General features: G+C 36.4%; 1 long non-coding RNA gene across 2 annotated transcripts; it reads left to right on the top strand.

Moving 5' to 3' along the window:
- The first annotated feature begins 14,470 nt into the window (after positions 1–14,470).
- LOC147917009 (uncharacterized) lies at positions 14,471–80,741 on the top strand. 2 transcript variants are annotated; one of them, XR_015552193.1, is made up of 4 exons: positions 14,471–14,569; positions 22,635–22,774; positions 50,511–50,652; positions 78,221–80,741. It is a non-coding gene; the product is annotated as an uncharacterized LOC147917009 (long non-coding RNA). The 2 variants fall into 2 exon arrangements; XR_015552192.1 differs by lacking the exon at positions 78,221–80,741 and having other exon boundaries at positions 14,472–14,569; positions 50,511–50,990.
- The last annotated feature ends 41,155 nt before the right edge of the window (positions 80,742–121,896 follow it).

Below are 121,896 nucleotides of genomic sequence, written 5' to 3'. Positions count from 1 at the left end.
TGTGTGACTTGGAGCATGGCAATCACAAGAGCTAACATTCATTGGGCCTTTATTACGTACCTGTGACTGTTATAGTGCTTTACATGCATTAAACTACCTGATCCTTTGTCTTCTCAATTATAGGCAATAACGCCTGCTGAGCTGCTCTGCAACGTGGATTAAATGAGCTAACATATTATCTAAATCTCTTTGCATACAGTGGGCTTGACACAGATGTCAGTTTTATCCCTCCCTCTTCCCCATCATGCATGAATAATCTAGAACCCCCCTCATATGGATTGCTCCACCAGCCTTGACATACAATAACACTTATGATGATAGTTATTATAGCTCCCATTTAGTGAGGGTTTATCATTTTCCAGTCAATGTGCTAAGCTTTATATATATATAGACACACTGAGTCCTTATAATACCCCCATGTGGCAGAGACTTGAGCCCCTTGAGACTGTCCTGCCCTGAAAAGAAACCCCAGAGAAGAATATTTCCCTTCCCAAACCGCTGCCTTCGTTTATCATTCCCTCCCTTTGAACACACACACACACACACACACACTTCATCTTAATTCTCTTTATCCCTTTTTTTTACAATTGACTTCTTTTTGTTTCTCTTTGCCTCCATCTCTAGACGTATTTAAATTTTTTCTTTTGTTTTATATTCTGAATTATTTCATGCTCAAAAATTACAGTCCCGGAGAGAAAGAAAAAAAAAAAATCCTCCCATTTGCAAAGCTCAGCACGAGTGGGAATCCTGCCATTGAACAGTCTGTCCGTGTTCAATTTTAGCATCATATAATTTCCTGCATAATTGTTTAAATGTCCTCATTCTCATCTCTGTCGCTCTCCCCACACTTTGCTATTTTTTAAAGAAAGTGTCCAAACTGCATGTCTGGTTCAACAGGGAATTTCACAGAGGAAAAATGCCAGACTGCATCCTATGCCTTGAGTTATTGCAACACCTAGGAAAAAACATTGTGCATCTGAGATGGAAGTCCTCCAGTCCTCTGCTGCCTTCCATGACCTCTCTTCTCTGCCAGCCGCTTCAAGGCCAGGCATGTGAAAATTGCTCATGTGTTTGTGTCATTTGATTCCCAAATATCACATAACCAAAAATATTAAAATAAAACTGCTCATAACATTTTCCTGAATGCCATCTGGGCCCCACTGGAAGCTGACAGTATCTGTCAAACTCAAGATAACCACATTTTTCCCTCCTTTGTATGTGTTAATGTTTGTCATAATGGATTTCACTTTAATGCCCCAATTACATTTATGACATTCTTTCAACCGAGTGGCACTAATGACTTTCATTATTATTTATGCTCCTCCTTAATTATAAGACTCTCACCTCTCTCATTACACACACTCCTTCATAACCCCCTCACTTGCCTACATGCTCTCTCGTATGAGACTAATGTACCTTGGCTTCCAGTTTCGGAAAACACAATGATTAATTACTTCTGTTAAATCACCATACCCTTGGGTGATCTGATTGGCAAAATGAGAAGAAGGGCCAGATTGCTACTCCAGAAGGATTTCCCAGGACACTTGTCAGAAAGAAAAAAAAAAAGAGGAGGAGCCCCCAACCCCAAATAAATAAATGCATGGCATCCATGCTTGTCTTAGCTCTGGGGTGCATCACCAGGCGACACAACTTTAAGCTTTGATACTAACGCTCTGCTTTGTAGATGGTGATAGTAAGGCTCAGTGAAGTGACTAAAAACTAAGTATCCTGTCACGCAGTGCAGTGCTCCTTCCATCAATTAAAATAGTCTACAGAAAGAGCTTACCTGCTGTGGTAGATTGCAAACATTACACCAATTCTTTTAGCTCCTCCAGCAAGAAAAGGAATTTTTTTTATGCCCCTTTAATCTGGGTTGGGCTTATGATTTGATTTAGCCAAAAGAACGTGTCAGAAGCAACACTGTATTTGTTCCAAGCCTGGTTCTCAAGAGGTCTTATAGCTTCCACTCTGCTCTCTTGGTACCTCCACTATTTCCATGGGAACAAGCCCAGGATCTTCATATGGAGAAAGGTCTCATTGTTCCAGACAGCCCTGATTGACTTACCAGCTAGATGCAGATGCAAGCCCAATCAAGATCAGCCAAATCCATAACACACCATCCAGCTAAGTCTAGCCCAAATTCCCAATCTACAGAATTCTGACCTCAGGAAATGGTTGTTTCAAATGTTTTGGGGGTGGTTCATTATACAACACAAGCTAACTGGTATACCTGTCAAAAGAAAAACATCTGAGCATAGAATCTATGACGAAGGTTGAAGAGAAAATCAATCATCAAAGAGAATTTATTTTGCTCTAGGTACCCGAAAAAAAAAAAATAATAATAATGAGCTCAGAAAATCTGAGAGAGAGATAGTATTCTTATCTTTCTCACTTTATAAATGCAACACTAAGGCCCAGAGGTGGCACAAGATCAGATTGATGAAAAATTTGCACATGATCCCAGAGCAGAAGGCGAGGTTCAAGCCTAGGACTATTCAGCTCCAAAGACGGTAGATGTCCAAGCATAACACTTGCTGGCACACAGACTGAGACCACCTCACCATTGGAAGCAGCATTTCATGTGTCCCCTATGCCTTTTTCCCTGCTCCAGCCAGGGCTAGCAAAAAGAGGTACCTTAGCTTCTCGATTCTCTCCTTATCAGGAGGCAGAATTGGCCACTTCGCATCTCTTTCACAAGCTGACAAACTTGAGAAGAGTGAGAAGCAGCTGCTTAAGCCACAGCCAAAGGCACATGCAGGGAGAGCCATGAATTTTGTCAAACGCTGCATTTCAGTGTATAAAATGCATTTGCTATGAAGTTTGAATTATGATTAAAGAGTCTGCATGTCTGCTTAAAGGACGAAGCATTTTTTAGGACAGTCCCTAGAATCACTGTCATTAGTATGCTGGCCCTTTGCTCTTCCTCTGTAGAAAATTTTCCATCTAAAGTCACAGTGTCTTAAATATCAAGTTCAGTCTCACTGCTTTTTTCCCCTTTTGCTGAGAAACTAATGAGGATGAACCCTCTTAACCCACTGTGTGCCCAGATTTGATTTACAATAAATACATGTTGAAAAATAACAGTGATGATTTACAAAGTTCTCAAATAATCTGTATTCTAATTTGAATTGAATTTCTTTCTTATCCCATTTTGTTTTTATTGATTCTTACCTATTTCAACTTTCATGTGTATAAAATTCTGGAGGAAACTCAATTTTGTATGCCATTTAATACTTTATTTCGTATATTTACTCATTTTAAAAAAATTTACTCATTTTTCTGGCCTTTGACTCAGGGCCTAGCCCTGATGCTATCTTGGTACGGACCCCCTCAGCCCTAATCAATCTCTGCAAAAAGATGGAGATAACTGTTTAATTTCTGAGATCTCTTTGAAGTCTGTAAAACTCATTATTTTATAAAGAAAGACATCTCTACTTTACCTACTTTGGATGAATTTGGATTTTCCAGTTTAAACATTATAAAGGAGAATACATTTGTATATTGAACTTTTCCAAGACATCTTAAGCAGTCTTAATTTTAGAGGCCAAAATCTTACTCAAGCAGATTCTTACTGTCAGATGATTACATACAGAGGGACAACTTAGGGGGGCTATTGTTATGGCTTCCATAGCATTTCCCGTTGGACTTTTGGTCATGTGATAATGTACAGGCCAATGAGTTTTATGCAGAAATCTTCAGGAGACAGATGGGAAGACTCACTGATCACCCAAACTATAGTTGTTAGTGAACTCTATAGGTAACTCTTCGCTAGCCGAAGTCGTCCTATCTCTGCAATAAGTTAAAAATCACTCACATATTCTTCTGCATGTGAAGTTCTAAGTTCCAAAGTTTTATAAGTCACAACTTCCCTAGAACAATAAATCTGGTAGCAAATCTTAAACCCACTGCCTGGATGGCTACATCACAATCACCTGGATGGTCTTGAATACCTGATCTCTCATTCTGACCTAGGAAATTTTAGTTAATTTTAATTTATTAATTCTGGAAGGGGGTCAAGGATTCTGTGTTGTTAACAAGTGCTTGATGTTTTGAGATTCATTGTCCTGCAAATTGCTTCATATGAGGAGATTAAATGAGTTTTATTCTAAGTGGCCAAAATGTTATCCCTGACTTGTGCCTGACCCTTGATATTTTTACTAAAGAGACCTGGGAGATTAACCAGGGTAAGGTAAAATGAGACATGAATTTTGGGTGGCCATGACAACTCTTTCCTGTGTGACCTCAAGTAATCACTTAACTTTTCTGGGTATCAATTTCCTCACCTGTAAGAACAAGGTTTTAGACAAGACAATGATCACTATCATTGATTAGGTGACAGGGTCTCCTTGGAACTTCTTCCTGGGTCACTGCAGCTGTGAGTCTGGGCAGTGGTTGAACAGACCAGGCCACACAAGGGCTCCTTAATTCGAACACTCCTCTTTGATTTGTTTATGATGTTAAATAGGATTGTGTCTGGAGAAAGGGCTCCAATGACAAAAGTCTGGACAAGATGCCTCCAAGGGCCATTCTGGCTCTGCTGTTCTGTACAAATAGCCATTAAAAGGAGAATTACACCAGAACAGGATCACTTGAGAAGTGAGGTTCATAACACAGTCAGACCCACAGTTTCAGAGCAATTAGTAGCAGCTCTGTCTGAAAGACTTACAGCAAAGCATGGTCTCTCATTGATTTCTGTAGCTATTAGAACTCCCTAAGCTAAGGAAACAAACCTGGCAATCGTGATTAGAACTCAGTAATTGTGAGCCTTTGCTTGTCATGCTGTGCCTCTTGTCATGCTGTTTTTATACACAACCATGTCATGAGCCATGGTTGCTACATTATAACGTCTCATAGCACATCTTTAGTATTCTGAGAAGGTAGCTTAGAGGATTTGGCACACTCCTACTCATTCTTCAAGATCTTGCTCAAATGCCACCTCATCAGTGAAACCACTTCTGTTCTACACATCTCCACTCAGGGAAGAATTAATCATTCCCCAAACTGAGTTTTCTCAGCATCTAATGTTAATAGTAAATAAAAGTGGCAAAAATGAATATAATTTCTTCTCTGGGCTAGACTTTCTTCCTTGCCTAGGGAATTGTCTATGTTTTACCCAAATAATAACTTGATGCATAACTATTTTCTCTTTAATCTGTCTTTCTCCAACATCGGACTGAGTCTTGGTTGAAGGGTAGCAATCTTTTTTAGTTGATGAATGAATTAATGAATAAATAAATAAATGATTTCTTCACACCTTCTATGTTCTCATTCTCCCAATCTTCATAAACTCTCTTGGCTTCAAATCAAAGCTGCTAGTCCTGATTCAGTCACTCAGCTAGGCTGTTGTCTAATGGAAACAAAAGGCACTAAAGGATGCCTGACGAGTGGACTGACTCATCAGATATTTACTTCCCCAAAGAGAGACATGTTAGCTTCCCTCATCTCCAACTGGTATAAGTATGACAAAATGTTTTGGAGCTGAACGTTCTTGTTTCTTGGATCCACGGTAGAATCCCCTCTCCTCTAAAACCCAAAGCACAAACCAGTTGTTCCAGTTCCTACATTTGTCCTTTTCTAAATTTTCTAGCTGTTTTGGTTCCCAAGGAGTTTAAGTCTTCAAAGGCTGCTGGCTCTATGATGACAGGGATTTGCACTCTGGTTCCGCAGATTGCCTTGCAAAGTAGGCCTCAATCATCATCACTGGAAAACATGAGTTGTTTCTTGAAGATTGTAAACTGAGTGGAGAGAGGGAGACTGGGAAAGACTAGAGGAACCCTTTCACTGGAGTGGTGCCCATCATAACCGAGGGGCTTGTGCCTTCAAGTTAAAGGTGATTTTTAACTTGTAAGCAGTATTTTAGTACTTGTTCTGCTAATTACTAACTGTGTGACTCTGGACAACCTCCTTATAACATCTGACACTCAGTTTCCTTATCTGCAAATTATGAGTAATAATAGCATGTATATCCCAGTATTTTTGTTACAATTTAAATGAGTTAATGGATATGAAGTACTCAACATTGCACCAGGGATGACAAGGGAAATGTTCTTAGTATGGAAAATTTTAATTAGATATTAAAGATTAACCTTTGTCTGTTAGTTCACTGAATTCTAAAAATAGGTTTTTAATATTACAGCACCTTTTTATTTCTGGAGTAAATCCTGATATTCAAAATTAATTTGTGATTTGTCTTGGATTTGACATGTAATGGTGAAGCACCCTAAAGAATAGACCAGAAAATAATAAGGAGGATAATGTGAATTGTTTGCAAAAACGGCTACAATTATTTGACTCCTTGTATCAAAGATGTTTGGTAATATGATTTTGCTCTTCCTCCCATCTAGAGGTGGAGTTCTTCAGTCTGGGCTGGGCTTGAGACTTTCTTTGGACAGTAGACTGGAGCAAACATGCATAAGTGTCCTTTTCAAGCCTAGGCCTTAAAGCTTTCCATCTTCTTGTTTGCTCTCATGCCTGCCTGATCACCATGAGAACCTCCACAGATAGGCCGCTGGAGGATGAGCAGAGACACACGGCTTCGTGGCCTCCGTATCACCCCAGCCAACAGCTGGCAACTCGCAGAGGCAGAGTTCTTCTGCTGAACTGCAGCTAACAACATAGTCAAAAGGGAGCCCAGCTGAGACCAGAAGATTCGCTCAACTGAGCCCAGGCTAAATTGCCAACACACCGACTTGTGAGCTGCATAAACGGTTGTTGATTTAAGCCACTAGGTTTGAGGGTGGTTTATTATGCAGCAATAGCTAACTAATACAAGGGGCATGGGCTTTGAGATCTTCCAGTCCGATATTCAATAGGGGATTCTATGCTGCATAAATGTAACTGAAAGCATATTGTTTGGCACTGTCATATGTATATTGAACTGGATTTTCCCCAATTGTGAGATAGTCCACCTCCCCTGTGACCAGGAAAGGGCCAAAAAGTACAGGAATCAGATAGATTTGGCTTGGCTACATAGCTCAAACTTTACTCCAATGTGAAAAATAACCTCAAGCTTACTGTAAAAGGCAAGGAGACCCTCACAATCATTACACATACATCACAAACACACAAATACACCCTCATGTTTGATTTTTCCATAAAGTCCTAGAGACCTTCCTAGCTAGATCTGTAGGGTTGCAAGGTGAGTGTTGTTAATTATAATGCGTAATAACAGAACAAAAGCTAGAGAATAAGGAAAATATGATTTAAGCCTTGCTGTCATTCTGTGAATCACAATTCTGTCCCATCACAAACTTTCTCATTGTCCTCATCTTGTTGAATGTCATGAAGTTTAATCAGATAATGTCTGCAAACACAGTTTGCTCCCCAGCGGAAGGTTCTCTTTTCAGAAGATGTTTTATACAAGAAGTATATATTACATTCACATTTTCCCATACCCATTGTCTCTCTTTCTCTCTCTTCCTTCCTTCCTTTTCTCTTTTTCTTTCCCTCTTCAATGAGAATTGTCCTCCACGGTTGTAAATGCACAGCTTTGTTGATCACCCACGTTCCTCTGCTTTGAATAAGGTTGCACTTTTGGTGAAGCCTAATTTTCTTAATTAGTGCATAATAAGAAAGATAGAACATGAAAGTCACGGGCAATATCTTCCAGTCAGCACTTCTACATGTAATCAAAGAAACTCTGAGTGGGAGGAAGATCAAGAAATAAAAAACCTCAAAAGACCAAAAGAGTTAGAGGGAGAGATCAAAATCAAGCCCACTTTCTGGCACAACTTAGGAAACAATGAAAATCCCAAAGGATATCAAACTACTATCAAAGATCACCTTAAAAGTATAAGTGAAAAGAATAGGGGAATTATAGAAAGATTAATAACTTTAAAACAAATTTTATATTTTATATTGAAGAAAGCTATTTGTAAGTTTTTCTGAGCTTTGTCTGCTTTGAGAATCACTGTAAAAGTAATACAAAGATTAAGTATTAATTTGATCTGTACTGATGGAGTTAAATGAGAGTTAAAAGTTTGCCTCCCTTCCCTCCGAGCCCAGTTTTACTCTCTAAGAGTAAACATAACCATCTCAGGTGGTCAACATGATAATCTAGTGTGGAAATTCTTGTCATTGTCCTTTTGAGTTGATCTATTGGATCCCTGAGTTGAATCCGTCATAGTCCCTCTTCCCACTCCTTCTTCTTCATTTTACTTTGTTTTGTTTTATTTTGCTGGAGTTCACTTTTTTTCCAAGAAAGTTAATGGAAATTAAATTTCTGAGTCCATATCTAAGTCTTTATTTTATCCTTACACTTCACTTTGTTTAGGGCTTGCAATTGAGGCTTGTCTATGAGGAATGATCTCTCTGGGAAGTCAATCATGCCACGGAGCATCTCAGGGAAGACTACTGAATGATGACAGACAATTATGAGAGAGAGAGACCATACGGAGGAGCACTAAAGCACCAGGCATGTGAGTGAAGCATTCAGCTCAACCCAGTTGCCAGCTGAAGGCAGCTGAGTGAGCAATTCCAGCTGATGTCAAGTGCTGGAGAACCACCCAGCTGAGCCCTGCCCTAATTCCTGATGCACAGACTCAAGGGAAATAGTAAAGAATTGATTACTACTTTAAATCTCTACAATTTGGTATTTGTTCCAGGGCCAGTTGTCCACATTTATGCTGGGAGCTTTAATGTCCCTCAGGAAGATTACCTTATTGCTTTGGGGAGGATCACTTCAATTTCATTCCAGAGGTTGATTGAGCTGTATCAGTGGCTCTTTATACAGAAGGATAGGGAAAGGAAGAGATGTGGTGATTGATATATTTGTTTCATAAGTGGTTTTTAAATTAACCATTTATTTATTTATTTTTAATTTTTTGTTTATTGCAGTAACATTGGTTTATAACATTGTAAAAATTTCAGGTGTACATCATTATACTTCTATTTCTGCATAGATTACATCATGTTCACCACCAAAATACTAATTACAACCCATCACCACACACATGTACCGAATTATCCCTTTCACCCTCCTCCCTCCCCCCTTCCCCTCTGGTAACCACCAATCCAATCTCTGTCCCTATGTGTTTGTTTATTGTTGTTATTATCTACTACTTAAAGAAGGAAATGATACGGTATTTGACCTTCTCCCTCTGACTTAATTCACTTTGCATTATACCCTCAATGTCCATCCATGTTGTCACAAATGGCTGGATTTCATCGTGTCTCATGGCTGAGTAGTATTTCATTGTGTATATATACCACATCTTCTTTATCCATTCATCCCTTGATAGGCACTTAGGTTGCTTCCAAGTCTTGGCTATTGTGAATAACGCTGCAATGAACACAGGGGTGCATGTATCTTTATGCATTGGCGTTTTCAAGTTCTTTGGATAAATACCCAGCAGTGGAATAGCTGGACCATATGGTAGTTCTATCCTTGATTTGTTGAGGAATCTCCATACTGTTTTCCATAGTGGCTGGACCAGTTTGCACTCCCACCAGCAGTGTATGAGAGTTCCCTTCTCTCCACATCCTCTCCAACACATGTTGTTTCCTGTCTTGTTAATTATAGCCATTCTGACGGGCGTGAGGTGATATCTCATTGTAGTTTTGATTTGCATTTCTTTGATAGTAAGTGATTTTGAACATCTTTTCATGTGTCTGTTGGCCATCTGTATATCTTCTTTGGAGAAGTGTCTATTCAGGTCTTTTGCCCATTTTTTAATTGAGTTGGTAGTTTTTTTGTTGTTGAGATGCATGAGTTCTTTATATATTTTGGAGATTAAACCCTTATCAGATGTATGGTTTGCAAATATCTTCTCCCAATGGTTAGGTTGTCTTTTTGTTTTGTTGGTGGTTTCCTTCGCTGTGCAGAAGCTTTTTAGTTTGATGTAGTCCCATTTGTTTATTGTTTCTATTGTTTCTCTTGCCCGGTCAGACATGGTGTTTGAAAAGATGTTGCTAAGACCGATGTCAAAGAGTGTACTGCCTATGTTTTCTTCTAGAAGTTTCACAGTTTCAGGTCTTACATTCAAGTCTTTAATCCATTTGGAGTTAATTTTTGTGTATAGTGTAAGGTAAGGGTCTACTTTCATTTTTTTGCATGTGGCTTTCCAGTTTTCCCAACACCATTTGTTGAAGAGACTTTCTTTTCCCCATTGTATGTTCTTGGCTCCTTTGTCAAAGATTAGCTGTCCATAGATGTGTGGGTTTATTTCTGGGCTTTCGATTCTATTCCATTGATCTGTGTGTCTGTTTTTGTGCCAGTACCATGCTGTTTTGGTTACTATAGCTTTGTAGTATACTTTGAAATCAGGGAGTGTGATACCTCCAGCTTTGTTCTTTTTTCTCAGGATTCCTTTAGCTATTCGAGGTCTTTTGCTGTTCCATATAAATTTTAGGATTCTTTGTTCTATTTCTGTGAAAAATGTTGTTGGAACTTTGATAGGGATTGCATTGAATCTATAGATGGCTTTAGGAAGTATGGACATCTTAACTTTGTTAATTCTTCTAATCCAGGAGCATGGAATATCTTTCCATTTCTTTGTGCCTTCTTCAATTTCTTTCAGAAATGTTTTATAGTTTTCAGTGTACAGATCTTTCACCTCTTTGGTTAAGTTTATTCCTAGGTATTTTATTCTCTTTGTTGCAATTGTAAATGGGATGGTATTCTTAATTTCTCTTTCTGCTACTTCGTTGTTAGTGTATAGAAATGCAACTGATTTTTGTATGTTGATTTTGTATCCTGCAACTTTACCATATTCGTTTATTACTTCTAAAAGTTTTCTGGTGGATTCTTTAGGGTTTTCTATATATAAAATCATGTCATCTGCAAATAGTGACAGTTTCACTTCTTCCTTTCCAATTTGGATCCCTTTTATTTCTTTCTCTTGCCTGATTGCTCTGGCTAGGACTTCCAGTACCATGTTAAATAGGAGTGGTGACAGTGGGCATCCTTGTCTGGTTCCTGTTCTTAGAGGCATAGCTTTCAGTTTTTCACCATTGAGGATGATATTAGCTGTGGGTTTCTCATATATGGTCTTTATTATGTTGAAGTACTTTTCTTCTAGAACCATTTTATTCAGAGTTTTTATCATAAATGGATGCTTTATCTTGTCAAATACTGTCTCTGCATCTATTGAGATGATCATGTGATTTTTATTCTTCATTTTATTAATGTGGTGTATGATGTTGATTGATTTGCGAATGTTAAACCATTCCTGCATACCTGGAATAAATCCCACTTGATCATGGTGTATGATATTTTAACGTATTGTTGTATGCGATTTGCTAGTATTTTGTTGAGGATTTTTGCATCGATGTTCATCAGTGATATTGGCCTGTAATTTTCTTTTTTTGTGTTGTCCTTGTCTGGTTTTGGTATCAGGGTAGTGTTGGCTTCGTAGGATGAGTTAGGGAGCTTCCCCCCCTCCTCAATTTTCTGGAAGAGTTTGAGAAGGAGAGGTATTAAGTCTTCTTTGAATGTTTGGTAGAATTCACCAGGGAAGCCATCTGGTCGTGGACTTTTATTTTTGGGGAGGTTTGTGATTACTATTTCGATCTCATTACTGGTGATTGGTCTATTCAAATTCTCTACTTCTTCTTGATCCAGTTTTGGAAGGTTGTATGATTCTAAGAATTTATCCATTTCTTCCAGATTGTCGAATTTGTTGGCATATAGCTTTTCATAGTATTCTCTTATAATCTTTTGTTTCTTCTTATAATCTTCTGTTCTAGTGTGTCGTTTAAGGCCAATGTTTCCTTATTGATCTTCTGTTTGGATGATCTATCCGTTGGTGTAAGTGGAGTGTTAAAGTCCCCTACTATTATTGTGTTACTGTCTATTTCTGTTTTTATGTCTGTTAATAATTGCTTTATATATTTAGGTGCACCTACATTGGGTGCGTAGATATCTACAAGTGTTATATCCTCTTGTTGGATTGTTCCCTTGATCGTTATGTAATGCCCTTCTTCGTCTCTTTTTACAGTTTTTGTTTTAAAGTCTATTTTGTCTGATATGAGTACTGCTACCCCAGCTTTCTTTTCTTTTTTTTTTATTTTATTTTATTTTTTTTATACTTTTTATTTATTTATTTTTTCCCCCCAAAGCCCCAGTAGATAGTTGTATGTCATAGTTGCACATCCTTCTAGTTGCTGTATGTGGGACGCGGCCTCAGCATGGCCGGAGAAGCAGTGTGTCAGTGCACACCGGGGATCCGAACCCGGTCTGCCAGCAGCAGAGCACACGCACTTAACTGCTAAGCCACGGGGCCGGCCCTCCCAGCTTTATTTTCATTGCCACTTGCGTGGAGTATCTATTTCCATCCCTTCACTTTCAGTTTGTAAGTTTCTTTAGGTCTGAAGTGTGTCTCTTGTATGCAGCATATATATGGGTCTTGTTTTTTTATCCAGTCAGCCACCCTATGCCTTTTAATTGGAGCATTTAGTCCATTGACGTTTAAAGTAGCAATTGATAAGTATGTACTTACTGACATTTTTTTAACTTTTTTTCCTCAGTGTTTTAGTAGTCCTTCTCTGTTCCTTTCTTCTTCTATACAGAATTGATGGTCACTTTAGTTTGACCTCTGTCAGAAAGCTGTACTCTTTAACTCCCCTCATCCCTCCTTTTATGTTTTTTGATATCATATCTAACCTCTTTTTTGTGCATTTGTATCCATTACATTCTTATCATGGAAATAGATAATTTTTCCTATTTGTGGTCTTTTCTTTTCCCCTTAAATCAGTCCCTTTAACATTTCTTGTAGCACTGGTTTCTTGGTGACAAACTCCTTTAATTTTTGCTTGTCTGGGTTATTTTTGATCTCTCCTTCCATTTTGAATGATAACCTTTCTGGGTAGAGTATTCTTGGCTGTAAGTTTTTTCCTTTTAGCACTTTAAATATATTGTGCCATTCTCTTCTAGCCTGTAAGGTTTCTGCTGAGAAGTCAGCTGATAGCCTTATGGGGTTTCTTTTGTATGTAACTTGACATTCTCTTGCAGCTTTTAGGATTCTCTCTTTATCTTTACTTCTGGACATTTTGATTATGATGTGTCTTGGTGTGGGCCTCTTTGGGTTTATCTTGTTTGGGGCTCTCTGTGCTTCCTGTACCTGGATGTCTGTTTCCTTCCTTAGGTTAGGGAAGTTTTCATCTATTATTTCTTGAAATAGATTCTCTGCCCCCTTGTCTCACTCTTCTCTTTCCGGGTCACCTATAACACGGATGTTAGTGCGCTTGATGTTGTCCCAGAGGTCGCTTAGACTGTCCTCACTCTTTTTAATTCTTTTCTCTTTTACCTGTTCGCCTTGGGTAATTTCTTCTAGTCTTTCGTCCAGCTCACAGATCCGTTCTTCTGTATCCTCCACTCTGCTTTTGAGTCCCTCTAATGAATTTTTCATTTCCAGTATTGTTCTTCATTTCTGATTGGTTCTTTTTTATATCTTCCATTTCTTTGTTGACATTCTCACTGAGTTCATCTATTCTTCTCCCCAGATCAGTGAGCATCCTTAACACTCTTAGTTTGAACTATCTTTTGGGTAGGTTGCTCATTTCTGTTTCACTTAGTTCCTTTTCTGGGGTTTTGTCCTGTTCACTTACTTGGAATGTATTCTTTTGCCTCCTCATTTTGCCTCTTTCCCTGTGCTTGTGTCTAGGTATTAGGTCAGTCAGCTACGTCTCCTGCTCTTGGATAGGTGACCTTATGTAAGTGATCCCTTAGGAGGCTTCCAGTATGCTTCCCTCAGTTCTCAATGTTCCATGGGTGACCCTATGTGGGCTACGTGTGTCCTTCTGTTGTGGCCTGTTTGTTCTCCCTGTAGGCACCCAGGGAGGCCGAGTTATGCTCCTGGCCAGCTGTTGTAATGTTCAGCTGCTTGTAGTTGTTGTGGGCCCTTCAGTCTCTTTATCAGGCGTGGGGAGCCCCAGCACAGTTGGCTGCAAGTTCTAATAACACATTTGTGTTGCAGTATTTCTTTTACGTTTGTCGGCCCCCAGCGTGGCACTTTGTTAGGCTCAGGGCCTTACAATTGCTGTAAGCCTCTAGCCTATTAGGTCTCTTGTCAGCTCTCTGAGGATTGCAGCTGTGTGGGGCTGGCCTCAGGCACAGGAGTACCCAATTGTTTCAGGCTTTGGAAGGTGGGGCAAACCCCACCTATGTGGGTCTTTGAGAAGCACAAGTCTTCTGCAGCTGACAAGCCCTGCCACCCACAGGTCCACACACACAGTCAACACAGTCCTGCCCCATGTGCGCACCTCCACCTCCCCAAGCGGACCCAGTCTCTCCACGGTGGGAGCCCCCCACACTCCACCACCGCCCCACACTCTGCACCTTGTGCACACCCTGCACTGCTAAAGTCGGCTCAGTTGCCAGGCTGCAGAGAATCCAGTTACCAATCTATGCAGTCCCACAAGTTGCCTGAGGGCTTGTTGTTGGGTGGGGCCAGTCTCTAGGGTGGTCTGCCTGCCCTGGCTGAGCGGGTGGGGCAGACCCTGGGCTAGCAGGCCTCCAATGACGTCTGTGTCAGCACGCCCACACCAGGCAGGCCGCAACAATGGCCGCTGCCAATGTCCCAGTCCCTGGAGAGGTCTCACCCCTCACCGAGATGCACTCAGGGCCCATTAGGTGAGTCTCTTTTCACCACAGCACTGTGCACCTTTCTTTCTGGTGATTTTAGGATGCTTTCTGAAACGGGTGAGTTTGCGTGCGGGCCCTTTAAGAGCCAGTTTTAGTTTCTTTGTGAACCGGGTTTTCTGGGGGTACTCCCCAATGTTTTAGTAGCAGGCAAAGTCAGATATTATGCCGCTGGTCTCGATTGTGCTGGGTCCACAAAATGCCCACAGCGGGGGCGCTCCCCGGCTCAGGGCCCCGCGCCTCCAGGGAGGCTGCGTACCTGTGAGCTGCTCCCGGCGGCCGTGAAGCTGGCGGCTTGTGAAGGTGGCGTTTTTCCTCTCCAGAAGGGAGTTTCTGCCTCTTCTACCTCAGTTAGGATTGTCCGTTGTTGCAGGAGTTCCTCTTATCCAGTTTTCAGTTCTGTCTCAGGGGTAATTTTTCCACGAGTAGTTGTAAATTGTCTGTGTCCACGGGAGGAGGTGAGTTCCGAGTCTGCTTACGCCACCATCTTGACTCCAAAACTCTAAATTAACCATTTAGATTTTTGTCCCTCGCATTCCCACTGTCTGAACCTCACTTCTCCATGTTTGAATCTCTCATCTTCTTCAGCCACTTCCCAAGGGCACTGCTTGCTGGTTCTCTCTGCTCAAGTTTGCTCATCAATTCATTTCCATCCACTTCTTATATTCCAGAAATTTGTTTAAATTCTTGATGGTGACAAGGACATAGTCTTGATCTCTCTTCTCAGTGTTGTTTTCATTCTTCCATTTTAAGAAGGCATAGTCTTTGACTATAAATATATAATCATTGTTATTTACCATATCTGTAATATTGAAATTGCATTGATATATCAAAAACAGTGCCTGATTGTAGCCCATTTTCATGTCCTAACCAGGCAGTTACATCTGGAATAACAAATATAGCTGTGGTATCTTTTCAAACCCTAAATTATGATTTGTTCCCTGTCCATTGCGTGACTGCATGAGTATGCCAAAGAATTTAAAATTCCTACCACAGTATCTTTTGTCATCACCTACCATGGTTTTTCAGATATACTTTAAGATGATTCATGAGCCAATGCTTTTCTCAGTTATTTTTTTACACAGCAATTTGAATTTTGCTTTTTTTCTTGCTCCTAGAAGATTATCCTCAGAGCCTTCCTCTGGTCGCCTATAATAATTGGGTTAAGAGTCCCCTGGATGACAAGACTCTTTAAGAGTCCTGTGGAGGAAAAGTTGCATTTAGTTTTAGATCAGACAAGTAGTTAAAGTTAGGGGTAGGAAAAGTGAGAATGATAATAATATCCATTCAATTATTGCAGCATCTAATATTTAAGTTACATCACCAATCTTATCTCCAACGCTCCCTCTCATAAATCCTATTCACCAAACTGGACTAACCTTCACTTTTAAAAGATACCTAATACATTCAGGCTTCCATGTCTTTACTCGAGAGATTTTTCCCACATGAAAGGCACTTTCAATCCTATATTTGCCCTTAAAAATTCTCATAGGTCAACTTAAATGCTGCCACATTCAGGAAGCCTATGTCATTCTCCCCCAGATGAATTTTATTTCTTTCTCTCCTGAATAATCTACAATAACACAGCATTTATCACTTTTTATAGTTTTTTGTTACTTGCACATATTTTTAACTTATCTCCTACTTATTAAAATGTGTAGGAGATAAGTTATCTAAAATCTAAAATCTAAAGTCTTTGCTGGTCTGTTCCAGTTGCCTTGGTTCTTGCTCATGGTATCTTGTTTCTTTGTTTGCCTGGTTGCCTTCACAGTGGGATACTCATTATATTTGTAAAATTATTTTTAGGAATAATATCAAGTCATGAATGAAGGTGTGCTCCTCTACAGAGGATATATACTTGCTTTTCCCATGTATCTGGAGGCACTATTTGTCTTGGACCCCCTTAATCAGATTCAAGGCATGAGGTTCCTTGGACTATGCAGTCCATATGAAACTAGCCTACAAATCTGATTCGATCTTATCCCAAGGATGTAGTACTTTAGGGAATGAAATAATTGTGGGTTTATGTTCCCCACATTGTGGGAGTCCTGATCATTAATTTCTTTACTGTTACTCAGGGGAGAGAGTAAAAATAAAAACTCAACTTTCCAGAATTAGCAAATGCCCTCAAGGAAAAGCTAAATTGTTCACCTCTGAGTTCCCTTCAAGTTTCATGGGGGCAATATATTATTATTTTGTCAATTTTTAGATGCTGTCAACTTTTAGAAATATTTTTATTTTGCATTTTTTGTTTTTCTTAAGTTGGTCTAAAAACAATTTATGGGAAATCAGAAGTGCTCAAAGTACAATATCCACATGACACCAATTCTCTATTATGTTCTACCTCCTACTGTAGATTTTTATATCTGTTAATTAGTCTACTGGTTTGCAGACTCCTTCAAACCAATGACAAATTTTATTCACTTTTGTTCCTCCTCTGACTCCTTTATTTCACAGGCACTAAAAAAATTCAAATTTTAAATTTTTTGTGTGTTGTTTTTTATGTTTTTCTATAATTTATCCATTTAATATAATTTTTCATACATTATTGACATAAAGTTATTCAGAATATCCTATTATTATTATTATTTTTTAATCAATGTGGGATCTGTAGTGATGTTCCCTTTTTGCCCCTTGGATTTCTTATTGAGCCTTATCTCCTATTGCTCCCTTTATTATTCTTGCCAAAGCTTGTCAATTTAATAGTCTTTCCAAAGAATTGACCTTTTGACTTTGTCAATGTCCTTTATCATGTGTTTTTTTCTATTTCACTATATTCTAAGCTTATCTTTATTTTGTCTTTCTCTACTTTCCTGGAATTAAATTTATTCTCTTTCTAAATTCTTAGTATAAATTCTAAGCTTATTGATTTATGTTTGAGCATTCCTCTTTTTTAATATATGCATCTTAGGCTATAAATTTTACTCTAAGCACGGCTTTAACAGCATCTAATTTTCCTTGTGATATATTTTTTTTCCTATGGGCTTAGGAATATATTTTAAAATTCCCCAATATAAGAAATAACCCAGATTTCCATCAACATCAGGATAGATAGATTGTGGAATATTCATAGGATGAAATTCTACTGGCAATTACAATGAAAGAACTTCTGTTACATAGAGTCACATGCAATAATAATATCCATAATAGTGTTGATCAGAAAAAAAATAATAAACACTCTTATCTATGCATATGTATTATACATAGATAGATATATATGGTTGAAACACAGACAAAACTAAAATATAGTAGGGTGTTACACGTCAGGATAGTGTTTATCAGTGTGGGAGGTGGTAGCTGTGATTGAAAGTTTCTTGGCTGTCGGTGATATGTTAGCAATATCTGTTATTTAACCTTAGTGGTGGTTTACATGGATATGTTCATTTTGCATCTTCTCATCCTGTACAATTATAGTTTGTGGAAGTTAATGTTTGTAAGTTATATGAACAAAATTTGTGCAACTTAATGTTTGTATTAAAATGCTTGAAAGAGTGTTTGTTGAATTTATTCAGTAAATGTTTTTGAGTGATTATTATCAGCAAAATACTATACTGAATGTCAGTGGGTATATTTGGTGAATAAGAAATGACATCTACCTTTACAAGATTATAATTTAAAATAGAAAAAAAAAAATTATGTAGCTATTTATGTGACATCAATTGGAATAGGTCTCATAAAATAGAATAACAGTGAGACTTACAGACACACGGGAGAAGCAAAGAAAACTTCTGTCTATTGAGCTAATTTAAAGTTTGATATGGGAAGTAACAGTAGAGTTGGGTGTCCAAGGTTAGGTAGGTTGAAAGGTAGAGATAGTCATAACAAGAGCCGTTTACTGAACAATTGCAATGTAGCAGGCATTAACTCATGTAACCTTTATAGCAAGCTTGAATAGGTATGACTATCTTCATTTTACAGTTAGAGAAGCCAAAGTTCTCAAAAATGGAATAACTTACACACAAGTAGCCTTTAAAAGAAGAGTCAGGGGTCAAACCCAGGTTTGTTGGCCTGTTAAGCTTAGGTATATAGACAGTCCTCTCTACTGCCTCTTGTGAGGAGAAGGACATGTTAACAATGAGGAAGAGTGAGCACAGAGTTGCGTAGGAAAGAAAGTACAATTCATAGTTCAGGAACAGAATGTTTCAGCTTATTATTTTATACTTATAAGGGAAAAGCATCCCTTGAGCTCCTCTCCCCCTGCCCATTCTAATCCATGCAGTGAGGCTTGACTGAGGACAAGCCACTTCAGAGGCCTGTGGGAAAGAAAAAGGGGAAATAGAAAGGCTTATCTCTATGTTTTTGGATTTTACTATCCTAATTCTTAGGTTTAGAGGGCTGCCATCCCACCAATTAAAGTGAATTCTTGAATTTTGTTCTGTGTTTTGCAGTATGCATCTGGAAATGGAAAGTGTGAGCAGAAGACAGAAAGAAAGGGCAAGCTCTGTGGGCATTGTGACCCATTTGTTTTTTCAGAGTTGATGCAGGTGTTAATTGGAAAAGATCCACTTATTTCTCACAAGAAAAAAGTAAAAAGACTGGTTTTCTGGGTCTGACTTTTCACAATGCCCTTGAACTTCTTCCCCTCATTGGGAGGCTGTCAACTGGCAAACTGTGCTGCATCTGTCTTTGGCTAGTAAATGTTTTTCAAATTTAAAAGAACAAAACAAAGCAAATGAAAATAAAACCTTTGTCAGGAACACATGTGAGGTTGCCTCTTCTCCATGGGCACCATCGTTCCTGCTGTTTTACAGTCAACTTGCATCACTCACTTACGTCATCTCCCAGCCCTGGTGAGCATTTGAGTCTCCCATTTCTGAATGAAGGGTAGCATTAAAGCAGCTAAACTTTGAAGTCAGAATCCGTGCATTAGAATCCTTGCTATCTGTGACCTTAGGTAAATTGTAGGCATTGCTTAATCTGTTTTCCCATCTGTAAAATAGAATAATATATCACGTTTGAGTTATTGTATATAAGTTCTTAGCACAGTGCCTGGCATAAAGTAAGCTCCCAATAACTGTTATTACACGTTGCTTTGGTTACTGCTATAACTACAGATAGTCTGGGGCCCAGTACATCAAAGCTTCCTCCCTTTTCATGATTCCACAATTCCCAGGGCCTGTTCATCCTGCTTCTTTCTTCCTGTATTTGTTGGGCTCAAATATCCAAGCAAAGCTAACTTTCTCTAACATTTGAGGTCAGACCTTTGAAAGTCTTCAGTGTGCTAAATTTGTTACTATAATAAAGTCATCCTTGCTAACTAGGGAAAGATAGAGGTCATGTCATGGACCAACCACTCCCCTTTTCTCAGGTAGTCTTCTGATACCACTTTTTTTATTACCTTACCCAAAGCAATGACTGATATTTCAAAGTCCCACCTGTAATAACATTAATCCTTTAATTAAAATATAATTACATGATTCCTAGCTTACCAGAATATTGCCTAGCTTTCATTTTGGCTATTTAGATAGCATACCAGTGTAAACCAATTTTGATTTTTCTATTAGTGCTTCAGAGAGGTATACAATCCAATGATAACTCTTCTACTAAAATGCTGTAGAGAATTCTGAGCTAGCCGTGGTGGTTAAGTGGTTACGATTTTGTGCTCTCACTGCCGCGGCAGCCTGGGTTCATTTCCCAGCCTGGGAGCCACACCACCCATCTATCGGTTGTCATACTGTGGCTCTGTGTGCTGCTGTCATGCTGAAACATATGCTGCTGGTATTTGAAATACCAACAGGATCACCCATGGTGGACAGGTTTCAGTAGAGTTTCCAGACTAAGACAAACTAGGAAGAAGCATCTGGCCACCCAATTCTGAAAAACTTGGGCATGAAAACCCTGTGATATAGCGCCAGAATGTGAGATGATGGGGCAGAAAGACGAGGCAGGGTTCTGCTCTGCTGTACACAGGGTCGCTAGAAGTTGGAATCAACTCGATGGCGTTACCAACAACAAAGAGAAGTCAGAGGTCTTAAAAATTTGAGGTTTTCAGCTGAAGATTGCTGTTGGTGAAAAAAGAGGGTTGGAAATCTTGAAGTCTTTTAGCTCTTTTACAAATACTTTAAAGTTTAACACCTAATTTAAAACATATAATAATAAGCCGTATAATCAGGTCACTAAGTGTCTAGTATTTAATGTTGCTTTTGTGGTGATGATTTTCAAAGGAAGTTCTGACTTATATTTTGCATAAAATCAAATGTTATGCACAAAATCCTTTCATTTAATTTTAAAAAGAGTAAAGCACAGTGAATGAACTTGTCATTGCGTCTTTGCCTGGTTATGCTAGATTGTTTGCTAAATAAAATAAAAATAACTGAATCTTATCTAGAAACGACAAAATAATTCATAATTTTGCCAGATCATTGTTCACAATAGCCAAGACATGGAAACAATCTAAGTATCTATCGACAGATGAATGGTTAAAGAAAATATATATATATATATATATGCAAAATGGAATATTATTCAGCTTTAAAAAAATATGGAAATTCCACCATTTGCAAAACATGGATGAAACTGGAGGGCATTATGCCAAGTGAAATAAATCAGACAGAGAAAGACAAATACTCCATGGTATTGCTTATACACGAATCTAAAAAAAAATAAGAGGTCTAACTCATAGAAACATATGTAGAATGGTGGGCATCAGAGGCTGGGGGACGGGAACAATTGTTAGACGTTGGTATAGGGGTACAAACTTTCAGTTATAAGATGAATAAAGTCTGAGGATATAATGTATGACATCGTGACTATAGTTGATAATACTGTATTGTATAATTGAAAGAGAACTTGAGTTCTCTCAGCAAAAAAAGAAAAAAAAGGTAAATATGTGATGTATGTGTGAATTAACTTAATTGTGGGAATGCCTTTACAATGTATACATATATCAAATCATCATGTATACTTTAAATACACTACAATTTTATTTGTCAATTACATCTTCAACTAAGAATATATATTTAATATATAGATTATATGGAATATATATTTTTATATTTTGATTTATAATTTGCATTTATAATATATTCTTTTATATTTCAAGAATACATATATTGCTTTATATATAAAGGCTATATACATTCTTTTACGTTTTATAGAATTCACATTTGAGGCCATCTGGTCCTGGGCTTTTCCCTATGGGAATCTTTTTGATCACTAATTCAATCTCTTTACTTGTTATAAGTCTATATAGATTTCTATTTCTATTGATTCACTTTGTAGTTTGTGTCTTTCTAGAAGTTTGTACATTTTATCCATGTGATGTAATTTGTTGGCATACAACTGTTCATAGTCTTTCCTTAAGATCCTTTTCATTTCTATATGGTCAGTATTAAAATCCCCTCTGTAATTCTCAATTTCAGTACTTTGAATCTCCTCTATTTTCTTGGCCAATCTAGCTAAAGTTTTGTCAATTTTGTTGACTTTTTCAAAGAATCAGGTTTGTGTTGTTGTTGTTGCTGAGGAAGATTCGCCCTGAGCTAACATCTCTCGGCAATCTTCCTCTATTTTTTGCTTGAGGAAGATTAGCCCTGAGCTAATATCGGTGCCAATCTTCCTCTATTTTATATGTGGGTTACCACCACAGCATGGCTGACAAGTGGTGTAGGTCTGTGCCCGGGAACCTGGGCTGCTGAAGCGGAGCATGCTGAAATTAACCAGTAGGCCACAGGGCCAGCCCTCAAAGAATCAGGTTTTGGTTGTTCATTTCTTTATTCTCTGTTTCATTGATTCCCACTCTAATCTTTATCATTTCCTTTCTTCTGCTTTTGTTAGATGTACCTTGATCTCTTTTTCCATTGTATTAAGGTGGAAGGTTAGGTTATTGATTTGTGACCTTTATTCCTTAATATAGATGTTTAAAGCTGTAAATTTTCCTCTAAGCATTGTTGCATGCCATAAGTTTTCTTGTAGTGTGTCTTTTTTGTTATTCATCTCAAAGTTTTTCTAATTCCCCTTGTGATTCTTCTCTGAGTCATTGGTTATTGAGAGTTTGTTATTTTATTTCCAATTTCTAACTTGGCTTCTGTTATTGATTTCTCATTTCATTCCATTGTAGTTGAAGAAGATACTTCATATCTTTTCAATATTTAAACTTACTGAAGCTTGTTTTGTAACATATGACATATTCTGGAGAATGTTCAATGTGCACTTGAGAAGAATGCGTATTCTGCTGTTGATGGGTGGAATGTTCTAAAGGTAAAGTTGGTTTCTAGTGTTGTTCAAGTCTTTTATTTCCTTGTTGATCTTCTGTCAAGCTGTTTTATCCATTACTGAAAGCGGAGTATTGAAGTATCCAACTATCATTGTTGAATTGCCTGTTTCCCCTTCAATTCTGTCAGTTTTTGCTTCATGTATTTTTGGGGGCTCTGTTATTAGGTGCATATATGTTTATAATTGTTATATCTTTCTGATGAATTGATCCTTTTATCATTATAAAATGCTCTTTTTTAATCTCTAGCAACATTTTAATTTTATTTTAGAGGCCGGCTCTGTGGCTTAGCGAGTGCGCGCGCTCCGCTACTGGCAGCCTGGGTTCGGATCCTGGGCGCGCACCGATGCACCGCTTCTCCCACCATGCTGAGGCCATGTCCCACATACAGCAACTAGAAGGATGTGCAACTATGATGTACAACTGTCTACTGGGGCTTTGGGGGAAAAAAAAAAAAGGAGGAGGATTGGCAATAGATGTTAGCTCAGAGCCGGTCTTCCTCAGCAAAAAAAGAGGAGGATTAGCACAGACGTTAGCTCAGGGCTGATCTTCCTCACACACAAAAAAAAAATTATTTTAAAGTCTGTTTTGTCTGATATTGCCACTACAGCTTTCTCATGGCTTCTATTTGCATTATATATCTGTTTCCATTCATTTGCTTTCAATATATTTGTATCTTTGAATCTAAAGTGTGTATCTTATAGACATCAAATAGTTGGATCTTCTTTTTTAATCCATTTTGATACTCTCTGCCTTTTGATTGAATTGTGTAATCTGGTTACATTTAACGTTATTGTTGATATAGTTGAATTCATGTCTGCCTTTTTACTTTTTGTTTTTTTTAATGTTTCCTATCTTTTTAGTTTCTCTATTCCTCCTTTACTGCTTTCTTTTGCATTAAGTGAATTAATTCTAGTATAACATTATAATTCCTTTAATATTTTTTTTACTATTACTTGGTGTTATTTTCTTAGGTATTTTCTAGGACTTATCCTGGTAACTTCTTGAGAAACTTTTCAGCTTTTGTTCTGTGATTCCTTAACTGCATCTCTGTGCCAACTCTTCTTATCTTTACAAAGGTGCTGATGTTAAAAGGCAACAGAATATGGGTGTTTGCAGGGCAGCAGTGTTCATGTGTCTGTGTCCATGTATCCAAGTGCTCATAAGCAAAGATGCTAACATGGTGGGAACAGGTTGGTGCTATAATAAGGAAGTGTGTTCAAAAGTCTTTTAATTAGTCCCCTTTTCCATGGCTGTTTGACAGAGACCTAGTCTAAGCCTGCTATTGTCTCTACTCATGTACAATTAATTCTCCTTTAGCCAGTGGAAATTACCAGTTGCAGGAAGCAGTCTGTGAACAGCAAACTACCAGAGATCATTGCTTTCCCTGAAAAGCATGGGCAAATTAATGAAAGGTTTTATCTTTATCATAAAACAACAGTTTCCATAGCTCTGAGAATGCAGGTAGCAACAAAATAGAAGTGTGTTGCATAAGATTAGTGGCAGAGAAAATTAATGAATAATGTAGTAAGATCTTAAACTAGATTATCACACTGAGGTAGCTTGTCAGAACACCGGGTAGCTTATTTGACAATCCATCTTCCTCAACAGTCGCTGAGTATATGTTGGCCAGCCTCATCAGAACACCTTGGTGCAGCTCCTGTCCTGCGTTCTTAAAATAAGTTCATGCCAAAAGACAAAGTGGTCATGGGCTAATGCTTGAAACCACAAATCACATGGCACACTGTACCCATATCCACATAAGCCAAGAGAAGTTGACTTGGGGTCATCAAAACAAACAAACAACTTTTCCATTATAAGCATTTATTTCACCAGAGAAAGCATCTTAAGTACTCATAGAAATTTCCACTAAATATTCAAATAGCAGAAAACTGTTTTGGAGTAATTAAAGACAGCATCTGTCTAAGCCCATGCTAAATTAGTTGAAACAAATAAACAAAACTATGCAGTTAGATTACCCCATTACATTATTTGGGTCTAAGACTTAAGGTATTACTATCATGGCATGCAAATACTTCCTGAAATATTTATATACCCAGTAATATTTTGTTGGAATAAACACCACTTAATTATGCCAAAGCCCTCTGCTAGGCATGTTAAGTACTATGCAGGAAGAGGAGTGGAGAGCAATACAATTTACATAGAAAAGCATGATCTGAATAGAATTCAGCCCAAGGTCAAGAAACCCAAATTGTATTTGTTTGACTCTATTCAAACCAGAATATCTAAGTCTGATTCGCAAAGCAAAAATTCATTCTAGTTGACTATTGCTAAGCCATCCAATTCCATCCTCTGAGCTTTTTGTGATTCCTGGAATGGGCAGACATAGGTAGCCACATGACAGAGCCACAAAACAGTGGTTCACTCAGGATATGGCACAACTCTCCAGTGAACTATGCTTGGGGACCAATAGTTTTTTCTCTTTATTTGTTTAAAACAAACTCTCCAGAGTCTAGAAAAATAAAGAGCATTTTGTGTCTCTTAGGTAGGCCTTACACTTATTGCTCAGGGTGAATTACAAGGGCAGATTTGGCATTATCACCTAAGAGAGACTGTAGAAGTACAAAAATCTCTCAACAATCAGGTAGATGATTTCTCTTCTGTGGGTCAGCGTCTGACTTGGGTGTTACAGAATCTAGAACACTCACTATCCTGAATCTGTTAACACCATTCATTATAATATATCCGATGAATTATTTAAAATTGAAAATTTCTCCAGAAGTTATATGCTTATAACTGTCAGCTTTTGCTGACAAATTTCTTGTAATGACCATTGTTGAGATGGACTCAAGTGAATTTTACATCAGAACTTTTACCAAATTAGAGATATCTTAATTTACTGAGTTTCCTTAGAAATTTTATCTCAATCGTTAATGACTGAGGTCCTTAATTTGGTATCTGTCTTAACCAATACAATAATTAGGGCTTGACCAGAGAAGTAGAACTAGTAGGATATATATCTGTATTTATATCTTTATCTGTATCATCTATCTAATCTCCAAAATAGAGGATTTGTTAAAGGGATTTGACCTTATACAATTGGCTTCTGCCCCTGGTGCTGGGCCTCAAGTGAGCAGGGCAGGCCACGTTGATTGTTAAATATTCAGGAGTTTTGCTAAACCATTGTTAGCTGGATGCCCGCATGCCGCTGGGATGATGGGCATGAAGTGAGTAAGAGCAAGAGCACATTTCAGCAAGAACGTGCTGACATCCGTGAGGACAAGCTGGAGCCCACGTCAGTCTTTCACTACCTCTAAGAGTCCAATTTTGATGATGCAGGTGGCCTGCACTATGGAATTAAACACAAACCTGGCACAGGAGTAGAGATACTGAAGGAGGAAAAATAGTGGTGGCTGGAAGAAAAGGGGACCCCACTGTGATCTCACTTGGCCAATAAGGTGAGCTAGTATATCTACAGTAAGTGCATGAGCATCAACAGTGCCAGACGTTCCACTGACTTTCCAAGTGTAACGTGGCTGCTGCTTCACTTCTACCTTCCAAATCTTGAATTTCTCTTATGGCCAATCCTTGTCCATAACCATAGAGGCATAGGAATTCTGGAAAACATTGCTCTGGACTAGGTAAATTGACATAGTAGGAAGCCGCCACAAGAAACAAGCAAGTTTAGTTCAGATATTCCACTACTGATTCATCCATTTAGGTGTTACAATTTTGTTTTTTAAAAAATGAATGGACCAGATATTCATCCTCCTGTCAAAAACTAGAGTTTGATGGGCCGACCTGGCGGTGCAAGAGGTTAAATGCACACGCTCCCCTGCGGCGGCCCGGGGTTCGCCAGTTGGGATCCCGGGCGCTTACCGACGCACATCTTGGCAAGCCACGCTGTGGCGGCGTCCCATATAAAGTGGAGGAAGGTAGGCACGGATGTTAGCCCAGGGCCAGTCTTCCTCAGCAACAAAAAAAGAAGAGGATTAGCAGATGTTATCACAGGGCTGATCTTCCTCACAAAAGATAAAAACAAACAAAAACTAGAGTTTGGTCATCCTACTTTGGGCTGATGATGTAGTTTCTATCACAAATAAAGAGTCTTTTTTTGTGCAACATAAAGCAGTTGCTACAAGCAGGGTAACTTGGCATACATCCTTTGGGAGTCAAATGTCTTGTTTTAATCAAGGATTTTACAATTCTTAGGTTTAGGTGATCCATCCTAAGAAAACATTTAAAAATTTAAATACAAAGATAATCATTATATACTGAATATTCATTGTATTTCTTTTAACAATGCTAAGAAATTAGTAACTACCTATATATCCCATAGCAAGGATATGGCAAGATGGAATAAGTAGCCATAAAATATTACTTATGTAGAATGTAGACTAAACAAGAGAACTACACATATAAAACATTTTAAGAAAAAATTTTGTGAAAGGGATCCAAAATGATTCCAATTGTGTTAAAATAACAATAGAAGCCTATACACAGAAAAAAAATTAGACTAGTTGATATTAACACATCTTTTTTGAGAAAGTTAATTTTTCTTCTTTCTACTTTTCTATGGTTTCCTGTTAGAAAAATTCCTATCATTTCCTATATTTTTTAGGGCCCAAAACAGTTTTCTAAATTAACACAGATAACAGTGGATGTATTTTGGATTAAGACAGGGGACCAGTATTTATTCAGCGCATGTTATGCACTGGACATTTCTCGTAGATTATGTAAATTAATGTATGGTTTGAAAGCAATAAATCATATTTGTCTAGAAAAGGCAAGGCACCTTAGTGATCAAGACTGTAGATACTTGTCAGATTGCTAAAATTTCATGCCCATAGCCCTCCACTTCCTAGATGTGTGACACTGAACAAATCATTTAATTTCTCTATGCCCAATTTTCTCATCTGTTAAAACGGTGGCAATAATGGAAGCCTCACAGGTTTCTGTGGGGGCTCAATGAGTTCCTATATGTAAAGCATTTAAATGAAGGCCTGACTTATAGTAAGTACCACACAAGTGCTATTATTATATGGAATAAAAAGATATACTAATTCATATTTTCTCTCCCTTTAATTTGGATTAATGGGATTGTTCTGAAGAATTTTATCACATATGTTAAGTATTATTTGGCAAGTTCCAACAATTTCTTTCAAAAAGTATACAGAAATATGTACTCACGTTTATCCAACAACCTTAACTCATAAATAACACACCAGGTTATAAGCGACAGAGAATATGACAAATTAGAATTATATTCTGGTCGCTGCTGATGTGTTTTGTAATTAAGAGCAATTTTAAGCGTTTTTATCAATTTCTTCACTAGATCCAGGAAAGGCGAATGAGGAACCCACGACGCTACTGGTTTACCAGCTTACTCTTAGCTCTATTGCCGCATGGAGCCTTTGGGAACAAGTCATGTGGTCATAGTCTCCTCAAATGTCCTCATTTGATGGCAAAAATGTCCACACCTAATTAGAACTAACAAGCAATAAGACCTAATCAGAGAAAATGAACATAAACCATAAGGTGGAAGAGAGAAAAAAAAGATCCAAAATAGGTGAGGTAGTGAGCACAAGCCCTCCACCACTGCATGTCCTTGGACCTCCCTTATTTGTGTATTTACCTTCAAATCTCTGCTTACAGGACTCGGCCCTGGAGCTCACGCCTCCTTTTCAGATGACTCTAGGAAAAGGGATAAATAGTTATCTACCTACCCGTTTCATAAAAGTGCAAGGCCTGTAAAGCAAAGCAGTATACGTGAACAAGGAGAGAAAAACTCAGGGCAGCCTCTCTTTTGCCCATTATTGTTTTTATAGGATGATTTTTTGAACTTTTCTTCAGAAGCATCAGGATTCCAAAACTGCAAGGGGATGATATATTTTTTAAAAAATGGAACACTCAAAACTTCAGACTGTTTTGAGTAAAAATTTGGGAGAATATTAGGAGTTTGAAGGCAATGGTAGAGAGACAAGTTTTAATTCAGGCTTCATCATTTATTAGTAATTATCAAGTTGCTTGAACTTGCTGAACCTCAATCTACTCATATGTACATTGAGGGAAACAGTACCTATCCCATGGAGTTGTTATGAAAAAGAAGTTAAATTACCATTGTAAACACCTACCATATGCAGTGGTTACCCAGTTGATGCTAGTTCCCTCATTTAGTTTAAATGTAGTGTTATCATCAGTTAGGCATTATCACCTTTCTTACCAAGACACAATATAAATATTTCAGAAACCGGAGATAAAGAGGAAACATTAAAAAAAGGAGGAAAGGAGGGAGGGGGAGAAGAATAGATTAAATATAAAGAAATGAGAATTACATTGGCATCAGCATTAACATTAAAAGCTGAAAGAAAGACCAAAAACAAAATCTTCAAAATTCCAAGGGAAAGTTATTTCCAACCTTGAAGCCTACATTCTGACAAACATTAATCAAACACTGTAGACGTTTTCAGAATACAGGAATTCAAAACATTTACTTTCCATATTGAGCAAGTTCCCCTCATTTAGCTTAAATATAGTGTTATTACCAGTTAAGTTTTATCACTTTTCTTTCTTTAGTTCTCTATGAGGATGAATTTTAGAAAATTTTGAAGTACTTGCCTATTTTTTTTTCTTTTTGTCCCTCCATCCTTTTTGTTTTCTTTTTCTGGATTAGTATGTTGGCTGTTGGACCTCATGCATAGATCATCTAATTTTCTTTCTAATGCTGCTCTTATTTTTCTGACTATTTTTTAGAAGATTTCTTTGAGCTTATCTTCCAACTTGTGTTGATTATTTGAAAATTTGTTATTGTGTATGTTTTTCATCTCCATAAACTCTGTCTTGTACTCTGATTTATTTCTTTATTTTGTATTCTTGTTTTTTATTTTTGTTTCATGGATGCAATCCCTTTTCTTGTCTTCCTAAAAACATTAATGATAAAGCCTATTTTGGACATTTTTTTCTGCTTCCTGTAGTTTTCTTTTTTCTGCAAGAACTTTTCCTTTCCTTTGTGCTCTTTGGTTTTATTTTGCTCTATCCTCTGTCACTCATATTTGAGGCATTCTCCCAATGTCTTGATTATTTGTTGCCTATTCCTATTAAAGATTGAGGCACTGGACTGCGGATTGGAAGCTCTGTGTGTATGGTGGGGGGAGGGAGGATTGACTTTGAGCTTCCACTAGTAGCAGTAAGGTAGGGTTGAAGCATTCTGTTATGCCCTTAACTGTGGAGGGATAAGCCCATCTGCTTAATTTCAGGCAGCCACCATTTGCAGTCTAGCACCCCACTTGCCCTCCCTGGATTCCCTCTTATTCAGTTTCTTCATAGAATTAGCCTCTTATCTTTCTGGGTGGGACCTGGTTATGTGGGGTTTGGAGGGGAGCTAGAGGTCTAACTGCTTTTTATACAAATTTCCAGGCTTATAGCTTTATCAGCTCTACTAAGCTGTTACTGCTCATCCAACCATTCTGCATCTTCTAAAAGTTAGTTGTCATCTCTCATTCACTGTCTGCTCTCTGTTTCTCTTTGTCTTGCAATCATTTTAGTGGGAAAAAGATAAGTGTGTGTGTTAGATCTATAATCATTACCTAGAATTATCCTGCTGAGGCTTGTCCACCACTGCATATTGCAGAGCAACTGTCTAGCAATCATGGTTATAAACTTGAATCAAATGCTTTATGTTTATGGATGACTAGGTACCAGAGGATTAGGTGACACTTCCTCCTCTCTCTCCATTTATCATAGATGGTAAGATTGAGACTATTAGTTCATTCTCACCCGTACAGAATATACGTCACCTGTGATAATTAAATTCTACTGTGGCTTACAGCCACCACAGATGACAGTTAGATAATTCCCCAAATTGTTTCAAGAAGCAGGTGAATGATATAGACAAGAAAACCAAGTAAACCAAGACTAACGTTCACTATGGTTAGTATGAGGTTTGAAAGCACTTGAGGCCATAGAATCACAGTGAGGAGCCATCTAGCCCATACCAGGGTAACCATCGTAGCTACTTGAGCGATGTCATATTAGTGTCTATTACTGCAGAACAAATTACTCCAAATCTTAGTGCTTAAAAGGACAGCAAACATGTATTATCTCTTACAGTTTCTGTGGGTCAGGAATTGAGGAGCAGCTTGCCTGGGCAGAGGTAGCTCAGGGTTTAATGTGAGGTACAGTTAGATGTTGACAAGGGCTGCATTCATCTGAAGGCTTGACTATGGCTGGAGGATTGACTTTCAAGGTAGATTACTCACCTGGCTAGTACCGGCTGTGAGCAGGAAGCCTTAGTTCTTTTCCATATGGGCCTCTTGAGTGTCCTCACAATGTGGTATCTATTATTCCCCAGAGCAAACAGTATAAAAGAACAAGGCAGAAGGGGCCGGCCCGGTGGCGTAGTGATTAAGTTTGTGCACTCCGCTTCGGTGGAGCAGGGTGTGTAGGTTTGGATCCCAGATGCAGACCTACGCACTGCTCATCAAGCCATGCTGTGGCAGTGTCCCACATATAAAATAGAGGAAGATGGGCATAGATGGTAGCTCAAGGCCAATCTTCCTCACCAAAAAAAGAAAAAAAAAAAAAGAACAAAGCAGAAGACCCAGTGGCCTTTATAACTACTCTCAGTTGTACATTATCAGCCCTGACCAGCCTTGACTCAGTGGGGGAGGAGACTAACAAAGGTGTAAATACCAGGAGGTTAGGGTCTTTGGGAGCTAGTTACTACAGATGTGAAACCCTTCTATGGAAGTAGAGAGGTGATATGGAGCTAATGGGAGGGGTGCGGTTAGGAGTTGCTGATAAGTCCTATCGAGTAAAGAAAGAAACACAATATATGCAAAAACTTAGACATAAAGACAAATGGGGTGTTGGAAATATGTGATATGGCTGAAGCTCACCATGGGTAGGAATCGTAGTAGAAAGTGAATCTAGAGAGGTTGACAAGGACCAGGTTGTGAAGTTTTCAGCTTCTGCAGAAAAATCAAGAGTGTTCTAAACATGAAAGAACTATGATGGCCAAAAGACACAAGGCATATTAAAGGCAGATAGATGATGGGAAGGGGGAGAAACATCAGAAAATATGTGTGCTTTTCTATGTGTTATCTTTATTTTTGCTTTCTTTTGTTGTTATTGAAATTTGCAGATGGGCATTCTGAGATTATAGGAGTCTTTGAAGAAATATTATATTAAATATTTAAGAATCACTTAAACCTTAAGATATGAGCCTGTAGGAATGTCATAATGCTGTTTAACAGGTGTGAACACATTTTATTAAAGGTGGACTGAGAAACCTCTACTCCTCCAGCAGAGTCAGCATTTATTTTTTGCTTATTAGTTATCTCAGTCACTGCTCTGCAAAATGAAAGGGCCATCTGGCTTGGAATAGAGAATGGAATGGAAAAGCTCTGAAGTTCACAGGATCAGCTTTTAGTATTCCAATGAGATTTAGAATGCTGAGGGCATCCACATAGAGGGATTTTGGCACAGGCAAACATATGGTTGTGTCACAGCCTCTTTCCACCTCTCTCTCTCCTCAGTTTCTCTGTTTCTCTCTTGCCCCCGTCTAACTTTCTCTGTCTCTCTCTCTCTCCATCTCTCCTGCTCTCTCTTACAAGGTATCTTGTAAGAATCAGCTCACAAGATATTTTCCAAGTTGATGTGTGGCTGAATGGAAAGTGAGTCAAGAAGTGGCCTCACATGTTGCAGTCAGTCCTGTGAATCAGGCAAAAGCATCTTTCTGCTTCCGAGACTCTCAGTCCTTCTCCCACAACCCAGTATTCCCATCCCTTCCTACCAAATCCTGCTTTTGGTAAATGGAATGGAGGAGTGAGAAAAACAATTTACTAAGGGCTCTGCCACTATCTAGCCACCGCTCTGCCACTGTGTAACGACCAAGTCATGTAACCTCTCCCAGTTATTGTTTGTTCATCTTTACGCTCCCTTTCAGCTGCTGTGCCCCAATCCGTGTTGACATAATTTAAAGACTTTCTCAAGCATTTAGGGGTGGAGTAGTGATACTTTCCTGGGTAAGAAAATTCATGTATTAAGGCACGTAACATAGATGGTCATTATCTATTAGAAGATGATTAAATTATCTGCTATAAATTTTAAAAAGGACTGGATTATGCAGTTAGCAGGGAACACAGGGACCAGGCTTCCCCATAGATTATAGAACAGGTAATTTTTGACAGGAGTTGGAGGAAGTAAGATATGGCTTTTGAGATGCTGCCCAAGGAATAAAGCTGAAGGGTAGTGACTTGATCAAGGGAGTCCTTAGCTTCTAGAGATGTAATGACATTATTGAGTGAAAAAGCAGAGGACTGCTAATAATCAAGTTTGGTTACTTTACAACTTTGCCTTGAGCTGGCCAGTAATACAAACACATAAAAAAGGCTGAAGCAAGTAGCTGAGAGCTCAAATACTTTCTCCGATCCCATCTGAAATTGTTTTTACAGTTGTGCTTTCAAGACATAAAATTTTCTAATATATGTAATATTGAGAGATGTCACTTATGGCAGGACTAACAGAGTTAATAAAACAACAACAAAATTAAAAATAAACTAGAAAAGCTTTCAAAAGTCATGCCTGGGAATATAGATTATTTTTAATGTAATCAGAGACAGAATCAATCACGCTACGAAGATGAACTTTCAGATTCATGGCAATCTATTTATATCTTCTGGGTCGACAATGGAATCTACATAAGGCTTTAGAAAGAAGATTCTAGAGAGCCAATCCCATCAAAATATTAACTGTACAAGTCAGGAATGTACAGCTGGATGTTAAAAATAAAAATCTCTTTGTTATTGCATGAACATAAAGACATTTAGTCATCTGGAATGATTTATAGCAGAATCACAAAGAAGATCTCTGTAAGAAGAGGTAGTTGTTTGGAAATCTATCGAAAAAGATGTTAATTGCTTTTTTCCTAATTATATCAAAAATTAATACACATTATTAGTAACTTTGAAAATATAAATATAGAGAAGAAAATAAAAATCACTCTCTGCTGCTATTAATAGTATGTTTCTTCTTTTTCCTGCATAATGGTAAGCTTGACTATAATAGACACTGGGGACTAAGCCATTTATGTTTTGTGAATTATTCATATTTTCACAAATATAAATTCCTTTTTTCATTAAAATATTTAAAACTGTGGTTGACTATGAGAACAGTGATTCTTCTATAATGCTGGTCTATTGACATTGTAGCAAATTCTTGTTTTTTTAAATTTTTATTTATATTATTCTACTTTAAATATAACATGTATTTAAAGTATACAACATGATTATTTGATATACATATACATAGCGAAATGGTTACTACAGTCAAGTTAATTAACATTTCATCTCCTTTTCTCTGTGTGTGTTGTAAGAACACGTGAAATCTACTCTTTTAGTAAATTTCTACTATTAAACACATTATTAAGTATAGTCATCATGCTATACATTAGATCCCTAGACTTATTGATCCTACACAACTGCAAATTCTTGTTTAACGTACTCTAGATCCTATCATTAGGGCCTCCAATATACAGCATGATTAATATTATCTAAAAGATTTCTCATATTTATAATATATTTCTTAGTAAGAGTTACATGACTAATATGTTTATTTGTATATATAGGCCCTGTAAAATGGGTTGTTTGATATGAATGTGATGACTTGATTTTAAGGCTATCTATTGAGTTCTCCGAAGCTCAGTAATTTTCTCAGGTGTCCTATGAAGTCAAAAAACAAGCAAGCCTAGAATCCTAGCAAAACAGGAACCTGAGTGCAACTTGGAAGTATGAACAGAGTATTTCAAGTATCTAATTGCTTTCCTTCCAGTCAGGGCCCATTCTTGGTATTTAATCTGCCATGTTCTCATTCCAGAGCCTGTGACCTGGTATTCCCTTAAGCCTTTAGTGTTAATGTCTTCCTGTCCTTCATACCAACTATTAGAAACACATGTTTATAAAGGAATTACCCCTTTCACAGCAAGTGGGTAGAAGAAATATTTCATACTTTGTTTTTAGTTCCCCCTCAGTGCAGAGCTCTCCCTCTGCTAGGCTCAGGCAACCCAAAGACAAGGCCCTGTCATGTGGACATTAAACAGGGAAATGACCCCCACACAGAATGGTCTTGCAATGTGGTAATAGAAGGAAGAACAGAAGACATGGCCTCAACTCACAATAAGAGTAAATGTGGGGGTCCCGCCTGGCGGCTCAGCTGTCAAATGCGCGCGCTCCGCTTCCGCGGCCCAGGGTTTGCAGGTTCGGATCCTGGGCGCGCACCGATGCACTGCTTGTTAAGCCATGCTGTGGCAGTGTCCCATATAAAGTAGAGGAAGATGGGCATGGATCTTAGCCCAGGGCCAATCTTCCTCAGCAAAAAGAGGAGGATTGGCATCGGATGTTAGCTCAGGGCTGATCTTCCTCACACACACACACACACACACAAAGAGTAAATGGGGAAAAAACATCAACCCACAGAACCGTCTACACTTCTCTAATTATATTAGCTTGGGGTCTTTGTTTTAAAGCTGACTGCCAAGAACAGTATTTTTGTTCTGTTTTGTTTTCTAGAGGGAACCATATGAAAAACCACTACTGGTTAGTGTCCTGTAAGACAATTGCTTTTACAAATGTGATTGGTGAAAAAAAAATAAAAGGTCTAAACAGTTCTCAGTTTATTGTCCATCTGTGACTTGATTTTGCTGCACTAATGAAAAAAGAAATTTGGCAAGATAGCAAATCTTTTACCTGGAAACCTCTCTCACATTACCAACAGGAAAGTCAAACAGTAAATGTACTTCTATTGACCTATTGAATGAAAAGATGGTTTAGTCTTCTTGTCTGTTTTGGTTTTCCGTACCTCACTATCCTGTCACATTAGCAGCAGTGACACAAGACTTCAGAGCTCAAGACTTATTTCTGGCATGTTCAGTGACACTTTATAGGCTCATATGGCCCCTAATAAATAATAAAACAGAAGTTGTTTCTGGATACCCAATGAAACATTTATTTCAGTGTGGACTGAGCCATGTCACTACCACTTTTGTGTGAGTAAATGAAAATCTTACAAAACAACACCTAACTGACGTTCCCTGGCAAAGAGTAACTCCACCCAACACAACAAATAATTAATGTGAAACTGTATAGGCAGGTTTCAGGGAAATATTGATGAACAATCCCTGTATCTTTATACCTTATTATGTTACAGCTTTCACAACGCACTGCTAAAAACTGTCACATTCAATGAAGTCTTTCAAAATTGCTGCCAAGTCCATCAGCTGCCTTGGATTCCCCACAGATATTTTGATATTGTGGCCACTATCCTCTCAAAACAGCAAAACTCCAAAGCAAAGGGGATAGTGAAGGTGAGGGGATTCAAACATTCATGGATTATACAGAGCAGAGAAAGCAGAGGAAATTTATTAGTATTCTGCTTCCATTTTAAAAAATCCACCATTAATAGAGAGCAAACATAAATCTCAAATTGGTTCTCCAGGTAAACAAAACCAGGGGTTGCTGTTGTGTGTATCTGTGCTCACTATGGCACTAAATATTTGGAATCCTGCAATGACTATAGTGGATAAAGAACAGGATCACTCCGACCCCAAATCACCTTGTACTTTACAGCAAATTCTGTACTTTTTTGAACCCTGCATTTTCAAAATGTCATTCATGTAAAACTCAAATATAAAAGCTACTTCTACATGCTTGACAGCACAACCATGACAACTATGTCTGGATTTCAATCTCAGGCACCATTATTAGAGTTGAGGAGATGTCATTATGGGGGACGTAGCCATGAGCCTGTACTCATAGCTCCTCAGATGGCTCCCATCTCTTTCATTTCTCTTCACCGAAAAGGGTGTAACTGAAAGAGGTATTGGGAAAGTCTGATGGCCATTAAGATTGATACAACCATAAACCATCAATTCTTGGTGTTTGTAGATTTCCAGGATTGCTTAATATTAGTCTGGGGTTTTACGAAGCTTTATTTAAGGAGCATTCACACCCGTGACTTCAGCCAGTCTTACTACATCTACATTAAGGAGGTAGGATAGGTATTATCTTTTAAATTGTAAGAACAATGTACTCAAGAATTTAATGACTTGCTCAGGTTCTACAGCAAGACTAGAGACTAGAATCCAGATCTCTCATCTCCCAGTTGAGGGCCCTTCCCCAGACAACAATGGTAGCATAAGGAAGTAGTTCTCAACAAATTAATAAATGAACTGCACACCTGCCATCACACCCTAAGTATGATATGCCAGTCCCTTAGCTAACATAATCCTGTAAGGTTCCATCATTTCTCCAAAATGAATACAGAAATGTGTGTTTATTAATCATGTGATATGTGCTAAGCACTGTTCAAGGTACTTCGCAAATAATTTCCTTGGGCAAGTCTGGGCTCAATTGTTGACGTCTTTATAGTGAGTGTTTAGATTATGAGATCTGTTGAAGACCCTTCCAGGTTTAAGATGATATGATTCAATGACTTGAGATTCGAGCTTGAAACTTAAGACTAAGCTAAAAACTCACCTTCTTTCTGAAAGTGAGAGTTTAAATCAACCATGTCCTTCCCACTTTGCACACACCTGTCCTTGAATGTGCTCGGCTACCTTCACCTGTCACAGTCAAAGCTTCCTTAATGAGCAAAGCTGGTGCTCATATATTTGGATTATATGTCACCACAGAACAATAATTTCATCCCTGGGCCAGTGATTTACTATGTGCTGCTTCTTTTCTTGAAACCATCTGGATCTAACTAATGCCTGATATCTTAAATTACTTAATGATCCCCCCTACAACATAAGCACCAAGAGGGTAGAAATTTTGCCTATTTTGTCTAGTGCTGAATCACCAGCATCTAAAATTGTGCCTTAGAAATATAAGCAGCTCAATAAATATTTGTTGAATGAATGAATGATTAGTTTATTACTGGGTATTCTAAATCAGAGATGGTAAGACCAACCAGGGCTCTGGATTATTTATCAGTTTCTATTTTCAATTTACTACCCGAGTTAATCTGGATTAAAGAATTTAACAAAGATAAGAAACCTATGTTGTAACATAACACTAACCATTTACAAAGTGTTTATAGGAGATAAACCCTAAATCTCAAAATGTTCAAATTTAGGTGTAACATAGATTTCCCACTGACCTCACCTCCTGTGATGGGAGGAGGTCCAGTGATCATGCTAATCTTCCTGCTTGCAGCCTTCACTTGCATTATGTAGGCCTTAAACCCCACAATGTCAGTCCACAACACGACAATGGTAGAGCTGAAAATCATACCTCTTTTTTTTCTCATATGATCTATAGTTTTCTCACCCTGTAAAATTGTACTTGGTGATTAATCCTGTCTAATTCATAAAGTGCTTTGTTAGTGAGGGTCAAATTAGATAACTGATAGAATGTCCTTTGAAAAGTAAACTGTGAGACATTTAATCCTTCACATTTCCTTAAGTGTGTAGTGGCTTTTAGTCAAATCAAAGTATGATCTTAAACTTTTTGTACTCAGTGGGCAGAACACTGAAATGTTTTCTAGAGCCAGACAGTATGCCTCCTCACCACTACCTCCCAAATGTCCAGTCTAATCACCGTGTGTCTTCTCCATTGCCTTTGATGCATAGTCTAAAATTTTCACCAGGGATGACTCTAGGGTTTAGATGCTGTCACCTTGGAAACACGCTATTTTCTTCTATAGTCAGCAATAATCGCTGCTATAATCAACAGTGATAAGTAATGCCAACTAGGGCCTGATGAGGAACTGGAGAAGCATAATTTAAGACAGGAAAGAAGGAAGGAGAGTATGTGCCTGGAAAGTTCAGGATTGGATGGAGTTTCTATCATAGGTTGCAGATAGGAGTGGAGAGTTAGTTCTGAGCAGCCCTTGCACAATGACAAGGCCTCAGGGATCTATGTGGATAGAAACAGAAAAGACTCCAGGCTGACTTTTATTAAACTCTAACTTGGGCGAATCAAATGCCCCTTTGGATAAAACTTCCAACATGGTCTATATGCTGTTAGGCATGTGGAAAGTCTGAAGATGTTTTTCACCCCTTCTCTTTGGGACAGCAGTTTATAAATCCTGTTATCCAAAGAGAGAAATGAGGCACAAAACACATAATAGACTTGTTGAAGGCCCCTCATTAATTGAACTGATCTTAGAATCTTAGTCACTAAATGACATCTTATGGCCATGCCACTACTTGCTTGATTTCATTTAGAACACTAAATAAAGCCTAGCATGGCCAAGACTGAGCGCAAAGCCTACTATTTAACAATACATGTGAGGGCTCTGCCACCTTCCAGACTCCACTTGTTTGATGTGTGCTCCCTGTTCCCTTCTTCTCATTTGAGCCAAGACATCCAAGACTGAAGAGAGGAAAATGAACTCGTAATGAAGCTCATGAACCCCAGCGAGCGCCAGCTGTCTCTAGAGAGTATTTGAGAGAAAACTACGAAGCTTTAAATTGTTCCTCAGAATTTAATTATTGAAAAGCAGTCGAAAATCTTGGTTGTGGGATGCTATCTACTCATCAATGCATTTTTATGACTTTACACAAAAGCTATTCTCAGGAACTGAGCAGAGACATTAAGATGAGTTTACAAAGTGAATTTTTTGTGGTCTTCTATTTAACAAGTGTTTATTGAGTATTCAATAGGTCCAGGAACTGGGGACTGGATGTATAAAGACAGATCAAATTTTGTGTATCTTCAAAGATTTTATAGTCAGAAGCAAACAAAATAGTTATGATATAATGCGGTATGTGCTATATTGTTATTTTTAACAGAGTATGTTATTAAGAAAATAAAAAAGAATAACTAGTGTTCGCATTTCCTTTCTCCACCTCCACAAAGAAGTCACTGTTGTGGTTCTAAAGGCCATTCGCAGGGATTATATTGGATTTGGATTCTCCAGGGTAGATGGAGGGAATGGAAGAAAATTTCTGAGTAAGGGAAGTTGAAATGGCTGAACATGAAATCTGAGCTTCTTGCAAGAATTGGGTACTGAGGAGGGAACTGAAGACAGGTGTGCTTCTGGCGCCTAGTGCTCTAGATGATGGGATGACAGAAGGATAGCTGTGTTGCGGCATCTGTGGTCAGTGTTGTGGACCAATGAGAAGTGCCCAAGGGACAGATGGTAGAGACCACACCAGGCCGGGAGCAGGGCTCTTCCTTCCTCTTCTTCCAACAGGTAAGTTCCAGTTTCTTGTATGTATATCTCATGGTAGGAGGAGTAAGGCTCCACAATAACTAAGATTAAATAATCTGTCATTCAGATGGGAAAGAGGCTCTGAACAGATTAAGTATAATTGGAAGAAATAAAAAAGAGAGATATTTCTTGCACTTGGGGTTTGGATAAATAAAACCTCTTCCTGTCACTCCTTGCTTATCTTCAAAATCCTTGCAGTTTCAGGTGTGTGCATTTATATTCTCCTTCTAACTGTTCTCATCGAACTTTTGAGGGATTTGTCCACTGAATCAGTCAGGGATCCTTGATTGCCAGCAACAGGAACTCAACCCTAGGGGATTTAACCAAAATGAATCCCCCTAGAGGGATATCATGGGCTCACTGCATTGATGAAAGGCTAGAGAAGACAGTTGAACAAGTAAGAAGCAGAATTATAGTCCCAGTTATTCAGGACACATTCGTGGGGACAAAATGGACACCAGACATTTCAGTCTTTTTGTTCCTCTAAGTGTCAAACCCACAGAAGAAACCCCCAAGTGGCCTAACTTAGGTCATATTCTCACACCTTTGCTAGGACAAGTCCCCTAACATTACTGACTTCCAGACTGATTCTAATGCATAAGAACTGTTTCTTCAAAATGAAGTCAGGGTGTTGTTTAGAAAGAGAAATTAATGGTGTCTGAGTTAAAGAGAATAACTATACAGTGCACATCTTCATGGCTTTGAACTCTGGGATAATATCATAAATATCAGATGCTATCAGAGGTCAGTTAAGTTGAATGTAATCTTTTCTTGGAGCACTCTGGGTTCTGAATTTTTCTAGAAAGATCTGCGTAGGCTGCAGCGGAGGCAGTCCACGGGACCAGGGAAATTTTACCCTCTCAGCGCCCCATGCTTAGCTTCACCTCTCAGATCCCATCTCACTAGGTATCAGCCATGAGGGTCTCTACTTGGGACAAGAGCACTTGTGTCTGAGTCAAGTAAAAAGGTAACCTGTCCCTGAGGCCTGTGAGGCTGTCCAAAGCCAGAATATTCAAGAACAAAAGAATTTTAAAAAGAAGTTTAATACATGGGTCAGGCCTTGGAAGGATTGGTTAGTAGTTTGAGGTGATCACCCTATATTTAGTTGCTTTTACAGTCAATCTCCCTTCAAGGTTGGCACAAGCCACTGCTCTTAGCTGCAGCCTTGGTTCCTCCCCTTCAGCTACACTGCCCTACATAGAATGAGCAATGCCTCTCTCCATTAACCCAGGCCCTACCACATTCCTAACCAGTACCACACCTAAGTGAGACACTTCCACCTCGACTGTCCTAGAATCATCTTTAGTCTCTGGCTTTAAAGGAAGGGTGACTCAGAGCTCCAGAGGGAATTTCTATAAACTCGTAATGGATGAGAGGTCTCTATCAGTTCCAACTATACTGACATCATGCGAAGCTTAGGAATGGCCAGCCCAGAGCCCACCTACCAGTTAGTTTTAGTCAGACACTGTGTTAGTATTAGGATGAGATACCAAGCAATGAACAGAAAACACTAGAAAACACTCAAGAAATTTTTAATAAATTCAAGTTGATCAAGCTCCCCTCCATATTTCTGCTTTTCTTAAAAACTAATTTTTGCAAAATAACTTACAAGTGTTGCTTCTCTTCGGTCAGATTTCCAATTCATTTTTGAAAAACTTCAATTGGGTTTTTGTTCCCAAGACACCACCAGAACTGCTCTTATAAAATCAGCAGTAACTTCCATGTTCAAATCTAATAGATTCTTCTCTATGCTCAACTTACTTCTCTTCTTAGCAACAATTCAAAGAGCTGAATACTCCAGCCTTCTTAAAGTGGTCACCTACCTTTTTAGCCATTTTCACTGTCACCTTAATATGTTCCTACTTCTTTCCCACTCTGTATTCTGGTTCCCTGGGTTCAACGCTAGGCGCTCTTAGCTTTAGAGATTTCATCTATTCCCGATGCTTTAAAATGTCACTCATGTGTGGATCACAACAAAAAGGATATTTCTACCTCAAACCTGTCCTCTCTATCTCAGAGTTACTTGTCAAACTGCTCTTTAACTTGTCCATTTGGAACGTGCATCTCAAATTAATTGGTCCAAAACGAAAGTCTTGATTTTCCTATTTTTTTTCCTTATGCTTATTCTTTTTCTACTCTTTCCTTTCTAATTAAATGGCATCAATCAATATTCGGTTGCTGAAGTCAGAAATTTAGCATCATCCCGATTCTTCCTTCTCCCAAACCCTCAATCCCCTACATCAAGAAATCCTATCAAATTTACTTGCAAAGATATCTCAAATACATCAAGTTCTCTTCATTTCTACTGCCAATATTTTAGTCCAAGACATTCTCATCTCTTGCCCGGTACAGTTAAGTGTGAAGAGAATTTTTTTTTCTCATCTGCCAGTCAGTTTCCCCCTAGCTAGTCTTGGCAAAACTCAGGAGTTGTCTCCTGCCACACTCAAATTCTGACCCCTCCTTTTCCTTTACTACTGTCTTCTCATCAGTACCTTTAACCCACTCAGATTCCCAGAAGCCTCCGGCTTCCTCATTGCTCTCCAATGACTGTGACTTCTTACTGTGGCAACCCTCAAAGCCAGGCAGTGCTCCATATCTCTGACTTCCTCTTGCCTCCTTCCTCTGTCCATACTCTGACTCCTGTAATACTGAGTCAGATCCCAAATTGAGAAGGACTATCCCATTCTTCATAAACAACCCTTTATTTTTATACATGGGTAGCCCAAGACTCACAAAGACAAAGGCGTTTCCATAAACATTTATGTCTTAGATAAAATGCCGCTTTTTACTTTTATGAGCCTTTGGAGAATTCTGCAAAGGGGTTGGAAAACAAACCTAACTATCTTTGTATGTAAGATATTTCAATACAATGTATGTGAACTTTTGTAATGAATACATTTATATAGAATTAGAGATTCAAAATTTGCTAGTAAGAATGGAAATATACCTTTGGGATCATCTAGTTCAAAGTCCATGCTTTATAGATGATGTAATTTAACCTCAGGGGACTACCAGACTCAGAGTCTCACAGTGGGTAAATAGTACTGTGGGGTTGGACTTCTGATCTCGTGAGGTTACTGCTCTTTCCAAAATGTCTTGCTGCAATTAAATGTTAAGAGATTACTTTGCAGTACAATAGGCGTAGGAAATAAAATATTTAATAACAATAATATTTATTGTTTACTTCAACATTCAAGACATTATTCTAAGCGCTTTTTGTATAACTTATTTAATTCTCGCAAAAACAGAAAAATATAAGTTAAAATGAGTATCCAGATTTTATAGATAAGGGAATTGAGGCCAAGAGAGTTTAGCACATTGCCCAGTGGCAATATGCAGCATTGGCATTGTTGGCTAAACTAGGATGATGAACCCAACCAGAGAGGCTGCAATCTCAACCACTGTTCTATGGGTCAATCACAAGCAACTTTCATTGAGCACTGTTCTGTTTGGCATTGTGAACCACTGTCTACCTGCATTATTTCAACTACCCCTATGCAACCCAGATGTCACCTGGAGACACACTGTCATTGTTGACAAATTCTATGGCACCTGTGATATGAAACCCATAATTCTTCTCAAGTTTCTTATAGAATCTTACATGTTGTTTACTATTTAACCTCCCAAAACAGACACCTTCCCAACATTCATTCACCAGAATCCCAAGAATCAAACTCTTTTTCTGGAGCAGTCCTTTACTGAGATTTGTGGGTAATGGGTGTGAGGGTTTCACAGTGCAGCACAATCAGCACACAGATTAAAACTGGTTATTATAAGGCAGCCACTTTCTTAAGAAGGCCTTGAGCTACTCTTCCTGGCTGAAAGCCCACAGAAGTCCCACTTTTCTCATCCTAGTGGGCCTCTCTCCAGCCCTAGAAACTCGGAAATTCTTAATTATTATGTAGGGCAGTTGGCAATTGAATCATCCTTATTCCAGAAACTTTCTTTCTTACCATGCCTTGAGGCTGATATTGTCACAGCCAAATGTCCCATTATTTTGTTTTCCTAAACAAAAGATTACCTGCTCCAGAGAGAAATGACACCACTCCCTTAGGGGGTAGAAGCTGCTGCAGTCAGTTATGGTTTTAAATAACAACCTTTCTCTCTCTCTCTCTTTTCATCTCCCTTCTGCTATTCTTATAAAAACCTTACCAGGTAGAAATGATCAGCCATATTTTAGCAGAGAGGAGATGGAAGTTTTGAGAGGTTAGGTGACTTGCCTTTCGTCATGCCTTTGGAAAACAGAGAAGCAAATTTTCTGTGTCAGGATTCTCCTCTTTCCAAACCCTGTGCTCTTAAAACCAGCTTCGTCTCTGCTTTTTCTCCATCAACAGTTTTAGATCAAAATTTCTGCATAAACTGTCATAAATCTGTACATGTTCTCACACCTTCTCAACATCCTACTCATCTTCCATATAAATGTATATCTAATCTTTTCTGAAATTAATTTTGTGGTAAAATAATTTGACAGTTAATTTGTAAATGTAAAACTATTAGATTTAGTTCGTGCCTCCAGAATCATGGAATCTCTAAAATATTTATCTTTTTGAAGGTAGCAGTTAAAAAAATCTTTATAATTTTTATTTTAACAACACCCCAACTGCTTGATTCAGATCTATAATTCTTATAATTTGTATTTGAGATATGCAATCAACAAATGAATACATAATTGTTGCAAAAATAAAAATAAAAATAAATCATACAAAAGTGGCTCATCTCCACCCACAGCCAAACCCACTCTGTTCCCAGAGTTATTTCTCCTGTTTGTTTGGAGTGTTGCCTTCCATGTCTCTCCCAAGAGCTTTTTAAATAAACATTTATTTTTAAATGTACTAATTTTGAAAGTACTAATTTTGCTATTTTTACATAACTAAGATCACACATCAGAAATGTTTTGCTTTTTTTTTTTTTTTAAATCAACAATATGCTTTGGAGACCTTTCCATATCATTCTAGGCAAAACTTCCTGCCACAATCATCTTTCTCTAAACTTACAGCAAGAGACTCCTTAAATATTACTCCTCCTCCTCGCTGCCAAAGTGATCTTTAAAAACATAAATATGGTGGCTACTTCCTTGCTTAAGCCCCTCCAATGGTTTCCCAATGCAATTAAAATAAAATCTAAACTCCTTACTATGGCTTTGAGCCCCTCCAGGATCTGCACTTTTCATCCCCTGAATTTATCTCCTAACATTCCCCCACTCTAGTCTTGCTCTTATTTAAAGATTTCATTTACCTTGCTCTTTGTTCTGACTGGAATTTTCTTCCTCAACCTTACTTCACTTTCGGCTCAAATGCTCATGGCTCCACAAGCCGTTCCTTGGCAGCTGCCTTCTATCCTCTCTATCTCGTATATTCAAAGTACTCCTGTTAACTACAATTGTACTGCTTATTAATTTGTTTGCCTGTTTGCTCTCTGTCCTCCTCATTGAAATGTCACCACTAAAAGGACATAAATCTTGTTTCTTTGGTTCTCTCTCACATCCCCAGAAGCTAGGACTGTGCCTGCATATTTACAAATAAAAGATTTACTGAATAATTCAGTCTCAATCTTTATAACTGCTGCATGGTATTCCACTGCTTCTCTATATCTTATTTTATTATTTCCCTTTTTAGCATGTTAATTATTCATTTGTTCATTTATTCATTTTTTATGCTATTATAGTCAAGGCTGCAGTGAACATCAAGAGAATGCTTACATTGGAAGGAGAGAAGGGCCTTCTGCATTAGCTTGCAAAGTTCTATTGTTTGAACTGTGTTGTTTGATATGAGGCTTTGCTTTATAATAATTTACCAAGCTATTCATTTGTTTTGTCTGATTTTTTCATCTGAGTTTTATTTTACAATCAAAAGGCAGGAGAGAGAGAAAAAGAAGAAAGAGAGGGAGAGAGAAAGAGAAACAGATAGAAAGACAGATAGTTTTTGAGTCACATAGTTGGTTCTGGCCAAAACCTCAGACTCATGGGGCACAGAAGAGGAGGTAAGCCTGGGTACACTGGTTCCCACTTTACCTCTCTGCTAGAGGAAAGTTGCTGCCATCTTCTGTTTATATCCCTGTTTACCCAGTGAACATCCCTTTAGAATTCCTTCTACTTGATGAATGAACTTGGAAATTCTAGGTCTGGTTGCTGTTTATGGCTGAGAAAAACAGTTAATGAGATAAAGGGGATTTGAGTCAGAGAGGATCAGTAGCACCTGACCGTCATATCTCTGTAAAATCAAGCCCTGGCAGCCACTGTAGCATGTTCCCCATTGTATCTGTTCTGATCTAATCTTCCATAATTTTAACAAAGTTTTCATCAGTCACTGATGTAATTATACTTATATTTATTTATTATTCCCACTCATTCCACTTAATCTGCTGATGAATCTTCCCTTCCTCCTTGGTTCCTAGTATCATTGGGTCTCAGGATTTATACTAGTCTAAACCTACATCAAACATCCCAGTTTAACAATCTAGACACTAAGTGAAAGAACAATTTTTTTAAAAAAGAAGGAAACATATATTGATGAACTCCGAGCACACATCCATTGAACACTTTCCATTTGAATATTTAGGCAAATTATTTGACACCTAAAATCGAGCATTACAATGGTACCTATTCCATGAAAGTAATTCTCATTACCTTTTAAATCAAACCAATCAGGGGAAAGGACCCAACAATTCTAAATTAAGGAAATGAAATACCTTTGGCATAGAGGGAAATGCTTAACTACAAAAAGGAAAAATAAATTGATATTGGACCAAATTCAGTTAATTCTTAGCAGAGTTTTTTGTACTGAGGTCAGAATTATAATATAATAACACCAAAAATGTAGCTAGATTGCTTTAGGTAAGTCACTTTTCCTCATTTGAAATGAGTCACTTGACCTCTAAGATTCAACTATCTCTAAAATTCATTGCACAAATATCCACTTTTTGGAGATATTTAAGACACAGATTTAAACACATAAGTGTTTCTAATTAATTCGAAAAAGTTTGGAGGAAAAAATCTCTTGACATAGAATTATTTTTCAATTTATTTTTGTTAGAATATTTCTAGCTCAGTGAAAGGGTACTAACGCAGACCCAGACTCATGCCCTATTTCCAGAAGTAAAGATTTAGTTTGTTATTACTTTTAAAGGAAGAAAGCTGTTGGCACTAACCACTTCTTCCCAGTGTTTTTAAGTGGATAGAAAATGTAATTGCACCTCTTGATGTTATTGTTATTTATTGATTTATATCCCATCCTTCGCAAGATTAAAAGAACTGCAGAATTTCAAGCAACTCTTTTCCCCTCCTAAGACTTGCTTATTATTTTTCCAGCAGTAGCTGGTTACAGAGGTTAAGCATGTATAGCTTTGCACTCTTTTGATGTGAGAATCAATCCACTATCATTCACTGAACTGGGCTTAGGGGAAGCTGAAATTCAAAATCCAGGCATACACTCCAAAGTGAAGTACTTCCCCAAGTTGTCGTTTATGTGATGGGTATACTGCTGAGGATTTAAAATAAGACAGGACTTCACTGCTGGTGCAAGTGACTCTTGTAACAGAAAGTAATTTTTCTCTTGACGCAAATCCACTATGGATGTACATTATAGACCTGTTATCTTTTCTTAGTCTGTGACCTCCTCAAGGGCAAGGCCTGTGACTTATTCATGCTTGTGTCCTAAAAGAGTTTCATGCTTGACATACAGTATGTGCATCGTAAAAGATTTTGAACTGATTGTTCATAAGTTCTTTCTTAATATGGAACCATGTTGATGTACAACAAGCAAATGGCCTGGCGAATCTATACATTTAATTCTTTCATTTCTTCATTCAAAGTATATTTACATTCTTGATATGCGTTAGATACTGTGTTAAGTAAAAAATGTATGTAAACAGAAATAAGATACAACCTAGTGTTAAGGACAAAAGTTGTAAAGAGATCTTTACAATTAGGTAATTTAAGATGGAAAAAACAAAAGAGAGGAGCCAACATTGTGATAAAAATTTTGAGAGGATATTACCGGAAGAAGGAAATACTTTTAACAGCAATAGTGAACTTTAAAGATAGATGTTTTGGAGTTCTGTATTAGATATTCATGCAGACAGGCTTCCAGGTGGAATGCTGGAGAGGCATGATGATTGGAGGTGTAGTTTGGGAGGCTATTTGCCTGCAGATGCCACTTGAAGTCATAATGTTGCCAAGGGAGAATGTAACAAGTGGAGAGTAGATGTCTTTGGGGGATAGCCAGAGAGGAAGAAGAAGGGCCAGACAGGGAACCCATGGGAGAATGGGAAGAACATAGTACAAGAGAAGTCAAGAGAGAAGGGGCTCTTAAGTAAGGAGTCATTGGTGTGAAATACTGAAGACCTGTGAACAGACATCATTGGATCTACTGATTGGTGGTTATGGTAATCTTAAGATCAGTCTCTGCTGATTGCTGGGGACAGAAATACAGCTCACGCAGCATTATGTTGAATGCCAGTCTAATCCTTCCTTGATGATCAAAGGCATTATGTTAGAATTCTTGGACGGTTTTATGGATATCAACTATAAGTAACTGGCGCTTAAAAGATGTAGGAAATTGTGAGAAATTTATATTCATCCTTGAATTTATTAGGTCAAATTGCATATTATAGTGTCTAGGACAGTTACAAACTAACATTTATTCTCACGATTAATGTTTGCCTCCTTCACTAAAATCTAAGCTGCACGAGGACATAACCCATGTTCGTTTGCTCACCATTGTATTCCCGATGTAGCAGTGCCTGTCTGGCAGGAAGTAGCACTTCATAAAGTGTGCTATCATCAGCACATTTCATCTCTGTTTTTTTTTTTTAATCAGCACAAAGTATCAGTTCTTAAAATATATCTACGACAAGATCCCCATTCTTGAGTTTTTGATTCTGGTTTTTATTTATTTCGTAGAATAATGGTTTATGACTTCAGGAAAGTTTTCAAACAATAATATACAGATGCCATATTTTCTGAGTACTTGTACATCTGAGAATGTCTTTTTGTTGGCTTCTCTAAGTTTGGTGCTCTGAGATGGAAACTGTTTTCCCTCAAAACTCATTAGGCATCATGTCATTAGAAGTACTTTGAGGTATAGAGAAAGTTGATGCAGAAGTACAACTTTATTTTAAAATTAACATATACTCTTTTATTACATAAAAGTAAGAAAGGAAACTAAATGAATGCCTCACATCTCAGGTCATGTTCTTGAGAACCAGTGCTTGAGATTTGTGTGCACATGATGTATTAAGGAAGTGTTACTAGGAGAAACACGTAAGAGAGTCAGGGAGTGGGACAGGGAAGGGCAGGAAAGAAAATCAAGGGTGCAGTCTCAGACAGAGTTCCATGAGGGATAGCTGTAGCCTGATCCAGTAGGAAAATTCAGGAGCGAAAGTTATGCCTCAGAGGTATCCTCATCCAGGGCATAGGAACTGGGCTTCCATACTCCTGCATCAAGAGTCATTGGCTGAGGGCCACCCCAGGAGGATGAAATCCTCAGGGACCTCTAGCTGTCCACACATTTAGGCAAAAAGGGCTCTAGTAGCCTAATGGCAGTCCTCTGACAAGGAGTCACAGGAGTTCCTTTGACCTTTGGGAATGAAGGCACAACCAAGCTGGAGTGCACTAAAATAATACGAGAGATCTGACCTGAAGGAACTGCATGGAGCACTGGCAATGTCTTTTACACACCCCAAACCATAAACCACCTACCACCATCCTACAGAACATTCCTCTTGCATATTCCCAAGTGAGCTATTTATCCATTTTTTAAAAATAGAGAATCGCACAGTTCAAATTGTTAAAAGAAGGGTTCTTCAAAGTATGTGGTGCTCCCAGATTGGCAAGTGCTATGACTGCTTGCTTAGAATAGCACGATCAAACCCTAAGAGTTTTCCTGCAGCTGGCGTGACACTACAGACTGCCAGAGGAGCCTGGCCTACCCAGTGAACATGCAGAGATGTCCTCTTTGCCATGAGCTGGCCATTCGTGAAGAGAGTGGAAGAGAAGTTATGTGTGGTAAAACATGATGCAGCTCCTGATCCCAGATAGAGGGAGAGAAATAAGGCTAAAGAATCCCACACAATCCACTCTTAGCTGCTCCCTCATACTGTCCTTTTGGAAGCCATCCCCCCAACTTAAAAAGGGCGGATGTATTTCCTGCTAAACACGGAGGACTGAATACATGATGACTGTCTCTGTTTCCTCCCCAAAATGCATTAAAATGACAAGAAAAGAATAAGAAACAATGTAATCAAGCTAGTGCGACAATGAGAGAGGGAACAGCATGGGCATGAAAAAAGATGGAAAGCAGGCCGAGGGGAGGTAGCTGGCATCTGAGTGGAGGAAGCGGAGGCTGAAGTGCCCACAGGAGAAAGTGAAGGGAAGCAGAATCTCCCTGCAGGACCAGAGAAAGAATTGTCCTCTGACACACTCGGTCTTTTGGAAGGTGCAGCCGAGGCACACAAATTGAATACCAGAGAACTCGCCTGAATTCCTCATACAAAATGGTTAGCTTATTCATATCCCTCCACCATCCTTTTGAGCTATCTCTTTTCCATCCACAGGGTCCTGGAGGTTGGCTCTGTGAAAACACTGAGCCATAGAAAATCTGGATCATGGAGAATGGATTATAATGAAACTCTTACAAAATGAAAATTGTGTTGGAAGCAGCAAAAAGGAGATTCTCCATTGCCGTGAAAAACAGAGGTTTGGATGACGGATTTCCAAAAATTTTTCAAAATGATATGAAAAATAATACTTTCTGAAGGTCTTTCACAAATAGATAAATATGTTTTCATATTCATATGTTGTTTGGAATGTTTCATAATGTATTAACTAATTCACATCACTGGCCATTTATGTTATTTTATGAGCCTAAGATTACAAGCATGACCAGTGTAGCTAGGTACAATGTAAATACCCTTCATCATTTACTATGAGATCCAGCATTCAGCATTTTCTTAGGTTACATTTTTGGAAGTAGAATGACCATGTTTAAAAAATATACATGTTTAAAATATTTTAATAAATCCTGCCAAATTGCTCTGCAGAAATGTTATTCAGACTCTGTCCTGAGTCACTTACTGTATAAAAGAGATCCTTGAAAAAAAAACAAATCCTTACAAGATATATGAAAATGGTATAGAATCTCCTTAACAGTTCAAATTGAACATTTTTTGTGTTTTCATTACTTTTATTATATTTTCTTTCCTGAATTGCCTTTCTGAATCTTTTCTCCATTTTCCTTATTGTGATTTTAATTTTTTCTTTTTTTTGCTGAGGAAGATTTGCCCTGAGCTAACATCTGTTGCCAGTCTTCCTCCCTTTTTTTTTACCTCACCAAAGCCCCGGGACATAGTTCTATATTCCAGTTGTAAGTCCTTCTAGTTCTTCTATGTGAGCCACCACCACAGCATGGCTACTGACAGGTGAGTGGTGTCCTTCCGTGCCCGGGAACTGAACCTGGCCATGGAAGTGGAATGCACCCAACTTGAACTGCTAGGCCACCAGGGCTGGCTCGTGATTTTAATTTTTTGATAAACTATGTATTAATGACCTCAAACACCTGCTTATTGTTTATGCTGGGCATCTTTCTTGGTTTGCTATTTGTTTTTTAATTTCACCAAGCTATCATTTAAAGTACAGGAAATTAAATTTTATTTTATCAAATTATTAGAAGACCATAACTTAAAAAGTAAAAAAGAAAGTATCATAAGTCTTAGAATGAAAAAATAAAGTGGTCTGTTATCCAACCCTCCCCTCCCACTTTTATAATTTCTTCTAACATTTTAGTGATTTATTCTGGTATTTCTTGCATACTTCTAAATAGATTCTTAGGGTACTGCATCATGATTTTCAGGGTTATACCTGATCTAGGGACTTCCTACTTTGGATGTTGAGGAGTCATTTCGTTGACATATTCCCTAAAATCCTCCTGCGCTTTCTTCCCCTTCATCCTTTCGACAAAGTTATATCAAAAGATTTCTGTTAAATCAGTAATCAGCATTTGTAATATTTTGACTGTAAAAATTTTCACAGCTAAGCCATGTAGTACATTAATACAATGAAATTTCCTTCCTTATAAATGCATGTTTTACTATGGTTAACAACTGCTTAATTGTTTTACCTTAGTTGTTGACATGTCACTAACTTGCTCCCCATTCTGTTAGAGATGGACTAAACATCCATTTATTGCTCATTTCCACTTGCTATTCCGCCCAATCCTGCTCTGAGACATCTCTGGTCCTCTATCTTCTTGCTTTAGTCCAAACCAGTTACTCTGCAGGCCTGATACTCTACTCTCCTTGTGGGACAATTTTATCCTGGAATTTTTTCTTTCTTAGTATTATTGCTATTGTTATTCAGTTTAAACTTTTGTTATGGTGGAGCATATCTTCCTGAGTGGCCGCCTATACTTCTTTTCTTTGTCAGTAGCATTCCTAGTTTTTTTTTTTTTTTTTTTGAGGAAGATTAGCCAGGAGCTAACATCTATTGTCAATCCTCCTCTTTTTGCTGAGGAAGATTGGCCCTGGGCTAAGGTCCGTGGCTATCTTCCTCCGCTGTATATGGGATGCTGCCACAGCATGGCAAGACAAGTGGTGTGTAGGTCTACACCTGGGATCTGAACCTGCAAACCCGGGCCGCCGAGATGGAGCATGCGAACTTACCTGCCACACCACCGGGCTGGCCCCAGTAGCTCTTCTAGTTTTTACGTCCATCTTTTTATTAGCTTATTTCAATTTACTAATCAATTTTTGAAATTACTTTTAAAAATTACATTTTGAGAACTTTAAAATTTTGCTTATTAATTTGAAAATATCTTTCCTACTTTTGCTCTTGAATAATAGTTTGGCTATGTAGGTATATAATTCTAGATTAATATTCTTTATCAGATTTTGAATTTTTTGCACATTAAGTGGTTTCTGGCAACCAATAGTTTATCATAAGAAATATGAAGGCATTATGATTCTTATCTTTTTGTATGAAGTCTGTTATTTTTCTTTCTTGGAATGTTACAACTTTGTCTTTAATCCAAGTGTTCTGAAATTTTTCAAATGCATGTCTGGCTACTGGTTGTTTTTCTTTATTGTGTTTGCAACCTTATGGAAGTTTTTAATCTGGAAATTCATTTCTTTCTGTTCGTTAAAGTATTGTTTCATTAATATGTTTATAAATTCCTCCTATCTTTTTTCTCTGTTTTTATCTTTTGGGAAAACTGACTTAGATATTGTATTTTCTGGATGGTTTCTCCAACTCTTTTTTCTCTTTATTGGGGAGAGGATTCTTATTTGTTGAAGTTTCCACAAATTTATCATGCCATTATTTTCTTAATTATTTAGGACTTTTTCTTATAGTTTTTCTGGAGATCTCTCGTATTATTTGATTGTTTTTGTAACACCCTTTTCTTTTTCAAGGATGAGACATCCTGTCTTTCAGAGGGTAGTAACTACAGTATTTTGAATTCTTTTCCCCTGTATTGTCTTGGCATTCTCTCCGACTCCTTATTACTGTTTGTCTTGTTTTGTTTTCTACAAACAGTTTATAGACTTTCCTCAAAGACCTGATGTTCCTTGCCTAACTATTTACATGTAAATATAAGTTACTAAAGAGCTGATTGGAAGCAAAGTGTGTGTGTAGAGTTTTTCAATAAATGAGCCTCTTAATCAAGTAGCTTCCTGATTCTTTTACTGGGATCTTTTCCATTTGGTTTATCAATATCCTTTATTTAGAAAATTGTGTTATTCTTATAATGAAAAATTTTCAATATATTCATTTGCAATTTCTGCTCTTTCATCCTTAGAAAATTCAAGACTTCTCCAATTCAAAATTGGTTTACTTTTCTTTACATTTAAATCTTAATTTTATTAGGATTATGCTTTTATGAAATAAGGAATATCACATTATTTATATAGTTAGCCCATTATCTTTGTATCATTTACAGTTATTACTTTGTATCCGACTGATTTGAGATGCAGCCTTTACTATAATATGCATTTAGAGACTGTATAATATAATGTTTAGAGGGGCAGATTATGGAGCAGCACAGATTATTGCTTAAGATGCCCCATTTTTCTCATTTGGCAGTGAGAATGCTGATAATAGAACCTATCTCTAAGGGCTGTAGTGCAGAATAAATAGTTGCAGTATATAAAGCCCTTAGAAAAGTGCCTAGCACATAGTTACTGCTTAATACGTATTAAATATCATTAGATTTTCTTCTGGGTTTTCAATTATGTCAAATTGAACCATCCATTTATTTGACAAACTCTTTGACTTTTGTAACTTTGTAGCTATATATTGATGATATAACTTTTTTGCATGCTTTTGTTAACCTATAAAAATCAGAAACCAGTTCAAGAGACAAAGCATCTATTTGGGATCAAAGAATTGCAATTTGGGGAGCACAGATTCAGGTAGAAACCCAAATAGTGCCTCACTAGAAAAGTCAGGTGCTTTTAAAGGCAAAGAAAGGAGGTTTGTATTACAAAGAATTTTAACTCTAGTTAGAGGCAGAGAGCTGGTCTTGGCTAAACATTGACTATTGATTCTATCTTCTGAAAGTCCACAATCATCAGTCTTTGTTATCAGGATGTCCATTCTGCTGACTTCGCAAACAATTGCTTGTAAAACCATTGCCATTTTCACCCAGTCCAAGGTTCAAGACAGCAAGGCAGTTCCTCTGGAAAGACAACTCTGACTCCATTTCAAAATGGTTCCACTAAAGACATCCTCATTTCTGGGCTGGGTTCAAAAAACTCCAGAACATTTTTTTAAATGAAATTTTACTGTATTGCAAATGCTCAACATTGCACGAAAATTAAACAAAACCGGATATGAATTAAAAATAAAAACACAACAATAATAGTAGAATGTTAATTATAAACTAAGCGGTATGTAGAATAAGTTTTCAGAGAAATTATGTTTTTACAAAATTAATTCTTACCATCTAGGCACATGGAACAGTTTCCATTTATTCAAGTATTATTTGATATCCAAAATGAAAGGTTTGGAAAGTTATTGTTATCAATTTTGTATACTTTCAATATGCTTACTTTTTCATATTATACAGCTTTTTAACTATTGTGGGAATAATCTTCATTATGTTTTTTGAATGGCTAGCACTGACTACTGATTTTTATACGCTTAACTACTTCCTTGATTCTCATACTTTTTCTGTTTAATGTAAATTTATGTTATTATTTTGGCTGTAACAATAGCTGTAAAATTATGCCTTTCTTCTTCCAACATTCTCACCTCTTATTTCCTTTTTTTTTTTTTTAACTGTGGCATCCACTAGAACTTTTAAAAAAATGCTAATTAATGGCAATGACAGTGACCATCTTATTCTTGATTCTTGCTTCAAGTATTTCATGGTTCAGTATGATAATGTTTAACATATAGGGAGTATCTTTTCCATCATGGTTCGCTAAGAGTTTTCTATCAAAAATGTGAGTCAAATGTTAGCAAATGTCCTTTCTTGTAAACTAATGAGATTACTTTTAAAAATTCGTTAATCAATGAATTATGTTAGTAGATTTTCTTATGTCAAACAACTTTTGGCTTTTTTCAAAATACTATTTACTCATAGAATGCAGTATAAATATGAGTTGCAACTGTTTTTAATTAAAATTTATTTGTCTAAATATTCTAGTTGAGATTGGTCTTCACATTTCCTATTGTCCTATTTTTTTTATCTAATTTCATTTTAGGGTTATGCTAGCTGTGTAATTTTAATAGGAAAGCTGGCATTTTTCTATGTTCTAGAACTTAATGTTGTATTTGGTAGTATCATTCTTTGAAGACTTACTAGACTTCATCCATAAAACTATCTGGGCTGAGGACCTTATTTGCAACTAATCATCATTGAAAACTTATCTTTGCAAATGAAGTATGTGGATTTTAATGAAATAACATTCTAGAGACATGCGCAGCATGAATCCAACAACTTCTGTTGTTTCCAATAGATTCTATTTATTTATTCCAACCACGTGTCCTTCTTCAGTAAATAGATACAATCCATTGGGACTCTTATCACTAAGGAGCAACAAAGAAAGCTGACTTTTAAATATCTTAAGCAAGATCCATAATTTCAATAGTAATCTTTCTTTTTAAAAAAATTCAGATATGTTTCCTGTAATGCATTACCTATTTTGGAAAGGACATTTTAAACTAATAATTTTTTTTTTGCTTGTTTAAAAAAGAAATTACCCAAGAAACAGGTATCCATGAAATATTTCCTTAAGTACTTTAGACAAATTTTAAAACTTTCTTCCATTGTTATTAATCTCTTTTCAAATCAGTTCTAGTAATTTATAATATCCTAAAAAAAATGGCATTTCATTCCAATTTTCAAATGCATTAGCACAGAAGGTGTACACTGTGTTCTTATATTCAATCTTTCACATGTCTATGATTATATTCTCAAAAGTATTTCAAAATTTTCTTAATTGTTTATTATATTTTTATAAGCTTTGCAAAAGATTTATTTCAATGACTTTTTCACAGAATAAGTATGTATATTTTTCAAATGTATACTTTTCTTAGATTTTCTAAATATTTATTACACATTGTGAATGATTATTAATTTATTATTATTTTTCTCCTTCTCTTGAAGGTTCATCTTATTATTTTTAACATTTTAATTTGGATGCTTAGTTCAATCATTTATTCTTATTTAATAATGAAAGGCAAGTCACTCAACAGAAAAGTGACCAGGATATAAACTGGCAATTACTGAAAGGAGAAGTACAAGTACCCATAAACATGAAGAATTTCTCAGCTGCACAATAAGAAACATGCAAATATTTTAGAATGAGGTATCTGTTTCCCACTATTGGTTTGGTAAAAATTAAAAATAATAATAGTGCTCAATGTTAGTGTAGTTTCAGGGAAAAAATAACTTTCATATGCTGTTGATGGGACCAAACCTTGGCACCAGGTTTCAGAGAGCATTTGTCAATCACTCTCAAATTTCAATATTTCTGGGTCTCTTGGCCAATTTCTACTTCTAAGAATTTATTTCTAATGTTAGAACAACTGTGAAAAATGAATTTCGTTACAGCCTTATTTGAATAAAGAAAAATCACAAATACATGAATACCCATCAATAGGAAAATGGCTTCAGTACTTACATGGTATTCTTGTTGAATATCATTCAACAGTTTAAAGATTAAGTTGGTAGATCTTTTTTTTTTCCTTTAAAAAAGACTCTATTTTTTAGAGCAGTTTTAGGTTCACAGTGGCATTGAGCAGAAAGTGCAGAAAGTTCCTACGTTACCCCTTGTTCCTCCACATGCACAGCCTCCTCCACTATCCAGTTCCTTACCAGAGTGGTACATTTATTACGTTTGAATAATCTACATTGGCACATCATTATCACTCAAAGTCCCTAATTTATGCTAGAGTTTACTCTTGGTATTGTACATTTGATAGGTTTTGTCAACTGTGTAATGATATTTATCCACCATTATAGTATCGTACAGAATAGTTTCACTGCCGTAAAAATTCTCTCTGCTTTGCCTATTCATCCCTCCCTCTACCCACACCACTGGCAACCACTGATAGTCATACTGTCTCTACAATTCTGCCTTTTCCAGAATCTAATATAGTTGGGATCATAGAGTGTGTAGCCTTTTCAGGTTGGTTTCTTTCACTTAGTAATATGCATTTAAGGATCCTCCATGTCTTTTCATGACTTGATAGCTAATTTGTTTGTTAGCACTGAATAATATTCCATTGTGAATGTATCACAATTTATTTATCCATTCACCTACTGAAGGAGTCTTGGTTGCTTCCAGGTTTTAGCAATTATAGATAAAGCTGCTATAAACAATCACATGTAGGTTTTTCTGTGGATATAAGTTTTCAAATCTTTTGAGTAAATACCAAGGGGTGCAATTGCTGGATTCTTTGAGTAAAAGGATATTTAGTTTTGTAAGAAACTGCCAGTCTTTAAAAGAGGCTGTACTATTTTACATTTCCACCAGCAGTGAAAGAAAGTTCCTTGTCAGCATTTGGTGTTGTCAGTTTCTGGATTTGGGCTATTTTAATAGGTGTGTAGTCATTTTTCACTATTGTTTTAACTTGCTTTTCTCTAGTGATGGATAATGTGGAGCATCTTTTCAGATGCTTATTGTTCAGTTGTATATCTTCTTTAGTGAGGTGTTTGTTTAGGTCTTTTGCCCATTTTTTAATTGGGCTGTTCATTTTCTTATTGCTGAGTTTTGGGAGTTCTCTGTATGTTTTGGATAATAGTCCTTTTTTAGATGTGTCTTTGCAAATACTTTCTCCCAGTCTGTGTCTTGTCTTCTCGTTCTCTGACAGTGTCTTTTACAGAGCAGAATTTTTAATTTTAATGATGTCCAGCTTATTTCTTTCATGGATCCTGTCTTTTGGGTTATATCTAAAAAGTCATTGCCATGCCCAAGGTCTTCTAGATTACCTTCTATGTTATCTTCTGGGAGTTTTATCATTTTGTGTTTTACATTTAGATCTGTGATCAATTTTTAGTTAATTTTTGCAAAAAGTGTAAGGTCTGTGTCTAGATTCATTTTTTTGCCTGTGGTTTTCCAGTTGTTCCAGCACCGTTTGTTGAAGAGACTTTGCTCCATTGTATTGCCTTTGTTCCTTTGTCAAAGATCCGTTGACTATATTTATGTGGGTCTATTTCTGGACTCTTTATTCTCTTCCCTTGATCTACTTATCTATTCTTTTGCCGATACTGCACTGGCTTGATTGCTATAGCTTTATAGAGTCTTGAAGGCCGAAAGTGTCAGTCCTCCAACTTTGTTCTTCTTCAATATGGTGTGGCTATTCTGGGTCTTTTGCCTCTCCATGTGAACTTCAGAATCTGTTTTTCAATATCCACAAAATAATTTTCTGGTATTTTTATTGAGATCTATGAAATGCATAGATCGATTTAGGAAGAATCAACATCTTGACAATCTTGTCTTCCTTTCCATGAACATGGAATAGCTCTCCGTTTATTTAATGCTTTGATTTAATTCATCAGAATTTTGTAGTTTTTCTCATATAGATCTTGTACATATTTTATTAGATTTATGCCTAAGTATTTTATTTTGGGAGGAACTAATGGAAAATGTATTGTGTTTTTAATTTCAAATTCCACTTGTTCATTGTTGATATATAAGAAAGTAATTGACTTTTGTGTGTTAACCTTGTATTCTGCTTCCTTCTATCATCATTTATTAGTTGTAGGAGTTTTTTTTCTGGACTCTTTCAGATTTTCTACATAGACAATGTTATCTGCAAACAAAGAGTTTTATTTCTTCCTTCCCAATCTGTATACCTTTTATTTCCTTTTGATTAATTACATTGATTTTTGAAGGTTAAACAAATCTTGCATACCTGGGATAAATCTCACTTGGTTGTGAGGCATAGATATTTTTTATACATTGTTGGATTTGATTTGCTAATATTTTGTTGAGGATTTTTGCATTTATGTTCGTAAGAGATATTGGTCAGTAGTTCTTGTAACATCTTTGTCTGGTTTTAGTATTAGGGTAATGCTGGCCTCATAGAACAAGTTAGGAAGTATTCCCTCTGCTTCTATTTTCTGAAGGAGACTGTAGAGAATTGGTGTAATCTCTTTCTTAAATATTTGATAGAATTCACCAGTGAACCTATCACCTGATGCTTTCTGTTTTGGAAGGTTATTGTTATTAATTCAACTTCTTAATAGATATAGGCCTATTTAGATTGTCTATTTCTTTTGCATGAGTTTTGGTATATTGTGTCTTTCACGGAAGTTTTCTATTTCATCTAAGTTAACAAATACGTGGGCATAGAGTTGTTCATAGTCCTTTATTATCTTTTTAGTGTCTACAGGCTCTGTAGTATGTTCCCTCTTTTATTTCTTATATTATTAATGTTTGTTCTCTCTCTTTTGTTTTTTAGTTAGCCCAGAAAGTGGCTTATTGATTTTGTTGAGCTTCTCAAAGAACCAACTCTTCGTTTTGGTGATTTTCTCCATTTATTTCCTTTTTCCAATGTCTTTGATTTCTGCTCTCATTTTTATTATTTATTTTATTCTACTTAGGATTTAATTTGCTCTTCTTTTCCTAGTTTCCTAAGGTGGAAACTTAGATTATTGATTTTAGATCTCTCTTCTTTTCCAATATATGCATTCAATGCTATAAATTTCCCTCTGAGCAATTCTTTCCCTGCATCCCCCAAATTTTGATATGTTGTATCTTCATTTTCATTTAGTTCAAAATGTTTTTTGTTTTTTTAAATTTTTTGTGAGGAAGACCAGCCCTGAGCTAACATATGATGCCAATCCTCCTCTTTTTTGCTGAGGAAGACTGGCCCTGGGCTAACATCCGTACCCATCTTCCTCTACTTTATATGGGACGCCGCCACAGCATGGCTTAACAAGTGGTGCATCTGTGCGCACCTGGGATCCGAACCGGCGAACCCTGGGCCACCGCAGCAGAGCACACGCATCTAACCGCTTGTGCCATGGGGCCAGCCCCTAGTTCAAAATATTTTTAAATTTCTCTTGATATTTTTTTTCTTTGACTCATGTATTATTTAATGTGTGTAGTTTAATGTCCAAGTATTTTCAGGTTATCCAGCTATCTTTCTGTTATTAATTTCTAGTTTAATTCCATTGTGGCTTGAGAGCAGACATTGCATAATATCTATTCTTTTAAATTGGTTAAGGTATGCTTTACAGCCCAAAATGTGGTCCATCTTGGTGTATGTTCCATGTGATCTTGAGAAGAATATATGTATGCTGTTGTTAGATGATGCTGTCTATAGATGTCAATTATATACGGTTAAATGATGGTGTGGTTATGCCTGCTTGATATGTCCCCTTCCGATAGAGCTATGATGAAGTCTCCAACTATAAGAGTGGATTCACCTATTTCTCTTTGCAGTTTTATCAGTTTTTTCTCAAGTATTTTGATACTCTGTTGTTAGGTGCATGTACACTAAAGATTGTGATGTCTTCTTGCAGTAGTGACACTTTTATCATTACATAATGCCCCTCTTTATTCCTTATAACTTTTCTTGCTCTGAAGTCTACTTCTCTAAAATTAATATAATTACTCCTGGTTTCTTTTTTAGTGTCTGCATGGATTTCTTTCTCCATCCCTTTACTTTTAATCTATATGCATCTTTATATTTGAAGTGGGTTTCTTTTAGACAAGGTATAGTTAGGTCTTGTTTTGATCCACTCTGACAATTTCTGTCTTTCAATTTATGTATTTAGACGATTGGCATTTAAAGGGATTATTGACATAGTTGGATTAATATCTACCATATTTGTTACTGTTTTCTATTTGTTGTCCTTGTTCTTTGTTCCAATTTTTGTCTTCCACTCTTTTTCTCTTTAGTGATTTTAACTGAACATTTTGTATATTTCTGTTTTTCCTCCTTTCTTAGCATATCTCCTTAACTTTTGACGGATACTTTTGTAGGATACAGAATTCTAATCCGATGTTTTTTTTTCTTTCAATATTTTTTATATTTCACTCCACCCTCTTTTTGCTTGCATGGTTTCTGAGGAGAAGAGTAGGTATTTTTTAATGAGAGGAAAAATAAAATAAACCATGGTACAGTCATATAACCTGTTGCAGTTTTAAAAAAAGAAATGTAGATCTGTTTATATTGACATATAAATATTAAAATGGAAAGATATTTAGAGTTAAAAAAGTGAAGACATTTTCAGAAGAATATGTCTATATATGTTTCTACATGATTAAACTGTTAAATACATTAATATGAATATATATTCTATAATATACGTATATGTTCATATATATGTATTCGCGTATATATATTTACATATACCCACACACACATTTTAAATGTCTGGGAGTATATCAATCAACTTGATAACAGTAGTTAATTTTAAATAATTGTTTACAGAAGATGATGGAGTTGGGAAGATATATTTTCACTTTATACTTCATATACTACTGTATTTTGTTTGTTTGTTTAAATATTGTGCATTATTTTGATTATGATGACGTAAAGTAGTTTCCACTTTGAAAACATAAATAAAAAGAGTCCTAAAGTTGGAATTCCTAAATTGACAACTCATTCCCAAAGCTATGGCTGCCATAGAAGACCAATACTCAATAAGCACATCAGGGTAACTCTTAGGTTAATAGCAAGTACACCATGGGCAGCTAGATTCTAGCTTAAAACACAGAACTCTCAGGAAAAAAAAAACCCCACAGTTGACCCTGCTAGGCACAGAGAACAAGCTGAGCATGGGCAGAGTGAGCACATCACAGACATTCACCTCAGTAGAATGGTCTCTTCAGGAGAGAGCACTATGAACTGACCATGCAGTAGAAGGCCATGATGCAGGCTCCATGATATGAACCATGAAAAAAGTATGTGAAAATATGCTTACTAAAGGCTGAAAGTGACATAGTGTGTGATCTATAGGGGATACAGAAAAACTACAGGATTCTGTGGGATTACATTATATCCAGAATTTGACCATTATTAACTAATAGTATTTTCTGATTTTCTCTTAAAATTAATCAAAATAAAAAGAATATCAAACAAGCAACACTAAATGAAAAAAAATCCTAGTATATCTAGTTTAGATTTTCCCCTCCCTTTCCCCACCCCCCACAACCTCACCTCACCCAGGCTTATGGTGATGAGATGCCTAAAATAACCAGAACTTTTGGTGCTACAGCTGTCCCTTATGTCAGGAATAAATAGGTCCAGGCACTGTCAGACTTGTTTTTTACCCTAATGCATTTTCTAGACTTGTGTATAGTTTCTTACTCTAGTATATTTTCCAGTTGAGTAAATTCTTCAAAAAATTTTTGTATTGTGGAAATGGACATGTATGGTGTTTATTTGTGCTGCAAATAAGTATTTTCTTTCAAGTAGGAAAGGGAGTGGGAACCCATTTACTTGTTCAAAAGCAAGTCAATTTCCTTGTTGACTGTCCAACAAGCCAGGGATGAAATTGATCAATTTCAGAAAAGTAATGAAAAGAATTGTCTAGGGATTCTAAAGGGTCTATTTTGGGAGAAAATCAGTATGTAGATATATTTCAAGCTAATGAAATTATGGCCAAACTGAGTAACTATAATATTTTTATATCAACATCATTATCAGGAAGATATTTATTGGGTTTTTTACTATGTATGGTATAGATCTGAGCCAACATTCTTTGTGGTTCCTCACATGCCAAGGTTCTCACGTAAGGCTTTGATCTTCTAGTTATTTCAGCTGACTCTTGTGGCACCGATGGTATTTTTTTTCAGTAAAAGTAAACTGTGAATCTATGTGTGTGGACGTTTGTATTGTGAGGTTGGGTGAACTGCTGGAAAGAGGTAGAGAAGCATTTGTCAACAACTGGGTAGAGAAAACAGATGAAGACTTTTGTTAGGTAGAAATTATGATGCCATATTCAGGTATATGACAAAACCAAATAGCTGGTGAATATGTTGCATGTTGGATCCTAGTAGGAGATACGTTTTCCTAAGTGGTAGTTTGGTGTCATGGAAGAACTTAAAATGTAGTTCAAGGAATGAATTTTATCTTGGAAATATTTATATCGTTGATTGTTTTTAAAGCTGGAGATTAAGATTAGGATAACAGTACATTAAGTTTTATCTAATGCTCACATCAGGACTGATTGGAGCCATAACCTGAGAGAGACACAAAAAACCAGTTACCAGGGCTTGACATAATGCTGGTGTGAGAAGAAAAGAGACTGTAGTTAGGTGCTGGAAAGGATAAAAATAAAGAAGGGAAACTTTGAAGGAATTGTGAATGTGATTCACTAGAACAACAGAGAAATAAAGATAATGTGACCTTGGAATTAGATTTCCTTTGATATGGACATTGGATTCCTAGGACTCAGATAATCTGGTTTCTCTCTCCAGCAGTGACATCCACCAGCTGTGTATTAGAAAGCCAGTTTTTAAACTCTAAGAAGTTTAGATCCTTCAACTGATAAAAAGAATGAGGGACTAGACCAGAGTGTGCCATTTCCAGTACAAGTGACCTCACTCTGTAGCCCCATGACTGAACCAGACATCATTAGTCAATCACAGAGCTTTCCCATTGGGTACAAATGGAGCCTCACTATCCTTACCAATTAGGTTCTTTAGACAATCAGCATCAACTTTGTGAATTTCACATTCACAACAAAATCAATTTCCAATGTAGAATATGGGTGTTTTGCAATGTCTCTTCTTGTTCTAGTGTTTTTATCCTCTGATTCTGCTGTTTGTAGTTTATGCAAACAGAGGAGCAGAAGGTCCTTTGATGGAATCAGGAGAGTTGAAAAAAAGAATGAGGCAGAGGTGGCTGGAGAAGGGGTGTGTGGAGCAAGCTTGTTTCAGTGGGTATTTGTGTTAGAAGGTCACTCTTGAATGCCCTTGGTTACCACAGCTACAATCTGAATCAGGAATAAGAATGCTCAACAGAGTGAGGACTAGGTAAAGAGCAGAGAAGCACAAGTCTGCACTGGGAAACTAGTAGGAAATTAATGTTGCAGAAAGCAGGTATCAAAATAAAAGTTCTTTTCTCTTGTGGAGGATAGGAGGTGAATACTATCTTTCCCACTTAGAAGAGCAGTTGAGGAATCAGTCATCTTATTGTGAAGAGTGAGGGTAACACAAGACCCAAGTGACCAAAAGCAAGGGCAGCTAGATCCAGAATCCTGGACTCTTTCAACAATGATTCACAGAGATAAGGATGTCCCTTGCACCATTTAATGTGTGGTCATGATACTTCTGATCTGAGAGAGTTTCTTATGCATATTTGAATACCTGGCATAGAAAGTGCAGTTGGTGCCCCTCCTACGTGAATTCATTCCCTACCTGCTGAAAGGGCTTTGGCTAATGGACACACACACACACATTCACAATTCTATTTTAATTGCCTGTTTTTCTCAGTGAAGAAAACCCAAGTCAATAAGATTCCAATTTTGTAGCCTGCAAACTAATGTCTATGATATAGTATATAATTATCGCAATAAGCTATTTCCATAGAGGGCTTTACAACCTGTCCTGAGTGTAAAGGAAGGTGATGTACAAGTGGAATTAACTGAAAGTTTCTGATCTTAGGGAGACTTTGGATCTGTGTAAGCAAACCCCATCTCATTTTATCTTTATTAATAAATTCCTTCCCTATTTTCATTTTTTTATGAAGGAAGAACTTTAATAAAGAAGTTTCATTAAATTCTATATTAAATGTTAATTGAATAGACTAATAATCCAGATGTTACAGGTTTATTTAAAATATATCACATCTCCTAATTATAAGTGAAGTAACCATATAACAATGTGACTATTTAAGCTTATTTTCTAGTTATGATGCCAAATGATCTTAACTTTTAAATTGTGATATCTCAATTTATTCCTCTACATGCATGGAAGGCATTTGCCTCTTCTCATATGACTGTATTCTCTAATTAGGTCTTCATTATTTTGTCAAATTCTTATATCTTCTCTATCTTCTCTGGTCTTCCATAATAGAGCTGTTGGTTTTCTCAGTTTTGTTTAGAGACAAATATGTACTTCCCAGGCATTAGCTTTTTCTCTCACTTTTATCCTCTCTCTTTTCTGCTTTCGTACATCCCTACATTCCTAACTAATGACCTCCCATCAGAATCTTCCCTAGTTTCACCAAAACAACTCTTCTACCCCAGGGACTTCATGCAATTGCTTAATTCACTCAGACTCACTTCCTGTTGTTACCCTGCCCCTCTGTTTCTTCATGTTTTTATAGACGGATTATCATCAGAGTCAGAGTCCAAACCTACCAGTCCTTCTTACAGTGAATGCATTCCTTACCCTGACACTCACTGCCTGTATATATTTTTCTACCTCATCTTGGTTAGGAATCCAGAGGATCTAGCTTTCATCCTTACGAGTCTATCAATCCTATTTTCTTTCAATAAACTCCTTTTTCTGATCAAACCCATGCATTTATGTGACATCTTCTTTCATTTGATCCTAAGAATATCATCTAGTTAATCACTCTTCTCTGAGACACTCTCCTCACGTTCACTCGCAGAGATGCCCATGTTGAAAAAATGTGAGCGAATTAGACAACAGAAATACTGAAGTGAAAGGCGCTTGAAGACCTAGGACAGACACAGAAACAGATTAAAAATATGATAAATGTGGTGACAGAGGTGTTCACAGGGCATTCAAGGTAATTGAAAGGAACTTCTCCGTGGCCTACGAGGTTGGAAAAGAATAAGAGTGATGATAATCAGTGGGGAGACTGACAAGTCTATACCTAATGGTGAGGAGTATAAATCAATTCAAGTGTTCTCAAGGGCAATTTGGCAATTTGTATCCACATCCTTTAAGTTGTTCTTACCCTTTGAAAGTCTTCTAGGAAAAAAAATTTGCCCCAAGATTATAATGTGATAGTTGCTCAAAGATACTTGGATTAAGATGATCATTAGTGTAAATCACTTACTTTCTACTCCGAGGGCCACCATACTAGGCTGTATGCTTACATTCTTTTCAAGCCTGGACTATTACTTCCTGGTTCCCGATTTACCCTGCCCACAATGGCCAAACTGATACTTCAGAGACATTAGTTTTAAACTTTATTTCCCTGTTCAAGAACCTGTCATTGCAGCCTGTGGACTAAACATCTATTTCTAACTGTATTTGGCTGTTTGCCACACTCTTCCTGACTCCCTGTATCCAGGTGAAAGTGTCATTACTTTTCAGAATGGACTCTAATTTCTGTTCACCTGTTCTGTTCTTTGGGCCAGCTATCTTCTATTTGCCCTTCCATAACGACTTTCCACCCATTTCCATCCTGCTCTTTGCCATGGGAGGCTGACCTGCATGGCCTAAGCAACAAGGCTGCTATGCCCACTGGCTTTCACTAGGGTTTGACCAATGGAGAGACCTGGTAGGAGATCAGAGAAATGGGGCTTAGTGGGGTTAAGGGTATGTATTCCCTCTCAGTGAGGTTGCTTCAGGCTGATTGCTCTCCTTGAGAGATGTCTCTGCTTTTTGCAAGGCAGCTTGTTCAATATAAAGTTTTTCTTTCTGGATTCTGATAACCTCTCCAATTCCTCATCCCTTCACACCTAGGGTGGTAACAGCCTTGCTGCTACTAGCCTTGTGCTCCTGCACTATTGTGATTTGTCTCGGCTCACATACATCTTTGCAATTAAATCCTCTGCAAATAAGTCCTCCTCAAATTATCCTTATTGTGAGTATGCCTCTGCTTTCTTTGGGATCCTGACTGATACACAGCCCGTCTCAGGAAGTGTTTTTTTGTTTGTTTTTTTTGTTTTAAAGCTCTTTGGTAGATTCTGATATGTAATGGTAATGACCTTATGGGACGTAATGAGAAGTTTGGACTGTATTATAAGAAGGATAAGAAATAAGAAAACTATAAAGGGTTTAAGGAGGAGCAAAATGCTGTGTAAGATTTGTTTTGAAAGTATAACTTTGGTCAGTAGAAACTTGCTTTACAGAGAGACAGAGGGAGGTAGGGAGACTTGTTAGTAGCAGTTACAGTTGTCAAGTTAAATGTTCTCAGATTGGACAGAAGTGGTAAAAAAAAGAAAGGTTTTGATGAGGGATTGTATAGCAGAAATAAGGAGTAAGTAGGTATTCTTGGGAGAATAATGGCTCCCCAAAGATGTCTGCATCCTAATCTCTGGAACTTGTGAGTGTGTCAGCTTACATAGCAAGAGGAAATTGAGGTTGCAGATGGAATTAAGGTTGCTAATCAAATGTCCTTAAAATAAGGAGATTATCTTGATTTAGTAGGGTGGGCTTAATGTAATCAGAGGGTCTTTTAAATGTAGAGAAGGAAGACAGAAGAGTCAGAGTTAGAGAGAGATTTGAAGATGCTACACAGCTGGTTTTGAAGATGGAGGAAAGGAACAGGAGCCCAGGAATGTAGGCAGCCTCAAGGAGCTGGAAAAGGAAAGGAAACAGATTCTCCCTTAGAGCCTCCAGAGGGAATGCACCCCTGCCAATTCTTTGATTTTAGCCCAGTGAGACCCATTTCAGATTTCTGACCTTCAGAACTGTAGGATAATAAATTTGCGTTCTGTTAAGCCACCAGGTTTGTGATAATTTGCTACAACAGCAATTGAAAATTAACACACTAGGTTTCTCCCTTGTACGATAAATGGGTAGTGGCATTATTTATTGGCATAAAGAACATCGAAAGAGGACTAGGTTCAGGTGCAAGATGAAAAATTAAGTTTGGATATACATATAGATGTCTTTGGAGGTATCAAGTAGGCACTGAAATATATGAAAATAAGGCATAAATCTTAGAGGTATACGTTTGGAAATAATATTAGCTTTCATTAGTTGGACCCTTATTAGATTCCAGGCACTATTACAAGCACTTTATACATAAATAAACAGGAATAGCAGTAGTAACTATTTAAAGTTGTTTAGAGGATTAAATATATATATTCCACTATCTATAGGATAAGAGGCCTCTGCTTCCTCATCTGTTAAATGGAGATAGCAGTAGCAACATTACAACGTTGTTTAGAGGAGATATATGTTTCCTTTCACACATCCTTTCATCCCTTCACAAGACGATCTATGCCAACGCTTGTAACCACTACATAGATGAGACCTTTGTGTGTATAGGTGTAATTGAAGGGGGTAAGGATGAAACGGAGCTCTCAAGAGATTTTAGAAGGAGAGTCCAGGACTGTGCCTTGAGGAACTACAGGAGCTAATGACAAATAAGGGAAGGATGTGTCTGCAGAGGGGGCTGAGAAGAAATAGTCAAAGGGGTGAGGAGGGTATCCAGAGCAGAGTGTTGTCCCAGGAGCTGAGGGAAGCAGAGCTTTATGAAGGTAGGATGACCAGCAGTATCAAAGGCTGCGGAGATATCAACAAGGATGAAGATTAAAAATGGGCACCCGATTTCAGTTTGACCTCTAGGTACAAGAGACTCCCCGATTCTTCACATATTTTATATTAATAAAATATTTTATTTATATTTTATATTAGTAAAATATTTTATATTAGTAAAATGTTTTGTGTTAGTAAAATATTTTTTTTAACTTTCTATTATGAAAAATTTCAGAGACACATAAGTGGAGAGAATAGTATAATGAACTTGCATGTATTCATCCCCTAGATGTGACATTAACATTTTGACATTTTTTTGCTTCATCTCTTTTTTCTGAAGTATTTACTAAAATTATGACATCATGTCATGTTCATCCCTTGTGATTTCAGTGTGTGTTTATAACATATAAGAACACTTCTTTATGCAACTGCAATATCATTGTCAAACCCAAGAAAATGAACAATTCCTTATTAAAATCTAATACCAAGTCTACATTCAAATTTTCCCTGTTGTCTCAAAAACGTCCTTTTTCAATTGCCTTATTTAAATATAAACAAACTTTTAATCTTTGCAAATATTAAAATATTTGCATATGAATAATGACCAATTGTTTTATTCGCATTTAGTTACTAATAAAATTTAGTATATTTTCTCATCATCATTTGCCATTTGTATTTCTTTTTCAGTGTACTGAATTTTCGTATTCTTTGATTTCTTTTCTATAGAGTGCCTCTGTTTCTTAATATTGTTAAAAGTTCTTTGTCTGAAATATATTTTACCTGTAATTATGTAAATATAAAATATGTGTAAATTATATCTTTAGTTTGTCATCTGTGTTTTTATAAAATCTATCTTATTATAAACATTTTAATATTTACTGCAAATTTAATTTTTTTTCTAGAGTTCATGTTATAATTAGAAAAGCCTTCCCATCCCAAGTAAGATACAAATAAATCACTCATGCTTTTTCTGAGTTCTTTTAAATACATTATTATATTTAAAATTTTAATTGAACAGATATTTTAGTGTAAAAAGAGAGAAAGATTTAGCATTTTCTTTTCCAAACATAGAGAGTCACATCACTTGTTTGAAATACTATCCTTATCATATATTTATTCTAGTATTTATTTGAGGCTATACCTGAAATCTTTATTTCATTGATTTTTTATATCTCTTTGAATACCACTACGAAATAATTAAGTTTTATATAGTCTGTTATCTAGTAGTCCTCTTCCTCACTTGCACATTTATTATTTTGTTGAATTTTGGCAGTAATTCTCATTTTTATATCAATTTAACTGTGTTATTTTCCAAGTCTGTTTCCTCTCTTTGCCTGCCCCCATTCTTTCTTCTCTCTCCCTCCCTCCTTCTCCCAGCCCCTCTCTGTCTTACACACACACACATACACACCCCAATTTGTATATACACTAATAAATGAATTAACTTCTCATAGACTCATTTGAAATGAAAATATAAAGATCCTGGCAGGGAGTATAGTTGTCTTTGTAATACTGAGTTTTCTTACACACGACTGGTCAGTTAAGTGTTCTGCTTTATTCAAACCTTCTTTGATGTTGTTAAGTAGAGTCTTAAGTACTTCTTCATACAGCATTTTACTTGCTAACTTCATTCTGTGGCATGCCATCTTTTATGTCACTAATGTGAAAGGAATATCATCTCTCATTATATTTTCTAACTTGTTATTCTTTGTATAAATGAAACATATTGATTTTTGTAACCAGCCACTTTACTGGATTCCTATTTTTTTCTTGCATTTTTTTCTCATGTATTTTCCAGGCATTCATTCATAACATCTTCAAATAATAATTTTGTCTCTTCTAGTCCAATATTTTCATACTCTTAACTGATTGCTTTGGCTAGTATAGCCACAATACTGTTAAATCATAGCGATGTTCCTGGGCATTTTTTTAATGTTTCCAGGCATTGTCTCTGGGTGTGTGTGCTTGTGTGTGTGTGTATGAATGGCAGAGGGAGGGAGAGAGAGGTCATATCAAAATTACACATCTATTTCTAATCCATTAAGGACTTGTAATCAGAATTGGCTATTGAATATTTTTTCTAAAGCCTTTTAATAGCCTTTGAAGTTAATTTAATTGATTTCTCTTTCTAAAAAATACACCCAGATTTTACAACTTTGCATATGATTTTACAATATATTGTCTCCTTCTCAAGATACGACTATTTACCTTTTCTTTTCTTTACTTATTTGTGATTGGTTTCCCTTTTTAAATCTATTTCAAAAAGCTAGGGGCCACCTCGTGGCGTAGTGATTAAGTTCACTGCCCTCTGCTTCGGCAGCCTGGGTTCATGGGTTTGGTTCATGGGCACGGACATACACCCCTGGTCAGCCATGCTGTGGTAGTGACCCACATACAAAATAGAGGAAGACTGGCACAGATGTTAACTCAGGACTAATCTTCCTTAAGCTGAAAAAGAGGAAGCTTGGCAACAGATGTTAGCTCAGGGCGAATCTTCCTCAGCAGAAAACAAACAAAAACCTGGATGTTATTAGATTAAAAAAAAATCATTAGTACCTAAATTTGTATATCAAGGCTACTTTTTATTACCTTACTATTTCCTAATTCAGTAATTTGCAAGTGTTTCTTTTATTACAAATTTCCTTCTGTTTTCCTTATTACATTGTTCTTTTTCTTAATGATTTTGAAAAAAGTCATTCATTTTCCTATTTCTTGTTTAATAATGCAAGTGTTTAAGACTCTGCAGTGTCTTTTCATGCAATTTAAGCACTTGGTTTTATATTCAGAGACCATATTATTGGTATTTTTGCAGTGTACAGTTGGGATTTTGATTTTCTCTGCAATTCAGATATTATTCGAGAGAGAGTTTTAAAATATTTCAAAGTAGATGAGTTTAAATTTTTTTCTAATTATGCTATTACTTACCAATGTCATTACATTGTGGTCTATAATATTTCTACTTAGAAAATAACAAAACACATGAGTATCTTTACCCAGATCTATTTGTTCGAATATACTTTGGGTGGCCTCTTCCTTGACTAATTTCACACCTTGCCTAGGCCCTGTTTATACCATCTTCTTTGAGTCTTATTTGAAGGCTACTTTTCTATCTACTTCTTTGTTGCCAAGAGCAGCAGAGCCCCTTGGCAACAAAGGGGGAAAAGAAAAAAGAAGATAAGCAATGCTTTAGGATTTTGAATATGGAACAATCAATCATCATTGGAAGAAAGATTTTCAAAAGGCATTTTCCATGTGTTTTTATTAATGATTAGTTTAGGGAGATCCCTCTTTGCGCTCACTCCTGCATTTCTCCCAGCCAGGGCAAAATAAATGGCAAATTAAAGAATTTTTCCTTTCTCCTCTGAGTCATTAATTATTCACAGTGGCAGGTATGCTTTTTGTTTGTGTTTTCTTAAAGGACTTTCAGGTTCTTTACATCTGAGCCACAAATGCAATTCCCTCCATTCACATTCCTCCTTATGGGGCTCTCAGTGAGGTATTTCTGCTTTACTTTGTCTTCAAGGATTTGAACTTCTTCCCTTACTGGTACTTCAGTAACAATTGAATCATATGTGGTTTTATAATATTGGCGCATTTTAAACTTATATTGGTATATTTTATTAGGTTTTAGAGGAAGGAAGTATAAATCTGCTTTTGTGTCATTATTTCCTCCCACATTGAGTTCTCTCTTTTTTGTTATCTTGTTCTTGGTCATTAAGCAATGACAAAGACTAATCAGGCAAGCTATAATTTTCATCATGGAAATTAAAGACCCTGTGGTCCCTGAGCCCATCTAAAAGGCTCCTGTATATCACAGGAAGCCCTTTATCACAGTGCAGAGAGTATAGCACCATCTTTTTTAATTATTTCTCTCCTCTATCATAACAGAGTAACTATCCACATTATATGACAGCAGCTGGAGAGAAGAGTATGGTAAGGACATGATAAATTAATTCAATAATAAAGAGTTATTGAATCCCTACTATGGGATGTGACTTGGAAATGATGAGCAAAAGAGACATAGCCCTGATGCAGCTTACAGTCTAATGAAACAGATGGACATTAACCATATAGTCACAGAAACTATAGAAATTACAATTATGTTAATTGCTGGTGAAGGAGGTACATATTGCTTTGAAATGCTATAATGTTGAGATTAAATCTTATCTGTAAAATCAGAGAAGGCTATTTTGAGCAAGTAAAAATTGAGTTGAGATCTAAAGGAATAGATTTGAGTTAACTAATGAGAGAGAGAGAGTTTGTGTATTAAAGGATAGTGTTTTTAATAATTCAGGTAAAGAGAAGAGTAAGTGCAAATGTGTTGTGGTGAAGAGAACACATTGCATTGAGAAACAGGGAAGAGTGCCAGAGTAGCAAGAATGAAAGAGCTGGGTGAGGGTGGAGGATATGGTATAAGTTGAAGCTGAAGAGGTAGGTATGAGCCAAGCAGTACAAGACCCTACAGAACATTTTTAAAAAATTGGACTTTATCCTGAAGCAATTGAAAATGATAAAACTGTTATAAGAAAGAAATGGAAAGGAGAGAGTTTTTTTGAAAATATAACTTCAGCTTTTGGGTACATAAAGGATTTGAAGAATGGAGGATACATCACCATCCTCCGTAGTAAATGACTCTTTGCCTTGTTAACACCCATCTGATCTCAAGATCTGGCTCTTCTGATCTTCAGCATCTACCTCTCTGAACTGATGACTTGAGGCTTGCCTAGTACGTTGATGCTTCAATCCTTTCTCCAATCGATATAGCAATCCTTCATATCAACTAGGGACAAGGTAAAAAACATTCCAAGACAAAATGTTTTGAGACTATCCCAGGGTGCCTCTGTTTAATAGACAGCAGATCAGAGAGCAGTAAAATTGCTTCACGTAGGTTATTAAGGAGCGGAAACAATGCCTAAGATTCCAGACTTCAGATTCTTATGTAGGGCACCTAGGCTTTCCCTCTACTTTTGACTGAAGCCATCCAAACAATTATGAGATGTAACTTAAGACAATTTGGAGTCTATAAACCAATTTCCCAGAAACAATTTGGTTTGGAGTAAAAGAATAAAGATCATTTAGTTAAATTAACATTAACAAAATGCCAAAGCATTCGGTCCTTTAATACCAATAAGTCTAAGACAGTTAAGATAGAAAAAAAAAACAACTCAAACCTAAGTTAATGATGAAAAGATATAGATTTTTAAAGCAGATCTTATTGATTCCAAAGCTAAGCACCTCTGCATTGGTATAGCTTGGGTTACTGTATTTAACTATGGATAGTGATGTCATCCTTCTTTAACACAGAGACTCAATAAGTTATAACATTACGTGCTCCAAAATCTAAAGTACATTAGTTTTTATATAGTAAGAGCTTAGGTGATCTTTTGTGAGTGAATGTAGTTATTTCTGACTATTTTGGCTTGACTTTTCAAGAAGTAGTCTAAATTAATGAGCCCTGGTTGTTTGAAAGAAATTAGCCTTTCCAAGAGATAATGGAATAGACATAAATGATCACTTCCCCTGAAAAATTCATTCTGCAGATGTGTAATAAGGAAATCCCAGACCAATGCACTAGAGGAAAATTTTATTGTCAGTCTAGTAGGCCCCAACTTGAGTTTGCTCCATTCAATGAAATGTGTAAATTAAATCTTTCAATACTATTTTGTATTTGTTAAAGCTCCAGACAATTTGGAATATATCTCCAGAGCCTTGTTTCTCTTACTCAGTTGGCTTGTTTTCTATGAAAATATCATTGTCTCTTTAAATTACTTAATTATTAGAAAACATCATTCACTCAAAAGTTCCTAGTGAAATTACCTTGTTAAAATGATATGCAGGTCATGACATATGCTGTGATGTAGACAGCTAGCCATGGTCAGTACTCACCTTGGATGCTAGCTACCCACAATTAAGAGGAATGCATAGCATCAGCTCTATAGCAAGACAAACCTAAGAGAAGAAAGAAGAGAAGAGAAAGAGCAAAGAAAGGAAGAAAGAAAAGTTAAGAAAAGGAAAATAACTTTTATTACCATCTCTTTATAACTATAAAATACATTAAAAATGTATATATACACATTTGTGGTGGACATACTCAAAGGTAGATTCCCACCTCCTTGTATTCATGCCCTACGAAATTCCTGCCCCTTGACTGTGGATGGGACTTGTGATTTGCTTCTAATCAATAGAATATGACAAAGGTGATGGGATATCACTATCATGATAGTGTTACATAAGATTTTAACCCATTTTGCTAGGAGACTTTCTCTCTTGAAGGCTTTGAGAAGCAAGTGGTTATGTTGAGAAGCCCCATATGGCAAGAAACGGATGATGGCCTCCAGCTGATAGCCAGCAAGAGGTGGAGGTTCTCAGTACAACAGCCCACAATGGACTATACTGCCAACAATCATATGACCTTGGAAGTGGAACTTTCCCCAACTGAGCTTCAGATGAGACTGCAGCCCCAACCAACATCTTGACTGCAGCCTTGTGAGATCCTGAAGCAGAGAAGTGTTAAGCTGTTCCAGGACTCTTGACTCAATAAACTGTGAGAATAATAAATGTGTGTTATGTACAGCCACTAAGTTTGCGGTAACATTGTTATATAGAAATATATAATTAATATAACACTCAATATAATTTTATAGATTTATATTTTTAAATATAAAATATAATTATTTTGTGTTAGACAACATAGTGGATTGTTTAATTTCCACAGTATTTTATCTGGAAGATGAGCAAAAGTATATAACTCAAAAGAAAGAGGTTAGTGTCATTTAACACATATGTTTGAGTGTTTTTCTAATATTACACTTTTCTTGTATTTTTGAGATAAGCCATACTTGGTCATGCAACACTTAAAAGATTACATATATTTGGTGCAATGTTGAATTTGATTTTCTAATATAGTGTTTAAAAATTTTACAGTTATGTACAAAAGTGAAACTGACTTGAATTACAAAATCCAGAGAACTATTTAAGAAAAAGGAAAAACACAGGTGCAGTCTGTCACTTTTGATTTGTTTGAGAATATCTTATTTAGTACTCACTCTTGAATAATAATGTTTCTGGACTTAAAGTTTCAGGTTGATGATTGTTTTTCCTCATACTTTTAGAGATATTATTCAATTCTTTTAACCTTTATTTTTGCTTTTGAGAAATCTGTATTATTCCTATAATCTAATATTTACCTCCTGCTTTTAAACTTTTCTTTTTCTTTAGTGTTCTACACTTTTCTTATTAGGATTGAATTCCTTTTTGTTTACTATACTTGGGATCCATTATGTTTTGTAAATCTAAGAACTCATGCTTTTCATCAATTCTAGAATTACATATCTTTTTCTCTTTGAATACTCTTTTGTTCTGATTCTCTGCATTGTCTTAACATGAAAGAGTCATTAGTTGTATGTCAGATTTTATTATTATGTCCTCTTCTTCACTTGTCTTAAATTATTTCATATTTTTATTTTTAAAATTTTTCTGTTTCTTTCTGGCTACTTACCTTAAATCTATATTTCACTTCACCAAGATTTTATACTTTTATAAGTTGCATAAATCATATCCAAATGTTATATATATGCATATATATACATACATATTTAAAGAATTTTATTTTGTTCTTTTTTCTCTCTTCCTGATAGCGTTTTATTTACTTCTTACATTTGTTCACTTTTTAGCTTTAGTCTTTTTTAATTATATTTTAACAGATTGTTTAATAAACAGAATCACATGATTAATATTGTTATAGTATGTGTATATCTTCATTCTCATTCATTTATCTTGTAGTTGTAATTTGGAACTTGAACCCATGTTTACAAGGGCTTTGTCCATGAGAATCCTATAGATCTGGGTTACGGATATGTGGTGACCTCTACCAAGTGTTCCAGGAGTATGGCTGTGTTTATGTTAGCTTCTTTGTTAAGAGTTTCCAGACCACGCAGGCTGTTTAAATTGGAATCTCAAATCCAGGCAAGGTGACCACTATATTTTTAAGTTGTAAGTAGATTTTGTTTTTGTTTTTTGTCTGCAAAGAGCCCACTTAGATTCTAATGATCTTCTTTGTTATTTCCCTGTTGCAGCTGACAGATGTTTTTGCTAGTCTGCACTTTCATGGCACATGGATCATTTTGATGTATCCTGCTTCAAGAGGCGAGACAGTCTCAATTCCAGGGGCCACACTTTGAAGGGGCAGAATTTTTCATGTCCTTTTCCTAATCATGGAAAGTGGTTTCCTCTTATCCCCTAACTGCAGGGAAGCTGCAGAAGTAGATTATCAAATTACTTTTCTGTTTTCAGTTTTCTTTATTCCTCCCTAGTCCTTGGCAATTTTCTTTGAAGACTTATTGAGGTCATTTGTGAATTTAAAGTTCTGCTTGTTATATTTTACTTAACATTTCTAGTTATTTATATAGAAAACTTTTTCAGAGTATATAGTTTTCCAGAAAGCCTTTTCAAGGTGCAGGTGCCAGTTTACTCCTGTCTGAAAGAGATACTGCCCTGACATTATTAGAGATTTGCATAGGATCTAATACAATCCTTTCTTCATAACAATCTCTTATAAAGTACAATACTTTCCCATTTATAAGACGCTGGGCTGTCAATCAACAAACTGTGACTAATCAGTTACCAGCACAGAGACAGATAATAAACCTACACTGATAAAAAGACGTCCAAGTACATACTATGATTTCATTTCTATGCAGTTTAAGAACATACAAAACTAATTAATGGTTATAGAAGTCAGAATGGTGGTTACCTCTGGGGTCATTGACTGGGAAGTGGTTCCAGGGAAACTTCTGGAATGTTGCAAGTTTTACATACTGATCAAGGTGATGTTTACACAGATGTTTATTTATGCAAAAATTCGTCAAGCTATACACTTAAGATTATTATACTTTATGTTACATATGTGGTAGCTTATTTAAAAAAAAAGATGTTCAATATGTCTTAGATACTCAGAAATTTCAGAGCCATTAGATTGACCCTAACGCAGCTAGTTTTTACTTTATTTTAATTTTAAAATGTTAATTATTTTCTCAAAATCTAAGTCCCAGCATCATGAGAAATAATGACCTCTTCTAGAAGTGGAGTTTGGAATCAAGATTCTACATAAACTGGCCTTCTTCTTATTCAGGCCATGACAGACATTACTAATCTGTCTCAGTTTCTTTTCTCCTGTTTCTGTGCAAAGCCCTATCCTTCTGAACATGGCCAATCTGGCAGCCTTTACCAATCAATTAGTTTTGGAAAGTGAGAATAGCTCTATTTGGGATGCCTGGACTGGATAACCTCTAAGGGCAGAGCAGTCTCATATTTTGTGTCTATGAGTGATTTATTTTCCTCATCTATCAGTGACCTAAACAGCTAAGCTTCAAGAGAAAGTGAATATTCATTGTTGGCTTTTCTTTTTTCAAGGCCTTACTGTTCATATATCTGTGGTAATTTGTTGTCTGTCCTCACAGGAATTTGTTCTTAAAATTCAGCATGCTACTGGTTTCCCTTCAAATTCAGTCATTTCCAGGATGTTGATTATATCAACTTGTAAGTTCCAGTAAACTACGGAAAATTAAAGGAAAAAAACTAACAAACAAAACCATTGGCTTGAAAATAGAATCAAGATGGCACCGTAGGCAGACTCTGAACTCACCTCCTCCTGCGGACAAAGCCAATTGACAACTACTCTTGGAAAAATTACCCCTGAGGCAGAACTGAAAACTGAATAAGAGGAACTCCTGCAACAATGGACAATCCTAATTGAGGTGGAAGAGGCAGAAACTGCCTTCTGGAGAGAAAAAACACTGCCTTCACGAGCCGCCAGCTTCACGGACGCCAGGGAGCAGCCCATAGGTACGCAGCCTCCCTGGAGGAGCGGGGCCCTGAGCCAGGGAGCGCCCCCACTGTGGGCATTTTGTGGACCCAGCACAACTGAGACGAGTGGCATAATATCTGACTTTGCCTGCTACTAAACATTGGGGAGTACCCCCAGAAAAGCTGGTTCACAAAGAAATTAAAGCCAGATCTTAAAGGGCACAGGCACAAACTCACCCATTTCAGAAAGCAACCTAAAATCACAAGAAAGAAAGGTGCACAGTGCTTTGATGAAAAGAGACTCACCTAATAGGCCCTGAGTGCATCTCGGTGAGAAGTGAGAATTCTCCAGGGACTGGGACATTGGCGGCGGCCATTGTTGTGGCCTGGAGTGGGCGTGCTGACACAGATGCCATTGGAGTTCTCCCTGGGGCCTGCTAGCCCAGGTCTGCCCCACCCACTAGAGCACCAATTTAATCCAGCTCAACCAGGGCAGGCAGCCCACCCTAGAGACTGGCCCCACCCAACAAAAAGCCCCCAGGCAACTTGTGGGCTTTCATAGATTGGTGACTGGATTCTGTGCAGCTTGGCAACTGAGCCGACCTCAGTGGGGCAGGGTGTGCACAAGGAGCAGGAGGAGAGTGTGGGGCGGTGGTGGAGTGCGTAGAGCTCCCACCGTGGAGAGACTGGGTTCGCTTCGGGAGGTCAGGGCACACGGGGCAGGACTGTGTTGACCGTGTGTGTGGACCTGTGGGTGGCAGGGCTTGTCAGCTGCAGAAGACTTGTGGTTTTCAAAGACCCACATAGGGGGTTTGCCCCACCTTCCAAAGCCTGAAACAATTGGGTGCTCCTGTGCCTGAGGCCAGCCCCACCCAGCTGCAATTCTCAGACAGCTGACAAGAGACCTAAAGGCTGGAGGCTTATAGCAATTGTAAGACTCTGAGCCTAACAACCTGCCACGCTGGGGGCCTACTCACTTAAAAGAAATACTGCAACACAAATGTTGTATCAGAACTTCCAGCCAACTGTGCTGGGGCTCCCCACACCTGATAAAGAGACTGAAGGGCCCACAAAAACTACAAGCAGCTGAGCGTTACAACAGCTGGCCAGGAGCATAACTCGGCCTCCCTGGGCACCTACAGGGAGAGCAAACAGGCCACAACAGAAGGACACACGTAGCCCACATAGGGTTCACCCCTGGAACATTGAGAAAGGAGGGAAGCACACTGCAGGCCTCCTAAGGCATCACTTACATAAGGTCACCTATCCAAGAGCAGGAGACGTAGCTGACCTACCTAATACGTAGACACAAGCACAGGGAAAGAGGCAAAATGAGGAGGCAAAGGAATACGTTCCAAGTAAAGGAACAGAACATAACCCCAGAAAAGGAACTAAGTGAAACAGAAATGAGCAACCTACCTGACAGAGAGTTCAAAGAAAGAGTGTTAAGGATGCTTATGGATCTGGGGAGAAGAATAGATGAACTCAGTGAGAATGTCAACAAAGAAATGGAAGATATAAAAAAGAACCAATCAGAAATGAAGAATACAATACTGGAAATGAAAAATTCATTAGAGGGAATCAAAAGCAGAGTAGAGGATACAGAAGAATGGGTCTGTGAGCTGGAAGAAAGACTAAAAGAAATTACCCAAGCTGAACAGGTAACAGAGAAAAGAATTAAAAAGAGTGAGAACAGTCTAAGGGACCTCTGGGACAACATCAAGCGCACTAACATCCGTGTTATAGGTGTCCCGGAAGGAGAAGAGCGAGACAGAGGGGCAGAGAATCTATTTCAAGAAATAATAGATGAAAACTTCCCTAACCTAAGGAAGGAAACAGGCATCTAGGTACAGGAATCACAGAGAGCCCCAAACAAGATAAACCCAAAGAGGCCCACACCAAGACACATCATAATCAAAATATCCAGAATTAAAGATAAAGAGAGAATCCTAAAAGCCGCAAGAGAAAGACAAGTTACATACAAAGGAAACCCCATAAGGCAATCAGCAGACTTCTCAGCAGAAACCTTACAGGCTAGAAAAGAGTGGTACGATATATTTAAAGTGCTAAAAGGAAAAAACTTCGCCAAGAATACTCTACCCAGCAAGGTTATCATTCAAAATGGAAGGAGAGATCAAAAATTTCCCAGACAAGCAAAAATTAAAGGAGTTTGTCACCAAGAAACCAGTGCTACAAGAAATGTTAAAGGGACTGATTTAAGGGGAAAAGAGAAGACCACAAATGGGAAAAATTACCTATTTCCATCACAAGAGGGTAACGGATACAAATGCACAAAAAAGATGTTAGATATGGTATCTAACATATCATATCTAGAGGGAGGAGGGGAGTTAAAGAGTAGAGCTTTCAGACAGAGGTCAAACTAAAGAGACCATCAATTCTGTATAGAAGAAGAAAGGAACAGAGAAGGACTACTAAAACACTGAGAAAAAAAAAAGTTAAAAAATGGCAGTAAGTACATATATATCAATCGCTACTTTAAACGTCAATGGACTAAATGCTCCAATTAAAAGGCATAGGGTGGCTGATTGGATAAAAAACAAGACCCATATATATGCTGCATACAAGAGACACACTTCAGACCTAAAGACACTCACAAACTGAAAGTGAAGGGATGGAAAAAGATACTCCATGCAAATTGCAATGAAAAGAAAGCTGGGGTAGCAGTACTCATATCAGACAAAATAGACTTTAAAACAAAAACTGTAAAAAGAGACAAAGAAGGGCATTACATAATGATCAAAGGAACAATGCAACAAGAGGATATAACACTTGTAAATATCTATGCACCCAATATAGGTACAGCTAAATATATAAAGCAATTATTAACAGACATAAAAACAGAAATAGACAGTAACACAATAATAGTAGGGTACTTTAACTCTCCACTTACACCAATGGATAGATCATCCAAACAGAAGATCGATAAGGAAAGATTGGCCTTAAATGACACACTGGAACATATGGACTGCTAGATTTATACAGAGCATTCCATCCAAAAACCAAAGAATACACATTCTTTTCAAATGCACATGGAATATTCTCCAGGATTGATCACATATTAGGCCACAAAACAAGTCTCCATAAATTTAAGAAGATTGAAATAATACCAAGCATCTTTTCTGACCACAACGGTATGAAACTAGAAATCAACTATAGGAAGAAAATCAGAAAAGCCATAAATATGTGGAGATTAAACAAAATGCTACTGAACAACGACTGGGGCAACGAAGAAATCAAAGATGAAATAAAAAAATACCTGGAGACAAATGAAAATGAAAATACGACATGCCAGAATTTATGAGATACAGCAAAAGCAGTTCTAAGAGGGAAGTTTATAGCAATATGGGCCTATCTCAACAAACAAGAATAATCTCAAATAAACAATCTAACAATGCACCTAAAGGAACTGGAAAGAGAAGAACAAACAAAGCCCAAAATCAGTAGAAGAAGGAAATAATAAAAATCAGAGCAGAAATAAATGAAATAGAGACAAAAAATAAAAAGAAAAAATTAATAAAACCAAGAGCTGGTTCTTTGAAAAGATCAACAAAATTGACAAACCTTTAGCTAGACTCACGAAGAAAAAAAGAGAGAAGGCACAAATAAGTAAAATCAGAAATGAAAGAGGAGAAATTACAACGGACACCTCAGAAATACAAAAGACTATAAGAGAATACTATGAAAAACTATATGCCAACCAATTTGACAATCTGGAAGAAATGGATAAATTCTTAGAATCATACAACCTTCCAAAACTGGATCAAGAAGAAGTAGAGAATTTGAATAGACCAATCACCAGTAAGGAGATTGAAACAGTAATCAAAAACCTCCCCAAAAATAAAAGTCCAGGACCAGACGGCTTCCCTGGTGAATTCTACCAAACATTCAAAGAAGCCTAAATACCTATTCTTCTCAAACTCTTCCAAAAAATTGAGGAGGGAGGAAGCTCCCTAACTCTTCCTATGAATCCAACATTACCCTGATACCAAAGCCAGGCAAGGACAACACAAAAAAAGAAAATTACAGGCCAATATCACTGATGAACATCGACGCAAAAATCCTCAACAAAATACTAACAAATCGCATACAACAATACGTTAAAAAGATTATACACCATGATCAAGCGGGATTTATTCCAGGTATACAGGGATGGTTTAACATTCACAAATCAATCAACGTAATACACCACATTAATAAAATGAAGAATAAAAATCACATGATCATCTCAATAGATGCCGAGAAAGCATTTGACAAGATACAGCATCCATTTATGATAAAAACTCTGAATAAAATGGGTGTAGAAGGAAAGTACCTCAACATAATAAAGGTCATAAATGCCAAACCCACAGCTAATATCATCCTCAATGGTGAAAAACTGAAAGCTATCCCTCTAAGAACAGGAACCAGACAAGGATGCCCACTGTCACCACTCCTATTTAACATGGTACTGGAAGTCCTAGCCAGAGCAATCAGGCAAGAGAAAGAAATAAAAGGGATCCAAATTGGAAAGGAAGAAGTGAAACTGTCACTATTTGCAGATGACATGATTTTATATATAGAAAACCCTAAAGAATCCACCAGAAAACTTTTAGAAGTAATAAACGAATATGGTAAAGTTGCAGGATACAAAATCAACATACAAAAATCAGTTGCATTTCTATACACTAACAACGAAGTAGCAGAAAGAGAAATTAAGAATACCATCCCATTTACAATTGCAACAAAAAGAATAAAATACCTAGGAATAAACTTAACCAAAGAGGTGAACGATCTGTACACCGAAAACTATAAAACACTGCTGAAAGAAATTGAAGAAGACACAAAGAAATGGAAAGATATTCCGTGCTCTTGGATTGGAAGAATTAACATAGTTAAGATGTCCATTCTTCCTAAAGCAATCTATAGATTCAATGCAATCCCTATCAAAGTTCCAACAACAATTTTTCACAGAAATAGAACAAAGAATCCTAAAATTTATATGGAACAACAAAAGACCCCAAATAAGTAAAGGAATCCTGAGAAAAAAGAACAAAGCTGAAGGTATCACACTCCCTGATTTCAAAATATACTACAAAGCTATAGTAACCCAAACAGCATGGTACTGGCACAAAAACAGACACACAGATCAATGGAATAGAATCGAAAGTCCAGAAATAAACCCACTCATCTATGGACAGCTAATCTTTGACAAAGGAATCAAGAACATACAATGTAGAAAAGAAAGTCTCTTCAACAAATGGTGTTGGGAAAACTGGATAGCCACATGCAAAAAAATGAAAGTAGACCCTTACCTTACACCATACACAAAAATTAACTCCAAGTGGATTAAATACTTGAATGTAAGACCTGAAACCATGAAACTACTAGAAAAAAACATAGGCAGTACGCTCTTCGACATCAGTCTTAGCAATATATTTTCAAGCACCATGTCTGACCAGGCAAGAGAAACAATAGAAAAAATAAACAAATGGGACTACATCAAACTAAAAAGCTTATGCACAGCAAAGAAAACCATCAACAAAACGAGAAGACAACCTAACCATTGGGAGAAGATTTGCAAACCATACATCTGATAAGGGCTTAATCTCCAAAATATATCTAGGACTCAAGCATCTCAACAACAAAAAAACTACCAACCCAATTAATACATGGGTTTTAAATGTAAACAGACATTTCTCCAAAGAAGATATACAGATGGCCAACAGGCACATGAAAAGATGTTCAAAATCATTAAATATCAGGGAAATGCAAATCAAAACTACAATGAGATATCACCTCACGCCCGTTAGAACGGTTATAATTAACAAGACAGGAAACAACAAGTATTGGAGGGGATGTGGAGAGAAGGGAACTCTCATACACTGCTGGTGGGAGTGCAAACTGGTGCAGCCACTATGGAAAACAGTATGGAGATTCCTCAAAAATTAAAGGATAGAACTACCATATGATCCAGCTATTCCACTGCTGGGTATTTATCCAAAAAACTTGAAAACACCAATGCATAAAGATACACGCACCCCTGTGTTCATTGCAGCGTTATTCACAAAACCAAGACTTGAAAGCAACCTAAGTGCCCATCAAGGGACGAATGGATAAAGAAGATGTGGTATATATACACAATGGAATACTACTCAGCCATAAGGAGCGATGAAATCCAGCCATTTGTGACAACATGGATGGACATTGAGGGTATTATGCAAAGTGAAATAAGTCAGAGGGAGAAGGTCAAATACCATATGATTTCCTTCATTAAGTAGTAGATAATAACAACAATAAACAAACACACAGCGACAGAGATTGGATTGGTGGTTACCAGAGGGGAAGGGGGGAGGAAGGAGGGCGAAAGGGATAATTTAACACATGTGTGTGGTGATGGGTTGTAATTAGTATTTGAGTGGTGAACATGATGTAATCTATGCAGAAATAGAAGTATAATGATGTACACTTGAAATTTATACAATGTTATAAACCAATGTTACTGCAATAAACAAAAAATTAAAAACAAAACAAAACCATTGGCTTACAATTTATAAGAATCTGAGAACCAGTGATCTGATCCAACGTTTGCACCAGTTACATCAGCATGAGCTGCTTCCCTTTTTCTCCTTGTTCTCACCAGAAACTCTTTGCATCTAGATGAAGCATCACAGACCTTTGATATATACTTAGCATTGGCCATAGAGGCATGGAGGGAAAGTGGCAGAAAGCAGCAGTAAAAAGGGAATATCCTATTTTGCTGTGCTTGGTTTGTGATATCAAATAACTTAGAAGATTTGAACCTTTGTTAGCTTCTTTTGAGACCAATTATTTGCCCAAATTTCTTTTCAAGGAAGACCTCAGAGAAGAGTCAAATTTCAGAATCAACTGACTTTGTATTTTGTTCCTTTTGGTCAAGTCCATCATTTTCAATTAAAACTTGTTAATCCTTAAAGAAATGGCTCTAATATTTATAAATCCTCATGTTTCTTTTATCTTCATACATATCATCTTTTGAAAGAAAAATGTTCACTAGAAAACTGCATTTATTTAGTAATACATATTTTGTCAATTTTTAAAACCATTGAGAATGTTGTTTTAGTTTGGGGTTCCATACAAAGAAAGCTTGAGAAAAGGACTTGAGTACTGGGGGTTAATTTGAGAAGTGACCCCAAGAAGCAAGAATAAGGGAATAGGAGGAGAAAGAAAAGCCAGATAAAGATTGTCCTCAGTGTCCTTCTTGTGAGCAAAAAGAATTTGATTCCACTGGAGACTGCTGAGGAGCAGGTAGAATACCTCCCAGGATTGCCCACCTGAAGATGGAAAGCCAGCCTAGGGATTTATCCACTGGCTCCATCCCCCCATTGGATGAGTTACTTCTGGAGCATTAAGGAGCTAATGTGCTTCTAGAATGAGCTTTCAAGCCTGGGCCCAGTGATCACAGGAACATTAGAGGAGGCCCTTGGCAGAATGCAGAGAGGCCTTGGTACTTGCTGGAGTATGCTGGCAGTGAAGGTGAGTCTGAACTTGCAAAGAACTGCCCTGTGCAGCTGTAGCTGCAATCAGAGGTGGATTAAGGGGAGGTGTCACAAGGTACCAGAGGCATTTGGCACACATACATAGTGAGCAAGAACTTCTCATTAATAGGAGAGAGTCAGTGGTTCTTACTAAGGTAATAATGGTCTAGGCAAAAGCAAATAAATTCGATAAGTTAGGAAAATTTACACTGATATTTAAATTTTCTTAAATATTATTTTCTATAGCATTGTTAACTGCCACAGCCAGGCCTGGACTTGCTGAAGAGCTGCAAACTGCATCCATGCTCGATTCTTTTCCCCCTAAGAGTACCAATTGTTCACATCAGGAATTTCTCCTAAGTGTTAAAAACCACACAATCAAACTAAGCTGCTAGACTACACTACAGAGGACACGTATCTTAGACTTCCTGGGAATAGCTACCTTTTAAAGAAAGTACTGGTTAACCCATATAAATCTCTAAATGGCAGCAAGAAAACATGAAGTGGGAATATGTGGGTAATATTTGAAGTCAAAGACAAATATGTTTGTTGTTCTTTTTCGGGAATGGGGTGTTTCACATGAGTTTGTGTTTTCTTTATTATACTCTTATTGAAAATAATGCCTGAACACATGAATACTTTTTTTTTAGAGGAAATTTTTTTTAGAGCAGTTTTATGTTCACAGCAAAATTGTGAGGAAGGTACAGAGGTTTCCTATTTACCCCTTCCTCCCTCACATGCATAGTCTCTCCCATCATCAACATCACTTACCAAAGTGGTTTATTACAGTTGATGAACCCATGTTGACAAATCACAATCACTCAAAGTCCATAGTTTTCATTAGGGTTCACTTTTGCTGTTGTACATTTCATGGATTTGGACAAATGTATAATGACAAGTATCCATCATTATAATATCATACAGAATATTTTACAGCCCTAAAAATCTTCTGTGCTCCACCTATTCATCCCTCCCCACCTGTAGCTCCTAGAAACCACTGATCTTTTCACTGTCTCTGTAATTTTGCTTTGACAGTACATTCTTTTTGTTTTTGGTGAGAAAGATTGGCTCTGAGCTATCATCTGTTGCCAATCTTCCTCTTTTTGCTTGTGAAAGATTGTCCTTGAGCTAACATCTGTCCCAGTCTTCCTCTGTCTTCTATCTGCGATGCCACCACAGCTTTGGCTTGATGAGTGGTGCGTAGATCCGCGCCCGGAATCCGAACCCGCGAACCTGGGCAGCCAAAGCAGATTGCTGGAATTTAACCACTATGCCATGGGGACCACCCAGCTTCGCGAGCACTTTTATAAATTCAAAATTATCGTCGGATAGTAAGCGCTCTTCAAACTTCATGTGGTCTTATATGTCAAAGTAGTCTCCAAATAGTTGGTGTTTATATCATTCCAAAAAATTCCACTCTCCTTTACAAAAATGTGTTCATTGCCATGGTAATTACTTATAAAATATTATTATTTCTTTCAAAATAATGTGGTATTATTTCTTTCTGTATATATACTTTTTTACATGAACCCATTAATAATATAAATAAAGATGATAATGAAATTGCCATTCCAAATATATTCAACTGAAACGGGAATAATCTGAGTTATAAGATTTTTTTCAACTATTGCAATGAAGGTACAACCTAGAAAACTATACTTTTATAACCATTTCTTGAATTTATACCCAACTGATGCTTTTACTTAGAAATAGCATATAGCGCTTCCAGTCTTTTCTATTTTAATATACTTTGCAAACAATAATGTTCATAGGCATTTTTCTTAACACACCAGTCCTTCATGAAATTATTGAGGAACACCTACATACTCTAAAGATCCTATCAGAGATGCAGACAGTGTTCAAGAATGCTCAACATACTATTGTTTACAACAGGAAATCTAACTGTTTAGTTGGGGATTGGTTAATTGGTTATAGTATGGTTCACCTACCCTATAAAATATTCTACATCCATTAAAATTACGTTTTGAAGAATATTTAATAACATGGGAAATTATGACAATACATAAACAAATCATCATGAAAGTAAGATGCTTACTTTATAAAATGCACAGACATAAACAGGCAATTGACATTGGTTGGAATACATGTCAATATATTAATTAAAACACTGATATTTAAATTTATCTTTATGCTTTTCTATATTTTCCATGTTTTTATGACATGATCATACAAATACTAATTATTTTAAAAGAAGAGCAAGTTGAACATCCCCATCTGAATTGTACTTGAATTTTAAAACCTGAATCCACTTGACCAAAGTTATCTGTGTACTGCATCTTGGAGATATTGAGAATCTGATGAAAAGAGAAAAGGAAAGACATTATTAGAAAGAATTGCCAATTTTAATAAACTATACATTATCTGCAAAATTATAATTATAAATAGTAAAAGTTACTTTTCATACTACAAATGGTCAAATATCCCACACAATCCCCATAGATTGTGTCTAAGTCAGCCCCTCTTTTCCATTCTGGTAACTGAAATATCAAATTTAGTGATGTTAAACCAGGGTGATTTCTGCTCCTGTTTGTGAGAGTTGGCTAATAAATTTATGACGTTTTCTCATTCATTTTTATACAATGTATACAGAATATTTTGTCTGATTACTGAAAGGAACACTATGCAAGCTACATTTGTATTATCCAGGAGATCCTACACTCATTGTACAATTAGTATCTCAGTACATCACTGATGCATGCAGAAAACCAAGTGTTTTTTTTTTTTGAGTATTTTGTTTTTAAAAGGAAAATGCATGCCAGCTGAAATCCTTTTCGAACAAGATTAAAAGCATGAAAGCATAGTCATTCAGAGCAGGAGTTCCTGTTCTAGCTCTTCTTTGCTACATCATCTGAGGAACATTCATCCATCCGTTCATTCATTCTTTTTTATACAAATATTTTATGAGCACTTAAGAGGCCCTATAGCATAGTGACAGAGTCTGGACTCTGAACTAGATTTCCTGGGTTCAAGTCTATCTGCACCATTTATCACCGTGTGAATTTAAGCAATGTTTTCCTTGCCTCCATTTTCTCATCTGTAAACGGGAATAAAATAAGAATTATTCTGTCATAAGTTTGTTATGAAGTGTGCGTGTATCTGTATAAAGTTATATGTATTATATATATGTATAGATAGATAGACAGATAATAGTGCATGACAGCACGTAGTAAGTGCAGCATAAGTGACTGCCGTGAGTTCTACTGTGTGCTTTTTGGGTTTTCCTTTCTATAAAATACAATTACTAATATCACCCACTTCAGAACATTACTGTTTTTAAGTATTGGTGTGGTGCTTGGCAAATAGCAAGAGCCCAATGGATGTATACATCACCAATGTATTCATCATCATTTTATTTTGTATGTAAACAGTGGAAATAAGGAGATTTGAAGCTGCTTGAGATGCAGAAGTTTCTCATGTCCTACCTGAAGTCTACCTTATCAATAAAGGATGGTTATGGCTTAGAGTTGATAAAGAGAACTCAAGCATTCCAGCCACAGAGCTTACTTTGCAAGTCAGAGAGCTTCAACATCTGAACACATGTTTGGACATAAGGAGTCTACTGTGGAATATTCTTTCTAGAGCTGCCCCAAGTCCAAAAGCCACATATCATCAAAAGATTTACAATACTCTCTTCTTTTGAAAATAACAATAAACTGGAAAAGCATGGAGTTTCTTTGCAGAATCAAATATTTCTCATTAGTTCCCATGAGGATGGCTTCAGATGACTACTGATGCTCCTCACTCTCTTGCTGGGGGAGCTGTGGTCTGGTAGGTGAGAGGACCTGAACACGGAGGACCTTAAATCAAAGTCTGTGTTATCGTTAGGGTGGACTCACTGCACCCAGACCCGGAGCCCAACTTTGACTGTGCTGGGGCTTACTCTGAGCAGACACGCCTGTCTCCGAGAAGAACCATATCCCTAGAGATCCCTTTAAACTTCCCTTAGGTGGTTTAGGCGTGTGCTCACAGGGAGAGTGGGAAACAGGATGTACAGGTCACCTGCCACATGCCAGGTACAGTCCTGGGCGTGTCCTTCATGTTGCTGTTTTTGTCAGGTGTAAGTTATTATATTTTATCCCACTTCAAACCACGCACAGACAAGGAGACTGAGTTTCCGAGAGGAAACAAGTGACAAAGTCAGAAAATCAAACTCAGGTGTGTGTACGCCCAGGTCACTCTGAGTTGCTCTCACAAGTGGATGCTCATCCTGGATCAGCCACATGGTATACGACCTTGGGCAAATCATTCCACTTCTGTGACCCTCAGTGTCCTCAAGTGTCACAATACAATCTCTGCTTTGCCTATCAGATGTGTCTATTAGGAAGACCACAACTATCAATGAGCCTGTTTGATACTTACTTGGGACAGCCACTTTTTAAAAAATTTGGGTTGCAATCGTCCTGGGCCATTTCATGGTCTAAGATTCCTGTTGCCCCATCAGTCATGGTATTTGTCGAGGCTCTGTCGCATGCTTCTGTGTCTTCTGGAACAGCGTACACAGCTTAAAAACAAGGGAAAAGCAGAATTTGTTCCATCATAGTTTTGCTGTGAGTTGTACATGGAAATCAATGTCTGCCTGTGTGTGAATGAGGAGGTCACTTTAACAAAGAGCCAAAGTCAGAGACATTCCACTACGGATGCCTAAACCTCTGGCCCAGCTGCCCTGAAACTACATCTACTTTCTCAGGGTGCCCACCGTCACTTACAATCCCGCGGCCCCTGCCCATTTGTCCCAGATTTCCCTTTAACGACAGGTGCATGCATAACTGAGAGATGGTTTTACTGCTTCTTGATGTCACGACGGCAGCTGCTGGAATATAAATAAACTGGAGGCCACCCCAGAGCTTTTTTTATCTAAGACCTACAAAGAGGAAATGTTATAATATTTTTTAGCTTTTTAACCGACTAGGAGACTGTGAAAACTTCCTCTGCTACTGATTTTTAGCATTTCAACTAAGACTCAACACCAGTGATTTCTCTGTAGACATCACATGACATTTAGAGGAGGAATAAACTGAGTGTAGGGCAGGCTAGTATGAGTTAGTAGTCACTTAATTTTTTTGCAGGTGTTTGAGTTTCACTTCAACTGTATCCTTTCTCGGTTTCCTTTCTTTTCTACTCTCTAACTTGTGTATCATCTAACATCGAGAGATCACAATTATTAAGAGATTAGCTCATTTGCAGGCAGAAGAAATCCTAAAACACCCAAGTTAAACAAAATACTCCTCATTTGCATTAAATCAGGTGAGAGAAGAAAAGATGTTACGCTTGGAAAACTGTTGTGTATGTGCATTATCGAGGTTCTTGTCTTTTTCTCAATATGTGTATATATATGTGTGTGTGCGTGGATATGAATGTATAAATGTGTATTTCTTCCTCTCTCTTTTTTCTACTGCTGAAATTGTGAGGTTTAATTGGTGGTGCAATCTCTAGTCTGTAACTAACAGAAAAATTAGCTTTGGCTCTGAGGAGCTTTTAAAAGCTGGATACAACAATGGAGTATTACGCTCTGCCACCATCCAGTCTTTGAGAATGGAAGGAACTGAATTTTAAGTAACTCTTTCAATACCTCCTTTTCAACACACGTTTAATAGTACATGTCCTTTAACCAAAGAACACAGATGGTACAATGAGGTTTTAATTAGATTTCACGTTCCATGCAATTAGGTACAGTTGCAAATGTAAAATCTACAATAGAGCATTAAGAAGTAACTTTATTAAGTCATTTCAATTTGTTAGGTCTCTGGCCTTCGTGGACTGTAGTGGGCATATAATAGCTCAAGATAACAGCGGTGTGAATTCATATTTAAAACCTATGCCATCAGTTAAAATTGTGTCTGATTTGCAGGTCAGAAATGGTCTTTCTCAACTTCTCTACATATGAAAATATGAATAAAGATGAAAATCTCACCAACACTGGTAGAAAACCTAATTCCAGAATCTGGAGGGAACTTATTCTAATAATGAGGCCAATTGAGCTGCATTAGAAATTAAAACACAGCCACAGACATCCGAAATTCACCTTATGACACAAGTAGACTAGTCTTCATAAAAGACAATTTGGGAAGTGGGTGGGAGGCAGTGTAGGAGTTAGGAAGACAATTTGGTATATCTCCCTCGATTTTGCTTGACCAAATAATCAAAAAAGTAAATGATGAAAAATAGTATGCCCAGCAAGACCTCTCCTACTTCTACTCCTTCTGTGTGTTGCTTTTTTTTTTTTTGGTAGGAAGATTAGCCCTGAGCTAACGTTTGTTGTCAAGCCTCCTCTTTTTGCTGAGGAAGATTGGCCTTGGGCTAACATGCCCATCATCCTCTACTTTATATGTGGGATGCCCGCCATAGCATGGCTTGATAAGCAGTGGATAGGTCCACTCCAGGGATCTGAACCCGCAAACTCTGGGCCGCCAAAGTGAAGTGTGTGAACTTAACCACTATGCCACCGGGCCAGCCCATGTGTTGCTTTTTGAGATATGTCCGAACATTGTTTATTCTCTATGCCTCAATAGTGCCTCCTACCTCAGTCTACTTATACTCACTTGAAAAAAATTCGTTTAAAGTAAGAATCAGGAAAAAAATAGGCCTAAGAAGTAGGGTGAGGATGGTCAGATAGTTAGGTGTTGCATCTTGATAGGCTGTAGTTCCTACAATTAAAGCAGGAGGCACTGAAAAGAGGAACCTATTAGCAGGGCAAGCCAAGGACAATGATGGTCCATATACTGTATCAGCTCAGAGTAATAGAGGAATAGGAGTTGGAGACAGACAATGATTTCATATCAGTCAATCAGAGATACACGGAAGAGAAATAGGAAATACATTTCTGGGGACACATCAATTCTGATTGGCTGACAAAGGGGGATCCTGGGTTGCTGTGTTTAAAAAAAATTCTGTCCAAGAAAACTGTATTGTGGTTACCAGAGGCAATGGGGGTAGGGGGTGGGCACAAGGGGTGAAAGGAGACATATATATGGTGATGGACAAACAAAAATGTAGAACCCCAAATTTCACAATGTTATAAACTATTAAAACATCCATAATTAAAAAAAAAAACTCTGTCCATTCTTAGTAGGAAGAGTTGTGTGATAAAATATTACTGTGTATTATGGGTGAAGGAGGGATGATTGATTGTAAAGTTCCATGTATTTAAAATCATCTAAATATCCACTCACAAAATTTGATTATATAAATCAAGGTATGCACATTGTAATGGTTAATTATATGTGCCAACTAGATTGGACCATGAGGTTCCCAGATAGTTGGTCAGATATTATTCTGCATATTTCTGAGAGAGTGTTTGTGCAAGAGATTAACATTTAAATCAGTGGACTTTGAGTAAAGCAGATTGCCCTCTATAGTGTGGGTCAGCCTCATCTAATCAGTTGAAGGTCTCAGTAGAACAAAAAGCCTGACTCTCCTATGAGTAAAAGAGAATTCTCCAGCTGACTGCCTTTGGATTTCATCTGCAACATTGACTCTTCCCGCCTAAAGGCCTTTGAACTGAAACATCAGCTCTTTGTGGGTCTCCTGCACCACTGACTCACTCTGCAGATTTTGTATTTACCAATCCTAATAATTATGTGAGCCAATTCCTTATAATAAATCTCTCTCTCTCTCCCTCCCTCCCTCTCTCTCTCTCTACATATATATATAATTGGTTCTATTTCTCTGGAGAACCCTTGCTTATATACACATTAATGGACACCATATTATCGTTAAAATTACACTGTAAAGAATATTTAAGCTTAGAAAATATTCATTATTTGATGTAAAGTAAAAAGGATGAAAACCAATACTCTTCCTACAGCATTATTGCATTTTATAATATCTGTATAAAAATACAAAGAAGCCTTGAAAGGAATTTAGCAAACATTAATACTGTTCATCTCTGGTTATTAGGATTATTTGGTAACTTAGTTTTTTCTTTTTAATTGTTCAGAGTTCTAAATTCTTTATGAAAAGAATTACTTCTTAATCAGTAAGAAAAATGCTATTACTTTTACAAAAAACGTAAGCAGCTTATAAGTCTAACGTCATGGTTAAAATTTTGTTGCTTGCAAGGAAAACTAAAGAGTAATTCAGTTCCCATGAGAACAAAAACAAAGCATATGTCAAAGAACTGAAGTAACAGTTTCTTTCAGCAGGTATCCTAACCGAGCAGATGGTCTGTAAGAAAGAAATCACTGCATCTTAATGGAAGGTAGAGATACAATTTTCCCAAAAGCTGACGTTGAAAATAGATGACATTGGGGGCATCCCATGCCTTTTTTCAAGACTCCACGCTCTACATTATTTGTGGCTGTTCCCTCTACAGAGATTTGTTTTCAGGGGATCAGACATCCCTAATCCCCAGTTCTTGGTACTGTGTAAAACATGGGACACTAAAAGAATAAAATTAAAGAAAAAGAACCAGATTTTATGTTTCCTGTTGTGGGGTTATGATTTACTCTTTTCATTACAGATTAGTGGAACATGTTTTTCTGTAGAACTGAATAGAAATGCATCCCCATACTTGTTCTTCTTTTTTTCTTTTACTATTAAAGTAACATAATTTACCAAAAGCTTAAGTGTATGTGTGTGTATATGTATATATACACATATATCCCTATATGTGTATATATACATATGTATATATATTTGTATATATACATATGTATATATATTTGTATATATACATATGTATATATATTACATATGTATATCTAAATATATATATAATTTTTTTTTCTGTCTTCTTTCACCTTCCCTTCTCACCCATGGTGGTGACTGTCTGTCTCTCTTACTTCTTCATATCTACCTGAAGGGACCGTGTGTGCTGATGTTTGCTTTCAGAAGTCCAGCACTTATAGATTGTTGAGTATTTTGTTTCTACATGATTTGGAACATAATAAACAATGAGCCATTTCTTCTTCTTCTCCCTCTCCTCCTTCTCATTCTTTGAATATCTAGTTTCTAGCATTTGAGTGACTTGCCAAGTGACTAATCCTGGTAGACTCAGGATAAGAATGGCAATCTTGCAGAAGTTTTGTGAGTATTCAGCAGCTAGTAAAGTTCATAGTTAGAATAGTTCTTGGTATTGGAGTGCTGCCCAACACAGGTATATGCCCTACCTTTTTCTCTCAGAGAAAGAATCTTATTTCTTTTCTGTTTTCAACTGACATTTTGTCTCCCTGTTTGTAACTCTGTTTATCTTTTGTACTTTCCTCCCTCACCTCCTTCATGCACTCCATCTTCTTCCTTCTTTTCCTTTTCTACCCTTTGCATGCAGATTTGAGAAAAGATACAAGATGACCTGATCACCATCAGGAGCAGGGATGGCCCCCAGTGAACCACTTGGGGTTCAGTAAGCCACAGACATTCCTCAGGAACAACACCAGAAGAGCTTGGCTGGAGGCGGGTGAAAGCAGGAGCTCAGGAACTTGGCCATCGGGGGTGAATATTGATGTTACTATCAATTACCTTTATGGCCTTGACGAAGTTCCCCAGCCATTAAATGCCTCAGCTCCTTTGTCTGTAAAATGAGAATAATAATAGTAGTTTTCTTATGGAGCAAATATTAATTTTAAATGAGTGACTAAATATGTGATGAAACCAAATGAAATTGCTGTTTTTGTGGGTCAAAAACTGACAAACATTAGCAATTTCACGTTTCAGCATAATACATAACTCTCTTTTGAGTTGATATTGCCAATCACTCAATAGATATTAGCTATTCTTGTTCTTAGTACCATCATGTAAGAAACAACAACAACAAAGTAAAATGTCTCACTTAGAGCATCCTGGTGTCTGAATGGATCTGAACTTGGGTATCTTATTGGACAGAGGGTGTGTAGTGGGCCAAATGGTGGCCTTCCCCAAAGATGTTCCACATCCTAATCCCTGGAATTTGTGAACATTATCTTATTTGGAAAAAGAATCTTTGCAGATGTGATGAATTTAGGGATCTTGAGATGGGGAAATTATCCTGGATTATCTAAATGGGCCCTAAATTCAACGACAAGTGTCCTCATAAGAGTGAGACGGGGGAAAATTTGACAGACAGAAGAGGAGGAGGTGATGTGACCCTGGAGGCAGAGGTCAGAGTGAAGTGTGACAAAACGAGGAATGCCAAGAGCCACCAAAGTCAAAAATTCAAGGAACAAATTTCCCCTTACAGTTTCTGGAGGGTGCTCTGCCCTGACAACACCTTGATTTAGGCCAAGTGATACTGTTTTTGGACTTCAGGCCTCCAGAACTATGAGAGAATAAATATCTGTTGTTTTAAGTCACCAAGTTTGTGGCGATTTGTTCCAGAAGCTCTGGGAAAGTAATACAGGGTGCAACTAAATTCTATGGTCAGAGTCAGGTAATTCAGAGAGAACAAGTACCTGCTCTGAAGTTCTAATCCCTCCAAACCCATCAGATCTCATTTTCCATTTCATGGATCCAATTGGCTGCTGCAGTGGACCTTCAGGAAAGTCTGTGAAGTTGAAAATTGGCATTCTCCTAAATGCCTGCGAGTGTAATGATATATGGGTATCTCTCTCTGCCTGCTGAAGATGGCACCTGCATGCTCTGAGTATTGAGCAACTCACAGACAGAAAAAAGAAAAAGAAAAAAAATCCCCACAAAATCCAAAGACAATCCTACAAATATCCTGCATCCTCTTTGCATCTACGAGAAGTGTTTCCCAGCCAAGCAATCCTATCCAACTCTTCCTCCATTCCATACCATTTATTACAGAATGAATTCATGTGAAAAAGTGAGTTCTGATATGTACCAGGTTTTACGCGGATCCAACTTGATTCTTTTGGTGGTTGTTCAAGTTTATTACACCTGAAAACTCTCCCTTTTTGACCTCCTGAAGACCTAAAGTATGTGTCGGGTATTTAAATCTTTATGTCAGGAACGACATTTTAACTAGACCCTTCCACCTTTCTTTTGTTTTTGTTTTTTTTTTTTCTATTTAGAAGAGAGCATGAATTAACATTTACCCTGATGCTTAAGGAATATATGAAAAGTATTTCTTCTTTATACTGGCTTTCTATTTCAAAGTTCCTAGAGACTAGTTTAAAGTAAATGGCTATTTTGATAGTTAAAGAACACTGGTGCTGATGGGGAAAATTGTTTCTTTGCCATGTAAACAATCATGGGTAGCCGTTCCCCTTCATACATTGTGCTGATAGCCTATGTATAAGCCTAGGTAGTTGTGGAAATTCCTTTTGTCACATTGACCTCTGCTGGATGGAATGTCACACCAACCCAGCTCAGTTTAGAAACTCGCCTATTGCCTCAGGCTCCAAACCCCAGACAGAAAGCACTGAGGGGGTAAAAGGGAGGGAAATGCAGCGAAGAAGAAGGAAGGGAGACAAGCAAGAAAAACAAGTGGAGGTAGTGAAGGACAAAGATTACAGTAAAGCAAAGGAAAACAGGGAAAATGTAAGAGGCAAAAAGGTTGAAGTGCTGAGGAAGAAAGCCCATAACCTCATCAATCTTTAGCAGTCTCTGCCTGGTCAAAAGGGACGTAAGCAGTTTGGCAGTTGTCTAGTTAGTTTGATCATTTAACTAATTGGAGACAACACTGATCATTTAGGTTATCTGTTTGTTTATTTAGATTGCCTAAATGACTCAGATTGAATGTCTCCACTGGTCAGATATACGGGCGCTTATTAAGTCTCCATTTGGCAAGTCTCCATTTCACTTTGGACTCAGCAGACTCTGCCTAGAAGACAGCCAGCAAGGCAAAGTCAACAATTTCAGCAAAGTGAGATATACACCATGCACACTGGCTTAATGACCCATATCAGATATTTAATAATGGATCTGAGAATTGGACTTTGAAAAACCCAACTATATCGTCTAAAGGTGTGTACTCCTTGCTCACACCCTTTCAGGATAGAAGGATATTGGGGAATGTGAGATTTCCCCTTCCTCATCACAGTCAGTTCCTCCATCCCTGGCCAAAGTTCCCTCTTCCAGCTTTTTAGCTTCATGTCACTCACAGTGTCATAGGTTTCTAGTGTTGTGCAGGAATGCTCTTTTTCTATTCAGCCCTGGGAATAAGGAAAGCATCCATTCTGCTGGCAACCTAAGTTACCTTGGTCTGTTTGCGATGTTAAGTAGCAAGGCCCTCCCTATCCACTTTCTTTACCATCAAAAAAATATGTCCAATGGGGGATATTCTCAGGCTTGTTTAAAAAAATAGAAAAACAAAAACTTTCCATCTATCACTTCCTTGTGTCTTTCTGTCTTCCTACTCTTTTTAAGTTTTCTTTTTTTTTTCACCTCGGCATTCTACCTTTGAGAAAGGTATACTCTATAATGCAGCTTGACTTAAATTATGACCCTGCTGCACTATTTCTTTGAGCTGCTATTTTCCCTGCCTGTTCCAGCTGCTGAGCACAATTGCTACAGCTCAATTATTAAAGAGATGCTAAAAATAGCCCAGTGCAAGGCTGTCGACAAAGAAAAATCATTCAAACACAGCAAGAGACACAACCTGGGCAGCCAGCTCTCACTGTTATTAGATTCTTAATTCTCCCCACTCCCCTCTCCCTTCATGCTTTTCTTTTCTTTCTTTCAGCAATAATAAAGTAATAGGCAGCTTAAAAGGTCCCCTTTTTTGTACCCACAGGAATTTGCATAAGCTGATGACTGCTTTGCCACCTCAAAGACTCCTTAATAAAAAATAACAGCCTTGCTGTAGGAGCCACGTTGCATGGCTGCATGCAGAGGAATTTATAAATGATTCTTTTCCTTGCAGGTTGTGTACAAGTCCCATCCATTGAGGCCTGCCAGTCTCCAAAGGACCCCTCCTGAGAGGCATCCCTTGAGCTGTTGAAATCAAGAGTTTTCCTCCTGTGGCTCATTTAGAAACATTTTGTTTGTTTGCTTGTTTTTTTAGGAGGAACATTAGCCCTGAGCTAACATCCGTTGCCAATCCTCTTCTTTTTGCTGAGGAAGACTGGCCCTGGGCTAACATCCATGCTCATCTTCCTCTACTTTATATGGGACGCCGCCACAGCATGGCTTGACAAGCGGTGCGTTCGTCTGTGCCCGAGATCCGAAACTGCAAACCCGAGGCCGTTGAAGTGGAGCGTGCAAACTTAACCGCTACGCCACTGGGCCAGCCCCCTGGAAACATACTTTTAAATATTAGAAATTAGAGGAAATAGAAATATTAGAAAAGATAGCCCCAAGTTTAGAGAGTTATGCTGTTAGTATTTTCTCCCCACACCTCCAATATACTATGTGACACTGTTTAACACAAAGTACCCCCTGAGTTTTACTTTTCCCATAGATATATTTTTAAAAACATGTTCACTGAATATATTCTTTTTCTCATAGAAAAGAGAGGAGCATTGTAGTCTGATTAGTCTGGAGAGTGGTAAAATCCTCTGTGCTTCAGATGACCAGTCTGTAAATGAGGGTGTGATGTACACATATAAGGCCGCTGTGAGCATGCAGTGAAAAAGACTATGTAAAGAAAATAAATATTCAAATAAATGATACTGAACATTTCTGAGAATAAAAAATAGATTTGTTTGTTAACAGAAATTGCTGAAATTCAGGCAAAATGAAGAAAAAGGGACTTAACATACAGTAACATTTTGAAAAGTTCTAATTGTTTTTCTCCAAGCATCTAGACAGGAAAACACACACACAATAAATTGATTACTGTCAGACTATCTACAATGAAAAAGAAAAAGCTGTTGGCAACAGAATTTTACAGAACACTGAGTACCAGTTAAAAAAAAAAAGAGGGGCTGGCCTGGCGGTGTAGTGGTTAAGTTTGTGCGCCCCACTTCAGCGGCCCAGGGTTCACAGGTTCAGCTCCCAGGCACAGACCTACAGACCACTTATCAAGCCATGCTGTGGCGGACGTCCCACATACAAAGTAGAGGAATATGGGCATGGAAGTTAGCCCTAGGTTAATCTTCCTCACCAAAAAAAAAAAAAAAAGAAGAAGAAGAAGAAGAAGAAGAAGAAATTCTTTGGATTCTGAAAAAAGAAATAATTGTGTGTGCAAATAAGTTATTATTTTTATGCCAAGGAGAAAAAAAATTATTCACAGATATCCAGGAGTTCAGAAAATGTACCATTCTTGTTCCTTTCCTGAAAATGTTACCTGAAGAAATATAGTGGCCAATAGGACTAAATCAAAACAAAGATATTGCAAATGGGGAAAACAGAGCATTGGGGGTAAAAAGGACCATGGACAACAAAAGCTATGAAAATAGAACTCATGTTTTATTATTTGTTAATCATCTATGAGACAATATAATATAATTTCTGAAAGAAAACATATAGGAAGCAAAAAAGAAAAGAAAAGAATATTCGGGGCCTGCCCAATGGTGTAGCGGTTAAGTTTGTGCACTCCGCTTCGGCGGCCTGGGTTTTTGGGTTTGGATCCGGGTGCGGACCGACGCACCGCTTATCAAGCCATGCTGTGGTGGTGTCCCATATAAAGTAGAGGAAAATGGGCACAGATGTTAGCCCAGGGCCAATCTTCCTCAGCAAAAAGAGGAGGATTGGCATCAGATCTTAGCTCAGGGCTAATATTCCTCACCAAAAAAAAAAAAAAAAGAAAAGAATCTTCTGTGAAATCCCACATTCTTAAAGTAAATGTAGAAAATTGGCATAGGGAAGTATAATGTAAAAACTGTCATTTTAAATTATCAATTACTCTTGATACTCAAATACATAGGTATATAGGTTTTTTGCTTTTATATTAAAAATAACTGTTACTAGAATAAAAATAAGATTAATAATTTACAAATCAATAGAGAAAAGAACCATAGGAAAAATGTAGAACTTTTAAAAAGCAAAGAGGCATGGAAAAGAATGTAAAAATTTAAGATAAGGAAAATAAGATCATGCCTATTGGCTATCACAGTATTTGGGTTGGAGATGTAGATGAAGAAAACATAATTTCCTCTCTACCTTTCTAAAGTCTTTGCTGGAGCCCCTATAACAAAAGACAGATTAACAAGAGAAAAACTACAAGTTTATTAACATGTATACCTCATGTATACATGGGAGCTACCCAGGGAAAAATGAGTAACTCTCTAAGGTGGCTTAATTCAGGCTTAAATACGATCTCAATAGGGAGAAGAGAGGGAAATATAGTCTTCTTAGGGTAAAGTAAATGATTTTTAGGGAAGATGAAGGGCCCCTTAGAAGAATAGATGGAAGATATGACACTTTGTAACCAAGTTTGTCTGGGTATGGTGTCGACTTCTAGCCTCTTTTCCTGTAATAAGAGTCAATCTTCTCTGGTTGATGAAACTCCCAGGGAAAGAATTTATGACAATTGAATTCATTTTGAGGATCTGTCTTTAGACAAATAAGAGGAATTAAGAGAAAGTCTTTCCTTACATTTGCTGTTTTTCACATGCCTACAGTTCAAAATAATCAATATACCAAAAAGGCATATTTTGAGGTGGCATATTCTGCCACTTTTCAGGGGATAATTTCTGGATTAAAAACAAAGACTCTCAGATTTGGTCAAAAAAAGTCAGAATCCAAATATCTTCCACATATGAGAAATATATCTAAAAGAATGTGGCACAGAAGAGTTAAAAATCAAAAGAACCAAAAATATAGACAGGGCAAATGGTAGAATTTCATTTCCTCTGGATTTTCCTTAAAACAAAAATGCAGATGAGGATTGTTGGAGCAATATTACACCAGAATGATTGAATTTATGACCCATAAATGATTGGACTTCTGCTTTGGATAATAAGGTACTAGTAGCTTTTAGCTGACCAATGCCTGTTGAATGCATTGGAGAGAGCTGCTGAGGAAACTAGGACTCAAGCAGACAGACTTCCAGAAGGAAAGAAGGCCCAGTGAACTAAGCTTAACTTTCTGCATACCACTTTCCCCTCAGGGAATTTTCCCATTCTTAATCTATGGAGAGAGGCTGAGAAATTGAGGAGAGGGCTGCTGCTAAGAGTCACAGAGCCAGAAGACTTTTCAGCAACACCATATGACTGGGAAGCAAAACTGCATTTCTGGTCTACCAAGACATCCAGGATTTAAGAGGCCAACATCCCAGAAAGAAGGGAAGTGAGAAGTGAGGCCAATATTTTTGGAGTTTTTTCTCCAGACAGTTGCTAATATTTAAGCTTCCCGGGGTGAAAGGCCTAGAAGCTGTTCAGACAACGGCTGAAAAACAGAATTTCAGCAGTCTCCTAGTGCTGAGGATAGCATAAATGGAGTTCAGATCTTGCCAAGGAGAAGAAGCTCAATACGCCCTCTCGTTCTTTTTTGGGATCCCTGGTGGATTAAGAGTGTGGTTAAATCAATGTAGATTGAGTCTGATTAGTACTACAACTCCTATACAAAATTAAATGAGAAGAATACATTTGGAGGAATAACACTACCTTACATTGAGTCTTACTATAAATCTACAGTAATGAGACTGTATGGTATTAGCAAAGGAAAAGACAGATCAGTGAAACAGAACAGAGAGCCTAGAAAAAGACTCACACATAAGTGTAGTCAACTCATCAGTGAAAAAGAATCAAAAGCAGTACAACAGAGCAATACAGAACAACGGAGTTGTATCTTTTCAACAAATAGTTTTGGAACAACTGGAAATTCACATGCAAAAAAATGAATATAAATAGTCCTTAAACTCTTCTCAAATATTAACTCAAAATGGATCACAGACCTAGATGTAAAATGCAAAATTATAAATCTCTTAGATGAAAAAAAGGAGAAAACCTAGATGACTTTGAGTATGGTGATGACTTTTTAGATACAACATCAAAGGTACAATCCATGAAAGAATAATTGATAAGATGGACTTCCTTAAAATTAAAAATTCTGCTCTATGAAAAACAATGTCAAGGGAGTGAGAAGACAAGCAATAGATTGGGAGAATGTATTTGCAAAAGTTACATCTAATAAATAATTTTTATCCAAAATATATAAAGAACTCCTAAAATTCAACAATAAGGAAACAAACAAGATGATAAAAAAATGGCCGAAGACCTTAACAGATACCACACCAAAGAAGATATACAGATGGCAAATAAGCATATGAAAAGATGCTCTACATCATATGTCATCATGGAAATGCATATTACAACAACAGTGAGATACTATTACACTCCTATTAGAATGGCCAAAATCTAAAACACTGTCAACACCAAATGCTGGCAAGGATGTGAAGCAACAGGAACTCTCATTCATTGCTGGTGGGTGTGCAAAATGTTACAGCCATTTTGTAGGACAGTTTAGCAGTTTCTTACAAAACTAAACATACTCTTACCATAGGATCCAACAATTTTGCTCCTTGGTATTCTTTTTTCATTACCTAAAAGAGATGAAAATGTATGTCCACACAAAATCCTGCACACAGATGTTTATAGAAGCATTATTCATAATTGCCAAAACTTAGAAGCAATAAGATATCCTTCAGTAGGTAAATGGATAAATAACCTATGGTACAGCCAGACAATGAAATATTAATCAGCATTAAAAAAACAGGCTACCGAGCCATGAGAAGACATGGAAGAACCTTAAGTGCATATACGAAGTGAAAGAAGTCAATGTGAAAAGGCTAAATACTGTATGATTCCAACTATATGACATTCTGGAAGGCAAAACTACAGAGACAGTAAAATGACCAGTGGCGCCAGAGGTTGAGAGGAGAGAGGGATGAATAGCAGAATGCTGAATATTTTTAGGGCAGTGAAATTACTCTGTATGATACTATATTGGGCGATAAACGTCATTATCCATTTGTCCAAAATCATAGAATGAAACCTATTGTTAACTGTGAACTTAGGGTGACAATGATGTGTCAACTTATGGTCATCAATAATAACAAACGTACCACTCTTGTGGGGGATGTTGGTAATGGGGAAGGCTATGCATGAGGGAGGATGGGGGTATATAGGAAATCTCTGTACCATCCTCTCAACTTTGCAGTGAATCTAAAACTGCTCTAAAAAGTAAAGTCTGTTAAAAATAATAATAATAATAATAAAACATTCAATTCTTGTTTTAAACTTACAACAAAACCTGACTTTTGACCTAACATGGTTGGAACATTATTTTGATAGTAACTAATCTCTGCGTATCTAGCTGAAATTCTTGTTTGAGGTAAAAGATCCAGTAATTTATACAACACAATTCCATGGTTTTATCTGTAAATTGACAAATTTCATAAAAATATGGAAGTCCTTTGAAGCAAAAATATCTAAATCTTAATTGTTCAGTGTTTGCATATTCTATGAATCATCTAAAGATAAAAAAAAGTTACAATTTTAAAAATTTCAAAGCACTTGTTTTTTGGTATTGTTAAAAAGGTGCTATACTCTACAGACAATTGATGATAATCAAAGACACTACTCTGTTTAAAAAATGATATTTTACGAAATTTTCTAACTAAAATTTTATGACCGAAATATCTTTTACTCTCTCTCCATCTAAAAATGATTTTCTTTCTTTGTGTCAAATTCTAATGCATTTTACAGCTGGCCAATGTTACAGTCTCAATTCCTCTTAAAACACATTAAAAAAATTTGGATACAATTTTGGATTTAGGTGACTAATTTTGTCAATCTTTTTTGACTGTTGGAAGAAACATATTCACTATGTATTTGCTGAATACAGTTCTTATATTGTCTATTTATCCTCTTTAATTATTAAAATTTTACTTTCCTGTGCTGCAGCAATTTGCAATTTCTGTTCAAAATGAAATTGTGACATACTTCTCCAGTCTCCAACTTTACTGTCTGGTTGATCTACCATATCTCCACTCCATGTTGTATCATAGTATGCCTTTGTTTTAAATTTTAATATACATCATACTTATTTTTTAAGCTAGAAAGATAATTTAATTATGTAATAATTAAAACAATAATAAGTATTTCAATTTGTTTGAAGTTACTATTTGAATGGATATCACTGCAATGCATATGACCTGCACAAAATAGTTACATAAACATAATGTTACGTTGGTGCATAGGAAAAAAATCATTTGAACTGAATCAATCCTTTGACCCTGAATAGATTGGAGAAGTTTTTATGTGTGATACTACAAAAAGTGCATGTGCCTGACATGCACATAAAATACAGCCATAGCATCTCTGTGATGCAACTGTTAATGTGAAAAGTGGTCCTTTGAAAACAATATAGCAGTGTTTAATGGAGAAAATATTTGCATTGTTTTAAATTAAGATTAATTAAAATTAAATGAATCTAAAATTTTACTTTTTCAGTCATACTAGTGACATTTTAAGGGCTCATGAGTCACATGTGCAATGTCTATCATATTGGGCAGCACAGACATAGACTATTGCAATTAGTTCTAATTTGTCCTTGTTTTCTCTCTTCCTGCTCTCTAGTTAAAATTCTGCACGCTGTAGGGAAAGTGTTATTTTAACAACATAACGCAGATCATGTGACTCCTCTGTTTAAACTTTTTCATGTCTTACCAATATAATTAGCAAATAATTCATATTTCTTACCATTTTCTCCCCAGCCTTAGATGACATATCCTTGCTCCTCTCTCCAACACCATCTGATGGTACTTTTACTCACACTAACTATGCTTCAGCCCTATGACTATTAATTTTTACATTTTATATTCTAAAATAACTCAAGCACATTTCTTCTACAAAAATTTTACACATTCTGCTTAATTTTGTCAGAGCCATGTCCATCTCTTAGGACAGAAAAATCAATTTTATTCTCTGTGATGTTCTTATTGACATCACTTTTCTTTAAAAGTTTTGTTTCTATTACAATACCTGTTGCCGTTCCTTCCTAGCACTCAATGTTGCATAATTTTATGGTGGTATGATAGTTAACCCATTTACTTAAAGCCATCAACATCCATGAGAAAAAACTAGGATTAATATGTTTAGGGCTTTAATAGAAAATGTAGATGTATGATAAAAGATGGATATTTTAAGCAGAGAGATGGAATATAAAGAATCAAAAGAAAATGCTAGAAATGAAAAACACTGCAACAGAAATAAAGAATGTCTTTGATAGACTGATCAACAGATTCAATAAGGCAGAGGAAAGAATAAGTGAGCTTGAAAGTATGTCAATAGAACTGTCAAACTGAAATGCAAAGAGAAAAAATAAAGAGGTAAACAAAATAGATCAAGATCTGTGAGACAGTTTCCAAAAGTGTAACATATGCTTAATTGAAATACCAAAGGAGAAGAAAAAAAGAAACAGAGGATAATAAATATTTTCAGTAATAATGACTAAGAACTTTTCAAAATTAATGACAGACACAAAACCACAGATTCAAAAAGTGCGGAGCGCACCAAGCAGAATAAATATAAAAAATATCATATCATAAATATCAAATTTAAACTGCAAAAACCTAAGACAAAATCTTGAATGTCTTATGTTTTAAACATAAAATTTTCAAAAGATTCAAAAGAGAAAATATTGAATGAAGCTGGAGTTGCTAGGAGGGCACCTTACCAAAGAATTACAGCTGACTTTTCATAAGAAACCATGCTGGCAAGAAGAGAGTGGAGTGAAGTCTACTCTGGATAGTAAAAGCGTTGAATGAAAAAAAAATCACCCAATCAGAATTCTATGTATAGTGAAAATATCATTTAAAGGAGAAATAGAAACGATCTCCAACAAACAAAAACTGAGGAAATCATGGCCAGAAGAACAGCCCTGCATGAAGTGTTTAAAAAAGTTCTTCAATGAGAATGAAAACCACGTATATCAGAAACACAGATTTATACAAAGAAAGAAAGACTGCCAGAGAAGAAATAAACTAAAATATTTTATTTATCTTATAAGAAATATTGTTTCTTATTTTTATTATTCTTCATCAAAAATATAACTGTTTAAATTAATAATAGTACTGTATTCAGTGATTATAGTATACAGATAAGTGAAATGAATGACATAAAGGATGGGAGGAAGAAATTGAGAATACTATTATGTTACCTGCACTACACCTGAAGTGTTATAGTGTTATTTGAGAGTTGACTTAGTTAAACAAATAAACATTGAAAACTTTAGAGCAAACATGAAAATTTTTTTAAAAGAAGTATAACCGATATGCTAAGAGAGGAGATGAAATGGAATCACATAAAATGCTCTATTAAACCAAGAGAAAATGAAAAAAAAGACCAAATGCAAAAAATAGAAAACCATTACAGATACTGTATATGTTAATCTAAAAACACCAATAATCACTTTAAATACAAGTGCTCTAAGTACACCAATTAAAATACAGAGATTGTCAGAGTGAATAAAAAAATAAAACAAGACAAAGCTACACAACTATATACTGTCTACAAGAAACTCATTTTAAATATAAAGACTTGGGCATTCTTAAAAATAAAAGCATGGAGAGATATACCTTGCTAACATTAATCAACAAAGAAGTTGGAGTATTTATATTCGTTTCAAACAAAGCAGAGTTCAGAACAAGGAAAATTATCAGGGATAAAGAGGGCATTACATGTGATAAAGGGCCAATCACCTAAAAAGATATAACTTTCCTTAATATTTATGCATTGAACACAGAACATCAAAACACATGAGGCCAAAAATGATAGAACTGCAAGGAGAAATAGACAATCCACTATTATGGATGGAAATTCTAGCGTCCCTCTTCACTAATTTATACATCAAGCAGACAGAAATTCAGTAAGGATGTAGTAGACCTGAAGAATACTATCAGTCAATTTGATCTAACTGGCATTTATAGAGTACTCCATCTAATAGTAGCAGAATACCCATTCTTCTCAAGCTCATGGAACATTCACCAAGACAGAGAACATTCTGGGCCATAAAAATATCTTGATAATTTTTAAGTAATAGAAATCATGCAAAATATGTTCTCACACCACAGTGGATTTAAACCAGATATGAATAACACAAAGATGGCCAGAAAATCCTCTAATATTTGGAAATTAAACAATACACTTCAAAATAGCACAGGCGTGAAATAAAATGTTTCATGAGAAATTTAATTTGAATTAAATGAAACAAATTACTACCTATCAAAATTTTGAGATGCAGTGAAAGCAGTGCTTAGAGGGAAATTAATAGTTTTGAGTGCATAAATTAAAAAGGAAGAAAGATCTAGAATCAATAACCTAAGGTTCCAATTTATGAAAATATGGGAGGAAGAGCAATTTAAATCTAAAGCAAGCAGAACATAAATAATAAAAAAACTAGAGCAGGAATTAATGAAATTGAAAACAGAAAAACAATAGAAAAATATTCATGAAACCAAAAGCTATTTCTTTGAAAAGATCAAAGAATCGATACACCTCTAGATAGGCTAACCAAAAAAAAAAAAGGACACAAATTACTTATATCAGAAATGAAGTAGGGATTCCATGGATATTAAAAGGATAATAAAAATTTACTTCAAGTCACAGCCCCATATTTGATAATTCAGATTAAATGGACTAATTTCTTGAGAGAAACAAAGTGTCAAAGCTCACTCACAGAAATAGATAATCTGACTAGACCTATCTCTATTCAAAAAATTGATCAATAATAATAACCTTTAAAAAAAAAGTACCATGCCCAGATAGTAATTCACTGGTAGATTCTACTAAATATTTAAGAAAAGAAAAACCTATTTTCCACAATTTCTTCCAAAAAATAGAAGCAGAGGCAACAGTTACTAAACAGTCTATGAGGTTAGCATTATTCTAATTCCAAATCCACATAAAGATACTCAGCCATAAGAAGCGATGAAATCCAGCCATTTGTGACAACATGGATGGACATTGAGGGTATAATGCAAAGTGAAATAAGTCAGAGGGAGAAGGTCAAATACCGTATGATTTCTTTCTTTAAGTAGTAGATAATAACAACAATAAACAAACACATAGGGACAGAGATTGGATTGGTGGTTACCAGAGGGGAAAGGGGAAGGGAGGAGGGTGAAAGGGATAATTCGGTACATGAGTGTGGTGATGGGTTGTAATTAGTATTTTGGTGGTGAACATGATGTAATCTATGCAGAAATAGAAGTACAATGATGTACACCTGAAATTTTTACAATGTTATAAACCAATGTTACTGCAATAAACAAAAAATTAAAAAAAAAAGATACTATGAAAGGAAAGCTACAGCTAAATAATTCTCATAAACATAGGTGCAAAAATCCTCAACAAAATATTAACAATAAAATCCAATGATATATACAAAATTGCACCATGACTACTTGGGATTATTCCAGGTATGTAAGTTTTGTCCAATATTTTAAAAATTAACTAATATAATCCATCATATTGATAGGCTAAGGAGGAAAAATTATATGGCCATATCAATTAATGCAGAAAAAATACTTGACAAAATCTAACACATGATAAAAATGCTCAGTAAACTAGGAATAAAGGGGGAAGTTCCACAACTTGATGAAGAACATACACCAAAAACCTACAGGCAGTATCATACTTTCTCATGACAAACAGGACACTATCCCTCGAAGATTAGGAACAAGGCACGTGTAACCTCTCTCGTCACTTCTATTTGACATCATACTTGAAGTCCTAGATAGCATAATAAGATAATAAAATGCAATAAAAGGTAAACAGATTGGGAAGAAAGAAATAAAACTGTCTTTACTTGCAGATAACATGATTGTCTATGTAGAAAATCCCAAAGAATCAGACAAACTCCTGGAACTAATAAGTGAGTATAGTAAGGTCACAAGAGACAAGTTTATATTTTTCTATAGACCAGCAATGAACAATTAGAATCTGAATTTAAAAATCAATGCCATTTATAATAGCACACCCCAAAATTAAATACTTAGATAGAAATCTAGCAATATATGTATGGATTCTATAGGCTGATAACTATACAACTCGGATGAAACAAATCAAAAAAGATTGAAATAAGTGTAGATTGGAATACTTAATATTGTTAAGATGTCAATTCTTCTCAGTGTTGATCTATAGATTCAGTACAATCCCTATCAAAATACCAGCAAGTTATTTTTAGATCACAACAAATTGACTCTAAAGTTTCTATGGAAAGGCAAAAGACCTAGAAGAGTGAACATAATACTGAAGTAGAAAAACAAATTTTAAAGGATCACATACCTAACTTCAAGATTTACTTTAAAGCTACAGAAATCAAGATGGCATAGTATTGGTAAAAGATCAAACACATAGATCAATGAAACAGAATAGACAGCCCAGAAAAGAGCTACACAAATATAGTCAACTAATCATTGACAAAGAAGCAAAAGCAATTCATTGAAGAAAGCATAGTTTTTTAAGTAAATGATGCTGCAACAATTGAATGTATATAAAGGAAAACATTGAATCTAGACAGACCTTACCCTTTCACAAAATTAACTCAAAATGGATCATAGACTTAAGTGTAAAACACAAAACTATAAAACTTTTAGAAGAAAATATAGGAAAAATCTAGGTAACTTTGGGTTTGGTGATAAATTTTAGGTACAGCATTATAAGCGTGATGCAAGAAAGAAAAAAATTGATAAGTTGAACTTTGAAAAAATGAATAGTTCTGCTTTAAAAAAGACACTGATAAGAGAACGAAAGGACAAGCCACAGACAGAGGAAATATCTGCAAAACACATAAGTGATAGATAATTCTGTCATTAATATTCAAATAACTGTTAAAATCAGACAATAAGAAACAAACAATCCAATCAAAAAAGGGGCAAAGAACTGAACAGATACCACAACAAAAGAGATACACAGATGGCAAATACTCATATGCATCGATACTCAAAACCATTTGGCATCAGAGAATTGCAAGTTATAACAACAATTAGTTACCATTACAGACCTATTAGAATGGCCAAAATCCAAAAGCGAAAAGACCAATTGCTGAGGACGATGTGGAACAACAGGAACTCTCACTCACTACTGGTGGGAATGCAAAACGGTGCAGCCATTTTGGAAGACAGCGCGGCAGTTTCTAACATAGCTAAACTTAGTCTCACCATAGGATCCAGCAATCACACTCCTAGATATTTATCCAACTGATATGAAACTTATGTCCACAAAAAATTGCACATAAATGTTCATGGAAGCTTTATACATCATCCCAAAATACTGAAAGCAGCAAAGATGTCCTTCAATAGATGACTAGATAAACTGTACCATATCTATACAAAGGGATATTATTCACCATTGAAAATAAATAAGCTACCAAACCATGAAAAGACATGAATGAGTCTTAAATACATACTGCTAAGTGAAGTTGTCAATCTGAAAAAGCTAAATAATTTTCAGATTCCAATTTTATGGTATTCTGGAAATAACAAAACTGTAAAGATGGTAAACAGATTAGTGGTTGCCAGGTAAGTCTGAATAAGTGAAACGCAGGGTATTTTTTAGGGTAGTGAAACTATTCTGTACAATACTGTATTGGTGGGTATATTATACAACGCATTTGTTAAAACCCATAGAACTTTACAGCACCAAGAAAGAATCTTAATGTAATTAAACTTTTAAAAATTAATTTAAATTAAATTAGATCTAAAAAAGCATGCAGAATGTTGGGGGAATCCCAGGATGGAGTACAGAATATGACGAAAAAATCTACCAGCATTACACATGCCTGAAACAATCTTATTAAAAGGAGTGGGGAGAAATGCATAACCTAAGTTACTTTGGAAATATCTGGAATCTGCAAGAATAAAAACAAAGGAAATTGTCCATAATCACTGAACTGTAGTTGATAAAGTTGACTTCCATGAATGTTTGAGTTAATAATTTTGACACTGCTATACATTTATACTGGAACTGAACAATTGATTGAATAGATGGCAGATGGTGGGAGCCAGGTTTCTCTCATTGTTGAAGTGGTAGTTTATGGATAAGCAAGAAGAAATAGATTTGAATAATCATTGTGGTAATGGATTAGAGTTGGAGACACCAATATGAATGCATTTTTAGCTAATATAGATACAGATGGTTACATATAAAAATATTTAGATACGTGTGAATACACAGGTTAGTATATACACATATATTTCCTCATTTTGTTAGCTGAGAATGCCCAGGAGCAAAGACATCCAGGATCTATGAGCACACCTAGCACTCAGAGCTTGGTTTCTACTTACTTCAATAAAAGGAATCAGGGCTCCTCGGAAAAACACCTGATTCTAGCACTGGGGAATGAAAAGTAAGTAAGTGTTAAAAAAAAATTCAGTGGAGGTTTGTCAAACAGAAACAGAAGCCAATTGAATGTGCTTCCAATAACCAAAGCTGGAAAAATTTGAGCAACAAAATAGTGTTGCATTATAATCCAAAGTACAAAATAAATATACATGAGTGCATACTGATATAAAATAAGTGGTTGAATAAATACACGTGGAGAAGAGACAAATCTCCTGTGAAGAGGAATTCCAATTTACATAGACACTCCACCCTGAAGAGGTAGGGCTTAGGCACCATTTCTTAAGTGTTGGCTGTCTACAGTGACTTCCTTCCAAAAAGTACATACAGTATGGAAAAGGAGAAAAAAAGAACTTTACAGTGAAGTCATCCAACAAATGCTACCTCAGCCAGACAATCAAGGTTAAGATAAATTGTAATAAGTATGTACCCTTGATATGATGTGAGGAGAATAGCACTTTTCCTCCCCAAAACCCATAACCCAGTCCAATTATGTGGAAAACATTAGAAAAATCCCATTTGAGGGACATTCTACACAATATCTGACCAGTACTCTTCCAAACTATCAAGGTCATCAAAAACAAGGAATGTCTAAGAAACTGTTACAGTCTAGAGAAGCCTACAGAGGCATGAAGACTAGATATAATTTGATATCCTGGACTGGATTCTGAAAAAGAACAGAAAAAGAACACTAAGGGAAAACTAAGGAAATCTGAATAAAGTATGGACTTTAGTTAAAAACAACTAATCCACATATATGAAGAAATTACAAAGTATTTTGCTAGGTAGAAATGTAACACAATATTTAGGAGATATATAGGAGATTTTGAAGAATAAAATATGCTTGATTAACAGATATATCAACCTCTGTACCTTTGAAAAAATTCACAAACTTTTTGACTGTCCACGGACCATTTAACAAAATTAATTTTATCCAAGTTCTTAAAAAAAATCTCAATACATTTTAACTTTTCAGTCTGTTTTTCCGGCCAGAACTCAATATGTTGCAAAATTAATAATTAGGGATAACTAAATTAATTAAATGATTGAAAAATGAACGTACACGCTGTGATATAAAAATGCTATGTCCCCACCATACCACTTTTCTTTCCTGGACACAGAGGAAGACTAAATTTCCCAGCCTCTCATGTTGTAAGATTGAGACCATGTGACTGAGTCCTTGTCAGTGGGAATGTGGAGAGAAGAAACATATTTCTTTATATTTTGGGAATTTACAGCAATCTCAATTTCTACCCTTTTGAAGCTGGGAGGGAGGGACTCTATGAGAGCAGATTTGCAAGATGGAAGCAGACCAAATGCCTGAGCCACCAAACCCAACTTGAACTCTGATGTGAGGGAGAAATAAATAAGCCTTGGTCGTTTTAAGAAACTGAAATGTCAAGGCTTCCTTGTTACTGCAGCATTATCCAGCCTATCACGAATATCTCTCAAATACCCACAAATTCATAAACTCCTAAGAAATTAGGTTAAAGTTGAAAAGATAACTTCCATACAGAATTAGAAAAAGTTAATTATAACACTACACATCAAAACAAGTGCTTCAACAAATATTACTCCTCTACGAAAAATCATAGCTTTTCATGATTTTATTATTAAAGAGAAATGATCATATATCTATCAACTATTTACCTCAATAGGCAAGAATAATAAAATAATTCTAAGAGATACAAGTAAAAGAAAGAAAACTGATAACTCAGCAGTTTATTCTTAGGAAAAACTAACAGAGGAGACAAGCTTCTTGCTGCAAGTTATCATGGAAAAACCGAAGAAATAAACTATATTTCCAATTAGAAAAGTGATATAATATCAGGTGTGAATGGAAACTAAACATGTATGAAACTATTACTTACCATATTTGACTCAGTCAAATATATGTACCTAAACAGAGCAATAATAATTAAATAAATTCAAAATGTTGTCCAAAGATACTAACGGAACTCCTTGAATGATCCTTTCCAGATAGTTTTATGAGTGAATTATACCAGAGAATTTCTTTGCTATTTACATGTTCTGAAACAAAATGATATAATATTTTCCAGTTAATTTTAATGATGGTAAAATTTCTTGGTAATAAATCTCAATGGAAAAATAATTACATTTTTATTTTGTAATGTAATCCAGGTGTAGTTGTGCACCACATAACAACGTTTCAGTCAACAGTCAACAAAGGGCTGCACATATGACGGTGGTCCCATAAGATTAGTACCATAGAGCCTGGGTGTGTAATAGGCTATATCACCTAGGTTTGTGTAAGTACACTCTATGATGTTTGCACAATGATGAAATCGCCTCACAATGCATTTCTCAGAACGTATCCCCAACATTAAATGATCCATGACTTTATACAACAACCTTGTGTATATTTATTGAAGGAAAAAGTTATAAGAACAGAAATTATTTAACCAAGGAATTAATATGACATTAAAATATTGTATTAATTTTAAGAATAAAAGACTACTATAGTATTTTTAAACCGTAATATAACCTTATTATACTGATAGATTAATATGAGATATATTACTGGGACGGCAATATATTGATATATTGCAATGAAAAATGCAATCCTTATGATAGGTGCTAAAAATGCAAAAAACACATTTGATTACATTCAGCCCTCCTTATCCACGGGTTCCGCATTGGCAGATTCACCCAACTGTGAATAAAGGCCTATGATGGTTGTATCTGTACTGAACATGTACAGACTTTTTTTCTTGCCATTATTCCCTAAACAATATAGTATAACAATGATTTACGTGGTATTAGGTATTATAAGTAATCTAGAGATGATTTAAAGTATATAGGAGGATGTGCATAGGTTATATGTAAATATTATGCCATTTTATATGAGACTTGAGCACCTACGGATTTTGGTATCCGCAGGGGGTCCCAGAACCAATCTCCCACGGATACCAGAGGATGACTGTATATTTAACATATGCATCTTATAAAAATTTTCATTATAACAGAAGTAGCATATTACTTGTGCGTTCTATCTCAAACTAATGGTTGATATTTAACTTAGTAGTAAAACAAAGCATTCCTAATGAAGTCAAGAATAAAAACAGACTACTGGCACTATGACTTGACATGGATCTAGCTCTTGTTGGCTAGAATATCACAATCAGACAAGATTATCTAATAAATCATTTAAATTAACATGTGCTTTTATTAAACAAGTGCCACGTGTTTAGGGTACAGCCTGGAGTTTAATATATACACAATAAATAATACTTGTTATTAGCAATAGAGTTTGATTAAAAACTGAAGATAGTAAAATGCAAAACCATTGGAACCAATAAGATAATTCAATAAGAGAGCAGTTTAAAAAATGATATACAGACATGAAGAGCTTGTAAAATTATTAAATGGGGATAGGATTGGGAAAAGTCCCAGTCATTATGGAAACAAAAAATAAAACATAACAATAATCGTATAGGACCTTTTTGGAAATGACAGCTCATTATTTGATCAATGGAAAAATTTTACACAAAATACGTGCTCATCACGTTGTTGGATGCATAGACTCAATACAGTATAGACACTAATTCTATCCCAATTGATTCTATTTAAAATTCCATTGGGATTATATGAGGAATTTGACAAAATTATTCTATAGTTCATCTTCCAAAAAAAATTTAAAGAGCGAACTGAAAACTTTAGGAATAAAAAAGAAGAATGAGGGCAGAATTTGGAGTAGAAAAAGACAAACAGAGCAGTGAAAATGACTATGCACTTGAGAAATAGATCCAAGAACTTATTTTAACAACTTATTATATAATACAATTGATATTTCAAGCAATGGGTAAAATAATTAATTCAATAAATTGCATTTGACAAATTGAGGAGGTATGTTAGAATTCTAATCTAACATCAAATTAAGTATAGATGTATTAATATCCAATTGCAATAAAATACCCTTATAAAAATATGAAAGCAGATATATAATTTTGAGTTGGTGAAGGTATTTCATATTATGACAGAAGACTGAAACTATAATATAAAATACTGATAGATTTTATTACCTAAAAACTAACATAGTTCTCTTAATACAAAATGCTGTAAGCAAAATTAAAAAGCAAGTGACAAAATGAAAGAAATATTTAACAAAGAAGGGCCAATTTCAGAGAGAGATTATATGATATATATGTGTGTGTATATGTGTGTTTACGTGTACATGTATATATATATACACACACATATACAATCTCACACACTTATTTTAAAAAAACAGGGCTCTAGTAGAAAAAATAGTGAAAGGATTTGCAGTAGTAAGTAAAAAGAAAATAACTGTAAATACTATTAAACTAATAATGATATTTTCTCATTTACAGTAATCCAAAATGTAAAACTTCAAAGAACAAAGCTATCCCATGTTTAGTTTTTGCCTGTTGGCTGAGATGTAACTACTGATTAACCTCTAATGCCAGAGACGGTGCAGGGTGATACACAGCCTCACATACATTAGAATTACAAATCAGTGTAAATCTTGTAGAAGACAATTTGATGAAATGTAATGGAAGCCTTAACAATTCATATTCCCTTTAACCTAAAATTTCCACTTCTAAGTTTATTTCATTAAATGATCAAGCAAAATATTCTTTGAAAGATTGTATAAAGTAACAAATAAGGGGGAAATCCCTAAAGTAGAAGTAGATACTGGATAAGAAAAATACATTCAAGAATATAATAAAAAACATGATTGTTTTAAAGCCCCTAATAGTTCATTATATTATTGTAAAAGGTTGTATATCGGTATACGAAAGAAATTCATCATTCTCTATTAGTTATATGAAAAAAGAAAATTAAAAATTATCTCTCTATGTATATTCACATAAAGTATGAAAGAACATATGTACCAAATTAATGTGTTTATGCATGGTAGAGGGTTTGGGCTGGACATATCTTTGTTTTTTATGTTGTTTCTGATTATATATTTTTAAATTTTTTCTTCAAAGCTTAATTATAAAATACAGTTAATAGAAACAAAGTTGATAGTAGCAAACCTTCACTTCAGAAAGATTGAGAAATATCGTCTGAGCAAACCCTATATGTTAAGAAGTGTGCTATCACGTCTCATGTTTATACCATGCAGTGTGAGCACCTATAAGCTGGTAATCATCTTGCAGTGACATCCTAAGACCTGGTTTATCTAGCTGGTATGGAAGATGGAAGAGAAGCACAATTAAATGCATCCATGTTTAAAATCCCCAAAGTCACCAATATTTAGTAGCCCAAGAATTCTATTATATGTGCTGAATGCAACGGAAACAAGCATAAGAACTAAAATAACTCTAAGTATAAAGTCATTGTGATAGCCAGTATCCACCTGTATCCAGGAAGATACATTTTCACTAGCTCTGACAACAGCATCCATACATTTCATGTTGTATCTGGTGCGAAGATTTTTAAGAATTTCCCTTCACCAGCTTACAGAGATGGTTTCAGTGTGGATGCTGATTCCCAGCCTACCTTTATAATATATTGTGAAATCAATATAAATCAAGCAGAACATCATTCTCAGGAAGAAAAAATATCAGTCACGGCTCCAAATTTGAAGTTTTCTGACATTTTTGTCTCTACAGTTTCCAATTGAAAATTCCCTCTGCTATCGCTTTCCTTTATTCTCTGAGTCTGTGATTTAATCCTACTGGCCACCAAGGGCAGGATGAATGCAAGAGTAGAGAATGGCAGGTAATTGGAGGAGGAAGAAAGAGAAACTGAAGGCACATCATCTTGTTATTTATAATTCAGCTTCCTGGTTATGGGACACTGAGTGAAATGCTTCCAGGTGAAGGACAAAGAGGGCAAAGAAGATTGCCAGATCACAAGACAAGCTTCTGTAACTGATTAGGATTCCTCATGAGCCTCACAAACCATCTAGGCAGCAAAAATCCAGAGGAAATGTATCCTCAGAACAGAGGGCATATGAGATTTGACAAGAAAGCCTTGGGCAACAAAATGTACTGTAAGTTTCAGACGATGCCAGCTCACACCCCTCCCACATTCCCCACAATCTTCTCCAGCATGTAGCTAAATACCCCAGTTCAATGTGTATAATTATTAAAATGGTATCAGCATAAGACCTATGAATAGACATTGACATTTATAAAAATCAGAAGGATATAAACAGCACAAACAAAATAAAAGGGAAAACATACATCAGGAGAATAATTAATGCAAGGGACAAATGAGATAAAATACTTTTCCATAGTCCCAAAAAGAAACAATGAAGACACATTTTCTCTGAAAAGGGAGACCAAATAAGATGCATTGGTAAATTAAAATAAGATAAGACAACGAAAGGTGATCAAAATGAACTCAACACAATCAGGAAAGACACGGAAGAGAAAAATAAAACTACTACAAAAATGAAAGCCGCATCAGAAGAGAGGTAAGTGGGAAAACAAATCTGTCACGACGGTCAGATATATGCTAGAAAACTTTGTTACACAAAATAATACGAGAGAGAGAGAGAATGAACGAATGGATAAGAATGATACGGAAGAGAGAAAAAGGAGAAGAAAAAACAAACATACATGTCATTATTCCTGGAAATGAAAATTAATAAATGGAAGGAAGAACAGAAACATCAAAATTAGAACACAGTACTTATGTGATACACATTTACATCCAAACATCAAAGAGGAACGTGTTTTCCTAATAATAACTAGCATCAAACACAAAGTGTGACATAAGAATTTTGTCTCCAATCAAGTGATGTTTCAGTCATAGAAATGATGAAACACGGAGGATTTAGAGAATATGCTATATGTGAATCTTTCTTGGAGGAGGAGGAGGGGGAGGAGGGGAAAGGGAAGGGGAAGGGGAAGAAAACATGGAATTAAGTCAACACAATCAAAAGATGAGTAAAAATAAGCAACTCGAAAATGGTGAAAGAACTAGCAGTGTGTCGTAATCCATTTAAATATTAAACTAAAGCTAATCTATTCCATGAATACGGGTAGAAAACCAGATGTAAATTCTAGAAATCATGATGCTGTTAAAGTAATAATACACTAACCGAAAACCAGTGGAGAAGAGAAAGAGAGTAGGGGGTAGGGGGGTGGGGGGGGAGGGTTAAGAGTGCTCCTTATTATTATTATTAGGCCATCAGTAAATCTTTTAGCAGTGAAACAGAAAAAAACAAATAGGATGACCCTAAATTCCAGATTTTACTTAAAGCTTTATAATTTAAGTTAAAAGGTAACATTAGGAAAAACATACATGTGAATTTCAGCAATCCTTTTGGTTTCATTTTAATTCATTATTTTTTGAAATTTAGATTTAATTTTTATACAAAAACACATGTGTAGAATATTTAAAACTTGTTCTACAAGGTATGTAATAAAAAATAACATTCTCCTGTCCAGATCTGCTCCACATCTTCTTTCCACACCCTAGAAATTACCACTTTCAACATTTTTGAGCTGTTTTTAACTTCACTATTCCTTTAAACATACTCATTTTTTAGTTGCACATATTGTCTTTTTTTCCTTCTAATAAAAAAAATGAAAGTTTAGCTTTGTAGACACTCCTTCCACACATAGAATTTTCTACTTCTGAATTCCCAATATGCCACAATGTGACATTCTCTTGATTTTTCATTAAATCATAGCACAAATTATATTCTATTATAAATATTATTTACAGCTGAACCAAGTAGTAATTTCTTACATTTCCACTTTCTATCTCCTACGTATTTAATGCTGATGAATTTCATCTGATCCACTTGCTTTCTATACCTGCCCTACAACTCTCCTTCTGGAATTTTCCTTTACGAAAATTTCAGAAATTCCTTCTCCATTCTTATATTCTTAAAACCAAATTTCTAAATTACATATCCTCCTGTTTCTTGATTCTCCAATTTTAGTAGAATAATCTTCTGTCAATTTCTGGATAATGGGTGCATGAAAGGAAAAATTTGAGATTTTTCACATATTACTCTTGAGTAATAGTTCGGATGGTTATACAATTCTAGGATATAAATCATTTCCTCTGGTTTTTAAATATCGCTTTATCGATTTTTAAATTTTAGTGTTGTCATTATGAATTTCATGTTATTTTCATAACTGATCATTTGTATGTGATTCACTTCTTTTATCTCCACCATTCTGAAATTTTGTGATAATGAGCTTTCGTGTGTTTCTGTGTGTGTGTGTATTTTTCCATTCCTTGAACTTGTACTAGGCTTTTTTTTTTTCGCGAAAGGTTTAGCTTTAAGCTTTCCAGATGTTGAAGATTTAACTGCTTGTACACCTGCTTGCTAAACTCCAAAATTTTGTTGATAGTTCTCATTTCCTGTTGTTTTTGCTCTTGTTTTCTTTCTATTTAGACGTTTATGACCATTTTGTCCGTATATTGCTGTTCTAGTGATCTTTTAAGAGACAGTAGAGTTAAAAATGTTTGATCTGCTGTATTTGGTGGAAGAATTATATATTCTTCAATTAATTTCTAATAAAATTGAATGAACGTTTATAGAAATCTCATGCATATCATTCCATTTTTAAAAAGTTTATCTATCATCTTTCTATCTATACACGCAAATAGTGATGTCTGCAATGATATTCACCAAACGTTGAGAGTGGATGTTTCTGTATGATGGAATTCTTATCTTTATATACTTTGTGTTGGCTCAAATTTTTAATGTATGCATATCATTTGTTTCCAGTAATAGTATAGATTTTTTAAGTTACTCCATCAGAGAAAAGCATAAATTAATTTGAACCATTCAGACAAATAATCCAATTAACAAAGGAAAAATAATTTGTTTATGTTGTCATATTCTATTGGTTATCCAAGTTGTCTTAAATTCAACAGACAACTTTTGACTTTTTGGGGCTATAAGAAAAGAAGTATAATTGTATAAAATGTAGAACTTCAATCTAGTGGCTCTCAATAAGTCTCAGTTAAAATAAATTGTTTTGCAAACTTTAAGCATTAAAAAAATTCTATTACCTATCTATCATCTATATATCTACGTGTCTGTCTATCTATCTATCTATCATCTATCTCTATCTATTATCTATCTATCTACCTGAAGTGAGAGAAAAAGAAATATACATTCTATACCTTTCTATCTCGAAGCCTGGAGGAGGCTGGAGTAGGGGGGAATTTCCTTTGACCAGCTGGGATAAGATTTCAAACTTGCACTCTGGTGAAGTCCTTTCCTGGAGAGTAGGTCTTTGTTGTGGAGAACGCTCTGGGTGTGTTTCACAATGGTTATTCTTCTCCACCCCTGCCAGGACAATAAGGAGATTTTCCTTTCCTCACCTGGAGAACCTGGTGTAATTCCTAAAGGGAGAGCCCACAAATGCGCCAAGCCTCTCCTAACATTGCTTCCCCCAGGAGTTTCTCACTCTTCCACACTCAGCCTCTAACAATTCATCAAAATTACCATTCAAGAGTTCTTACCAGTCTAGGGCTTGAGCAGTTTCAGCTCCAGCAGCCTCTGCTCCAGCTAAGCAGATCTTGGTGCTGTATCTCTCTGAATGCACCTGTCTTTCCAGATTTGGGGGTGACAATTAGCGTTTGACTTTAGTTCTCTGATGGGTCCAAGAAAAATCTAAGGACAAGACTGACAACTTCTAAGCTCTTTACATGTCAGTGCTGCAGTAGCCCATTATACACAAAAAAGAACACAAAAGCTATTGTTTCTTTTACCTACATTTT

The sequence above is a fragment of the Ceratotherium simum genome, chromosome 5 (genome assembly GCF_057802395.1).
Source record: "Ceratotherium simum simum isolate JZ-2026a chromosome 5, ASM5780239v1, whole genome shotgun sequence".
NCBI classification, from domain to species: domain Eukaryota; kingdom Metazoa; phylum Chordata; class Mammalia; order Perissodactyla; family Rhinocerotidae; genus Ceratotherium; species Ceratotherium simum.
This window is presented reverse-complemented; position numbering and strand designations above follow the sequence as displayed.